The sequence below is a fragment of the Oncorhynchus keta genome, chromosome 21 (genome assembly GCF_023373465.1).
Source record: "Oncorhynchus keta strain PuntledgeMale-10-30-2019 chromosome 21, Oket_V2, whole genome shotgun sequence".
NCBI classification, from domain to species: Eukaryota; Metazoa; Chordata; class Actinopteri; order Salmoniformes; family Salmonidae; genus Oncorhynchus; species Oncorhynchus keta.
The window spans coordinates 52,326,547-52,470,725 of record NC_068441.1 but is presented as its reverse complement, the minus strand read 5'-3'; the positions used below and the strand labels follow the sequence as shown (position 1 = coordinate 52,470,725).

The window sequence follows — 144,179 nt, the reverse complement described above, 5'->3', positions numbered from 1 at the left end:
CAAAAGCTTTGGCCAAGTCATTAAAAATAGCAGCACAGAATCTTAGAATCAAGGACAATGGTTACATCTTTTAGGACCTTTAAGGTTGCAGTGACACAACCTTAACCTGAGCGGAAACCAGGTTGCATATCATGGAGAATACTATAGACATCAAGAAAGCAAGTCAGTTTGTCCAACACTTTTGATAAACAGGGCAAAATAGAAATAGGCCTATAAACAGTTAGGATCAGCTTGATCTCCTCCTTTAAATAAAGGACAAACCGTGGCTGCCTTCCATGAAATAGGAACCTCCCCAGAGAGGAGAGACAGGTTAAAAAGGTCAGAGATAGGCTGATGATGATAGGGGCAGCAACCTTAAAGAAGAAAGGGTCTAAACCATCTGACACAGATGTTTTTTGGGGGTCAAGTTTAAGCCTCAGGGTCAACTGGGGCGAGAGGATCTCTCTCTCTCTCTCTCTCTCTCTCTCTCTCTCTCTCTCTCTCTCTCTCTCTCTCTATTCAAATTTCAATTCAATCCAAGGGCTTTATTGGCATGGGAAAGATATGTTAATAAACAAAAGTGAAATAAACAATAAAAATGAACAGTAAACTTTACACTCACAGTTAATTGGGTTTGTTTTCAAATTCTTGTTGTATATCTCCTTCTCCCCCGCTGTCTCTCTCTTCCTCTCTGTCTCTCTCTTCCTCTCTGTCTCTCTCTCTTCCCCTGTCTCTCAGTCTCTCTCTCTCTCTCTGTCTCTCTCTCTCTTCCCTTGTCTCTCTCTCTTCCTCTCTCTCTCTCTTCCTCTCTGTCTCTCTCTTCCCCTCTCTCTCTCTCTTCCTCTCTGTCTCTCTCTCTTCTCTCTCTCTCTTCCTATCTGTCTCTCTCTTCTCTCTCTCTCTCTCTCTCTCTCTCTCTCTCTCTCTCTCTGTCTATCTCTCTTCTCTCTCTCTCTTTTCCTCTCTGTCTCTCTCTTCCCCTGTCTCTCTCTCTCTTCCTCTCTGTCTCTCTCTTCCCCTGTCTCTCTCTCTCTTCCTCTCTCTCTCTTACCCCTCTCTTCTCTCTCTCTTCCTCTCTGTCTCTCTCTTCCTCTCTGTCTCTCTTTCCTCTCTCTCTCTCTTCCTCTCTGTCTCTCTGTCTCTCTTTCCTCTCTCTCTCTTGCTCTCTGTTTCTCTCTTCCCCTCTCTCTCTCTCTTCCTCTCTGTCTCTCTCTCTTCCTCTCTGTCTCGCTCTTCTTTCTCTCTCCCCCTCTGTCTCTCTCTCTTCCCCTCTGTCTCTGTCTCTCTCTCTTCCCCTCTCTCTCTCTCTTCCACTCTGTTTCTCTCTTCCTCTCTCGCTCTCTCTCTTCCCCTCTGTCTCTCTCTCTCTTCCCCTCTCTCTCTCTCTCTCTCTCTCTTCCTCTCTGTCTCTCTCTCCCCCTCTTTCTCTCTCTCTCCCTCTCTTTCTCTCTCCCTCTGTCTCATTCTCTCCCCCTCTTTTTCTCTCTCTCGCCCTCTCTTTCTCTCTCTCTCCCTCTGTCTCATTCTCTCCCCGTCTTTATCTCTCTCTCCCTCTGTCTCATTCTCTCCCCCTCTTTCTCTCTCTCTCCCTTTTCCTTTCCCCTCCTTCCTCCTCCACTCACAGCTGGGTTACTGGGGCTGTTACTCCTCTAAGCCTTGCCCCCTCTTCTTTCATCTCATCTTTCCCTTCCCCCTGCTCTACTCTCTTTTTCACTTTCCCTCCCATGTGGCTGTGATGTCCTCTGCCCTTTGCTCCTCTCTCCAAACATAGCCTCTTCCTCCTCCTCTTCCTCCTGTCCACTGCTGTGAACTGTGGCTGTGATGTCCCCATAACCATTTCTATTTTAATCATTTAGAAGCACCTCTTATCCACAGCGACTTACAGTGGGTGGTACATGTTTCCTAAAAAAAAAGCAGCTATCAGCAAAGTCAGATTTAGTAAGGGGAAAGTGTAAATGGGGGTGGGAGGAATATTTAAGTTACTCTTGGAAGAGGTTTCAGATGTTTTCAGAAGGAGACTCTTCTGTCTTAGCTTCAGGGGGAGGCTGGTGCCATTCGGGGTGCCAGGACAGAGCAGAGACTGGGCTGAGTGGGAGCTGCTCTCCCGTAGAGGTAGGATGGCCAAGAGTAGCAGGATGGAGTGCTCCGGATGGGGTATGGTTGTGAGCATTGCCTGATGGTTGGGAGGGGCAGTGCCTCTTGTAGCTCCATAGGGAAGCACCATAGTCTTGTAGTGGATGCAAGCTTCGGTTGGAAGCCAGTGGAGTGTGAGGAAGAGCAGGGTGGGAGAATTTGGGAAGCCAGGAGTGTGAGGAGGACCGGGGTAGGAGAGCTTGGAAGCCAGGAGTGTGAGAAAGAGCAGGGAGGGAGAGCTTGGGAAGCCAGGAGTGTGAGAAAGAGCAGGGTGGGAGAGCTTGGGAAGCCAGGAGTGTGAGAAAGAGCAGGGTGGGAGAGCTTGGGAAGCCAGGAGTGTGAGAAAGAGCAGGGAGGGAGAGCTTGGGAAGCCAGGAGTGTGAGAAAGAGCAGGGTGGGAGAGCTTGGGAAGCCAGTGGAGTGTGAGGAAGAGCGGGGTGGGAGAACTTGGGAAGCCAGTGGAGTGTGAGAGAGAAGGGTGGGAGAACTTGGTTCTTTGCACTTGGTTCTTCGCCAAGGTTCTTTGCACTCTGTGAGGGGGTGGGGTGGGGTGGGGGGGGGGGGGCACGGTGGAGTTGTCAACCGTGAATAGCGAGATCTTGGAGCGGGCAGGCCTTTCCCCGGGAGGAAGAGCAGCTCTGTCTTGTTGAGGTTGAGCTTGAGGTGGTGAACCGACATCCAAGCTAAGATATCTGCCAGGCACGCAGAGAGGCTTGTCGCCACCTGAGTGTTAGAAAGGGCGGGAAGGAGAAAAGTAAGTGAGTGTCATCCACATAGCAACAATAGGAGAGACTATGTCAGGATAGGACGGATCCCAGTGACCGGCAGTGCAGAGAGCCTCTGTGACACAGAGAAGAGCAATCACGGTTGAGTGACCCATCTTGGTGAAAGAAGATTGTCCTGAGAGAGATAGTAAGAGAGTTGGTCAGAGACGCTTAAGTGTTTTAGAAAGATGATAAAGAAGGGATACCAATCTGTCGTTTTTAACGTCAGATGAGTCGAGTGTTGGTTTCTTGAAGAGGGGAGCAACTCGGGCCGTTTTGAAGTCAGAGGGGACGCAGCCAGTGGTCAGGGATGAGTTGATGAGGAATGGGAGAAGGTCTCCAGAGATTGTTTGTCCTTCCTCCTTGTCCTTCCTGTTTGGCCCTGTCCGGGGTGTCCTCGGATGGGGCCACAGTGTCTCCTGACCCCTCCTGTCTCAGCCTCCAGTATTTATGCTGCAGTAGTTTATGTGTCGGGGGCTAGGGTCAGTTTGTTATATCTGGAGTACTTCTCCTGTCCTATTCGGTGTCCTGTGTGAATCTAAGTGTGCGTTCTCTAATTCTCTCCTCTCTTTCTTTCTCTCTCTCGGAGGACCTGAGCCCTAGGACCATGCCCCAGGACTACCTGACATGATGACTCCTTGCTGTCCCCAGTCCACCTGGCCATGCTGCTGCTCCAGTTTCAACTGGCCTGGGCCCTAGGACCATGTCCCAGGACTACCTGACATGATGACTCCTTGCTGTCCCCAGTCCACCTGGCCATGCTGCTGCTCCAGTTTCAACTGTTCTGCCTTACTATTATTCAACCATGCTGGTCATTTATGAACATTTGAACATCTTGGCCACGTTCTGTTATAATCTCTACCCGGCACAGCCAGAAGAGGACTGGCCACCCCACATATGCTCTCTCTAATTCTCTCTTTCTTTCTCTCTCTCGGAGGACCTGAGCCCTAGGACCGTGCCCCAGGACTACCTGACATGATGGCTCCTTGCTGTCCCCAGTCCACCTGACTGTGCTGCTGCTCCAGTTTAAACTGTTCTGCCTTATTATTATTCGACCATGCTGGTCATTTATGAACATTTGAACATCTTGGTCATGTTCTGTTATAATCTCTACCCGGCACAGCCAGAAGAGGACTGGCCACCCCACATAGCCCGGTTCCTCTCTAGGTTTCTTCCTAGGTTTTGGCCTTTCTAGGGAGTTTTTCCTAGCCACCGTGCTTTTACACCTGCATTGTTTGCTGTTTGGGGTTTTAGGCTGGGTTTCTGTACAGCACTTTGAGATATCAGCTGATGTACGAAGGGCTATATAAATACATTTGATTTGATTTTGATTTGATTGTCTGGAGAAGGGAGGAGGGGATGAGTTGATGAGGGACGTGAGGAATGGGAGAAGGTCTCCAGAGATTGTCTGGAGAAGGGAGGAGGGGATGGGGTTGAGCAGACAGGTTGTCGGTGGTCAGACCTCACTAGTAGCATCAATTTGAGGTCAAGGCGTAGGGTTGTTCCGTGTGAGTGGGACCAGTGGACTCAATAGGCTGAATGAATGAGGAGAGGACGTTGTCAACCTTCTTTTCAAAGTGGTTGACAAAGTGGTCCGCAGAGAAGGGAGTATGGAGAGGGGTGGAGGATTACGGCGGGAGGAGAATTTTCCTGGGGTTAGAGGCAGAAGCTTAACATTTAGAGTGGCTTTAGCAGCAGATACAGAGGAGGAGAATGTAGAGAGGAGGGAGTGAAAGGATGATAGGTCCTCCAGAAGTTTAGTTTTCCTCCATTTTTGCTCAGCTGGCCGCAGCCCTGTCATGTAGGATCGCAGTGAGTCACTCAGTCATGGTGCAGGAGTGGAGGGCCGAGCCGGCCGGGAGGAAAAGGGACAGTGTGAGTCATAGGGTGCGGAAAGGGACGAGAGTAGGATTGAAGGGGGAAGAATGGGGGAGACAGGAGGGAGAAGGGTTGAGTGGCTAGGGTTGGAGGAAAGGGAGACAGACAAGGAAACAAAGTGGAGAACAGAGACCTGGAGGGGGTTACAGTGAGATTAGTAGGAGAACAGAGACCTGGAGGGGGTTACAGTGAGATTAGTAGGAGAACAGAGACCTGGAGGGGGTTACAGTGAGATTAGTAGGAGAACAGAGACCTGGAGGGGGTTACAGTGAGATTAGTAGGAGAACAGAGACCTGGAGGGGGTTACAGTGAGATTAGTAGGAGAACAGAGACCTGGAGGGGGTTACAGTGAGATTAGTAGGAGAACAGAGACCTAGAGGGGGTTACAGTGAGATTAGTAGGAGAACAGAGACCTGGAGGGGGGTTACAGTGAGATTAGTAGGAGAACAGAGACCTAGAGGGGGTTACAGTGAGATTAGTAGGAGAACAGAGACCTGGAGGGGGTTACAGTGAGATTAGTAGGAGAACAGAGACCTGGAGGGGGTTACAGTGAGATTAGTAGGAGAACAGAGACCTGGAGAGGGGTTACAGTGAGATTAGTAGGAGAACAGAGACCTGGAGGGGTTACAGTGAGATTAGTAGGAGAACAGAGACCTGGAGGGGGTTACAGTGAGATTAGTAGGAGAACAGAGACCTGGAGGGGGTTACAGTGAGATTAGTAGGAGAACAGAGACCTGGAGGGGGTTACAGTGAGATTAGTAGGAGAACAGAGACCTGGAGAGGGTTACAGGGAGATTAGTAGGAGAACAGAGACCTGGAGGGGGTTACAGTGAGATTAGTAGGAGAACAGAGACCTGGAGGGGTTACAGTGAGATTAGTAGGAGAACAGAGACCTGGCGGGGGTTACAGTGAGATTAGTAGGAGAACAGAGACCTGGAGGGGTTACAGGGAGATTAGTAGGAGAACAGAGACCTGGAGGGGTTACAGGGAGATTAGTAGGAGAACAGAGACCTGGAGGGGTTACAGGGAGATTAGTAGGAGAACAGAGACCTAGAGGGGTTACAGTGAGATTAGTAGGAGAACAGAGACCTGGAGGGGGTTACAGTGAGATTAGTAGGAGAACAGAGACCTGGAGGGGTTACAGTGAGATTAGTAGGAGAACAGAGACCTGGAGGGGTTACAGTGAGATTAGTAGGAGAACAGAGACCTGGAGGGGTTACAGGGAGATTAGTAGGAGAACAGGGACCTGGAGGGGGTGTAGTGAGATTAGTAGGAGAACAGAGACCTGGAGAGGGTTACAGGGAGATTAGTAGGAGAACAGAGACCTGGAGGGGTTACAGTGAGATTAGTAGGAGAACAGAGACCTGGAGAGGGGTTACAGTGAGATTAGTAGGAGAACAGAGACCTGGAGAGGGGTTACAGGGAGATTAGTAGGAGAACAGAGACCTGGAGAGGGGTTACAGGGAGATTAGTAGGAGAACAGAGACCTGGAGGGGGTTACAGTGAGATTAGTAGGAGAACAGAGACCTGGAGGAGGTTACAGTGAGATTAGTAGGAGAACAGAGACCTGGAGGGGGGTGTAGTGAGATTAGTAGGAGAACAGAGACCTGGAGGGGGTTACAGTGAGATTAGTAGGAGAACAGAGACCTGGAGGAGGTTACAGTGAGATTAGTAGGAGAACAGAGACCTGGAGGGGGTTACAGTGAGATTAGTAGGAGAACAGAGACCTGGAGGAGGTTACAGTGAGATTAGTAGGAGAACAGAGACCTGGAGGGGGGTTACAGTGAGATTAGTAGGAGAACAGAGACCTGGAGGAGGTTACAGTGAGATTAGTAGGAGAACAGAGACCTGGAGAGGGGTTACAGGGAGATTAGTAATAGAACAGAGACCTGGAGGGGGTTACAGGGAGATTAGTAGGAGAACAGAGACCTGGAGGGGGTTACAGGGAGATTAGTAGGAGAACAGAGACAGAGCCCCGGTGATGTACTGGGACGTACTTGTCACCCTCTGTAGCGCCTTGCAGTCTGTCTGGCCACTTAGATTGATTACAGCCGGAGAATAGAGCAGAACTTCGATGCCGACAATTAAAAGTACTGAGGAAAAAGTAATTGCAAATGTGAAGAACCGATCGAGTGCGTTTACTTCAAATAGTGGATAAAGTGGCTTTCTGGATTTGGTCTTCTGAGAGTGGAGTTTGTGTCATAGATCTTTATCTGGTCATTAGGGTGCTGTCTGTGGTCAGATGAAGCCCTAAATGACACCCTATTCCCTATGTAGTGCACTACTTTTAGACCAGAGTTGGGCCCTAGACAAAAGTAGTGCACTACATAGGGAATAGGGTGCCATTTGGGATGCAGAAGAAGTGTCAGTGGAGGACATTTTTAGTTTAAATACAAAGTGATTATCGACGGTCTGGTCTGGATAGATCTGTCACTTAATAAAGCTCAATCATGGAAGGACAATCAGGAGGAGAAGATCAAAATGACAAATTACATTCTATTCCCTCTCAGATGCATTCTATTCCCTCTCAGACACACATTCTATTCCCTCTCAGAGACACATTCTATTCCCTCTCAGACACACATTCTATTCCCTCTCAGACACATTCTATTCCCTCTCAGAGACACATTCTATTCCCTCTCAAAGACACATTCTATTCCCTCTCAGACACATTCTATTCCTTCTCAGAGACACATTCTATTCTCTCTCAGAGACACATTCTATTCCCTCTCAGAGACACATTCTTTTCCCTCTCACAAGACACACTATACCTTATGAAGTGTGCAATACATTTGACCAAAGCCGATGTGACATCTGAAATGACCTGTTAGCGTCTCTGACGATTCCCTATGAAATGACCTGTTAGCGTCTCTGACGATTCCCTATGAAATGACCTGTTAGCGTCTCTGACGATTCCCTATGAAATGACCTGTTAGCGTCTCTGACGATTCCCTATGAAATGACCTGTTAGCGTCTCTGACGATTCCCTATGAAATGACCTGTTAGCGTCTCTGACGATTCCCTATGAAATGACCTGTTAGCGTCTCCGACGATTCCCTATGAAATGACCTGTTAGCGTCTCTGACGATTCCCTATGAAATTACCTGTTAGCGTCTCCGACGATTCCCTATGAAAACAGAGCAGTGATTTATTGATTAGCATTCCGGATAATCTGCATCCACATTAGTACTGTGTTGTGGTGTCAACTAATTAAATATCCTCTTTTACTGGACATCAGAAATGAACAGCACAACGTGGAAGCGTCTATTATCACTTAACAACAGTTATGGAGGAGAAAGTGGGGCTCCTGAAACGCTCAGACAGAAACCGCAGTGGACCAACTCTCTATGTGTGTGACTCTGGCTACAGCAATTATGATCAGAATGCAAATTTATCCAAATGAGTAATCGAAATCGAAGTATGAGAAAGTGTACTTGTCTTCCATCCCTGTGTCCATCCATCCTACATCCATCCATCTATCCTCCATCCATTCTGTATCTTGCATCCATCCATCATCCATCCTGCAACCATCATCTATCATCCATCCATCATCATCCATCTATCCTCCAGCCATCCATTCTGCATCTTGCATCCATCCATATTCCATCCATCCATTCATCCATCCATCCATCCATCCATCCATTCATCCATCCATCCATCAATCCATTCCATCCATCCATCCATCCATCCATCCATCCATCCATCCATCCATCCATATTCCATCCATCCATCCATCCATCCATCCATCCATCCATCCATTCTGCATCTTGCATCCATCCATCCATCCATCCATCCATCCATCCATCCTCCATCCATCCATCCATCCATCCATCCATCCATCCATCCATCCATCCTCCATCCATCGTCTGTCCATCCTCCATCCATCCATAGTCCATCATCCATCCATCATCTTGCATTCATCCATCATCCATCCATCCATCCATCCATCCATCCATCCATCCATCCATCCACAGACAGTAAGTGACTCCATCAGCACACCAGAATGGATTGTTAATTATGTCAGGGGAGCTGTTGTGTAGACGACGAGGTATTAGGGTGTAATAGACACTAACAACACTGAGAACACTTCATCAGACGCCACTCTACTCTGAGCCGCAGGACAGCAAGTCTGCGTCCCAAATGGCACCCTATTCCCTACATAGTGCACTACTTTAGACCAGAGTCCTCCCTATGAGCCCTGGTCAAAAGTAGTGCACTAAATAGGGAATAGGGTGCCATTTGGGAAGACGTTGAGTGTTGATCAACTAATGTACTTTCCTCTCCACTCTCTCTCTCTCAACCAGCTGACTTAATGCTCGGTGGGAAAGACAAGCACTCCACATTACCTCTAATACAGGCTGTTAGCAATAATGACTTCCTCCACCATTTAGATCCCCTGATGATAAACACGCTGGCGAGTGACTACCATTCAATATCAATACCACCAACATCTGTGACGTACAATGGTTGAGAGAGAGAATGCTATGGCCAGCTCATTTAGGGGTAATAGAGTGTTAAATGCTCGGTGTATGGAACGGCTATGAAGGTAATTGTATTTGAAATCAATAAGAATTATAAAAGCTCTTACCTTGAATGGGAGTGTTAGGCGCCTCTCGGGACTTACCCTTTCTAATTTAGGACACGCCTTTTAACTGAGCCCCTCCCACCAAACTCAGGGCTGTTGCTGGATTCAAAGACCGTACTTCATATGGTCCTATTGAAACACAGGGATGTCAATGTGGTTATTGAGGCTCGCCCATTTAGGCTACTCTAATGTAGGGCACTTCCATTTCAGGACACTCTCATGCAGCGTGCCTCTTGGAACTCTCCCTCTCCCACCAAGTCAAGGGCCTTTCAATTATTTTTATTTAAATTATGTAAACGTCCTCTTTTATATGGTCCCCCCCCCCCCAAAAAAAACAGAGCTGTCAATTTGGTTATTGAGGTAACTCTCATGAAGGGAGCGTCTTGAGACCCTCTTAGCTTTGAACTGAGCTCCTTTTCATCCAAGGTCAGAACCCTTAGAGAGATACTGGATTTAAACACCATATTTGATACAAATACTATACTATACTGTCAACATGTGGCCCAGCGTTCTATCTGGTAGCGAATAGATTTAGTGCATTTGGAAAGTATTCAGACCCCTTTACTTTTTTTCCCCACATTTTGTTGCGTTACAGCCTTATTCTAAAAGGGATTAAAAACAAAAAAATACTCATCAATCTACACATAATACCCCATAATGACAAAGTGAAAACTGAAATAACTAATTTACATAAGTATTCAGACCCTCTCCGATGAGACTCAAAATTGGGCTCAGGTGCAAGTCAGCATTTCACTGTGAGGTCTACACCTGGGAAGGGACTCTGCTGTATGAGGACCTGGGATCTGGGAGGAGGAGGGGGGAGTTGGGATGGGAAGGGACTCTGCTGTATAAGGACCTGGGATCTGGGAGGAGGAGGGGGGTTGGGATGGGAGGGGACTCTGCTGTATGAGGATCTGGGAGGAGGAGGGGGGAGTTGGGATGGGAAGGGACTCTGCTGTATGAGGACCTGGGATCTGGGAGGAGGAGGGGGGTTGGGATGGGAGGGGACTCTGCTGTATGAGGATCTGGGAGGAGGAGGGGGGAGTTGGGATGGGAAGGGACTCTGCTGTATGAGGACCTGGGATCTGGGAGGAGGGGGGTTGGGATGGGAAGGGACTCTGCTGTATGAGGACCTGGGATCTGGGAGGAGGAGGGGGGTTGGGATGAGAAGGGACTCTGCCGTATGAGGACCTGGGATCTGGGAGGAGGGAGGGGGGTTGGGATGGGATGAGAGGGTCAGCTGTATGATCTACATAAATACAAGTCTACAGAAGCACTGAGTCCCAGTGCAGAACGGTTGTCTGTGTTCAGCACTTTATTATGGAACTAGATGTAAATAAATACAAGAGTCCCAGTGCAGTTCTGTTCTCTGTGTTCAAAAGCTAGCCCTTTATGTCTAGGATACGACTAGCTAGCCCTTTATGTCTAGGATACGGCTAGCTAGCCCTTTATGTCTAGGATACGGCTAGCTAGCCCTTTATGTCTAGGATACGGCTAGCTAGCCCTTTATGTCTAGGATACGGCTAGCTAGCCCTTTATGTCTAGGATACGGCTAGCTAGCCCTTTATGTCTAGGATATGGCTAGCTAGCCCTTTATGTCTAGGATATGGCTAGCTAGCCCTTTATGTCTAGGATGTGGCTAGCTAGCCCTTTATGTCTAGGATGTGGCTAGCTAGCCCTTTATGTCTAGGATATGGCTAGCTAGCCCTTTATGTCTAGGATATGGCTAGCTAGCCCTTTATGTCTAGGATATGGCTAGCTAGCCCTTTATGTCTAGGATACGACTAGCTAGCCCTTTATGTCTAGGATATGGCTAGCTAGCCCTTTATGTCTAGGATACGACTAGCTAGCCCTTTATGTCTAGGATACGACTAGCTAGCCCTTTATGTCTAGGATACGGCTAGCTAGCCCTTTATGTCTAGGATACGGCTAGCTAGCCCTTTATGTCTAGGATGTGGCTAGCTAGCCCTTTATGTCTAGAATGTGGCTAGCTATCCCTTTATGTCTAGAATGTGGCTAGCTAGCCCTTTATGTCTAGGATGTGGCTAGCTAGCCCTTTATGTCTAGGATATGGCTAGCTAGCCCTTTATGTCTAGGATATGGCTAGCTAGCCCTTTATGTCTAGGATATGGCAGTCGTAAAGAATTGTTGAGAGAAACATAACAAATCATGTATTACTAACACTATTTAATGTCCCTGCAGGTGTTTTTCAGCTGTATTCTTCAAAAACAGAGATTAGACCATTTTTAATCCCCCCCCAAATTGACTCAAATAATTGTAAAAAAAACAACAACAAGACATGTCAGTAAACAGAGGTAGGCTACATCACACATTCTCTCTCTATTGGTCTCTGTACTACTGAAGCAAGAGGCCACACCCCTCAGGCTCAGGAAGAACTCATTATTTAACCTAGGACAAAGCAGAGAAGGACCAGACAAAGTTAATGACTATACATTATCATCATGACATTTCTGTTAGGGTAAATATGAATAGAGCATAACATCTGGTATCTTAGATCTTCTGCAACTGTTTCTCACTGGTGATGAAGTCACTCATGAGGTTGTCACGGAGCTGAGGGAGGGGGAGGGGTTGCGCTGCAGGCTGGTGTGGGTGTAATTTACTAGAAGAGCTTGTTGTGTAACTCCGCCTGCCATCCATGCTAACCATATCCTGGACATAAAGGGCTTGCTAGCTATATCCTAGACATAAAGGGCTAGCTAGCGCTAGTGCGCTTTGTAATCTGTGACTATCACGGATTACAAAGCGCACTAGCTGTTCTGAACGACTGTGTGATCACGCTCTCCATAGCTGAGCAAGACCAAACGGATTACCAGGACTCGTTCTCAGAGCACGAGCTGACCATCTGGAAGTGTCTTCACTAACATGTTCAACCTCTCCCTGACCCAGTCTGTAATACCTTCATGTTTCGAGCAGGCCACCACAGTCCCTGTGCCCAAGAAGGCCAAGGTAACATGTCTAAATGTCTATCGGCCCGTAAAACTCACGTGTGTAGCCATGAAAATCTTTGAAAGGCTCACATCAACACTATCATCCCAGACACCCACTCCAATTCACACTGCCCTCTCTCTCACTTGGACAAGAGTAAAACCTACGTGAGAATGCTGTTCATTGACTATAGCTCAGCGTTCAACACCATAGTGCCGTCCAAGCTCATCACTAAGCAACCGTATCCTGGACTTCCGGACAGGCCACACCCAAGTGGTGAGGGTAGGCAACAACACATCTGCCACGCTGAACCTCAACACGGGGATCCCTCAGGGGTGCGTGCTCAGTACAATTCTGTACTCCCTGTTCATCCCTGACATTGTGGCTGCGCACGACTCTAACACCATCATTAAGTTTCCAGACGACACGACGGTGGTAGGCCTGATCGCCGACAAGGATGAGACCTGGCAGTGTGGTGCCAAGACAACAACCTCTCCTTCAGTGTCAGCAAGACAAACGAGCTGATCGTGGATTACAGGAAACGTTGGTCATTGGGGTAGATGTGGCATGGCATTAAGGTCTGAGTTCTATTCTTGGCCGGGATCTTGTTCTCCGCGAAGGAGCGGATCTCTTTGTAGTCGTAGGTCCCTGTGGACATGGTTAGGAATGGGCAGAGTAAGGTTTATCAGACCAGTAAGGAAAACAGAGACTCTTCCCCATATGACTGTTGTAAAGGGTGACATTCTGGTAGTCATGATAAGAACGTGAGTTCTTAAGTGAAATTAATTTAATTTAAAAACACTAATTTGAAATCTCTAATGTGTATTGCATGTCATAGGATGAACATCTCATGTGGGTGGTGCTATGTAGAACCTAAAATGGTTCCTTGGCTGTCCCCATAGGATAACCCTTTGGAGTTCCATGTAGAACCATTTCCAAAGAGGGTTCTACATGGAACCCAAAAGAGTTCTACATGGAACCCAAAAGAGTTCTACATGGAACCCAAAAGAGTTCTACATGGAACCCAAAATAGTTATACCTGGAGTTCTACCTCCTAAGGGAAGAACCTTTTTGGAATTCTTTTTTCTAAGTTTAGGGCTGGGGATCATACCAACGCTGTCCTTCTTCTTGGTGTAAGGCTGGCAGTACATTACCAGGTCAGACATCTCCATGGGGATCTTCTCCACCTATTCCTGCTGCTTGATCTGGAGGACAGAAAACACAGCAGCTTCCTTCAAATCTATTACGGCAAGTCGTCCAGGTCCCAAACCATCACACTACCACCACCACGCTTGACCGTTGGTATAAGGTTCTTAGTGTGAAATGCAGCGTTTGGTTTAATGACACATGTCGTCCAAAAACGCATACTTTAGACTCATCTGTCCGTAGAACATTATTCCAAGATTCTTGATGATCATCCAGGAGCTTCTAGGTGCTTTTTCAAACTTGAGTCAACGTTTCTGATGAGATGAGAACCAGAAGGAACCGTTGGAAATCATGAAGACCTGCAGAGGCATCAGGCTCATCTGTACAGTAGGGAAGAACCACAACACACCAACATACCATCAACAAGACTCACACTTACCGATATTATTAAGCTGAGAAACTTTATGAATTGTGATTGTACAACTACATCTTTCAATGAAAGAGAAAAACCCACCCAGTGAAGCACAAGACTCCCTTTTTAACCTCCTGGAGCATCTGATGAAACATGTCACAAGTCAATACACAGTTTGTCATCATATTGTAATTCGACCGGTCCTGACAACCATCTTTATGCACAACCTGAGTCTCATCATCATCAGTCACACCTGGTCTTCATTACTGCCTGATTACTTACTTTTTATAGAGCACTCTTGTTTTTAGTTATTAGGAAGTATTGGTTATGCTTCCTTGTCAGACGTTTCTCTTGTTTTGTATCGGTTTATATTTGTTCATATTAAACCCAGTAACTGCACCTTCTTCCTGACTCCCCGTGTCGATGTTATATAAGTGGTATAATATCAAAACTCTTAGTACAAAAGTTTAAAAAACTGATAACGCTTGAATTCAGTGTCTCATATTCAGAACTTTTGAGTAGTTGAACATCTTTCACCAGTCATTTATGCAAAATCAATGTTTTTCTTGAAATACCATGACAACATTTTATTATTTATTCGTTTAGTCCCTTTAACTAACATTTAATCGAATTTATCCAACACATACAGTGCCTTCGGAAAGTATTCAGACCCCTTGGCCTTTTCCACATTTTGTTACATTACAGCCTTATTCTAAAATTGATTTTTCTTTCAAACAACCTTTACATAAGTATTCAGACCCTTTGCTGTGAGACTCGAAATGGAGCTCAGGTGCATCCTGTTTACATTGATCACCCTTGAGATGTTTCTTCAACTTGATCGGAGTCCACCTGTGGTAAATTCAATTGATTTAACATGATTTGGAAAGGCACACACCTGTCTATATAAAGGTCCCACAGTTGACAGTGCATGTCAGAGCAAAAACCAAGCCATGAGGTCGAAGGAATTTGCCATAGAGCTCAGAGACAGGATTGTGTTGAGGCACAGATCTGGGGAAGGGTACCAAAACATTTCTGCAGCATTGAAGGTCCCCAAGAACACAGTGGCCTCCATCATTCTTAAATTAAACAAGTTTTGAACCACTCTTCCTAGAGCTGGCTGCCCGGCCAAATTGAGCAATCGGGGGAGACGGGTCTTGGTCAGAGAGATGACCAAGAATCCGATGGTCACTCTGACAGAGCTCTAGAGCTCCTCTGTGGAGATGGGCAAACCTTCCAGAAGGACAACCATCTCTGCAGCACCCCACCAATCAGGCCTTTATGGTAGAGTGGCCAAATGGAAGCCACTCCTCAGTAAAAGGCACATGGCAGCCAACTTGGAGTTTATCAAAAGGCACCATAAAGACTCTAAGATCATGAGATTATCTCTGGTCTGATGATACCACGATTTAACTCTTTGGCCTGAATGCCAAGCGTCACGTCTGGATGAAACCTGGCACCATCCCTACAGTGAAGCATGGTGGTGGCAGCATCATCATGATGTGGGGATGTTATTTAGCAGCAGGGATAGGAGACTAGTCAGGAATGTTGAGCATAACAAAGTACATAGATCCTTGATGAAAACCTGCTTCAGAGCGTTTAGGACCTCAGATTGAGGCGAAGGTTCACCTTCCAACAGGACAATAATCCTAAACTCATAGCAGGAGGAGTGGCTTTGGGAACACGTTTCTGAATGTCCTTTCTCCGCTGGAGAATCTTAGTAGTGTTCAACTACAACTGACCACATAAATCAACACAGTATAAACCACTCTAAAACAAATTAAACATTGTTTGCATAAAGTTGTAGTCAGACAATCCAATCCACCAACAGATCTCCAGAGGAGAAAGGCCATGAAGAATCAACGTATCAGCGTAGACCAACTGAGATGTGTAGTCCCAACAGATCCCCAGAAGGAGAAAGGCCATGAAGAATCAACGTAGACCAACTGAGATGTGTAGTCCCAACAGATCCCCAGAAGGAGAAAGGCCATGAAGAATCAACGTAGACCAACTGAGATGTGTAGTCCCAACAGATCCCCAGAAGGAGAAAGGCCATGAAGAATCAACGTAGACCAACTGAGATGTGTAGTCCCAACAGATCCCCAGAAGGAGAAAGGCCATGAAGAATCAACGTAGACCAACTGAGATGTGTAGTCCCAACAGATCCCCAGAAGGAGAAAGGCCATGAAGAATCAACGTAGACCAACTGAGATGTGTAGTCCCAACAGATCCCCAGAAGGAGAAAGGCCATGAAGAATCAACGTAGACCAACTGAGATGTGTAGTCCCAACAGATCCCCAGAAGGAGAAAGGCCATGAAGAATCAACGTAGACCAACTGAGATGTGTAGTCCCAACAGATCCCCAGAGGAGAAAGGCCATGAAGAATCAACGTATCAGCGTAGACCAACTGAGATATGTAGTCCCAACAGATCCCCAGAGGAGAAAGGCCATGAAGAATCAACGTAGACCAACTGAGATGTGTAGTCCCAACAGATCCCCAGAAGGAGAAAGGCCATGAAGAATCAGCATAGACCAACTGAGATGTGTAGTCCCAACAGATCCCCAGAGGAGAAAGGCCATGAAGAATCAACGTAGACCAACTGAGATGTGTAGTCCCAACAGATCCCCAGAAGGAGAAAGGCCATGAAGAATCAACGTAGACCAACTGAGATGTGTAGTCCCAACAGATCCCCAGAAGGAGAAAGGCCATGAAGAATCAACGTAGACCAACTGAGATGTGTAGTCCCAACAGATCCCCAGAGGAGAAAGGCCATGAAGAATCAACGTATCAGCGTAGACCAACTGAGATGTGTAGTCCCAACAGATCCCCAGAGGAGAAAAGCCATGAAGAATCAACGTAGACCAACTGAGATGTGTAGTTCCAACAGATCCCCAGAGGAGAAAGGCCATGAAGAAACAGCAGAGATTATTTGAGATGTGTAGTCCTAAGGAGGATATGCGTGGATCCTGGTGAAACTTGAGACAAGGCTACAAAGCACACTTTTAAATACAACAAAACAAACGTAAAGAAGCTTCGGAACTGAGGGTTAAAACGTCCTCATTCTCACCACCATCACAACCCACTTTGGCTTCTTCTTATTCGGTGGGGTTTATCGGCGGTTGGCATCCAACGTTATGGTGCATTACCGCCACCTACTGTACTGGAGTGTGGGCCAGAGACAGGGAGGAACTAAATCCTACCTGCCAGCCCCGTTGCTCTCGAAAAATATAAGATATGTCAGACTATATCTAATGACGTTCTACTCAATATACTCTTTAATCTAATTTCCTGTATGCCCTTCTCCCTCATACTAGATGTCAGCCTCTCTCTTTCCCTCCCCTACCTGCTCCACGGTGTCTGTTTCCTGGCAATAATCACACTTTCCTGTTGGAGATGCTTTCCCATCACATTTAAGGTCTTATTCAACCGTCTCTGTCCCTCCCTTAATCTACTGGCTGTGTCCCACCCTTAATCTACTGGCTGTGTCCCACCCTTAATCTACTGGCTGTGTCCCACCCTTAATCTACTGGCTGTGTCCCACCCTTAATCTACTGGCTGTGTCCCTCCCATCCTTAATCTACTGGCTGTGTCCCACCCTTAATCTACTGGCTGTGCCCCACCCTTAATCTACTGTCTGTGCCCCACCCTTAATCTACTGTCTGTGCCCCACCCTTAATCTACTGGCTGTGCCCCACCCTTAATCTACTGTCTGTGCCCCACCCTTAATCTACTGTCTGTGCCCCACCCTTAATCTACTGGCTGTGCCCCACCCTTAATCTACTGTCTGTGCCCCACCCTTAATTTGTAAGTCGCTCTGGATAAGAGCGTCTGCTAAATGACTTAAATGTAAATGTAATCTACTGGCTCTGTCCCACCCTTAATCTACTGGCTGTGTCCCTCCCACCCTTAATCTACTGGCTGTGTCCCACCCTTAATCTACTGGCTGTGTCCCACCCTTAATCTACTGGCTGTGTCCCACCCTTAATCTACTGGCTGTGTCCCACCCTTAATCTACTGTCTGTGTCCCTCCCTTAATCTACTGTCTGTGTCCCTCCCTTAATCTACTGGCTGTGTCCCACCCTTAATCTACTGGCTGTGTCCCACCCTTAATCTACTGGCTGTGTCCCACCCTTAATCTACTGGCTGTGTCCCACCCTTAATCTACTGGCTGTGTCCCACCCTTAATCTACTTGGCTGTGTCCCTCCCACCCTTAATCTACTGGCTGTGTCCCTCCCATCCTTAATCTACTGTCTGTGCCCCACCCTTAATCTACTGGCTGTGTCCCACCCTTAATCTACTGGCTGTGTCCCACCCTTAATCTACTGGCTGTGTCCCTCCCTTAATCTACTGTCTGTGTCCCTCCCTTAATCTACTGTCTGTGTCCCTCCCTTAATCTACTGTCTGTGTCCCACCCTTAATCTACTGGCTGTGTCCCACCCTTAATCTACTGGCTGTGTCCCACCCTTAATCTACTGGCTGTGCCCCACCCTCAATCTACTGGCTGTGTCCCACCCTTAATCTACTGGCTGTGTACCTCCCAACCTTAATCTACTGGCTGTGTCCCTCCCTTAATCTACTGTCTGTGCCCCACCCTTAATCTACTGGCTGTGCCCCACCCTTAATCTACTGTCTGTGCCCCACCCTTAATTTGTAAGTCGCTCTGGATAAGAGCGTCTGCTAAATGACTTAAATGTAAATGTAATCTACTGGCTCTGTCCCACCCTTAATCTACTGGCTGTGTCCCTCCCACCCTTAATCTACTGGCTGTGTCCCACCCTTAATCTACTGGCTGTGTCCCACCCTTAATCTACTGGCTGTGTCCCACCCTTAATCTACTGGCTGTGTCCCACCCTTAATCTACTGTCTGTGTCCCTCCCTTAATCTACTGTCTGTGTCCCTCCCTTAATCTACTGGCTGTGTCCCACCCTTAATCTACTGGCTGTGTCCCACCCTTAATCTACTGGCTGTGTCCCACCCTTAATCTACTGGCTGTGTCCCACCCTTAATCTACTGGCTGTGTCCCACCCTTAATCTACTTGGCTGTGTCCCTCCCACCCTTAATCTACTGGCTGTGTCCTCCCATCCTTAATCTACTGTCTGTGCCCCACCCTTAATCTACTGGCTGTGTCCCACCCTTAATCTACTGGCTGTGTCCCACCCTTAATCTACTGGCTGTGTCCCTCCCTTAATCTACTGTCTGTGTCCCTCCCTTAATCTACTGTCTGTGTCCCTCCCTTAATCTACTGTCTGTGTCCCACCCTTAATCTACTGGCTGTGTCCCACCCTTAATCTACTGGCTGTGTCCCACCCTTAATCTACTGGCTGTGCCCCACCCTCAATCTACTGGCTGTGTCCCACCCTTAATCTACTGGCTGTGTACCTCCCAACCTTAATCTACTGGCTGTGTCCCTCCCTTAATCTACTGTCTGTGTCCCTCCCTTAATCTACTGTCTGTGTCCCTCCCTTAATCTACTGTCTGTGTCCCACCCTTAATCTACTGGCTGTGTCCCACCCTTAATCTACTGGCTGTGTCCCACCCTTAATCTACTGGCTGTGCCCCACCCTCAATCTACTGGCTGTGTCCCACCCTTAATCTACTGGCTGTGCCCCACCCTCTACTGTCTGTGCCCCACCCTTAATCTACTGGCTGTGTCCCTCCCAACCTTAATCTACTGGCTGTGTCCCACCCTTAATCTACTGGCTGTGTCCCACCCTTACTCTTGTAAAAATTGCCTCCTCTCTCCTGTCCCTTCCTGCCGTCCTCCCTTTCCAGACTTTCCTCTGTACTTGAAATAAATGCTTGCCCTTAGTATCTCTATTCCACTGCTCCTGTCATCTCTGCACCATCACTGTCCATATCAGGCTTTTTGCCTCTGCTCATTGAAACTATAACATCACTGTTGGAGGAGGGGATGCAACACCCCTCACCCCACTAGATCTCAACTCCCCATGGAGGGAAAAAAGTATGTGATCGTAGGTGCGGGGAAGGACGACAGAGGCAGAGAAACATACCATTTACAGGGACTGTATTATTCCTAAACATGGTAATGTGTGGAAGAGGGGCTGGACGGAACCAAAGCAAGTTAAGGAATCCCCTCTCCTACCTTACCTGCTTTCCCACTACTTACCTAACCTTTAGCACCACCTGGCGTGCTAACCAAAATACAGTGGTCCGCCCAGGTCTTACCTAGTGTGCATAGACAGATTAAAAATAATGTATGCCCACAGGCCTCTTGCCTAAACACTCCCAAGGTGCGTTCCCCTTCCCCCCTGGGAACAATTGAAACACAGAATAATTTACCAATACTCTCAGTGTGAAATTTCAATAACCACAAACACTAAGTCCTATTGTCATACACAACCTCCGAAGGAGCGATGACAGAATAATATCAAAACAACTTTCACCGACCGCCACAACAATACTAGATCTCAGCCTCTCTCTTCCCCTCGGATACTGCTCACACTGTAGCAATACTTCTCACGTAGATTTTAGAGTGTCAAGCCTGTTGTCCGGACCTCCTGGCAGTCTCTATGGGGGTACCACAGGGTTCAATTCTCGGGCCGACTCTTGTCTCTGTATATATCAATGATGTCGCTCGTGCTGCGGGTGATTCTTTGATCCAGCTCTACGCAGACGACACCATTCGGTATATACATCTGGCCCTTCTTTGGACACTGTGTTAACAAACCTCCAAACGAGCTTCAATAGCATACAACACTCCTTCCGTGACTGCCCTTAAATGCTAGTAAAACAAAATGCATGCTCTTCAACTGATCGCTGCCCACACCCGCCCGCCCGATTAGCATCACTACTCTGGACGGTTCTGTCTTAGAATATGTGGACAACTATAAATACCTAGGTGTCTGGCTAGACTGTAAACTCTCCTTCCAGACTCATTTTAAGCATCTCCAATCCAAAATTAAATATAGAATCGGCTTCCACTCATGCTGCCAAACATACCCTTGTAAAACTGACTATCCTACCAATCCTTGACTTCGGCGATGTCATTTACAAAATAGCCTCTGACACTCTACTCAGCAAATTGGATGCAGTCTATCACAGTGTCATCCGATTTGTCACCAAAGCCCCATATACCACCCACCACTGTGACATGTATGCTCTCGTCGGTTGGTCCTCGCTACATATTCGTCACCACTGGCTCTAGATCATCTATAAGTCTTTGGTAGGTAAAGCTTCCCCTTATTTCAGCTCACTGGTCACCATAGCAACACCCATCCGTAGCACTCGCTCCAGCAGGTATATTTCACTGGTCACCATAGCAACACCCATCCGTAGCACTCGCTCCAGCAGGTATATTTCACTGGTCACCATAGCAACACCCATCCGTAGCACGCGCTCCAGCAGGTATATTTCACTGGTCACCATAGCAACACCCATCCGTAGCATGCGCTCCAGCAGGTATATTTCACTGGTCATCCCCAATGCCAACACCTCCTTTGGCCGTCTTTCCTTCCAGTTCTCTGCTGCCAATGATTGGAATGAATTTCAAAAATCACTGAAGTTGGAGACTTATATCCCCCTCACTAACTTTAAGCATCAGCTATCTGAGCAGCTTACCGATCACCGCAGCTGTACACAGCCCATCTGCAAATAGCCCATCCAACCAACTACCTACCTCATCCCAATATTTACGAAATTGGGGAGAAAAAGGGGTAAAAGTAACAGAAAAATATATAAAAAATTCAGGGCCGTCACAATGTGCATGTGTGTCTCAGTAACTCTAGGCATGTCAGACATTTCTCTGTCAATCGATCACACACTACGTTACAGGCTTGATTATCCAACATAGCCTACGGAAAACCATCCATATACTGTACAATCAATAGGCTATCATCAATAAGACGCTGTTGTGTGTGGCATCAAATAAAAAACAGAGAAACTCTGACATGCTCGGCCCCCCTCACACACTTACCACCAAGGCTTAGGGTGTTAAGCACAAATTGGAACCCATAGAAGACGGTGAAGCAGGTGTTTTCATTGTGTTTGTCCTTGACATCTCTGAACCTATCAAACTTTTTTGGAGTTCCTCCCATGGGTGAATCTCTGATATATCTCAAACAGGAAACACTTCAAACAGTGCTCATCATTCTTACTCGCTCACGTTCAAGTTTCACGTTGTATTAGTCATATGTGGCGGCAGCGTAGCCTAGTGGTTAGAGTGTTGGACTTATAACCGGAAGGTTGCGAGTTCAAACCCCCGGGTTAACTGCTGAACAGGCAGTTAACCCACTGTTCCCAGGCCGTCATTGAAAATAAGAATGTGTTCTTTAACTGACTTGCCTAGTTAAATAAAGGTTAAAAAAAAAAAAATGTACAGGATACACGTGGAATAAACTGTCCAATCAAATGCTTACATACAGGTTCCTTCTGGACGATGCAATGACATTATACAACATAAATGTCTCAGTGGAATAGAATAAACATTTGAGCGTCAGTATAATACAGGAAGGCACAATTAATAGTCCAGTATTTACACATGTATTTGGGAAGAGGAGATAATTAGCCAGCTAAATTACTACAGCCAATGTAGCCAAAAACTACAAGCTTTAATCTTAGACGCAAACTGGTATTGGACTGAAAGGGAGAAGCATTGATCGTCTGACAGGTTCGTTTTTAAAAATGTGAACCAATCTATAGGTTTTAAAGGCATAGTTCACCCCAATTACAAAAATGACACACCGGTTTCCTTGAATGGGATCTGTTCCACAAATGCTAGAGCATGTGGAAACAGTACCAGGGAAACTAAACCAAAGCATGGATCGTTGTCGTACCTGAATGCTTACAGGTTTTTAGAAACCATTGTGTCATTTTGTCATTTGGCTGAACTTTCCCTTTAAATGCAGTACTGAGTTTTGAGCAGATGAGAATAGTTGCACACACACTATAATGAGCGTGTGGTTTAAGTGCTTTAAGACCTTTTGTTTATTGGGATAAGTTATTGTCTATTGTCTATGTGGCTATTACCACATACTGTTGTGTCACTAGCCTGAATTAAACATTCAATTGAGATTATTTTGTCTCTGGCCTCTATCCCTTTGATTATGGTGAAGTAAAAAAATGAATTGATTAATTACACTTTGGATGGTTTTGCAATACAGCCAGTCACAACAAAGACACGGTGTCACGTTCTGACCATCGTTCCTATGTGTTTTCCTTGTTTTAGTGTTGGTCAGGACGTGAGCTGGGTGGGCATTCTATGTTGTGTGTCTGGTTTGTCTATTTCTATGTTTGGCCTGATATGGTTCTCAATCAGAGGAAGGTGTTAGTCATTGTCTCTGATTGGGAACCATATTTAGGTAGCCTGTTTGGTGTTGGGTTTTGTGGGTGATTGTTCCTGTCTCTGTGTTTGCACCAGATAGGACTGTTTAGGTTTTCACTTTTCTTGTTTTGTTTAGTCTGTTCATGTATAGTCGTCTTCATTAAAAACATGAATAACCACCACGCTGCATTCTGGTCCGGCTCTCATTCACCAGACATAGAAATAGACAAACAAGACATCCAACATAGAATGCCCACTCAGATCACACCCTGACCAACCAAAACATACAAAGCAAACTATGGTCAGGGTGTGACACTAACCTAATTAATCGTTAAAAGAAGGAAGCCTGTACATAGTAAAACTATTTCAAAACATTCATCCTGTTTGTATCAAGGCGCTAAAGTAATACTGCAAAAAATCTGGCAAAGCAATTTACTTTTTTGTCTTGAATACAAACATAGCACATTACTGAGTACCACTCTCCATATTTTCCCAATATGACCCAATAAAAGGAGAAGGGGGAAGGGTCTGTAACAACGATGAGGTGTGAGTGGGGGGTTGTAACAACGGTGAGGTTTGGGGGTGTGGGTGGTGTGTGTGGTGGTGGGGGGTCTCAGACAGAACACAGGAGTCAGGTTCTCTAGTGCCCATTGAGTGGTTTTCACACCCATTCTGGCAGATTCACGACAGAACACCTGCATTTTGAGTGAGCTCAGATACCAGTCTTTAGGATCCCAGAGTGGTCAGGAAGTGACCGATCTCTTCAGATAAGTACAAATGAGTACCAGTGAAAATGTATTTATTTGGTAAATGTAGTGATGTGCAGCGGTAGTTGTCAAATTTTGCAGAGTCATCACTTGCTATTGAATATAATACAATATGAACGTATGACTGAAGCATATTAGAGACACTCTAAAACACTGTCTCAAATCACATCAGAATACACAACATTTTAGCCTATAATACAATGTGCAAATAGGACGAAAGCATGTTTGAGAACACTCTAAAATCAACTCCTGCTCCCTAGTATATAACCCCATAGACTCCTAACCTAGTGTGTAACACTATAGACTGCTACCCTAGTATATAACCCCATAGACTCCTAACCTAGTGTGTAACACTATAGACTGCTCCCTAGTATGTAACACTATAGACTGCTCCCTAGTATGTAACCCTATAGACTGCTCCCTAGTATGTAACCCTATAGACTGCTCCCTAGTATATATACCTATAGACTGCTCCCCTAGTATGTAACCCTATAGACTGCTAACCTAGTGTGTAACCCTATAGACTGCTCCCTAGTATATAACCCTATAGACTGCTCCCCTAGTATGTAACCCTATAGACTGCTCCCCTAGTATGTAACCATATAGACTGCTCCCTAGTATATAACCCTATAGACTGCTCCCCTAGTATGTAACCCTATAGACTGCTACCCTAGTATATAACCCTATAGACTGCTCCCCTAGTATACAACCCTATAGACTGCTACACTAGTATACAACCCTATAGACTGCTACCTAGTATATAACCCTATAGACTGCTCCCCTAGTATATAACCCTATAGACTGCAACCCTAGTATATAACCCTATAGACTGCTACCCTAGTATGTAACCCTATAGACTGCTCCCCTAGTATATAACCCTATAGACTGCTCCCTAGTATATAACCCTATAGACTGCTCCCTAGTGTGTAACCATATAGACTGCTCCCTAGTATATAACCCTATAGACTGCTCCCCTAGTATGTAACCCTATAGACTGCTACCCTAGTATATAACCCTATAGACTGCTACCCTAGTATGTAACCCTATAGACTGCTCCCTAGTATACAACCCTATAGACTGCTCCCTAGTGTGTAACCATATAGACTGCTCCCTAGTATATAACCCTATAGACTGCTACCCTAGTATATAACCCTATAGACTGCTCCCCTAGTATACAACCCTATAGACTGCTACACTAGTATACAACCCTATAGACTGCTACCCTAGTATATAACCCTATAGACTGCTCCCCTAGTATATAACCCTATAGACTGCAACCCTAGTATATAACCCTATAGACTGCTACCCTAGTATGTAACCCTATAGACTGCTCCCCTAGTATATAACCCTATAGACTGCTCCCTAGTATATAACCCTATAGACTGCTCCCTAGTGTGTAACCATATAGACTGCTCCCTTTTATATAACCCTATAGACTGCTCCCCTAGTATGTAACCCTATAGACTGCTACCCTAGTATATAACCCTATAGACTGCTACCCTAGTATGTAACCCTATAGACTGCTCCCCTAGTATACAACCCTATAGACTGCTCCCTAGTGTGTAACCATATAGACTGCTCCCTAGTATATAACCCTATAGACTGCTCCCTAGTATATAACCCTATAGACTGCTCCCTAGTGTGTAACCATATAGACTGCTCCCTAGTATATAACCCTATAGACTGCGCCCCTAGTATGTAACCCTATAGACTGCTACCCTAGTATATAACCCTATAGACTGCTACCCTAGTATGTAACCCTATAGACTGCTCCCTAGTATACAACCCTATAGACTGCTACACTAGTATACAACCCTATAGACTGCTACCCTAGTATATAACCCTATAGACTGCTCCCTAGTATATAACCCTATAGACTGCAACCCTAGTATATAACCCTATAGACTGCTCCCCTATTATATAACCCTATAGACTGCTCCCTAGTATATAACCCTATAGACTGCTCCCTAGTGTATAACCATATAGACTGCTCCCTAGTATATAACCCTATAGACTGCTCCCTAGTATATAACCCTATAGACTGCTCCCTAGTAAATAACCCTATAGACTGCTCCCTAGTATATAACCCTATAGACTGCTCCCTAGTGTATAACCATATAGACTGCTCCCTAGTATATAACCCTATAGACTGCTCCCTAGTATATAACCCTATAGACTGCTCCCTAGTATATATACCTATAGACTGCTCCCTAGTATATAACCCTATAGACTGCTCCCTAGTATATATACCTATAGACTGCTCCCTAGTATATAACCCTATAGACTGCTCCCCTAGTATATAACCCTATAGATGGCTCCCTAGTATATAACCATATAGACTGCTCCCTAGTATATATACCTATGCACTGCTCCCTAATATATAACCCTATAGACTGCTCCATAGTATATATACCTATAGACTGCTCCCTAGTATATAACCCTATAGACTGCTCCCTAATATATAACCCTATAGACTGCTCCCCTAGTATATAACCCTATAGACTGCTCCCTAGTATATAACCCTATAGACTGCTCCCTAGTATATAAGCCTATAGACTGCTCCCTAGTATATAAGCCTATAGACTGCTACCCTAGTATATAACCCTATAGACTGCTACCCTAGTATATAACCCTATAGACTGCTCCCTAGTATATAACCCTATAGACTGCTACCCTAGTATATAACCCTATAGACTGCTCCCTAGTATATAACCCTATAGACTGCTCCCTAGTATATATACCTATAGACTGCTACCCTAGTATATAACTCTATAGACTGCTCCCTAGTGTATAACCATATAGACTGCTCCCTAGTATATAACCCTATAGACTGCTCCCTAGTATATAACCCTATAGACTGCTCCCTAGTATATAACCCTATAGACTGCTCCCTAGTGTATAACCATATAGACTGCTCCCTAATATATAACCCTATAGACTGCTCCCTAGTATATAACCCTATAGACTGCTCCCTAGTACATATACCTATAGACTGCTACCCTAGTATATAACCCTATAGACTGCTCCCTAGTGTATAACCATATAGACTGCTCCCTAGTATATAACCCTATAGACTGCTCCCTAGTATATAACCCTATAGACTGCTACCCTAGTATATAACCCTATAGACTGCTCCCTAGTATATAACCCTATAGACTGCTCCCTAGTATATATACCTATAGACTGCTACCCTAGTATATAACCCTATAGACTGCTCCCTAGTGTATAACCATATAGACTGCTCCCTAGTATATAACCCTATAGACTGATCCCTAGTGTATAACCCTATAGACTGCTCCCTAGTGTATAACCCTATAGACTGCTCCCTAGTATATATACCTATAGACTGCTCCCTAGTATATAACCCTATAGACTGCTCCCTAGTATATAACCCTATAGACTGCTCCCTAGTATATATACCTATAGACTGCTCCCTAGTATATAACCCTATAGACTGCTCCCTAGTATATAACCCTATAGACTGCTCCCTAGTATATAACCCTATAGACTGCTCCCTAGTATATAACCCTATAGACTGCTCCCTAGTATATAACCATATAGACTGCTCCCTAGTATATATACCTATGGACTGCTCCCTAGTATATAACCCTATAGACTGCTCCCTAGTATATATACCTATAGACTGCTCTCTAGTATATAACCCTATAGACTGTTCCCTAATATATAACCCTATAGACTGCTCCCCTAGTATATAACCCTATAGACTGCTCCCCTAGTATATAACCCTATAGACTGCTCCCTTATATATAACCCTATAGACCGCTCCCTAGTATATAACCATATAGACTGCTTCCTAGTATATATACCTATAGACTGCTCCCTAGTATATAACCCTATAGACTGCTCCCTAATATATAACCCTATAGACTGCTCCCCTAGTATATAACCCTATAGACTGCTCCCTAGTATATATACCTATAGACCTCTCTAGTGTATAACCCTATAGACTGCTCCCTAGTATATAACCCAATAGACTGCTCCCTAGTATATAACCCTATAGACTGCTCCCTAATATATAACCCTATAGACTGCTCCCTAGTGTATAACCATATAGACTGCTCCCTAGTATATAACCCTATAGACTGCTCCTAGTATATATACCTATAGACTGCTCCCTAGTATATAACCCTATAGACTGCTCCCTAGTATATATACCTATAGACTGCTCCCTAGTATATAACCCTATAGACTGCTCCCTAGTATATAACCCTATAGACGGCTCCCTAGTATATAACCATATAGACTGCTCCCTAGTATATATACCTATGCACTGCTCCCTAATATATAACCCTATAGACTGCTCCCTAGTATATATACCTATAGACTGCTCCCTAGTATATAACCCTATAGACTGCTCCCTAATATATAACCCTATAGACTGCTCCCTAGTATATAACCCTATAGACTGCTCCCTAGTATATAACCCTATAGACTGCTCCCTAGTATATAAGCCTATAGACTGCTCCCTAGTATATAAGCCTATAGACTGCTACCCTAGTATATAACCCTATAGACTGCTACCCTAGTATATAACCCTATAGACTGCTACCTATAGACTGCTCCCCTAGTATACAACCCTATAGACTGCTACCCTAGTATATAACCCTATAGACTGCTACCCTAGTATATAACCCTATAGACTTCTCCCTAGTATATAACCCTATAGTCTGCTACCCTAGTATATAACACTATAGACTGCTCACTAGTATATATACCTATAGACTGCTCCCTAGTATATAACCCTATAGACTGCTCTCTAGTATATAACCCTATAGACTGCTCCCTAGTGTATAACCATATAGACTGCTCCCTAGTATATAACCCTATAGACTGCTCCCCTAGTATATAAGCCTATAGACTGCTCCCTAGTATATAACCATATGGACTGCTCCCTAGTATATATACCTATGGACTGCTCCCAAGTATATAACCCTATAGACTGCTCCCTAGTATATATACCTATAGACTGCTCCCTAGTATATAACCCTATAGACTGCTCCCTAATATATAACCCTATAGACTGCTCCCTAGTATATAACCCTATAGACTGCTCCCCTAGTATATAACCCTATAGACTGCTCCCTAGTATATAACCCTATAGACTGCTCCCTCGTATATAAGCCTATAGACTGCTACCCTAGTATATAACCCTATAGACTGCTACCCTAGTATATAACCCTATAGACTGCTACCCTAGTATATAACCCTATAGACTGCTACCTATAGACTGCTCCCCTAGTATACAACCCTATAGACTGCTATCCTAGTATATAACCCTACAGACTGCTCCCCTAGTATATAACCCTATAGACTGCTCCCTAGTATATAACCCTATAGACTGCTACCCTAGTATATAACACTATAGACTGCTCCCTAGTATATAACCCTATAGACTGCTCCCTAGTATATAACCCTATAGACTGCTACCCTAGTATATAACCCTATAGACTGCTACCCTAGTATATAACCCTATAGACTGCTCCCTAGTATATAACCCTATAGACTGCTCCCTAGTTTATAACCCTATAGACTGCTACCCTAGTATATAACACTATAGACTGCTCCCTAGTATATATACCTATAGACTGCTCCCTAGTATATAACCCTATAGACTGCTCCCTAGTATATAACCCTATAGACTGCTCCCTAGTGTATAACCATATAGACTGCTCCCTAGTATATATACCTATGGACTGCTCCCTAGTATATAACCCTATAGACTGCTCCCTAGTATATATACCTATAGACTGCTCCCTAGTATATAACCCTATAGACTGCTCCCTAATATATAACCCTATAGACTGCTCCCCTAGTATATAACCCTATAGACTGCTCCCCTAGTATATATACCTATAGACCTCTCTCTAGTGTATAACCCTATAGACTGCTCCCTAGTATATAACCCAATAGACTGCTCCCTAGTATATAACCCTATAGACTGCTCCCTAATATATAACCCTATAGACTGCTCCCTAGTGTATAACCATATAGACTGCTCCCTAGTATATAACCCTATAGACTGCTCCCTAGTATATATACCTATAGACTGCTCCCTAGTATATAACCCTATAGACTGCTCCCTAGTATATATACCTATAGACTGCTCCCTAGTATATAACCCTATAGTCTGCTACCCTAGTATATAACACTATAGACTGCTCACTAGTATATATACCTATAGACTGCTCCCTAGTATATAACCCTATAGACTGCTCTCTAGTATATAACCCTATAGACTGCTCCCTAGTGTATAACCATATAGACTGCTCCCTAGTATATAACCCTATAGACTGCTCCCCTAGTATATAAGCCTATAGACTGCTCCCTAGTATATAACCATATGGACTGCTCCCTAGTATATATACCTATGGACTGCTCCCAAGTATATAACCCTATAGACTGCTCCCTAGTATATATACCTATAGACTGCTCCCTAGTATATAACCCTATAGACTGCTCCCTAATATATAACCCTATAGACTGCTCCCCTAGTATATAACCCTATAGACTGCTCCCCTAGTATATAACCCTATAGACTGCTCCCTAGTATATAACCCTATAGACTGCTCCCTCGTATATAAGCCTATAGACTGCTACCCTAGTATATAACCCTATAGACTGCTACCCTAGTATATAACCCTATAGACTGCTACCCTAGTATATAACCCTATAGACTGCTACCTATAGACTGCTCCCCTAGTATACAACCCTATAGACTGCTATCCTAGTATATAACCCTACAGACTGCTCCCCTAGTATATAACCCTATAGACTGCTCCCTAGTATATAACCCTATAGACTGCTACCCTAGTATATAACACTATAGACTGCTCCCTAGTATATAACCCTATAGACTGCTCCCTAGTATATAACCCTATAGACTGCTACCCTAGTATATAACCCTATAGACTGCTACCCTAGTATATAACCCTATAGACTGCTCCCTAGTATATAACCCTATAGACTGCTCCCTAGTTTATAACCCTATAGACTGCTACCCTAGTATATAACACTATAGACTGCTCCCTAGTATATATACCTATAGACTGCTCCCTAGTATATAACCCTATAGACTGCTCCCTAGTATATAACCCTATAGACTGCTCCCTAGTGTATAACCATATAGACTGCTCCCTAGTATATATACCTATGGACTGCTCCCTAGTATATAACCCTATAGACTGCTCCCTAGTATATATACCTATAGACTGCTCCCTAGTATATAACCCTATAGACTGCTCCCTAATATATAACCCTATAGACTGCTCCCCTAGTATATAACCCTATAGACTGCTCCCCTAGTATATAACCCTATAGACTGCTCCCTAGTATATAACCCTATAGACTGCTCCCTCGTATATAAGCCTATAGACTGCTACCCTAGTATATAACCCTATAGACTGCTACCCTAGTATATAACCCTATAGACTGCTCCCCTAGTATATAAGTCTATAGACTGCTCCCTAGTATATAACCCTATAGACTGCTCCCTAGTATATAAGCCTATAGACTGCTACCTATAGACTGCTCCCTAGTATACAACCCTATAGACTGCTACCCTAGTATATAATCCTATAGACTGCTACCCTAGTATATAACCCTATAGACTGCTCCCTAGTATATAACCCTATAGACTGCTACCCTAGTATATAACCCTATAGACTGCTACCCTAGTATATAACCCTATAGACTGCTCCCTAGTGTATAACCATATAGACTGCTCCCTAGTATATAGCCCTATCGACTGCTCCCCTAGTATATAACCCTATAGACTGCTCCCTGGTATATAACCATATGGACTGCTCCCTAGTATATATACCTATAGACTGCTCCCTAGTATATAACCCTATAGACTGCTCCCCTAGTATATAACCCTATAGACGGCTCCCTAGTATATAACCACATAGACTGCTCCCTAGTATATATACCTATGCACTGCTCCCTAATATATAACCCTATAGACTGCTCCCTAGTATATATACCTATAGACTGCTCCCTAGTATATAACCCTATAGACTGCTCCCTAATATATAACCCTATAGACTGCTCCCCTAGTATATAACCCTATAGACTGCTCCCCTAGTATATAACCCTATAGACTGCTCCCTAGTATATAAGCCTATAGACTGCTCCCTAGTATATAAGCCTATAGACTGCTACCCTAGTATATAACCCTATAGACTGCTACCCTAGTATATAACCCTATAGACTGCTACCTATAGACTGCTCCCCTAGTATACAACCCTATAGACTGCTACCCTAGTATATAACCCTATAGACTGCTACCCTAGTATATAACCCTATAGACTTCTCCCTAGTATATAACCCTATAGTCTGCTACCCTAGTATATAACACTATAGACTGCTCACTAGTATATATACCTATAGACTGCTCCCTAGTATATAACCCTATAGACTGCTCTCTAGTATATAACCCTATAGACTGCTCCCTAGTGTATAACCATATAGACTGCTCCCTAGTATATAACCCTATAGACTGCTCCCCTAGTATATAAGCCTATAGACTGCTCCCTAGTATATAACCATATGGACTGCTCCCTAGTATATATACCTATGGACTGCTCCCAAGTATATAACACTATAGACTGCTCCCTAGTATATAACCCTATAGACTGCTCCCTAGTATATAACCCTATAGACTGCTACCCTAGTATATAACCCTATAGACTGCTACCCTAGTATATAACCCTATAGACTGCTCCCTAGTATATAACCCTATAGACTGCTCCCTAGTTTATAACCCTATAGACTGCTACCCTAGTATATAACACTATAGACTGCTCCCTAGTATATATACCTATAGACTGCTCCCTAGTATATAACCCTATAGACTGCTCCCTAGTATATAACCCTATAGACTGCTCCCTAGTGTATAACCATATAGACTGCTCCCTAGTATATATACCTATGGACTGCTCCCTAGTATATAACCCTATAGACTGCTCCCTAGTATATATACCTATAGACTGCTCCCTAGTATATAACCCTATAGACTGCTCCCTAATATATAACCCTATAGACTGCTCCCCTAGTATATAACCCTATAGACTGCTCCCCTAGTATATAACCCTATAGACTGCTCCCTAGTATATAACCCTATAGACTGCTCCCTCGTATATAAGCCTATAGACTGCTACCCTAGTATATAACCCTATAGACTGCTACCCTAGTATATAACCCTATAGACTGATCCCCTAGTATATAAGTCTATAGACTGCTCCCTAGTATATAACCCTATAGACTGCTCCCTAGTATATAAGCCTATAGACTGCTCCCTAGTATATAAGCCTATAGACTGCTACCTATAGACTGCTCCCCTAGTATACAACCCTATAGACTGCTACCCTAGTATATAATCCTATAGACTGCTACCCTAGTATATAACCCTATAGACTGCTCCCTAGTATATAACCCTATAGACTGCTACCCTAGTATATAACCCTATAGACTGCTACCCTAGTATATAACCCTATAGACTGCTCCCTAGTGTATAACCATATAGACTGCTCCCTAGTATATAGCCCTATCGACTGCTCCCCTAGTATATAACCCTATAGACTGCTCCCTGGTATATAACCATATGGACTGCTCCCTAGTATATATACCTATAGACTGCTCCCTAGTATATAACCCTATAGACCGCTCCCTAATATATAACCCTATAGACTGCTCCCCTAGTATATAACCCTATAGACTACTCCCCTAGTATATAACCCTATAGACTGCTCCCTAGTATATAACCCTATAGACTGCTCCCTCGTATATAACCCTATAGACTGCTCCCTAGTATATAAGCCTATAGACTGCTACCCTAGTATATAACCCTATAGACTGCTCCCTAGTATATAACCCTATAGACTGCTACCCTAGTATATAACCCTATAGACTGCTCCCTAGTGTGTAACCATATAGACTGCTACCCTAGTATATAACCCTATAGACTGCTCCCTAGTATATAACCCTATAGACTGCTCCCTAGTGTGTAACCATATAGACTGCTACCCTAGTATATAACCCTATAGACTGCTCCCTAGTATATAACCCTATAGACTGCTACCCTAGTATATAACCCTATAGACTGCTCCCTAGTATATAACCCTATAGACTGCTACCCTAGTATATAACCCTATAGACTGCTCCCTAGTATATAACCCTATAGACTGCTCCCTAGTGTGTAACCATATAGACTGCTACCCTAGTATATAACCCTATAGACTGCTCCCTAGTATATAACCCTATAGACTGCTACCCTAGTATATAACCCTATAGACTGCTCCCTAGTATATAACCCTATAGACTGCTACCCTAGTATATAACCCTATAGACTGCTCCCTAGTATATAACCCTATAGACTGCTCCCTAGTATATAACCCTATAGACTGCTACCCTAGTATATAACCCTATAGACTGCTCCCTAGTATATAACCCTATAGACTGCTCCCTAGTATATAACCCTATAGACTGCTACCCTAGTATATAACCCTATAGACTGCTCCCTAGTATATAACCATATAGACTTATACACTTCTTCCTAGTATAAAAGGAGAATCCAATAAAAGGAGAAGGGGGGTGTAAAATCGGTGAGGTTTGGGGGTGTGTGTGTGGTGGGGGTGTCTCAGACAGGACACAGGAGTCAGGTTCTCTAGTGCCCATTGAGTGGTTTTCACACCCATTCTGGCAGATTCACGACAGAACACCTGCATTTTGAGTGAGCTCAGATACCAGTCTTTAGGTTCCCAGAGTGGTCAGGAAGTGACCGATCTCTTTAGATAAGTACTGATGAGGTCTTTCAAAAATGTATGTACTTGGATATACAGCATTTCAGCCTATAATACAATATGCAAATAGGACGAAACCATATTTGAAAACACTCTAAAATCATCTCCTACTGCATGAAAATCCCATTCTGAATGATGTCTCTGGATAAAATGTTCTCTGTAATTAAAAAAATGAATAATAATTACTATCACATAAAAAATGTGAACTTCCTTTGTAACCCTATAGACTCCTCTGTACACACTGCCCTCTAGTATATAACCCCATACACTGCCCTCTAGTATATAACCCCATACACTGCCCTCTAGTATATAACCCCATACACTGCCCTCTAGTATATAACCCCATACACTGCCCTCTAGTATATAACCCCATACACTGCCCTCTAGTATGTAACCCCATACACTGCCCTCTAGTATGTACCCCCATACACTGCCCTCTAGTATGTAACCCTATACACTGCCCTCTAGTATGTACCCCCATACACTGCCCTCTAGTATGTACCCCCATACACTGCCCTCTAGTATGTAACCCTATACACTGCCCTCTAGTATGTACCCCCATACACTGCTCTCTAGTATGTACCCCCATACACTGCTCTCTAGTATATAACCCCATACACTGCCCTCTAGTATATAACCCCATACACTGCCCTCTAGTATATAACCCCATACACTGCCCTCTAGTATATAACCCCATACACTGCCCTCTAGTATGTAACCCCATACACTGCTCTCTAGTATATAACCCCATACACTGCCCTCTAGTATATAACCCCATACACTGCCCTCTAGTATATAACCCCATACACTGCCCTCTAGTATGTAACCCCATACACTGCTCTCTAGTATATAACCCCATACACTGCCCTCTAGTATGTAACCCCATACACTGCCCTCTAGTATATAACCCCATACACTGCCCTCTAGTATGTAACCCCATACACTGCCCTCTAGTATGTAACCCCATACACTGCCCTCTAGTATGTAACCCCATACACTGCTCTCTAGTATGTACCCCCATACACTGCCCTCTAGTATGTAACCCCATACACTGCCCTCTAGTATATAACCCCATACACTGCCCTCTAGTATATAACCCCATACACTGCCCTCTAGTATGTAACCCCATACACTGCCCTCTAGTATATAACCCCATACACTGCCCTCTAGTATGTACCCCCATACACTGCCCTCTAGTATGTAACCCCATACACTGCCCTCTAGTATATAACCCCATACACTGCCCTCTAGTATATAACCCCATACACTGCCCTCTAGTATATAACCCCATACACTGCCCTCTAGTATGTAACCCCATACACTGCCCTCTAGTATATAACCCCATACACTGCCCTCTAGTATATAACCCCATACACTGCCCTCTAGTATGTACCCCCATACACTGCCCTCTAGTATATAACCCCATACACTGCCCTCTAGTATGTAACCCCATACACTGCCCTCTAGTATATAACCCCATACACTGCTCTCTAGTATATAACCCCATACACTGCCCTCTAGTATATAACCCCATACACTGCCCTCTAGTATGTAACCCCATACACTGCCCTCTAGTATATAACCCCATACACTGCCCTCTAGTATATAACCCCATACACTGCCCTCTAGTATATAACCCCATACACTGCCCTCTAGTATATAACCCCATACACTGCCCTCTAGTATGTAACCCCATACACTGCTCTCTAGTATATAACCCCATACACTGCCCTCTAGTATATAACCCCATACACTGCCCTCTAGTATGTAACCCCATACACTGCTCTCTAGTATATAACCCCATACACTGCCCTCTAGTATGTAACCCCATACACTGCCCTCTAGTATATAACCCCATACACTGCCCTCTAGTATGTAACCCCATACACTGCCCTCTAGTATATAACCCCATACACTGCCCTCTAGTATGTAACCCCATACACTGCCCTCTAGTATATAACCCCATACACTGCCCTCTAGTATGTACCCCATACACTGCCCTCTAGTATGTAACCCCATACACCGCCCTCTAGTATATAACCCCATACACTGCCCTCTAGTATATAACCCCATACACTGCCCTCTAGTATGTAACCCCATACACTGCCCTCTAGTATATAACCCGATACACTGCCCTCTAGTATATAACCCCATCCACTGCCCTCTAGTATGTACCCCCATACACTGCCCTCTAGTATGTACCCCCATACACTGCCCTCTAGTATGTAACCCCATACACTGCCCTCTAGTATATAACCCCATACACTGCCCTCTAGTATATAACCCCATACACTGCCCTCTAGTATGTAACCCCATACACTGCCCTCTAGTATATAACCCCATACACTGCCCTCTAGTATGTACCCCCATACACTGCCCTCTAGTATGTAACCCCATACACTGCCCTCTAGTATATAACCCCATACACTGCCCTCTAGTATATAACCCCATACACTGCCCTCTAGTATATAACCCCATACACTGCCCTCTAGTATGTAACCCCATACACTGCCCTCTAGTATATAACCCCATACACTGCCCTCTAGTATATAACCCCATACACTGCCCTCTAGTATGTACCCCCATACACTGCCCTCTAGTATGTACCCCCATACACTGCCCTCTAGTATATAACCCCATACACTGCCCTCTAGTATATAACCCCATACACTGCCCTCTAGTATATAACCCCATACACTGCCCTCTAGTATATAACCCCATACACTGCCCTCTAGTATGTAACCCCATACACTGCCCTCTAGTATATAACCCCATACACTGCCCTCTAGTATATAACCCCATACACTGCCCTCTAGTATATAACCCCATACACTGCCCTCTAGTATATAACCCCATACACTGCCCTCTAGTATGTAACCCCATACACTGCTCTCTAGTATATAACCCCATACACTGCCCTCTAGTATATAACCCCATACACTGCCCTCTAGTATGTAACCCCATACACTGCCCTCTAGTATATAACCCCATACACTGCCCTCTAGTATATAACCCCATACACTGCCCTCTAGTATATAACCCCATACACTGCCCTCTAGTATGTAACCCCATACACTGCCCTCTAGTATATAACCCCATACACTGCCCTCTAGTATGTAACCCCATACACTGCCCTCTAGTATGTAACCCCATACACTGCCCTCTAGTATGTAACCCCATACACTGCCCTCTAGTATGTAACCCCATACACTGCCCTCTAGTATGTAACCCCATACACTGCCCTCTAGTATATAACCCCATACACTGCCCTCTAGTATATAACCCCATACACTGCCCTCTAGTATGTAACCCCATACACTGCCCTCTAGTATATAACCCCATACACTGCCCTCTAGTATATAACCCCATACACTGCCCTCTAGTATGTACCCCCATACACTGCCCTCTAGTATGTACCCCCATACACTGCCCTCTAGTATGTAACCCCATACACTGCCCTCTAGTATATAACCCCATACACTGCCCTCTAGTATATAACCCCATACACTGCCCTCTAGTATATAACCCCATACACTGCCCTCTAGTATGTAACCCCATACACTGCCCTCTAGTATATAACCCCATACACTGCCCTCTAGTATATAACCCCATACACTGCCCTCTAGTATGTACCCCCATACACTGCCCTCTAGTATGTACCCCCATACACTGCCCTCTAGTATGTACCCCCATACACTGCCCTCTAGTATGTACCCCCATACACTGCCCTCTAGTATGTACCCCCATACACTGCCCTCTAGTATATAACCCCATACACTGCCCTCTAGTATATAACCCCATACACTGCCCTCTAGTATGTACCCCCATACACTGCCCTCTAGTATGTACCCCCATACACTGCCCTCTAGTATGTAACCCTATACACTGCCCTCTAGTATGTACCCCCATACACTGCCCTCTAGTATGTACCCCCATACACTGCCCTCTAGTATATAACCCCATACACTGCCCTCTAGTATATAACCCCATACACTGCCCTCTAGTATATAACCCCATACACTGCCCTCTAGTATATAACCCCATACACTGCCCTCTAGTATGTAACCCCATACACTGCTCTCTAGTATATAACCCCATACACTGCCCTCTAGTATATAACCCCATACACTGCCCTCTAGTATATAACCCCATACACTGCCCTCTAGTATGTAACCCCATACACTGCTCTCTAGTATATAACCCCATACACTGCCCTCTAGTATGTAACCCCATACACTGCCCTCTAGTATATAACCCCATACACTGCCCTCTAGTATGTAACCCCATACACTGCCCTCTAGTATGTAACCCCATACACTGCCCTCTAGTATGTAACCCCATACACTGCCCTCTAGTATGTACCCCCATACACTGCCCTCTAGTATGTAACCCCATACACTGCCCTCTAGTATATAACCCCATACACTGCCCTCTAGTATATAACCCCATACACTGCCCTCTAGTATGTAACCCCATACACTGCCCTCTAGTATATAACCCCATACACTGCCCTCTAGTATATAACCCCATACACTGCCCTCTAGTATGTACCCCCATACACTGCCCTCTAGTATGTAACCCCATACACTGCCCTCTAGTATGTAACCCCATACACTGCCCTCTAGTATATAACCCCATACACTGCCCTCTAGTATATAACCCCATACACTGCCCTCTAGTATATAACCCCATACACTGCCCTCTAGTATGTAACCCCATACACTGCCCTCTAGTATATAACCCCATACACTGCCCTCTAGTATATAACCCCATACACTGCCCTCTAGTATGTAACCCCATACACTGCCCTCTAGTATGTAACCCCATACACTGCCCTCTAGTATGTAACCCCATACACTGCCCTCTAGTATATAACCCCATACACTGCTCTCTAGTATATAACCCCATACACTGCCCTCTAGTATATAACCCCATACACTGCCCTCTAGTATGTAACCCCATACACTGCCCTCTAGTATATAACCCCATACACTGCCCTCTAGTATATAACCCCATACACTGCCCTCTAGTATATAACCCCATACACTGCCCTCTAGTATATAACCCCATACACTGCCCTCTAGTATGTAACCCCATACACTGCTCTCTAGTATATAACCCCATACACTGCCCTCTAGTATATAACCCCATACACTGCCCTCTAGTATGTAACCCCATACACTGCTCTCTAGTATATAACCCCATACACTGCCCTCTAGTATATAACCCCATACACTGCCCTCTAGTATATAACCCCATACACTGCCCTCTAGTATGTAACCCCATACACTGCCCTCTAGTATATAACCCCATACACTGCCCTCTAGTATGTAACCCCATACACTGCCCTCTAGTATGTAACCCCATACACTGCCCTCTAGTATGTAACCCCATACACTGCCCTCTAGTATGTACCCCCATACACTGCCCTCTAGTATGTAACCCCATACACTGCCCTCTAGTATATAACCCCATACACTGCCCTCTAGTATATAACCCCATACACTGCCCTCTAGTATGTAACCCCATACACTGCCCTCTAGTATATAACCCCATACACTGCCCTCTAGTATATAACCCCATACACTGCCCTCTAGTATGTACCCCCATACACTGCCCTCTAGTATGTACCCCCATACACTGCCCTCTAGTATGTAACCCCATACACTGCCCTCTAGTATATAACCCCATACACTGCCCTCTAGTATATAACCCCATACACTGCCCTCTAGTATATAACCCCATACACTGCCCTCTAGTATGTAACCCCATACACTGCCCTCTAGTATATAACCCCATACACTGCCCTCTAGTATATAACCCCATACACTGCCCTCTAGTATGTACCCCCATACACTGCCCTCTAGTATGTACCCCATACACTGCCCTCTAGTATGTAACCCCATACACTGCCCTCTAGTATATAACCCCATACACTGCTCTCTAGTATATAACCCCATACACTGCCCTCTAGTATATAACCCCATACACTGCCCTCTAGTATGTAACCCCATACACTGCCCTCTAGTATGTAACCCCATACACTGCCCTCTAGTATATAACCCCATACACTGCCCTCTAGTATATAACCCCATACACTGCCCTCTAGTATGTAACCCCATACACTGCCCTCTAGTATATAACCCCATACACTGCCCTCTAGTATGTACCCCCATACACTGCCCTCTAGTATGTACCCCCATACACTGCCCTCTAGTATGTACCCCCATACACTGCCCTCTAGTATATAACCCCATCCACTGCCCTCTAGTATGTACCCCCATACACTGCCCTCTAGTATGTACCCCATACACTGCCCTCTAGTATGTACCCCATACACTGCCCTCTAGTATGTACCCCCATACACTGCCCTCTAGTATGTAACCCCATACACTGCCCTCTAGTATGTAACCCCATACACTGCCCTCTAGTATGTAACCCCATACACTGCCCTCTAGTATGTAACCCCATACACTGCCCTCTAGTATGTAACCCCATACACTGCCCTCTAGTATGTAACCCCATACACTGCCCTCTAGTATGTAACCCCATACACTGCCCTCTAGTATATAACCCCATACACTGCCCTCTAGTATGTAACCCCATACACTGCCCTCTAGTATGTAACCCCATACACTGCCCTCTAGTATGTAACCCCATACACTGCCCTCTAGTATGTAACCCCATACACTGCCCTCTAGTATATAACCCCATACACTGCTCTCTAGTATGTAACCCCATACACTGCCCTCTAGTATATAACCCCATACACTGCTCTCTAGTATATAACCCCATACACTGCCCTCTAGTATATAACCCCATACACTGCCCTCTAGTATGTAACCCCATACACTGCCCTCTAGTATATAACCCCATACACTGCCCTCTAGTATATAACCCCATACACTGCCCTCTAGTATATAACCCCATACACTGCTCTCTAGTATGTAACCCCATACACTGCCCTCTAGTATATAACCCCATACACTGCTCTCTAGTATGTAACCCCATACACTGCCCTCTAGTATATAACCCCATACACTGCTCTCTAGTATATAACCCCATACACTGCCCTCTAGTATATAACCCCATACACTGCCCTCTAGTATGTAACCCCATACACTGCCCTCTAGTATATAACCCCATACACTGCCCTCTAGTATATAACCCCATACACTGCCCTCTAGTATATAACCCCATACACTGCTCTCTAGTATATAACCCCATACACTGCCCTCTAGTATGTAACCCCATACACTGCCCTCTAGTATGTAACCCCATACACTGCCCTCTAGTATATAACCCCATACACTGCCCTCTAGTATATAACCCCATACACTGCTACCTAGTATATAACCCCATACACTGCCCTCTAGTATATAACCCCATACACTGCCCTCTAGTATATAACCCCATACACTGCTACCTAGTATGTAACCCCATACACTGCCCTCTAGTATATAACCCCATACACTGCCCTCTAGTATATAACCCCATACACTGCCCTCTAGTATATAACCCCATACACTGCCCTCTAGTATATAACCCCATACACTGCCCTCTAGTATGTAACCCCATACACTGCCCTCTAGTATATAACCCCATACACTGCCCTCTAGTATGTAACCCCATACACTGCCCTCTAGTATGTAACCCCATCCACTGCCCTCTAGTATGTAACCCCATACACTGCCCTCTAGTATATAACCCCATACACTGCCCTCTAGTATATAACCCCATACACTGCCCTCTAGTATGTAACCCCATACACTGCCCTCTAGTATGTAACCCCATACACTGCCCTCTAGTATGTAACCCCATACACTGCCCTCTAGTATGTAACCCCATACACTGCTACCTAGTATATAACCCCATACACTGCCCTCTAGTATATAACCCCATACACTGCCCTCTAGTATATAACCCCATACACTGCTACCTAGTATATAACCCCATACACTGCCCTCTAGTATATAACCCTATAGACTGCTACCTAGTATATAACCCCATACACTGCTCTCTAGTATATAACCCCATACACTGCCCTCTAGTATGTACCCCCATACACTGCCCTCTAGTATGTAACCCCATACACTGCCCTCTAGTATGTAACCCCATACACTGCTACCTAGTATATAACCCCATACACTGCCCTCTAGTATATAACCCCATACACTGCCCTCTAGTATGTAACCCCATACACTGCTACCTAGTATATAACCCCATACACTGCCCTCTAGTATATAACCCCATACACTGCCCTCTAGTATATAACCCCATACACTGCCCTCTAGTATGTAACCCCATACACTGCTACCTAGTATATAACCCCATACACTGCCCTCTAGTATGTAACCCCATACACTGCCCTCTAGTATATAACCCCATACACTGCCCTCTAGTATATAACCCCATACACTGCTCTCTAGTATATAACCCCATACACTGCCCTCTAGTATGTAACCCCATACACTGCCCTCTAGTATATAACCCCATACACTGCCCTCTAGTATGTAACCCCATACACTGCCCTCTAGTATGTAACCCCATACACTGCCCTCTAGTATATAACCCCATACACTGCCCTCTAGTATGTAACCCCATACACTGCCCTCTAGTATGTAACCCCATACACTGCCCTCTAGTATATAACCCCATACACTGCCCTCTAGTATGTAACCCCATACACTGCTCTCTAGTATATAACCCCATACACTGCCCTCTAGTATATAACCCCATACACTGCCCTCTAGTATGTAACCCCATACACTGCCCTCTAGTATGTAACCCCATACACTGCTCTCTAGTGTATAACCCCATACACTGCTCTCTAGTATATAACCCCATACACTGCTCTCTAGTATGTAACCCCATACACTGCTCTCTAGTATGTAACCCCATACACTGCTCTCTAGTATATAACCCCATACACTGCTCTCTAGTATATAACCCCATACACTGCCCTCTAGTATATAACCCCATACACTGCTCTCTAGTATATAACCCCATACACTGCTCTCTAGTATATAACCCCATACACTGCTCTCTAGTATATAACCCCATACACTGCCCTCTAGTATGTAACCCCATACACTGCTCTCTAGTATATAACCCCATACACTGCTCTCTAGTATATAACCCCATACACTGCTCTCTAGTATATAACCCCATACACTGCCCTCTAGTATATAACCCCATACACTGCCCTCTAGTATGTAACCCCATACACTGCCCTCTAGTATGTAACCCCATACACTGCTCTCTAGTATATAACCCCATACACTGCCCTCTAGTATGTAACCCCATACACTGCCCTCTAGTATGTAACCCCATACACTGCTCTCTAGTATATAACCCCATACACTGCCCTCTAGTATATAACCCCATACACTGCCCTCTAGTATATAACCCCATACACTGCCCTCTAGTATGTAACCCCATACACTGCTACCTAGTATATAACCCCATACACTGCTCTCTAGTATATAACCCCATACACTGCTCTCTAGTATATAACCCCATACACTGCTCTCTAGTATATAACCCCATCCACTGCTCTCTAGTATATAACCCCATACACTGCTCTCTAGTATATAACCCCATACACTGCTCTCTAGTATATAACCCCATACACTGCTCTCTAGTATATAACCCCATACACTGCTCTCTAGTATATAACCCCATACACTGCTACCTAGTATATAACCCCATACACTGCTCTCTAGTATATAACCCCATACACTGCTACCTAGTATATAACCCCATACACTGCTCTCTAGTATATAACCCCATACATGCCCTCTAGTATGTAACCCCATACACTGCTACCTAGTATATAACCCCATACACTGCTCTCTAGTATATAACCCCATACACTGCTCTCTAGTATATAACACCATACACTGCTCTCTAGTATATAACCCCATACACTGCCCTCTAGTATATAACCCCATACACTGCTACCTAGTATATAACCCCATACACTGCTCTCTAGTATATAACCCCATACACTGCTACCTAGTATATAACCCCATACACTGCTCTCTAGTATATAACCCCATACACTGCTACCTAGTATATAACCCCATACACTGCTCTCTAGTATATAACCCCATACATGCCCTCTAGTATGTAACCCCATACACTGCTACCTAGTATATAACCCCATACACTGCTCTCTAGTATATAACCCCATACACTGCTACCTAGTATATAACCCCATACACGGCTCTCTAGTATATAACCCCATACACTGCTACCTAGTATATAACCCCATACACGGCTCTCTAGTATATAACCCCATACACTACTACCTAGTATATAACCCCATACACTGCCCTAAAGTATATATTACCCCATACACTGCTACCTAGTATGTAACCCCATACACTGCTACCTAGTATATAACCCCATACACTGCTCTCTAGTATATAACCCCATACACTGCTACCTAGTATATAACCCCATACACTGCTCTCTAGTATATAACCCCATACACTGCCCTCTAGTATGTAACCCCATACACTGCTACCTAGTATATAACCCCATACACTGCTCTCTAGTATATAACCCCATACACTGCCCTCTAGTATGTAACCCCATACACTGCTCTCTAGTATATAACCCCATACACTGCCCTCTAGTATGTAACCCCATACACTGCCCTCTAGTATATAACCCCATACACTGCCCTCTAGTATATAACCCCATACACTGCCCTCTAGTATGTAACCCCATACACTGCCCTCTAGTATATAACCCCATACACTGCCCTCTAGTATATAACCCCATACACTGCCCTCTAGTATGTAACCCCATACACTGCCCTCTAGTATATAACCCCATACACTGCCCTCTAGTATATAACCCCATACATGTCCTCTAGTATGTAACCCCATACACTGCTACCTAGTATATAACCCCATACACTGCTCTCTAGTATATAACCCCATACACTGCCCTCTAGTATATAACTCCACACACTGCTCTCTAGTATATAACCCCATACACTGCTACCTCTAGTATGTAACCCCATACACTGCTACCTAGTATATAACCCCATACACTGCTCTCTAGTATATAACCCCATACACTGCTCTCTAGTATATAACCCCATACACTGCTCTCTAGTATATAACCCCATCCACTGCTCTCTAGTATATAACCCCATACACTGCTCTCTAGTATATAACCCCATACACTGCTCTCTAGTATATAACCCCATACACTGCTCTCTAGTATATAACCCCATCCACTGCTCTCTAGTATATAACCCCATACACTGCTCTCTAGTATATAACCCCATACACTGCTCTCTAGTATATAACCCCATACACTGCCCTCTAGTATGTAACCCCATACACTGCCCTCTAGTATATAACCCCATACACTGCCCTCTAGTATATAACCCCATACACTGCCCTCGAGTATATAACCCCATACACTGCCCTCGAGTATATAACCCCATACACTGCTCTCTAGTATGTAACCCCATACACTGCTACCTAGTATATAACCCCATACACTGCCCTCTAGTATGTAACCCTATACACTGCCCTCTAGTATATAACCCCATACACTGCCCTCTAGTATGTAACCCCATACACTGCCCTCTAGTATATAACCCCATACACTGCCCTCTAGTATATAACCCCATACACTGCCCTCTAGTATATAACCCCATACACTGCCCTCTAGTATGTAACCCCATACACTGCCTTTTTAGTATATAACCCCATACACTGCCCTCTAGTATATAACCCCATACACTGCCCTCTAGTATATAACCCCATACACTGCTACCTAGTATGAAACCCCATACACTGCCCTCTAGTATATAACCCCATACACTGCCCTCTAGTATATAACCCCATACACTGCCCTCTAGTATATAACCCCACACACTACTACCTAGTATATAACCCTATAGACTGCTCCCTAATATATAACCCTATAGACTGCTCCCTAGTATATAACCCTATAGACTGCTCCCTAGTGTATAACCATATAGACTGCTCCCTAGTATATATACCTATAGACTGCTCCCTAGTATATAACCCTATAGACTGCTCCCTAGTATATAACCCTATAGACTGCTCCCTAGTATATATACCTATAGACTGCTACCCTAGTATATAACCCTATAGACTGCTCCCCTAGTATATAACCATATAGACTGCTCCCTAGTATATATACCTATGGACTGCTCCCTAGTATAGAACCCTATAGACTGCTCCCTAATATATAACCCTATAGACTGCTCCCTAGTATATAACCCCATACACTGCTACCTAGTATATAACCCCATACACTGCCCTCTAGTATATAACCCCATACACTGCCCTCTAGTATATAACCCCATACACTGCTACCTAGTATGTAACCCCATACACTGCCCTCTAGTATATAACCCTATAGACTGCTACCTAGTATATAACCCTATAGACTGCTACCCTAGTATGTAACCCTATAGACTGCTACCCTAGTATATAACCCCATACACTGCTACCTAGTATATAACCCCATACACGGCTCTCTAGTATATAACCCCATACACTACTACGGGGTGCATTGGTGAGGATAGGCACCCTGCTTAAGTCAATTTGGTGAGGATAGGCACCCTGCTTAAATCAAATTGGTGAGGATAGGCACCCTGCTTAAAGTCAAATTGGTGAGGATAGGCACCCTGCTTAAAGTCAAATTGGTGAGGATAGGCACCCTGCTTAAATCAAATTGGTGAGGATAGGCACCCTGCTTAAGTCAAATTGGTGAGGATAGGCACCCTGCTTAAGTCAAATTGGTGAGGATAGGCACCCTGCTTAAATCAAATTGGTGAGGATAGGCACCCTGCTTAAGTCAAATTGGTGAGGATAGGCACCCTGCTTAAGTCAAATTGGTGAGGATAGGCACCCTGCTTAAAGTCAAATTGGTGAGGATAGGCACCCTGCTTAAATCAAATTGGTGAGGATAGGCACCCTGCTTAAGTCAAATTGGTGAGGATAGGCACCCTGCTTAAGTCAAATTGGTGAGGATAGGCACCCTGCTTAAATCAAATTGGTGAGGATAGGCACCCTGCTTAAATCAAATTGGTGAGGATAGGCACCCTGCTTAAATCAAATTGGTGAGGATAGGCACCCTGCTTAAATCAAATTGGTGAGGATAGGCACCCTGCTTAAATCAATTTGGTGAGGATAGGCACCCTGCTTAAATCAAATTGGTGAGGATAGGCACCCTGCTTAAATCAAATTGGTGAGGATAGGCACCCTGCTTAAATCAAATTGGTGAGGATAGGCACCCTGCTTAAATCAATTTGGTGAGGATAGGCACCCTGCTTAAATCAAATTGGTGAGGATAGGCACCCTGCTTAAGTCAAATTGGTGAGGATAGTTACCCTGCTTAAATCAAATTGGTGAGGATAGGCACCCTGCTTAAGTCAAATTGGTGAGGATAGGCACCCTGCTTAAAGTCAAATTGGTGAGGATAGGCACCCTGCTTAAATCAATTTGGTGAGGATAGGCACCCTGCTTAAATCAATTTGGTGAGGATAGGCACCCTGCTTAAATCAATTTTGTGAGGATAGGTACCCTGCTTAAAGTCAAATTGGTGAGGATAGGCACCCTCCTTAAGTCAAATTGGTGAGGATAGTTACCCTGCTTAAATCAAATTGGTGAGGATAGGCACCCTGCTTAAGTCAAATTGGTGAGGATAGGCACCCTGCTTAAAGTCAAATTGGTGAGGATAGGCACCCTGCTTAAATCAAATTGGTGAGGATAGGCACCCTGCTTAAATCAAATTGGTGAGGATAGGCACCCTGCTTAAATCAAATTGGTGAGGATAGGCACCCTGCTTAAATCAATTTTGTGAGGATAGGCACCCTGCTTAAATCAAATTGGTGAGGATAGGCACCCTGCTTAAATCAAATTGGTGAGGATAGGCACCCTGCTTAAATCAATTTTGTGAGGATAGGCACCCTGCTTAAAGTCAAATTGGTGAGGATAGGCACCCTGCTTAAATCAATTTGGTGAGGATAGGCACCCTGCTTAAATCAATTTGGTGAGGATAGGCACCCTGCTTAAATCAAATTGGTGAGGATAGGCACCCTGCTTAAATCAAATTGGTGAGGATAGGCACCCTGCTTAAATCAAATTGGTGAGGATAGGCACCCTGCTTAAGTCAAATTGGTGAGGATAGGCACCCTGCTTAAATCAAATTGGTGAGGATAGGCACCCTGCTTAAATCAATTTGGTGAGGATAGGCACCCTGCTTAAATCAATTTGGTGAGGATAGGCACCCTGCTTAAATCAAATTGGTGAGGATAGGCACCCTGCTTAAGTCAAATTGGTGAGGATAGGCACCCTGCTTAAAGTCAAATTGGTGAGGATAGGCACCCTGCTTAAAGTCAAATTGGTGAGGATAGGCACCCTGCTTAAATCAAATTGGTGAGGATAGGCACCCTGCTTAAATCAAATTGGTGAGGATAGGCACCCTGCTTAAAGTCAAATTGGTGAGGATAGGCACCCTGCTTAAATCAATTTGGTGAGGATAGGCACCCTGCTTAAATCAATTTGGTGAGGATAGGCACCCTGCTTAAATCAATTTGGTGAGGATAGGCACCCTGCTTAAATCAATTTTGTGAGGATAGGCACCCTGCTTAAAGTCAAATTGGTGAGGATAGGCACCCTCCTTAAGTCAAATTGGTGAGGATAGTTACCCTGCTTAAATCAAATTGGTGAGGATAGGCACCCTGCTTAAGTCAAATTGGTGAGGATAGGCACCCTGCTTAAAGTCAAATTGGTGAGGATAGGCACCCTGCTTAAATCAATTTGGTGAGGATAGGCACCCTGCTTAAAGTCAAATTGGTGAGGATAGGCACCCTGCTTAAATCAATTTGGTGAGGATAGGCACCCTGCTTAAATCAATTTGGTGAGGATAGGCACCCTGCTTAAATCAATTTGGTGAGGATAGGCACCCTGCTTAAATCAAATTGGTGAGGATAGGCACCCTGCTTAAATCAAATTGGTGAGGATAGGCACCCTGCTTAAATCAATTTGGTGAGGATAGGCACCCTGCTTAAATCAATTTGGTGAGGATAGGCACCCTGCTTAAATCAAATTGGTGAGGATAGGCACCCTGTAGGCACCCTGCTTAAATCAAATTTGGTGAGGATAGGCACCCTGCTTAAATCAAATTGGTGAGGATAGGCACCCTGCTTAAATCAAATTGGTGAGGATAGGCACCCTGCTTAAATCAAATTGGTGAGGATAGGCACCCTGCTTAAATCAAATTGGTGAGGATAGGCACCCTGCTTAAATCAAATTAGTGAGGATAGGCACCCTGCTTAAATCAATTTGTGAGGATAGGCACCCTGCTTAAATCAAATTGGTGAGGATAGGCACCCTGCTTAAATCAAATTGGTGAGGATAGGCACCCTAAATCAATTTGGTGAGGATAGGCACCCTGCTTAAATCAAATTGGTGAGGATAGGCACCCTGCTTAAATCAAATTGGTGTGGGTAGGCACCCTGCTTAAATCAAATTGGTGAGGATAGGCACCCTGCTTAAATCAATTTGGTGAGGATAGGCACCCTGCTTAAATCAAATTGGTGAGGATAGGCACCCTGCTTAAATCAAATTGGTGAGGATAGGCACCCTGCTTAAATCAAATTGGTGAGGATAGGCACCCTGCTTAAAGTCAAATTGGTGAGGATAGGCACCCTGCTAAAATCAAATTGGTGAGGATAGGCACCCTGCTTAAATCAATTTGGTGAGGATAGGCACCCTGCTTAAAGTCAAATTGGTGAGGATAGGCACCCTGCTTAAAGTCAAATTGGTGAGGATAGGCACCCTGCTTAAATCAAATTGGTGAGGATAGGCACCCTGCTTAAATCAAATTGGTGAGGATAGGCACCCTGAAATCAATTTGGTGAGGATAGGCACCCTGCTTAAATCAAATTGGTGAGGATAGGCACCCTGCTTAAATCAATTTGGTGAGGATAGGCACCCTGCTTAAGTCAAATTGGTGAGGATAGGCACCCTGCTTAAATCAAATTGGTGAGGATAGGCACCCTGCTTAAATCAAATTGGTGAGGATAGGCACCCTGCTTAAATCAAATTGGTGAGGATAGGCACCCTGCTTAAAAATCAAATTGGTGATAGGCACCCTGCTTAAATCAAATTGGTGAGGATAGGCACCCTGCTTAAATCAAATTGGTGAGGATAGGCACCAATTTGGTGAGGATAGGCACCCTGCTTTGGTGAAATCAAATTTGGTGAGGATAGGCACCCTGCTTAAATCAATTTGGTGAGGATAGGCACCCTGGATAGGCACCCTGCTTAAATCAAATTGGTGAGGATAGGCACCCTGCTTAAATCAATTTGGTGAGGATAGGCACCCCTAGCTGAAGGATAGGCACCTGCTTAAATCAAATTGGTGAGGATAGGCACCCTGCTTAAATCAAATTGGTGAGGATCAAAATTGGTGAGGATAGGCACCCTGCTTAAAGTCAAATTGGTGAGGATAGGCACGCTGCTTAAATCAAATTGGTGAGGATAGGCACCCTGCTTAAATCAATTTGGTGAGGATAGGCACCCTGCTTAAGTCAAATTGGTGAGGATAGGCACCCTGCTTAAGTCAAATTGGTGAGGATAGGCACCCTGCTTAAATCAAATTGGTGAGGATAGGCACCCTGCTTAAATCAAATTGGTGAGGATAGGCACCCTGCTTAAATCAATTTGGTGAGGATAGGCACCCTGCTTAAATCAAATTGGTGAGGATAGGCACCCTGCTTAAATCAAATTGGTGAGGATAGGCACCCTGCTTAAATCAAATTGGTGAGGATAGGCACCCTGCTTAAAGGCACCCTGCTTAAATCAATTTGGTGAGGATAGGCACCCTGCTTAAATCAAATTTGTGAGGATAGGCACCCTGCTTAAATCAAATTGGTGAGGATAGGCACCCTGCTTAAAGTCAAATTGGTGAGGATAGGCACCCTGCTTAAAGTCAAATTGGTGAGGATAGGCACCCTGCTTAAGTCAAATTGGTGTGGGTAGGCACCCTGCTTAAATCAAATTGGTGTGGGTAGGCACCCTGCTTAAATCAATTTGGTGAGGATAGGCACCCTGCTTAAATTGAACTATAGCCTAATCTACGTCAGAGGGTTACATTATCAGAATATTAGATTGTTCAGTAACATACAATTTGTCCTGTGATGGATATTTTCATAACACTTGTTTTCTTGTCAGGTATTGCAAATGAGCCTAGGAGATTTCAAAAGCAACACTTTTGTACATATGCTAATAATTGTATATACAGTATCAGTTAAAAGTTTGGACACTCCTACTCATTCCAGGGTTTTGTTTACTTAAAGCTGTCATCAAGGGAAATGGTGGCTGCTTTAAAGAATCTAAATGTAACTCTTTTTTTTGGTTACTACATGATTCCATATGTGTTGTTTCATAGTTTTGGTGTCTTAACTATTATTCTACAATGTAGAAAATAGTTTTTTTTTTAAACCTTGAATGAGTAGATGTGTCCAAACGTTTGACTGGTACTGTACATGTGTGGATCTGGAGACAACAGACCCAAAGACAGACCCAGAGATACAGTCCCAGTTCATACAGACCCAGAGACACAGACCCGTTTGACTGGTACTGTATATACTGAACAAAAATATAGAACGCAACAGTATAATGAAATCAGTAAATTGAAATAAGTGCATTAGGCCCTAATCTATGGATTTCACCTGACTGGCAATACAGATATGCATCTGTTGGTCACAGATACCTAAAAAAAAAAAGTAGGGCGAGAATCAGATAACCAGTCCGTATCTGGTATGATTCTCATGCAGAGCGATGTCTCTTTCGCATAGAGTTGATCAGGCTGTTGATTGTGGGCTGTGGAATGTTGTCCCACCTCCTCTTCAGTGGCTGTGCAAAGTTGCTGGATATTGGCAGGAACTGGAACACTCTGTCGTGCAAGTTTATCCAGAGCATCCCAAACATGCTCAATGGGTGACATGTTTGAGTATGCAAGTCATGAAAGGCCTGGGACATTTTCAGCATCCAGAAATTGTGTACAGATCCTTGCGACATGGCAGTGCATTATCATGCTGAAATATGAGGTGATGGAGGCAGATAAATGGCACGACAATGGGCCCCAGGATCGTGTCACGGTATCTCTGTGCATTCAAATTGCCATTGATGAAATGCAATTGTGTTAAATGTCCCGTAGTTTATGTCTGCCCATAACGAAGGTGAGCATTTGCCCACTGAAGTCTGTTACGATGCCGAACTGCAGTCAGGTCAAGACCCTGGTGAGGATGACGAGCATGCAGATGAGCATCCCTTAGACAGTTTCTGACAGTTTGTGCAGAAATTAATTGGTTGTGCAGTCCCACAGTTTTATCAGCTGTCTGGGTGGCTGGTCTCATACGATCCTGTAGGTGAGGAAGCCAGTTGTGGAGGCCCTGGTCTGGCGTGGTTACACGTGGTCTGTGGTTGTGGGACAGGTTGGACTTGCTGCCACATTTACTAAAATGACATCAGAGACGGCTTATGGTAGTGAAATTAACATTAGATTCTCTGTCAACAGCTCTGGTGGACATTCCTGCAGTTAGCATGCCAATTGCCTGTTCCCTCAAAACTTGAGACATCTGTTGCATTGTGTTGTGACAAAACTGCACATTTTAGAGTGGTCTTTTATTGCCCCCCCAGCACAAGGTGCACCTGTGTAATGATCATGCTGTTTAATCAGCTTCTTGATATGCCACACCTGTCAGGTGGATGGATTACATTGGCAAAGAGGAAAATATCACTAACAGGGATGTAAACAAATTTGTAAACAAACATTAGAGAGAAATAAGCTTTATGTGCGTGTGAAACATTTCTGGGATCTTATTATTTCAGCTCATGTAACAATACTTTACATGCTGTATAATTAGAGTAGAGTAGTGTTTTATTTTGTATATAATTCCCTTAATCCTTTTTGGAAAAGTAACGGCTGCCTTGGCACCGCTAATGGCGAATAATAATAATAATAATAATATAATAATAAAATACAAAATCCTAAATGTGGTGGATGTACTCAAAACGAACGCTATTTATAACGTGTGTGTGTGTGTGTGTGTGTGTGTGTGTGTGTGTGTGTGTTTGTGTGTGTCTTGACAAACGAGCAGTTTCAACACATGCTCTGTGCTAAAATAACATCAAAATACAACACAAATGTATGTTAACTTTTTTTGTCACATTTAATATATTGCTGAATGCTGAGATTAAAACACGTGACAACAACAACTTTTTGCATATATATAGAGATGATAACCTTCTAGAATCACAAAATTAATCAATGCAAACATTTTCTGTGGAAAAATCCAACATACTTTACTAAATTGGGTTAAATAAATGTCAGTAGTCCTGCCCCAGCGGGTTATTTTAAACATGTGTGTGTGTGTGTGTGTGTGTGTGTGTGTGTGTGTGTGTGTGTGTGTGTGTGTGTGTGTGTGTGTGTGTGAGAGAGATGAGTGGTCCCGGTGTCTGTCTGAGTGTGTCAAAATCAAATCAAATTGTATTTGTCACAGACACATGGTTAGCAGATGTTAATGCGAGTGTAGCGAAATGCTTGTGCTTCTAGTTCCGACAATGCAGTGATAACCAACGAGTAATCTAACCTAACAATTTCACAACAACTACCTTATACACACAAGTGTAAAGGGATGAAGAATATGTACATAAAGATATATGAATGAGTGATGGTACAGAACGGCATAGGCAAGATGCAGTAGATGGTATAGAGTACAGTATATACATATGAGATGAGTAATGTAGGGTATGTAAACATTATGTTAAGTGGCATTGTTTAAAGTGGCTAGTGATACATGTATTACATAAAGATGGCAAGATGCAGTAGATGATATAGAGTACAGTATATACATATGAGATGAGTAATGTAGGATATGTAAACATATAAATCTGAGACAAGACTAGGACATCTCTGTTATCCTAAACTTGATACTTTTCCCAATCCAAACACCTATCTCAGTGGCAGAACCAACAGAACCAACAGAACCACCTTCTGTTTCCCTTCCCAGCTACCCCGTTGGATCCAGGAGAGGAAACACTCTCATTTGTCACTAGGGCTCCAACAAGTCTGGCGCTGCATCCCAAACGGCAGCCTATTCCCTGTTTAGTGTACTACTTTTGCCCATAGGGTATCCCTTAAGGTTCTGGTCAAAAGTAGTGCATTATTTAGGGTGCCATTTGGGATTGATCCCAGGAATCTGGAACCGACCGTACGGCCGTGACTTGACTAATCTGTCCTGTCAGACAGGACCAATCTTCATAGAAAATCAGACTGTCAACTGTTGTACAAAAAAAAAAAGGGGGCACGTTTGGAAAAATGTAATAGCTCCATTTAAAGATTCTAGAATGCGGTTGGTTTATTTATAGCCGGTTAGTTGTCGTGTGTGTGTGTGTGTGTGTGTGTGTGTGTGTGTGTGTGTGTGTGTGTGTGTGTGTGTGTGTCTTTGTTTTCCTCTTCCTTGACATCAATATTGTTTCTCTGTAGCTCCAGACAACTAATGGCCTGTCCTTGTGGATCAATGGCCTAGACACACGCTGAATTCCAAATGGCACCCCCCCTATTCCCTATAGGGCCCATAGGGCTCTGGTCAACAGTAGGGCACTAGATAGGGAATAAGGGTGTCATTGGAGATATATTGCCAGAAACACAAGAAAGAAAATACTTTTTTCAGGCCTGGAGAAGGACAGCGGTACGCATTTGTTTACTTTAAGGGCAGTTTGTCAGTCTGCAGGACTAAAAGGTCGTCAGTCTGCAGGACTAAAAGGTTTGGTGGAGGAAGGGTTGGGGGGGGGTTGGGCAGGAGGGGGAGGTAGAGAGGGCTGGGGGAGGGAGGGAGGATGGAGAGGTAGAAAGGGCAGGGGAGGGGAGGGAGTGATAGAGAGGGCGGGGGAGGGAGGGAGGGAGAGGTAGAGGGTGGGGGGAGGGAGGGAGAGGTAGAGAGGGTGGGGGGAGGTAGAGGGGGCGGGGGGGAGGGAGGGAGAGGTTGGGGGGAGGGAGGGAGAGGTAGAGAGGGTGGGGGGGGGTAGAGGGGCGGGGGGAGGGAGGGAGGAGGGAGTAGGATTGTAATGCTATAATATGGTCATTTGGCATCCAAAGCTAATTGAAATGGCAATTGATCTGGCCAGTTGCACGCTCTAACCTACTGGACCATTGGAACTATAATTTACTTACATATAAACAGGCAAAGGGAATCCCTATATATTATCTCCACATGCATGGTTGTGTACCATGTCGACTATCTGTGTAATTGTGTGTGTCTGTGTCTCTACGTCTGTCTGTGTAGTGTGTGTCTGTGTCTGTATTGTGTCTGTGTGTATTGAGTGTCTCTGTGTGTCTCTGTGTGTAGTGTGTGTCTGTGTGTGTAGTGTGTGTCTGTGTGTGTCTGTGTTTCTATTGAGTGTCTGTGTTCATGCAACCTTATCAAATCTCATCAGATTGAATTCTCTCGCCTTTTCTGTTGAAATCACTTTATTGTTACAAATAGATGCCAGATCGAGTCTCTCTCTCTCTCTCTGTGTGTGTTTGTACTCTTCCCTTGTATTAAGGAGCAAAGGGGGGGCTGCAGGCGAGCCATCAGGAAAGAGGACCACCGATGGATTGTTGGGTTCTCCTGCATCGATTTACCGTACCTGGCTATTTACGATGTGAAAATAAATACTATTAAATTTATACTTTTATTGTCTTCAGGCTAAAAGCAGGGGGTGAAAGGGAGTTATAATTTCTTGCGGAAGTGTGCGAGCGCATTTCTTTGAAGACTACAAAAATGACAGGCCTACTCTGCTGACACTGATTAGCAGATCAATAAAAAAACGATGTTGACTGATTCATATATGACGACAAAGTGGAGACACAAATACAATATGACATCCATCTAGCCTGGAGGAGGAAATTGCAAACAAAAGTGTCACTGACCCAATGATAAAGACAGAGATTTAGCACACTCACTGGGGAATATGGTCGACGTTCTCCTCTGGTACTAATAAGATAGGCTGCTGTTCATAAGTTAAGAATTTCGATAACTTAAAAGACAGATTTGAATCTTTTCATTGTCTTCTCTTTTACAGCCAATAGCCATATTCTCTTTAAACAGTTCTGCGTGTGTGTCTGTGTTTTGTATTTTACATTTTTAATTGTTGCAATACGCCTGGCTGGGTTGCTTTTGCTTTTCACTGAAAGCCCCAACTCAACAATCATCTATTTATAATTGGAAGCGGCCGTTGCCCAAATTGCGGGCTTAGGATCCATCCTGGCCAAATCATGCTTTCTGGTATAGTAGCCTACTTTGAATGATTTTATTTATTTCTGTATAAACAGGAGTAAGCTAATTAGGCTATATACATTACATGGCATAAAGTATGTGGACACCTGCTTGTCGAACATCTCATTCCAAAATCATGGGCATTAACATTCAGTTGGTCCACTGTTTTCTGCTATAACAGCCTCCACTCTTCTAGGAAGGCTTTCCACTAAATGTTTGAACATTGCTGTGGGGACTTGCTTATACATTGATCTTGACAAACCATTTCTGTATAGATCTTGTTTGTGCATGGGGGTATTGTCATGCTGAAACAGGAAAGGGTCTTCCCCAGACATTTGCCACAAAGTTGGAAGCACAGACTCGTCTAGAATGTAATTGTATGCTGTAGAGTTAAGATTTCTCTTCACTGGAACTAAGGGTCTAGCATGAACCATGAAAAAACAGCCCCCAACCATTATTCCTCCTCCACCAAACTTTACAGTTGGCACTATGCATTCGGGTAGGTAGTGTTCTCCTGGCTTCCTCCAAACCCCAGATTTGTCCGTCGGTAATTCATCGATCTAGAGAACACGTTTCCACTGCTCCAGAGTCCAACGGCGGCAAGCTTTACACTAGCCAGCGCTTTGGTGAAAGGGAAAGGAGAAACAGTTGTCCAACTGAATGTATTCAACTTAAATGTGTCTTCTGCATTTAACCCAACCCCTCTGAATTAGAGAGGTACGGGGTGTGGGGGGGCTGCTTTTATCGACTTCCACGTCTTTGGTGCTCGGGGAACAGTGGGTTAACTGCCTTGCTCAGGGGCAGAATGATAGATTTTTACCTTGTCAGCTCGGGATTTGATCCAGCAACCTTTCGGTTACTGGCCCAACGCTCTAACGACTAAGCTACCTACCGCCCCCATGGTGATCTTAGGCTTGTATGCAGTTGTTCATAAAGCTCCCGGGGGAACAGTTCTTGCGCTGAAGTTGCTTCCTGAGGCAGTTACAAACAAGGACAGACAATCTTTACAGGCTACGCTCCTCAGCACTCGGCAGTCATGTTTTCTGAGCTGGTGTGGTCTACCACTTCATGGCTGAGCCATTGTTGTTTCTGGACGTTTCCACTTCACAATAACAGCACTTACAGTTGACCGGTGCAGCTCTAAGCAGGGCAGAAATTATACGAACTGACTTGTTGGAAAGCTGGCGTTTCTTATGACGGTGAAAGTCACTGAGCTCGTCATTCTACTGCCAATGGTTGTTTATGGAGATTCCATGGCTGTGTGCTCGATTTTATACACCTGTCAGCAACGAGTGTGGCTGAAATACACAAATCCACTCATTTGAAGGAATGTCCACATACTTTTGGTCATGTAGTGTAATTTTGGCAATTTAATTCAATTTTCTATAGGGAAAGAGTAGCTTCCCCTAATCTTAGGCAACTCCAGTCACACTTTTTCTCCATCTCTAGCAAACACAGCTGATTAATCAAATTGCATTCTAAGCTGAAGATCATGGTTAGGTGAGTATTGGAGTCTGGTGTGTTAGCTGGGGCTGAGGCAAAACCAGTTGTATTAATTGTGTTAGGCTCACGTTTTACCAGTACGTCTACCCCCACTATTTATTTTGCCAGGATGCTGTACTGGACCATTCCCCCTTACCATGGGTAAAAGGTGTATTTCTCCTTTAAATTAGCCTCTTCTTAAAACTTTAACCGTCTCTGTAGGTTAGGTCTTAAATGCACCCTATCCCCTATTTAGTGCACTACTTTAGACCAGGGTCAATACGGCTCTGTTCAAATGTAATGCACTATATAGGGCATAGGGTGTCATTTGGGATGGAAACATGTTATTCTGTGTGTAGGGTCTGCAGTGTTGCCAACTTAGCGACTTTGTCGCTATATTTAGCGAGTATTCATACCCCTCTAGCGACACATTTCCAAAAAAGTCGACTAGCGAAAAAATCAAACGACTTTTTCTGGTGTTATTGGAGACTTTGACGTGATAGCACGTATCGTTCTAACTCTTCATTGGTGCTCCCATCCCAAAGCACTCACAGGTGGCCCAGTCCTCACGCAGCAGTCCCTCCCAGCTGCAGTCAGAGCAGGAGATGTTCACCCCTCCAGACTGGGCCACCAATGACTGCAAATGAATCGTGCATGCGGGAAGCCGCCGCTGGCTGATCCCGCCCTTGCTTACATTCAGGGCGGGATGTAAATGTAAAATGTTTTTTTTTTGTCTAAAATAAATCACTGTATTTGACTCACACAGCTTCAGTCACTTCCTCACCTTGTCCACTGTGTCTATGCCTCTCTGTGACATAAGCTAAACATCTAGCTGGCTAGTTCATCATGTCTCAGTCTAAACTGTACACTCAAAAGTACAGAAAGGAGTGGGGATCAAACCCTGAATTCAAAGATAATACACGAGCATATTGCCTGTATTGTAAGGCTGATTTCTATGCCAAACTTAGTGATGTAAAAAAACATGACAACTCAAAAACAAACTCAAAATGCAAAATGCCTTATAACTGTACCACAAGCTGCCATTTATGGTTAAAAAAAAAGTACTCTGCAAAACAGGCTGAGGGCACCATGGCATTAGCTATCACTGAACACTGTGTTCCATGCTGCCATGTGATCACATTGGAGAAGCATGTAGAGCTGCTTTCTCAGACTCCACTGCAGCTACCCACTTCAAAATGCACAGAAATTATTAATGGTGTTCTAGCACCATACTTTCTGAAAAAGTTGGTCGCAGATGTGGGTGACCAGCGTTTCAGCCTCCTCCTCGATGAGTCCACGGATGTGGGTGACCAACGTTTCAGCCTCCTCCTCGATGAGTCCACTGATGTGGGTGACCGGCGTTTCAGCCTCCTCCTCGATGAGTCCACGGATGTGGGTGACCAGTGTTTCAGCCTCCTCCTCGATGAGTCCACAGATGTGGGTGACCAGCGTTTCAGCCTCCTCCTCGATGAGTCCACGGATGTGGGTGACCAGCGTTTCAGCCTCCTCCTCGATGAGTCCACAGATGTGGGTGACCAGCATTTCAGCCTCCTCCTCGATGAGTCCACGGATGTGGGTGACCAACGTTTCAGCCTCCTCCTCGATGAGTCCACGGATGTGGGTGACCGGCGTTTCAGCCTCCTCCTCGATGAGTCCACAGATGTAAGTGTTTCTAAGTACCTGGGGGTTGTGATAAGGTACTTCAGTGACACCAAGCAGACAATTGTATCAACTGTTCTGGGGCTTGTTGATTTGGAGGGAGGAGATGTCAAATCTATATCCGTGCTGTTGTGGCTTTCCTCTGGAAGTGTTGTCTTAAAAAAGAGAAACTCCTGGGGATAGGGACTGACAATGCCTCTTATGACGGGGATTAACAATGGGGTCCATAAAATGCTGAAGGAGGAGTATGGCCTCAAATATCTGATTCTTATTCGCTGTGTGTGCCACTCTCTGCAGCTTGCTGTAAGTCATGCTTCCAATGACACCATCCCCTGTAGTGTGGAGTACTTGGTATGAGAGACTTATAACTGGTTTTCAGCATCTCCAAAGTGCAGGGAGGCCTACAAGGCCATATATGAGACCATCAACTGTGGGGAGAAACCTTTACAGATAACCAAGGTGTGTGCCACACGTTGGCTCTCCATTGAACCTGCGGTTTCACACATTTTGGACCAGTGGGAGGAGCTTAGGCTGCATTTCGCAGTCACCAAGTCCAGTGAACACTGCTACATGGCTGAGGTTTTATACTCCATGTACAGTGATCCTCAAAACATATTGTATCTGACTCTTTTGAAGTCAGTGCTGGGTGAGGTATAGTTGGCCATCAAGGCCTTTGAGGGAGAGCAAGTAGATCATCTTAAGCTACTTGACAGCTTGGTTAGCCTGATCAAGTCTGTGAGCAGCAGGGTGCTGAATCCACTGGAAAATGTTGATGTACTCAAAGGGCCAATCGATGGATACATCAGTCCCAAACCGTACCTTGGTTACCTTTTTAAGTCAAAGGCAGCTGAGCTCCACCTTGCGCCTGAGGATGAAACAATGTCCGAAAACGGTGTGTAGCCTTCACTAATGAGTTGAGGGTGAGACTGCCGGACAACATCGAAGCATTGCAGTACGTCAGTTTTCAATGTGAAGGAAACTATAAAGCATAATAAGAGCCCTGGAGAAATATAAAAAAATAGCCAAGCTCCTTGGCTACTCCCCTACAGAGATAGACAAGATGGTCCAGCAATGGCGTGCCATCCATGTTTGAGATTTGGAAGTTCAGGGATGCAGCTGATATCAACCCGTTTCAAGAACTTGCCATGACTGCTGTGTCTATGTTGTCCTTGCAACACTCGAATGCTGAAGTCGAGAGAGTATTCAGCCAGATGAGTGTGGTAAAAAGCAAACTTAAAAATCGGATGTCCTCGCAGACCCTTAACTCCATCCTGTACATTCGATGTGGACTGAAGCTGTCTGGTGAGGCATGCTATGAGCACCAGCTGCCTGATATCGTTTTTCAGCTTTTTGGCACATCAGCTGCTTACTCATTTAAGTCAGCTCCCTCAGTTGCTCAGTCTTACGTGGACCATAAGGTTAAAAACCAAACCAAATTAAGAAAACTAAACATTTTTTTTATTTTTTATTAAATCAAATAAAAAAATCAAATAAAAAACCAAGTAACTCCGCCAGAGTGTCTCTTTTGGGTCACTTTTAGGGGGCAGCATTTTCACATTTGGATGAAAAGTGTGCCCAGAGTAAACTGTCTGATATTCAGTCCCAGTTGCTAATATATGCATATTATTAGTAGATTTGGAAGCAAATCACTCTGAAGTTTCTAAAACTGTTTGAATGATGTCTGTGAGTATAACAGAACTCATATGGAAGGTGGAAACCTGAGAAAAATCCAACCAGGAAGTGGGAAATCTGAGGTTTGTAGTTTTTCAACTCTTTGCCTGTCGAATATACAGTGTCTATGGGGTCATGTTGCACTTCCTAAGGCTTCAACTAGATGTCAACAGTCTTCAGAACTTTGTTTGATGCTTCTACTGTAAAGGAGGGGGGAATGAGAGGGGAATGAGTCAGTGGTCTGGCAGAGCGGCATGAGCTGACCACGCGCAGTCACGTGAGAGTTAACTTGAGTTCCATTGCATTTCTGAAGATAAAGGAATTCTCCAGTTGGAACATTATTGAAGATTCAAGATAAAAACGTCCTAAAGATTGATTCTATACTTCATTTGACATGTTTTCATGAACTGTAATATGACTATTTTGACTTTGTCTGAACTAGGCGATTGCACATTGAGCATTTGGATTACTGGGCTAAACACTCAATCAAAAAGGAGGTATTTGGACAGACATTATGGACGTTATCGAACAAATCAAACATTCATTGTGGATTCCTGGGAGTGCATTCTGATGAAGATCAAAGGTAAGGGAACATTTCTAATTTATTTCTGACTTCTGTTGACTCCAACATGGCGGATATCTGTATGGCCTGATTTGTTGTCTGAGCGCCTTACTCAGATTATTGCATGGTTTGCTTTTTCAGTAATTAAAAAAAAAGGTCCCCTTTATTGTGGATTTATTAGGTTTGGTTAAAGAACTGTAGTGTCATATCTACAGCTAGCCAACGGTAGTGTCATATCTACAGCTAGCCAACGGTAGTGTCATATCTACAGCTAGCCAACGGTAGTGTCATATCTACAGCTAGCCAACGGTAGTGTTATACAGCTAGCCAACGGTAGTGTCATATCTACAGCTAGCCAACGGTAGTGTCATATCTACAGCTAGCCAACGGTAGTGCCATATCTACAGCTAGCCAACGGTAGTGTTATATCTACAGCTAGCCAACGGTAGTGTCATATCTACAGCTAGCCAACGGTAGTGTTATATCTATAGCTAGCCAACGGTAGTGTCATATCTACAGCTAGCCAACGGTAGTGTCATATCTACAGCTAGCCAACGGTAGTGTCATATCTACAGCTAGCCAACGGTAGTGTTATACAGCTAGCCAACGGTAGTGTCATATCTACAGCTAGCCGACGGTAGTGTCATATCTACAGCTAGCCAACGGTAGTGCCATATCTACAGCTAGCCAACGGTAGTGTTATATCTACAGCTAGCCAACAGTAGTGTCATATCTACAGCTAGCCAACGGTAGTGTTATATCTATAGCTAGCCAACGGTAGTGTCATATCTACAGCTAGCCAACGGTAGTGTCATATCTATAGCTAGCCAACGGTAGTGTCATATCTACAGCTAGCCAACGGTAGTGTTATACAGCTAGCCAACGGTAGTGTTATACAGCTAGCCAACGGTAGTGTCATATCTACAGCTAGCCAACGGTAGTGTTATACAGCTAGCCAACGGTAGTGTTATATCTATAGCTAGCCAACGGTAGTGTCATATCTACAGCTAGCCAACGGTAGTGTCATATCTATAGCTAGCCAACGGTAGTGTTATATCTACAGCTAGCCAACGGTAGTGTCATATCTATAGCTAGCCAACGGTAGTGTTATACAGCTAGCCAACGGTAGTGTTATACAGCTAGCCAACGGTAGTGTCATATCTACAGCTAGCCAACGGTAGTGTCATATCTACAGCTAGCCAACGGTAGTGTTATACAGCTAGCCAACGGTAGTGTCATATCTACAGCTAGCGAACGGTAGTGTCATATCTACAGCTAGCCAACGGTAGTGTCATATCTATAGCTAGCCAACGGTAGTGTCATATCTACAGCTAGCCAACGGTAGTGTTATACAGCTAGCCAACGGTAGTGTCATATCTACAGCTAGCCAACGGTAGTGTCATATCTACAGCTAGCCAACGGTAGTGTTATACAGCTAGCCAACGGTAGTGTCATATCTACAGCTAGCCAACGGTAGTGTTATACAGCTAGCCAACGGTAGTGTCATATCTACAGCTAGCCAACGGTAGTGTTATACAGCTAGCCAACGGTAGTGTCATATCTACAGCTAGCCAACGGTAGTGTCATATCTACAGCTAGCCAACGGTAGTGTTAGGGTTAATTCTAATTTGGTATCAGGATAAATATGACATTGAGTCACCGATTGTATACTATGTATTTTTTATTAGCTAACTGGTCTAGGAACAGTGGTTTAACTGGTCTAGGAACAGTGGGTTAACTGGTCTAGGAACAGTGGGTTAACTGGTCTAGGAACAGTGGGTTAACTGGTCTAGGAACAGTGGTTTAACTGGTCTAGGAACAGTGGGTTAACTGGTCCAGGAACAGTGGGTTAACTGGTCTAGGAACAGTGGGTTAACTGGTCTAGGAACAGTGGGTTAACTGGTCTAGGAACAGTGGGTTAACTGGTCTAGGAACAGTGGGGTTAACTGGTCTAGGAACAGTGGGGTTAACTGGTCTAGGAACAGTGGGTTAACTGGTCTAGGAACAATGGGTTAACTGCTTTCGATTTAACAACCTCTCGTTTACTGGCCCAACGCTCTAACCACTAGGCTACCTGCCGCCCTGGCATTAACACGTCACTATATAGGCCTGTGTGTTGAGCTATGTACAGAATAGGGTTACATTTGGGACAAAGCTTGAGACTCTGGAAAATGAGTTTTTATCTGCCCAGACCTTCCTCTCCTCCTCTGACTCAGTCCTCTTCTTCTCTCTCCCTCCTGTCCTCCATCTCCATCTCCCTCTCCAGATGACTAGACCTGATTAGGCCAATCAGACCTTCCTCTCCTCCTCTGACTCAGTCCTCTTCTTCTCTCTCCCTCCTGTCCTCCATCTCCATCTCCCTCTCCAGATGACTAGACCCGATTAGGCCAATCAGACCTGGATTTCATCCTCCCATCTTTCTGTTCCTCTCTTTTTCAACCTCTCTTATTTGCTGCGTTGGCAATCAATGCCGCCTGACTCTGGGAGAGTTAATCTAGGCTGAACAACAACAGTGTGATGGTATCTCACTGACTGCTGCTGGAGCTCCTCTGATCGTGTGTGTGTGTGTGTGTGTGTGTGTGTGTGTGTGTGTGTGTGTGTGTGTGTGTGTGTGTGTGTGTGTGTGTGTGTGTGTGTGTGTGGCTGTCTTTCTGCAGCATCTGTACAGGCTTTATAAAGGGGTTATAAAGGTATTAAAGTGTATTATTTTGTTTGTTTAAAGTGTGCTTGTATGTTAATCAAGCCACCAGTCAGCCAGTCTGCCTGCCAGTAAGCCAGCCAGCCAGTCAGTCAGTCAGTCAGCTAGTAAGCCAAGTTAGCCAGTCAGCCAGTCTGCCTGCCAGTAAGCCAGCCAGTCAGTCAGTCAGTCAGTCAGTCAGCTAGTAAGCCAGCCAGCCAGTAAGCCAGCCAGTCAGTCAGTCAGTCAGCTAGTAAGCCAGCCAGCCAGTAAGCCAGCCAGCCAGTAAGCAAGCCAGCCAGTCAGCCAGCCAGTAAGCCAGCCAGTAAGCAAGCCAGCCAGTAAGCCAGCCAGCCAGCCAGTAAGCAAGCCAGTCAGTCAGCCAGCCAGCCAGTAAGCCAGCCAGCCAGCCAGCCAGTAAGCAAGCCAGTCAGCCATCCATACAGCCAGTCAGCCAGCCCCTTCAGCATCACCAGCAGCAACAGTGATTGAGTATTCACAAACTGACCAATCAATCTTCCAATCACACGAGTTCAGATGCAACAGCTCTGTAACAAAAATCCACCTTCCATATTGAATGAGGTTGTTAGCATTGGATTGATTCCATTATTAAAGAACATGGGTATGATTATGCATGGCTTTTAATACGGAGGGTTATGTATTTTATTTTTACTGCTCTGCATCAGGAAGTTGGTGTGTATGCATTAACGAGTGACCTATCGGCCTGTGTGATGACCTGTAGACGACCCCAGTGTGCAGTGTGTCTCATCACTCCGGGACAATCTACAGTATAACGTCTTCGTCCCAATGGCACCCTATTCCCTATATAGTAGACTATTTTTGATTAGAGCCTAAAGGGAATAAGGTGCCATTTGGCAAGCAGCTTTTAATGTCTCTAATGTTATCCTGTAGGTGTCCAGTTCCCTCCATCACACATATCTAACAGTTTACATAGCATGGACCTTACAGACCTCACACACTATTGTAACCTTGTCAGGAGCAGCTTTAAGATGGTCGATGGTACACAGTAGATTGTGGTTGGTAAATGGTAGACGGTACATGGTGGATGGCGGATGCGTCGTCCTAGATGCTACAGATGCTGTATCTTAATTCGGTCATCCTGTTGTTTGCAGGAACTTGTGCACAGCAGGAAATGCAAACTTGTAGTGGTATTTAAGGTTTAAAGTATTCACTTTAAAATGTCATACTTTTATCTTGCTGCGAGAAACTAATAAAAATGTTTTATTGGCATCTGTAGTTGTAAAATATCTGTGGGTGTAATCAGTTTGAAGATGACAGTAACAGTAAAAAAAAAAAATTCTAACCTTTTTTTAACTAGGCAAGAACAAATCCTTATTTACAATGACGGCCTACCGGGGAATAGTGGATTTAACTGCCTTGTTCAGGGGCAGAACGACAGATTTTTACCTTGTCAGCTACGGGCATTTGATCCAGCAACCTTTCAGATAACTGACCCAACACTCTAACCACTAGGCTACCTGCCACCTCTACACTCTAACCACTAGGCTACCTGCCACCTCTACACTCTAACCACTAGGCTACCTGCCACCTCTACACTCTAACCACTAGGCTACCTGCCACCTCTACACTCTAACCACTAGGCTACCTGCCACCTCTACACTCTAACCACTAGGCTACCTGCCACCTCTGCACTCTAACCACTAGGCTACCTGCCACCTCTACACTCTAACCACTAGGCTACCTGCCACCTCTACACTCTAACCACTAGGCTACCTGCCACCTCTACACTCTAACCACTAGGCTACCTGCCACCTCTACACTCTAACCACTAGGCTACCTGCCACCTCTACACTCTAACCACTAGGCTACCTGCCACCTCTACACTCTAACCACTAGGCTACCTGCCACCTCTACACTCTAACCACTAGGCTACCTGCCACCTCTACACTCTAACCACGAGGCTACCTGCCACCTCTACACTCTAACCACGAGGCTACCCTGCCACCTCTACACTCTAACCACTAGGCTACCTGCCACCTCTACACTCTAACCACTAGGCTACCAGCCACCTCTACACTCTAACCACTAGGCTACCAGCCACCTCTACACTCTAACCACTAGGCTACCAGCCACCACTACACTCTAACCACTAGGCTACCAGCCACCACTACACTCTAACCACTAGGCTACCAGCCACCTCTACACTCTAACCACTAGGCTACCAGCCACCTCTACACTCTAACCACTAGGCTACCAGCCGCCCCATACAGTTGGATGGATCATGTAAAGGCTTCGACACATCTACAAGTGCTGCGGTTGTTTGAAAGATGGAAGGAATCGGTTATGAGGACGACAGTTCCAATAGCAGATGAACTGGGTCATATTGAGTGTTGTGATGGACAGTGACGTATACCTCTCACACCAAAACTCTCCTCCTCATCTATGGAATTTGGAATTCACCTGCTTAAAAAGGGCTGAGGATTTGTTATTTTACCTTAATTTAACCAGGTGGGCCAAGATAAAGCAAAGCTTTGCGATTAAAAAAAACAGAGTTGCACATGGGTTAAACAGGTACAGCTTCCGCTGTGTCATTGTAGAAAAGTAAAGACACATACCGTCAGGTTGTAATTAATTAGAGTAATAACTCGACCGACACTGAAAGCTTAAGCCACGTTTATTCTTCCCAAAGGATCGAACCGCTGAGTCGACCAAGACATATTCACACAAGCACTGATATTTAACCCTTTCATCTCCTGTGTCGAGTCTCCTCCTACACATCTGAACAAACTATTGTATCTTTTATTTTTTTGCTAGGCAGGAAACTAAGTGATACGGGGCCATAAACTTTTGTCTCCGTTATAACGTGACCTGGCCTGGCTTTGACTCCCTTCGTCACTAATCCATGGCTCTCTCCCCTTATCAATGCCTGCTACATGTGAAGGCTTTCCCTACACTTCCAAGCTTAATTGCACCCCTCATGTCTCTATTATAACTAATGATTAATAACAGTTAAAGCTCAGAAATCTAAACCCATCAATACTGTATATGCAAATAACTTCCCACGGAGCCTCCCGAGTGACGCAGCGCTCTAAGGCACTGCAGTGCTCACTGCATCACTACAGATCCTGGTTCGATCCCAGGCTGTGTCGGCAGCGAACGGGAGAACCATGGGGGCGGCGCACAATTGGGTCAGGGTCGTCCGGGTTAGGGGAAGGTTTGGCCTGGCCCGGGTTGTCCTTGTCCCAACGTCCTCTAGTGACAGACAAGGGAACAATAATAAACAGCACAGGCTGAGACAACACATACAGTAGGTACTCACACCACCAATAACACGCAGCACAGGCTGAGACAACACATACACTAGGTACTCACACCACCAATAACACGCAGCACAGGCTGAGACAATACATACACAGTAGGTACTCACACCACCAACAGACAAGGGAACAATAATAAACAGCACAGGCTGAGACAACACATACAGTAGGTACTCACACCACCAATAACACGCAGCACAGGCTGAGACAACACATACAGTAGGTACTCACACCACCAATAACACACAGCACAGGCTGAGACAACACATAAACAGTAGGTACTCACACCACCAATAACACGCAGCACAGGCTGAGACAACACATACAGTAGGTACTCACACCACCAATAACACACAGCACAGGCTGAGACAACACATACAGTAGGTACTCACACGACCAATAACACGCAGCACAGGCTGAGACAACACATACAGTATGTACTCACACCACCAATAACACGCAGCACAGGCTGAGACAACACATACAGTAGGTACTCACACCACCAATAACACGCAGCACAGGCTGAGACAACACATACAGTAGGTACTCACACCACCAATAACACACAGCACAGGCTGAGACAACACATACAGTAGGTACTCACACCACCAATAACACGCAGCACAGGCTGAGACAACACATACAGTAGGTACTCACACCACCAATAACACGCAGCACAGGCTGAGACAACACATACAGTAGGTACTCACACCACCAATAACACGCAGCACAGGCTGAGACAACACATACAGTAGGTACTCACACCACCAATAACACGCAGCACAGGCTGAGACAACACATACAGTAGGTACTCACACCACCAATAACACGCAGCACAGGCTGAGACAACACATACAGTAGGTACTCACACCACCAATAACACGCAGCACAGGCTGAGACAACACATACAGTAGGTACTCACACCACCAATAACACGCAGCACAGGCTGAGACAACACATACACAGTAGGTACTCACACCACCAATAACACGCAGCACAGGCTGAGACAACACATACACTAGGTACTCACACCACCAATAACACGCAGCACAGGCTGAGACAACACATACAGTAGGTACTCACACCACCAATAACACGCAGCACAGGCTGATACAACACATACACTAGGTACTCACACCACCAATAACACGCAGCACAGGCTGAGACAACACATACACTAGGTACTCACACCACCAATAACACGCAGCACAGGCTGAGACAACACATACACAGTAGGTACTCACACCACCAATAACACGCAGCACAGGCTGAGACAACACATACAGTAGGTACTCACACCACCAATAACACGCAGCACAGGCTGAGACAACACAGACACAGTAGGTACTCACACCACCAATAACACGCAGCACAGGCTGAGACAACACATACAGTAGGTACTCACACCACCAATAACACGCAGCACAGGCTGAGACAACACATACAGTAGGTACTCACACCACCAATAACACGCAGCACAGGCTGAGACAACACATACAGTAGGTACTCACACCACCAATAACACGCAGCACAGGCTGAGACAACACATACAGTAGGTACTCACACCACCAATAACACGCAGCACAGGCTGAGACAACACATACAGTAGGTACTCACACGACCAATAACACGCAGCACAGGCTGATACAACACATACACTAGGTACTCACACCACCAATAACACGCAGCACAGGCTGAGACAACACATAAACAGTAGGTACTCACACCACCAATAACACGCAGCACAGGCTGAGACAACACATACACAGTAGGTACTCACACCACCAATAACACGCAGCACAGGCTGAGACAACACATACAGTAGGTACTCACACGACCAATAACACGCAGCACAGGCTGATACAACACATACACTAGGTACTCACACCACCAACAGACATGGGAACAATAATAAACAGCACAGGCTGAGACAACACATACAGTAGGTACTCACACCACCAATAACACGCAGCACAGGCTGAGACAACACATAAACAGTAGGTACTCACACCACCAACAGACATGGGAACAATAATAAACAGCACAGGCTGATACAACACATACACTAGGTACTCACACCACCAACAGACATGGGAACAATAATAAACAGCCCAATGGGGAAACAAAGGGCACATTTATACAAACACAATCAGTGAGGAATTAGAACCAGGTGTGCGTAATGACACGGTAACTTTTAAGGACACAGCTACTTTGTGGGTAATAGCACTGTTTGCCTGAGTACATGTTGTGGTGACCCACAGTGCCAGAGATGACTGGTGCCTACCCATCAAAAGTGAAATATATTCTGGTCATGGTTAACCATATTTCTTTTTCAGTAAAATGTGTAAAAACCCTAAATGAAAACGTGTGTCCTTGTCCTCTTCGAGATGTGGCCAATTTAAACCGCCAGAATTTTGTACAAATGTGTTATTTTCTAAACGGCCGCTGGGTATTTTGATTATGAGTCAAAATCTGTGAAATTTGTAGGCATCAAATTTAATCCATGCTGTGCAGGTTCACTGAGTTGCTTTTAAGCCCCTCCCAGATCTTAACCCTTACATTAAACCTTTCTGAGTTAGTGCCTAAACTTCAGAATTTGGAGTTCATGCCTGAATTGAACTTTAAACACTTTGAAAATTTGGAACAGCTTCTAAATTTGACATTTGAGAAGCATGTATGAACGTCTACTTCTGATGGGAGACTGTGAGAGCTAGTTGACCTCCCAGAAAGCTGTGTGTGTGTGTGTGTGTGTGTGTGTGTGTGTGTGTGTGTGTGTGTGTGTGTGTGTGTGTGTGTGTGTGTGTGTGTGTGTGTGTGTGTGTGTGTGTGTGTGTGTGTTGGCAGTCCGTTTGAATGTTTAATCTTTAAATGGTGTATCTAGCGTATCAAAAACAGATTTAGTGTTGTTTCACTGTGCACATTAATGAGCTGGGTCAAATCATTCACAAACAACCGCATTCAAATGAACATGCTGAGAAACGTACACACACACGCACGCACGCGCACGCACGCACACGCACGCACGCATGCACGCACACACACACAGACACAGAGAGACAGAGACACACACAGACAGACACAGCCGCACACACGCGCGCACACATACACACACACACAATGGATTGTTAAATCCGAGTCAGGGCTCTATACTGAAAAGTTTTGAGCCTTTATAGATTGAGGAGTAAGATGATAGCATCTTTCAGAGAAAAGGACTGGTTCAATTGCCTATCACTCACAGGAGATTACTCTGGTTGTAATAATGGTAACTGTAACAAGACTTCAATGACATTCTGACCAAGCTAGCGAGTCCCAAATGGCATCCTACTCCCTATATAGTAACTACTTTGACCAGAACCCAATGGGTTTTCCCCTAGGGTGCCATTTGGGACCTAGACCATTGAAAGCTGGGAAAGGTTTTGTGTATAGAGGTGACAATGAATGATACAATTTGGTTTCAGTCAGAACAAATGTACTCTCGTAAAAAGGCTCATTCGCCGACTGGAAACCTTGTGGAAATAATTTGAGAAATGAAACAAAATATATTACTTACAGGAATGACAGTGTTTCTGACATACTGTTGATGTTCAGTCAAGTACATCCCATAGCTGAATGGTTCCTGAAACTAGTCTAGAACATCCCATAGCTGAATGGTTCCTGAAACTAGTCTAGAACATCCCATGACTGAATGGTTCCTGAAACTAGTCTAGAACATCCCATGACTGAATGGTTCCTGAAACTAGTCTAGAACATTCCATGGCTAAATGGTTCCTGAAACTAGTCTAGAACATCCCATAGCTGAATGGTTCCAGAAACTAGTCTAGAACATCCCATGGCTGAATGGTTCCTGAAACTAGTCTAGAACATCCCATAGCTGAATGGTTCCTGAAACTAGTCTAGAACATCCCATGGCTGAATGGTTCCTGAAACTAGTCTAGAACATCCCATGACTGAATGGTTCCTGAAACTAGTCTAGAACATCACATGGCTGAATGGTTCCTGAAACTAGTCTAGAACATCACATGACTGAATGGTTCCTGAAACGAGTCTTGAACATCCCATGACTGAATGGTTCCTGAAACTAGTCTAGAACATTCCATGACTGAATGGTTCCTGAAACGAGTGTATTTCTATATTTGTAGTATATTACTGTGTGTATGTCTGTTTGTGCTGTTTGCCATTTGTTTATTAATTTCTCTGTGTGTGTTAAGAATCCCTCAGGAACTGTCAATACGCCACACCTGTCCCTTATTCCCACTGATTAGTACTTGTCTATATGTGCCCTTTGGTTTCCATTGGGCTGTCCATTATTTTTGCAATGTCCATTGGTGAGTGTTAGTAATTGTGCTGTGTGTTTTAGCGCAGATGATTACGGGTCTCGTCCCGTGTGTTAATCATTGTGCTCGTGCGTGTTATTTATTTTGCGTGTGTAGGTACTCCTCACTCTTTTGTTTTGTGTTTCTACCCTGCGCTTTGTTACACGCTTGTTTGGTCTTCGTCCCTATACACGGCACGCCGTAATTTGGGCTCAACGTTTTTAGGATAGGGGGCATTATTCAGAAGTTTGGATGACTGAGGTGCCCAAAGTAAACTGCCTGTTACTCAGGCCTAGAAGGGATATGCATATATTTGGTAGATTTGGATAGAAAACACTCTGAAGTTTCCAAAACTGTTCAAATAATGTCTGTGAGTATAACATAACTGATTTCGCAGGCGAAAACCTGAGGAAAATCCATCCAGGAAGTGGGATATTTTATGTGTGTAGTTTTCAAATGAATGCCTATACAGTATCTGTTGGGTTAGGACCCAGATTGCAGTTCCTATGGCTTCCACTAGATGTCAACAGTCTTTAGACATTGTTTCAGGCTTGCATCCTGAAAAATGAGAATCTATAGATTATGTATTTTGTATGTTTCAGTTTATTTTGAACGCTTTCAGACAATGTGATTAATCACATTGACAAAGCAAAAAAACTGTTTTCATACAAATGTATACAAAATAAGAAACTGAAATATCTCATTTATATAAGTATTCAGGCCCTTTACTCAATACTTTGTTGATGTGGACTATGTGGACTGTAGAATGAACCAGAGCTGTTTTGCGCACTTGACCAATTGTGTGCCGTTCGTTGTTTTTCCTTTCTATTGAAGACACTATTGTCTGGTTGAAATATATTCCATTATTTAGACAATAGACAACCTGAGGATTAATTATAAACATCGTTTGACATGTTTCGACAAACTTTACCGGTACTATTAGGATGCATTCGTCTGCCTGTTGTGATCGCCATTGAGCCAGTGGATTCCTGAACAAAACTTGCCAACAAAACTGAATTTTTGGGGCATAAAGAGGAACTTTATCGAACAAAACGAAAATGTATTGTGTAACATGGACTCTTGTGAGTGCAACCAGATGAAGATCATCAAAGGTAGGTGATAAATTCTAGCGCTATTTCTGACTTTTGTGACTCCTCTAATTGGCTTGAAAATGTTTGTATGCTTTTGCAAGTGGGGCGCTGTCCTCAGATCATCACATGCTTTCACCGTAAAGCCTTTTGGAAATTTAACACAGCGGCTTAAATCGGCTGGATTAACAAAAAGTTACGTTTTATTTTGATGTATAACACTTGTATTTTCATGAATATTAAATATTTCAATTTCTGTCATTTGAATTTCACGCTCTGCAATTTCACCGGATGAGGTGTGGCGCTAGCGGGACGCCTATCCTAAAACCCCTATTACGCATTACAACCCCTGTCTCCCAATCTCTTCATACCAACGTGACAGAATAATGGACCATTTTAAGGGAGATCGCGGGAATGGCCGACGACGCTGCGACTGGTCTGTCCGATGTTGCCACAATGGGTCCGTCCAACGCCACTGTTACTGGTCCGTCCGCCGCCGATGCAACTTCGGCAGCGGCAACTGGCCCGTCTGACGACGACGCTACTTCAGCAGGAGGGGTACATGTCACGGATCCTTCCGGAATGTTCATTACGTCTCCCCTGTTCCCACTGATTAGTACTTGTATAAGTGTGCCCTTTGTAACAATAATGGACAGCGCAATGGAAACCAATGTCCATTGGTGACTGTTAGTAATTGTGCTGTGTGTTTTAGCTTTCGTGCCATTGTGGATCGCGCAGATGATTACGGGTCTCGTCCCGTGTGTTAATCATTGTGCGTGTGTGTTATTTATTCGAGGTACTCCTCTCTCTATTTTTTGGGTTCAGCCCAGTGTTTTTGTATACGCGTTTGTTTGGGGTGTATTAAAAACTCCTATCGTGTATTCCTGCGCCTGTCTCCAAAATCCTTTATACCAGCGTGTCAGTTTGTAGTCGCAGCGCATCATTTCTCTCTCTCTCTCTCTCTCTCTCTCTCTGTGTGTGTGTGTTTAAGAGAACAGTAGAAAACCGCCTGTAGCTGTCATGTTTCATATCAAAGGGAATTACTCACTACTCTCTAGGATGAAGGGAATAACAGAAAAACACGAAGATGAAGTCAAGTTGGCTGAAGCATACAGTACGCATGCACGCATGCACGCACGCACACCCAATCACACGTGTATGCATTCAGACACACACACACACACACACACACACACACACACACACACACACACACACACACACACACACACACACACACACACACACACACACACACACACACACACACACGCCAACAGCACTCCTCTCTAAAGCCAAGATGAATAGTAGCTAATACCTAGATGCTGATAGGAGAGGTATGGAGCCCTGCCTGAAGACATCCTATTCCCTATAATGGCCCACCTTTCCCCCTCTATATTCCCCGTTATTCACTCAGCTGTCCCCTGATGATTGGGATCAATAATCCTGAGTTTTACTTCGACAGACTGTCCCCTCAGGATCGGAACAATACTCTAGGGTTTTACTAATCCAGGGTTTTACTAATCCAGGTTTTTACTAATCCAGGTTTTTACTAATCCAGGCTTTTACTAATCCAGGTTTTTACTAATCCAGGCTTTTACTAACCCAGGGTTTTACTTCGACAGACACTCAGCTGTCCCCTTATGATTGGAACAATAACCCAGTCATCAATCAAACACATGTATTTATAAAGCCCTTTTTACATTGACAGATGTCACAAAGTGCTGTACAGAAACCCAGCCTAAAACCCCAGACAGCAAGCAATGTAGATGTAGATGCACAGTGGCTAGGAAAAGATCCCTAGAAAGGCAGGAACCTAGGAAGAGACCTAGAGAGGATCCAGGCTCTGAGGCGTGGACAGTCCTATTCTGGCTGTGCCGCGTAGAGAGGAACCAGGCTGTGAGGCGTGGACAGTCCTATTCTTGCTGTGCCGGGTAGAGAGGAACCAGGCTCTGAGGCGTGGACAGTCCTCTTCAGGCTGTGCCGGGTAGAGAGGAACCAGGCTCTGAGGCGTGGACAGTCCTATTCTGGCTGTGCCGGGTAGAGATTGTAAGAGTACATGGCCATAAAGCAAGATTGTTCATTAAGATGTTCAAACATTCATAGATGACCAGCAGGGTCAAATAATAATCACAGTGGTTGTAGAGAGTGCAACAGGTCAGCACCTCAGGAGTAAATGTCAGTTGGCTTTCAGTGGTCGAGACAGCAGGTGCAGTAGAGAGAGAAAAAAAAACAGCAGGGTTCCATAACCGCAGGCAGAACAGTTGAAACTGGAGCAGCAGCATGACCATGTGGACTGGGGACAGCCAGGAGTCATCAGACCAGGTAGTCCTGAGGCATGGTCCTAGGGCTCAGCTCCTCCGGAAAGTGAGGGAGATTAAAATTACATTCACACAGGATACCAGAGAATTACACCAGACATAATGTAACAGACTGACCCTAGCCCCCCGACATATAGAATATTGCAGAATAGACACTAGAGGATGAGAGGGAGCTCAAAACCGGACAGAAAAATTATGTAAATTACTCAACCGACTCACGTGAGGCACCCTTCCTAGGGACGGCATGGAAGAGCTCTAGTAAGCCTGTGACTCAGCCCCCGTAATAGGGTCATAGATAAAGAATCACAGAGGAGATAAGGGAGTCGGTCTCGCAGAGACAGCGAGGGTGGATCGTCATTCCAGTGCCTTGTCGTTCACCTTTGCACCCCTGGACAGGACCACACTCAATCATAGGACCTACTAAAGAGATGAGTCTTCAGTAAAGACTTAAAGGTTGAGACTGAGTCTTGCGTCTCTCACATGGGTAGGGAGAACATTCCATAAAAATGGAGCTCTATAGAAAGCCATGCCTCCATCTTGTTGATTAGAAACTCTAGGGACAATAAGGAGGCCTGCTTCTTGTGACCGTAGCGTATGTGTAGGTATGTACTGCAGAACCAAATCAGAGAGATAGGTTTGGAGCAAGTCCATGTAATGCTTTGTAGGTTAGCATTAAAACCTTGAAATAAGCTCCAGCCTTAACAGGAAGCCAGTGTAGAGAGGCTAGCACTGGAGTAATATGATCAAATGTTTTGGTTCTTGTCAAGATTCTAGCAGTAGTATTTAGCACTAACTGAAGTTTATTTAGTGCTTTATCCAGGTAGTCGGAAAGTAGAGCATTGCAGTAGTTTAATCTAGAAGTGACAAAAGCATGGATGAGCTTACCTGCATCCTTTTTGGAAAAAAAGGTACAGATTTGTGCAATGTTACAAAGATAGAAAACAGCTGCCCATGAAATATTCTTGATATGTTTGTCAAAAGAGAGATCAGGGTCCAAAGTAATGCCGAGGTCCTTCACAGTTTTATTTGAGAAGACTGTACAACCAAGATAAGTTGTCAGATCAAACGGGCAAATCTTTGTTTCTTGGGGACGTAGAACTAGCATCTCTGTTTTGTCTGAGTTTAAAAGTATAACATTTGCCACCATACACTTCCTTGTCTGAAACACAGGCTTCCAGGGTAGGCAATTTTGGGACTTTACCATGTTACATCGAAATGTACAGTTGTGTGTTGTCTGCATAGCAGTGAAAGTTGACATTGTGTTTCCGAATGACGTCACCAAGAGGTAGAATATATAGTGAAAACAATAGTGGTCCTAAAACGGAACCATGAGGAACACCAAAACTTACAATTGATTTGTCAGAGGTCAAACCATCCACAGAGACGAACTGATCTTTCCGACAGATAACATCTAAACCAGGCAAGAACTTGTCCGTAAATACCAATTAGCATTTCCAAACTGTCCCCAAAAATGTGCTGACTGATGGTGTCAAAAGCAGCACTAAGGTCTAGGAGCATTTATGTATTTATTTTATTTATTTCACCTTTATTTAACCAGGTAGGCAAGTTGAGAACAAGTTCTCATTTACAATTGCGACCTGGCCAAGATAAAGCAAAGCAGTTCGACAGATACAACGACACAGTTACACATGGAGTAAAAACAAACATACAGTCAATAATACAGTATGAACAAGTCTATATACAATGTGAGCAAATGAGGTGAGAAGGGAGGTAAAGGCAAAAAAGGCCATGGTGGCAAAGTAAATACAATATAGCAAGTAAAACACTGGAATGGTAGTTTTGCAATGGAAGAATGTGCAAAGTAGAAATAAAAATAATGGGGTGCAAAGGAGCAAAATAAATAAATAAATTAAATACAGTTGGGAAAGAGGTAGTTGTTTGGGCTAAATTATAGGTGGGCTATATACAGGTGCAGTAATCTGTAAGATGCTCTGACAGTTGGTGTTTAAAGCTAGTGAGGGAGATAAGTGTTTCCAGTTTCAGAGATTTTTGTAGCTCCTTCCAGTCATTGGCAGCAGAGAACTGGAAGGAGAGGCGGCCAAAGAAAGAATTGGTTTTGTGGGTGACTAGAGAGATATACCTGCTGGAGCGTGTGCTACAGTTGGGAGACGCTGTGGTGACCAGCGAGCTGAGATAAGGGGGGACTTTACCTAGCAGGGTCTTGTAGATGACATGGAGCCAGTGGGTTTGGCGACGAGTATGAAGCGAGGGCCAGCCAACGAGAGCGTACAGGTCGCAATGGTGGGTAGTATATGGGGCTTTGGTGACAAAACGGATTGCACTGTGATAGACTGCATCCAATTTGTTGAGTAGGGTATTGAAGGCTATTTTGTAAATGACATCGCCAAAGTCGAGGATTGGTAGGATGGTCAGTTTTACAAGGGTATGTTTGGCAGCATGAGTGAAGGATGCTTTGTTTCGAAATAGGAAGCTAATTCTAGATTTAACTTTGGATTGGAGATGTTTGATATGGGTCTGGAAGGAGAGTTTACAGTCTAACCAGACACCTAAGTATTTGTAGTTGTCCACGTATTCTAAGTCAGAGCCGTCCAGAGTAGTGATGTTGGACAGGTGCAGGTAGCGATCGGTTGAAGAGCATGCATTTAGTTTTACTTGTATTTAAGAGCAATTGGAGGCCACGGAAGGAGAGTTGTATGGCATTGAAGCTTGCCTGGAGGGTTGTTAACACAGTGTCCAAAGAAGGGCCAGAAGTATACAGAATGGTGTCGTCTGCGTAGAGGTGGATCAGAGACTCACCAGCAGCAAGAGCGACCTCATTGATGTATACAGAGAAGAGAGTCGGTCAAGAATTGAACCCTGTGGCACCCCCATAGAGACTGCCAGAGGTCCGGACAGCAGACCCTCCGATTTGACACACTGAACTCAGAGAAGTAGTTGGTGAATCAGGCGAGGCAATCATTTGAGAAACCAAGGCTGTCGAGTCTGCCGATGAGGATGTGGTGATTGACAGAGTCGAAAGCCTTGGCCAGATCAATGAATACAGCTGCACAGTAATGTTTCTTATCGATGGCGGTTAAGATATCGTTTAGGACCTTGAGCGTGGCTGAGGTGCACCCATGACCAGCTCTGAAACCAGATTGCATAGCAGAGAAGGTATGGTGAGATTCGAAATGGTCGGTAATCTGTTTGTTGACTTGGCTTTCGAAGACCTTAGAAAGGCATGGTAGGATAGATATAGGTCTGTAGCAGTTTGGGTCAAGAGTGTCCCCCCCTTTGAAGAGGGGGATGACCGCAGCTGCTTTCCAATCTTTGGAAATCTCAGACGACACGAAAGAGAGGTTGAACAGGCTAGTAATAGGGGCAGATAATTTCAGAGGCAGATAATTTCGGCAGATAATTTTAGAAAGAAAGGGTCCAGATTGTCTAGCCCGGCTGATTTGTAGGGGTCCAGATTTTTCAGCTCTTTCAGAACATCAGCTGAATGGATTTGGGAGAAGGAGAAATGGGGAAGGCTTGGGCGAGTTGCTGTTGGGAGTGCAGTGCTGTTGACCGGGGTAGGAGTAGCCAGGTGGAAAGCATGGCCAGCCGTAGAAAAATGCTTATTGAAATTCTCAATTATGGTGGATTTATCAGTGGTGACAGTGTTTCCGATCTTCAGTGCAGTGGGCAGCTGGGAGGAGGTGTTCTTATTCTCCATGGACTTTACAGTGTCCCAGAACTTTTTGAGTTGGTGTTGCAGGAAGCAAATTTCTGCTTGAAAAAGCTAGCCTTGGCTTTTCTAACTGCCTGTGTATAACGGTTTCTAGCTTCCCTGAACAGCTGCATATCACGGGGGCTGTTCGATGCTACTGCAGAACGCCATAGGATGTTTTTGTGTTGGTTAAGGGCAGTCAGGTCTGGGGAGAACCAAGGGCTATATCTGTTCCTGGTTCTAAATTTCTTGAATGGGGCATGTTTATTTAAGATGGTTAGGAAGGCATTTAAAAAAAATATCCAGGCATCCTCTACTGACGGGATGAGATCAATATCCTTCCAAGATACCCCGGCCAGGTCGATTAGAAAGGCCTGCTCGCTGAAGTATTTCAGGGAGCGTTTTACAGTGATGAGTGGAGGTCGTTTGACCGCTGACCCATTACGGATGCAGGCAATGAGGCAGTGATCGCTGAGATCTTGGTTGAAGACAGCAGAGGTGTATTTAGTAGGGGAAGTTGGTTAGGATGATATCTATGAGGGTGCCCGTGTTTAAGGCTTTGGGGGGGGTACCTGGTAGGTTCATCGATAATTTGTGTGAGATTGAGGGCATCAAGTTTAGATTGTAGGATGGCTGGGGTGTTAAGCATGTTCCAGTTTAGGTCGCCTAGCAGCACGAGCTCTGAAGATAGATGGGGGGCAATCAGTTCACATATGGTGTCCAGAGCACAGCTGGGGGCAGAGGGTGGTCTATAGCAGGCGGCAACGGTGAGAGACTTGTTTTTAGATAGGTGGATTTTTAAAAGTAGATGTTCAAATTGTTTGGGTACAGACCTGGATAGTAGGACAGAACTCTGCAGGCTATATTTGCAGTAGATTGCAACACCGCCCCCTTTGGCAGTTCTATCTTGTCTGAAAATGTTGTAGTTTGGAATTCAAATTTCTGAATTTTTGGTGGTCTTCCTAAGCCAGGATTCAGACACAGCTAGAACATCCGGGTTTGCTAAAGTGTGCTAAAGCAGTGAATAGAACAAACTTAGGGAGGAGGCTTCTAATGTTAACATGCATGAAACCAAGGCTATTACGGTTACAGAAGTCATCAAAAGAGAGCGCCTGGGGAATAGGAGTGGAGCTAGGCACTGCAGGGCCTGGATTCACCTCTACATCGCTAGAGGAACATAGGAGGAGAAGAATAAGGGTGCGGCTAAAAGCAATAAGAATTGGTCATCTAGAACGTCTGGAACAGAGAGTAAAAGGAGGTTTCTGGGGGCGATAAAATAGCATCAAGGTATAATGTACAGACAAAGGTATGGTAGGATGTGAATACAGTGGAGGTAAACCTAGGTATTGAGTGATGAAGAGAGAGATATTGTCTCTACAAACATCATTGAAACCAGGAGATGTCATTGCATGTGTGGGTGGTGGAACTAATAAGTTGGATAAGGTATAGTGAGCAGGACTAGAGGCTCTACAGTGAAATAAGCCAATAAACACTAACCAGAACAGCAATGGACAAGACATATTGACATTAAGGAGAGGCATCCTTAGTCGAGTGATCAAAAGGGTCCGGTGAGTGGAGAGGTTGGTTGGGGGTCACGGCGATTTAGACAGCTAGCCAGGACATCGGTAGCAAGCTAGCATAGGATGGAGTTCTGTTGTTATTCACCTCTTGCGTTCCGTCAGTAGATTAGTGGGGTTCCGTGTGGTAGAGGGGATTAATCCAAATCACACAACAAAATAAAAAATAAATAAAATAAAAATAAAAACAATAGATATAGTTATAGAGGCCCAAGAAGAAACATAATAATAATAAAAATAAATAAATTGTCCGATTGTCTATTCTGAGAGCAGCCGGTAAGACAGCTAACGGTTAGCAGGCCGCAGATGGGCGTTCAGGTAACGTCGCGACGGAGGAGCCAGCCGGATCTCCTTCGGGTAGATAACGTCGGCAGTCCAGTTGTGAAGGCCCGGTGGGGCTCCGCGTAGGCAGTAAAACGGGTCCGGATAGGTGACTGCAGCCCAGGAGTGATTGACGGAGCTCAGGAGTGATTGACGGAGCTGGCTAGCTCCAGAGTAATTGATGTTTGCTCCGGAATCGACGAAAGTAGATAGTCACACGGATAGCAGCTAGCTAGCTGTGAGATCCGGGTATGAATGTCCAGAGAGCAGTTGAAATCCAGGGACATGGAGAGAAAAAAGGTCCAGTATGTTCCGTTCCGAGCCGCGCTGCGCCGTACAAAACTGGCAATAGATTTTCGAGCTAAAGGATGGCTAATGACCACAAACCGTGGTTAGCTGAATACTAACAATTTGCCAGTAAAGACGCTAACTAGCTTCTGAACTAGCTTCTGATTAGCTACCGGATTAGCTTCTGGGCTAGCTTCTGGCTAGCTCCTGGCTAGCTTCTGGCTAGTTTCTGGCTAGCTTCTTAGAGTTTCTGGCTAGCTTCTGGCTAGCTTCTTGAAGGATTGCAGATTTGAGGTAAATAATACTCATTTATAAATATAAATTGGTGAGGCGGGTTGCAGGAGAGTGTTTTGAAGATGAGTTGATGGAAAATAAAAATAAAATGTATGTGAAAAAGTTATAAATATATATATACAGGACACGACAAGACTAGGACAAAAGACGTCTGAACTGCTATGCCATCTCGGAATATGATCATGAGCATGAGGAGGACAGATGCAGAGCCTTGGTCTGACGCCATTGAAAGATAATTTACAACCATCACAAGTGCAGTCTCAATATTATGATGTGGTTTAAAACCAGACTGAAGCATTTTGTATACATTATTTGTATTCAGGAAGGCAGTGAGTTTTTCATGTTAAGGTTTGGCTTTTTAATTCATTAATTACATTTTTATTTTCATTACTGCCACTTTGTGGGTTTGGTACACATCCGGAGGATGCCCTGTCTTGGCAGGTTTGTTGAAGTGGTCCTATGGACAGATCCTCCAATCTCCGCTGTGGAGCTTTGCAGCTCCTTTAGGGTTATCTTTGGTCACTTTGTTGCCTCTCTGATCAATGCCCTCCTTGCCTGATCCATGAGTTTTGGTCGGCGGCCCTGTCTTGGCAGGTTTATTGCGGTGCCATATTCTTTCCATTATTTTATAATGGATTTAATGGTGCTCCGTGGGATGTTCAAAGTTTCTGAAATTTTTTTATAAACCTGATCTGAATTTCTCCACAACTTTGTCCCTGAGCTGTTTGGAGAGCTCCTTGGTCTTCATGGTGCCGCTTGCTTGGAGGTGCCCTGTGCTTAGTGGTGTTGCAGACTCTGAGGCCTTTCAGAACAGGTGTGTGTATATATACTGAGATAATGTGACAGATCATGTGACACTTAGATTGCACACAGGTGGACTTTATTTAACTAATTATGAGACCTCTGAAGGTAATTGGTTGCACCAGATCTTATTTAGGGGCTTCGTAGCAAAGGGGGTGAATACATATGTACCACTTTTCAGTTTGTTTTACAGACCTATGTGGACTTCAGATTTTTTTCTATATGTTTAAAACACTGACATTTGTCCTACATCAGAAATGGGCAACTTTGTTGGGGGCCACAAAAAAAATCTGAACTCATCATGAGAGGCCGCAGTTGCTCGCAGAGTGACATTTTTAAGTTTCAGATTTAATTTAGTCCAGTTCTACACATTTTGCCATGGGGCGTAGAGAAAATGTTGTGGTTTTAAAGCAAGTTTTCTGCAATTCTACACATTTTGCCATGGGGCGTAGAGAAAATGTTGCAGTTTTAAAGCAAGTTTGCTGCAATTCTACACTTTTGCCATAGGGCGTAGAGAAAATATTGCAGTTTTAAAGCAAGTTTTCTGCAATTCTACACATTTTGCCATAGGGGTGTAGAGAAAATATTGCAGTTTTAAAGCAAGTTTTCTGCAATTCTACACATTTTGCCATAGGGGCGCAGAGAAAATATTAGCATTTTTTATATGATATCTAAGTGAGACTGACTAATAAAATCAACTATAAAAGCTAACTTATAACTTCTAAATAAAATAATGTTAGCTGACAAGGGCTAAATGAATGACTCATTGACTGACATAACAAGAGAAACAACATTTTGAAATTGCACCTTGTGTATATTCTACTATTCTAACAGTAAGTTGAGACCCCAACTGAGTTCCTAAAAACACTGGGGAAATTGATTTGAGGGCCTTCAAGGGCTGCCAGTTGCCCTTCCCTGGTCTATATGCCCTACAGTATTTTTTTCTCAGACCATTTTAAATGTATTTTTTAATTGAACCTTTATTTAACTTGGCAAGTCAGTTAAGAACAAATTCTTATTTACAATGACGGCCTACACCGGCCAAACCCGGACGACGCTGGGCCAATTGAGCGCCGCCCTATGGGACTGGACAGTTGATAGACTCTGGACAGTTGATTAACTCTGGACAGGTCATGGTTTAGCCTGAAAATGGTTACAGCAATATGATAATATAGGAACAGGGAAAACCTTGAACTACCACCTGTTATGCCGATACTAGATTCACAATACAACATTACAGGGATATTTAGGGATGAACTTGTGAATGACATTTTTATGTCTGTGTCCAGTATGAAGGAAGTTAGAGGTGGTCTCGTTAGAAAAATGCTATAGCTAAAGACAGGAAGTCTTCTGAATCAGATAGCATCCCTTTAATCACTTGAAAAATGCTATAGCTTAGCGCAAAGACAGGAAGTCTTCTGAATCAGATAGCATCCCTTTAATCACTTGAAAAATGCTATAGCTTAGCGCAAAGACAGGAAGTCTTCTGAATCAGATAGCATCCCTTTAATCACTTGAAAAATGCTATAGCTTAGCGCAAAGACAGGAAGTCTTCTGAATCAGATAGCATCCCTTTAATCACTTGAAAAATGCTATAGCTTAGCGCAAAGACAGGAAGTCTTCTGAATCAGATAGCATCCCTTTAATCACTTGAAAAATGCTATAGCTTAGCGCAAAGACAGGAAGTCTTCTGAATCAGATAGCATCCCTTTAATTACTTGAAAAATGCTATAGCTTAGCGCAAAGACAGGAAGTCTTCTGAATCAGATAGCATCCCTTTAATCACTTGAAAAATGCTATAGCTTAGCGCAAAGACAGGAAGTCTTCTGAATCAGATAGCATCCCTTTAATCACTTGAAAAATGCTATAGCTTAGCGCAAAGACAGGAAGTCTTCTGAATCAGATAGCATCCCTTTAATCACTTGAAAAATGCTATAGCTTAGCGCAAAGACAGGAAGTCTTCTGAATCAGATAGCATCCCTTTAATCACTTGAAAAATGCTATAGCTTAGCGCAAAGACAGGAAGTCTTCTGAATCAGATAGCATCCCTTTAATCACTTGAAAAATGCTATAGCTTAGCGCAAAGACAGGAAGTCTTCTGAATCAGATAGCATCCCTTTAATCACTTGAAAAATGCTATAGCTTAGCGCAAAGACAGGAAGTCTTCTGAATCAGATAGCATCCCTTTAATCACTTGAAAAATGCTATAGCTTAGCGCAAAGACAGGAAGTCTTCTGAATCAGATAGCATCCCTTTAATCACTTGAAAAATGCTATAGCTTAGCGCAAAGACAGGAAGTCTTCTGAATCAGATAGCATCCCTTTAATCACTTGAAAAATGCTATAGCTTAGCGCAAAGACAGGAAGTCTTCTGAATCAGATAGCATCCCTTTAATCACTTGAAAAATGCTATAGCTTAGCGCAAAGACAGGAAGTCTTCTGAATCAGATAGCATCCCTTTAATCACTTGAAAAATGCTATAGCTTAGCGCAAAGACAGGAAGTCTTCTGAATCAGATAGCATCCCTTTAATCACTTGAAAAATGCTATAGCTTAGCGCAAAGACAGGAAGTCTTCTGAATCAGATAGCATCCCTTTAATCACTTGAAAAATGCTATAGCTTAGCGCAAAGACAGGAAGTCTTCTGAATCAGATAGCATCCCTTTAATCACTTGAAAAATGCTATAGCTTAGCGCAAAGACAGGAAGTCTTCTGAATCAGATAGCATCCCTTTAATCACTTGAAAAATGCTATAGCTTAGCGCAAAGACAGGAAGTCTTCTGAATCAGATAGCATCCCTTTAATCACTTGAAAAATGCTATAGCTTAGCGCAAAGACAGGAAGTCTTCTGAATCAGATAGCATCCCTTCAATCACTTGAAACCATGAGATTGATTTTTTAGGCTGGACCATTAGCTGTGAAAGGCTACACATAATTTGGATTAGCACATTGAACGTTACTTTCCTCAGTGGGTCAGATCCCCTACAGAATACCATAGAAAGTTTTAGAACAAAAACAATTTATATCAGTGGGTGAATCATACATATATACTATATGTTTACTTAATAAATGGGATTTCTGCAATCTTCTTTTCCCTCCCCCAGTGAGAGCTAACTACTGCATGCTCCCGTTTAGTGCGCTCAGTCAATACAGTCCCAAGCGATTGCATTGTACCACAAATGGTCTGTTCTTTAAAAAACAGGAAGGAAAACTACTTCACTGTTTTACGGGTGCAGAGAACAGAGCGCGACTGAGGATAAAACAGCTTGTATACCCACACAGAGAACACGGATCCAGTGTGTTCCAACATGAACAGTGTTTGATTTCCAAACGACACCCTATTCCTTATGGGCCCCTGGTCAAAAGTAGTGCACTATATAGGGCATACTGTACAGGTTGGGACGCATACTCATAACAAAGCAGCAGCAGGACATAATTAGATCATCTGGGTATCTAAGCCCTGTGCAGATATACTGGGATAAAGAGTAGAGAAGGCTTTGTCTACCATGATGCTTTTCTCATCTACTGCTTGATATTCCCTGGCTAACATCTCCGATAGAATACCTTGCCTATTCTGCCTCTCTCTCTCTCTCTCTCTCTCTCTCTCTCTCTCTCTCTCTCTCTCTCTCTCTCTCTCTCTCTCTCTCTCTCTCTCTCTCTAATCTGCACAGGTACACCTCTCCATTGATTTATCTTCCCTCTATCCCACCTAGTTGTTGTCTGTTGGAGGAGGAGAGCTTTGATACTTTCTCACCCCAATCACCCTCCTCCTCTCTGCTTACACCGAGGGGAGTTACTCCTCGACAGCCTTCTCCACCTTCTCATCCTCAATCTCTGCCCCTCCTCCTGTCTGAGTTCTGTAACTCAGAGGTGAGGGACAATGGAGCGCCCCAAAGATCCACGATTCAATGCTCTCTCGTTCTCGTTCTCTTTCTCCCGTTCTCCCCGTGTTTCCCCTCATCTCATCTGAGGAAGGTACTGTAGCAGGCGACACCTGTTGGTGAGTACACTGCTGCCTTGGTTAGTGCTATCCGGGATCCTTGGGACATCCGTAGCCCTAGCCCTTAACCCCTACCCTAATCATAACCTTAACCATAAACTTGACCTAACCTTAAACATTGGGTAGGGATGTCCCATGGACCCTGGATACATGGACGCTGCTGCCTTGGGGAGAGTAGCCCGGTGATTGGTTAAGCCTGGTGGGAGTAGACCTGGTATTGGTTAAGCCTTGTAGGGAGTAGGCCTGTGATTGGTTAAGCCTGATGGATTCTAGTAGTGGTGGTTGATCTGTATCTTTCACTTTGAAGGCCTGGGGGTAACCCAGAATGCAACAGAAGCTCCCTCAGCCTGCTTCCACCTTCTCCAATGCGGTCCCGTTGATGTGGATAGGGGCGTGCTCCTTTTGCTGTTTCCTGAAATCCAGGATCAGCTCCTTTGTTTTGTTGACGTTGAGGGAGAGGTTATTTTCCTGGCACCACTCTGCCAGGGCCCTCACCTCTTCCCTGTAGGCTGCCTCATCGTTGTTGGTAATCAGGCCTACTACTGTTGTGTCGTCTGCAAACTTGATGATTGAGTTGGAGGCATGCATGTCCACATCGTCATGGGTGAACACGGAGTACAAGAGGGGGTTCTAGGGTGTCAGGTAAGGTAGAGGCGATGCTTAACTAGACTCTCAAAGCACTTCATAATGACAGAAGTGAGTGCTACGGGGCGATAGTCATTTAGTTCAGTTACCTTCACTTTCTTGGGTTCATGAACAATGGTGGACATCTTGAAACAAGCAGGGACAGCAGTCTAGGATAAGGAGAGATTGAATATGTCCGTAAACAGTCTAGCGAGCTTGTCTGCGCATGCTCTGTGGACGCGCCTAGGGATGTCTTCTGGGCCGGCAGCCTTGCCAGGGTTAACATGCTTAAATGTCTTACTCACGTCGGAGAACGAGAGCCCACAGTCTTTGGTAGCGGGTCGCGTCAGTGGCACCTTGTTATCCTCAAAGTGGGCGAAGAAGGTGTTTAGCTTGTTCGGGAGCAAGACGTCTGTGTCTGCGACATGCCTGGTTTTCCCTTTGTAATCCGTGATTGTCTGTAGACCCTGCCACATACGTCTTGTGTCTGAGCGACTCCACTTTGTCTCTATACTGACGTTTAGCCTGTTTGATTGCCTTGCGGAGGGAATAACTACACTGTTTGTATCTGACCATATACCCAGTCACCTTGGCATGGTAAAATGCAAGGGTTCGCGCCCTCAGATTTATGCGAATGCTGTGATCTATCCACAGTTTCTGGTTTGTGTAGGCTTTAATAGTCACCGTGGGTACAACATCCCCTACACACTTCCTGATGAATTCAGTCACGTGTCCGTGTATAAGTCAATGTTCTCAGAGGCTACCCGGAACATATCCCAGTCCACGTGATCAAAACAATCTTGCAGCGTGGATTCCGATTGGTCAGATCAGCGTTATATATGTCTTAGCAGTGCTACTTCCTGTTTGAGTTTCTGCCTATTGTAAGTGTAACGGATGTGAAACGGCTAGCTTAGTTAGCGGTGCGCACTAAATAGCGTTTCAATCGGTTACGTCACTTGCTCTGAGACCTTGAAGTAGTAGTTCCCCTTGCTCTGCAAGGGCCGCGGCTTTTGTGGAGCGATGGGTAACGATGCTTCGAGGGTGACTGTTGTTGATGTGTGCAGAAGGTCCCTGGTTCGCGCCCGGGTATGGGCGAGGGGACGGTTTAAAAGTATACTGTTACATAAGGGAGGAGCAAAAGGGAGTCATGATCTGATTGCTGAAAGGAGGGCGGGGGAGGGCCTTGTAGGCATCTCGCAAGGGTGAGTAGCAGTTGTCTAGTGTTTTTCTAGAGCTACTACTATAGTCAATGTGTTGATAGAACTTCTATAGTGTTTTATTCAAATTTGCTTGGTTAAAATCCCCAGCTACAATAAATGCTGCCTCCGGATGTGTGGTGTTCAGTTTGCATAAAGTCCAGTGTAGTTCCTTGAGGGCCGTCGTGGCTTGAGGGGGAAAATATACGGCTGTAACTATAACCGAAGAGAATTCTCTTGGGAGGTAATACGGTCGCATTTGATTGTGAGGTATTCTAGGTCAGGTGAACAAAAGAACACCATGAGTAGTGTGGTGGGAAAAATTACATTTAGACACACTATGGGGTTTTACTGAGATAATTATCCATTGTTATGTGTAAGTGTTTTCTTTGGTGATGCAGGCTTGTCTTGTGTGACTTTAGTCAATAAGTCTGTGAATACAGATAAGATCTGGGTGCTGCAGCAGTGTGCTACCAAGAGGTGCAGCGGTCTAAGCCAATGCATCACAGTGCAAGAGTTGTCACTACAGGCACCCTGGTTCGAATCCAGGCTGTATCACAACCGGCTGTGATTGGGAGTCCCATAGGGCGGTGCACAATTAGCCCAGCGTCGCCAGGGTTTGGCCCAATGTAGGGAGGCATTGTAAATAAGAATTTGTTCTTAACTGACTTGCCTAGTTAAAGGTAAAAAATGTAATAAAAAAACATAATGTTTGTACTATCTGCAGGAAGAAACAGACAAAGGTGGTAATGCCAGCTATCTCAATATGCACAGACAAGCTAAACACCTTCTATACACTGTTCCCCACCCCTGTTTTCACACATCTGATAACTTTCCTATGAAAGCTGAAAGCCAACTCTGTTTATTGGGCATTTAACTCTGCACTATTTGAGTGATTGTTGATCGCTCTGTTTTTGCAAATCTTACAATAAAGTTATAAAGTCTCTCTCCACCACAATAGTTAATAATAAAACTTACACCCCCGCCTTTCTTCTTCTTTATTCCTTTCTGAGCAATAAACTGAGAACCCAGCTGGCTGTATGGATGGGGACAGTATATCCTGAGAGACTCTGTCTCTCTGGAAGGAGATCCTCGCCCTGAACTTGTCTACTTTATTGTCCAGAAAATGAACATTAGTGAGTAATATATTCTGAAACTGTGGAGGTTGTGCCCGCCTCCTGAGTCGGACTAGAAGGTCGCTCTTCTCCTCCGGCAGCATCTTGGAGCAGCCTCTGGGATGAGTTAAATTGCCCTGGGGGGTACGAACAAAGGATACAAGTCGGGAAAGTCGTATTCAAAATATACAAAATACTGCAAAGTTGCCTTGGATTTTTTATATATATTTTTATTTAAGAGATGTTGCCTAATGCACTTATTTTTCAAAAGAAAGTCATGTTATATAAATGGTTACTGTTGATTGTTCGGGTGTGTTTCTGACATGAGATTTGTAGTGCTCCTTGGACCTCAAAGGATGGCCTTAGCCTACCGGTACAATATTGTTGGCCTACTTATGTCTTGCAACCGCACTATACTATTCAATTGATTCTGCTCCTTAAAAAACCTTAAGGATCTACCCCCTTTTTTCTCTCTCCAAGTCGGTTAAGAACCAATTCTAATTTACAATGACAGCCCACACTGGCCAAACCCGTAATTCATATTCCTGGTCGTACTTCCGCCGCTCTGATATCCCCCCCAAAAAGTCTGGCTGTATGTAATAACACAAAAAACAATCTGGGATAATAATGTAAGAAATAACACAAAAGAAAAGGCAATACTGAAAATTTGCTTAGAATCTAGTAGCAGAGCTGCCATGTCTGTCAGCGCCATCTGGTCACATACACGTCATTAGCAGATGATAATGCTTTTGGGTATTCTAGCCAAAATAAGTAACATGAACATAATAATTCTGCGGTAGCATCCACAAAGTCATGCAGAGCAAGTACTGCTTAGTTTTCCATGTACACTGAACAAAAAATATAAAACGCAAAGTGTTGATTCCATGTTTCATGAGCTGAAATAAAAGATCTCAGAAATGTTCCATATGCACAGAAAACAAATGACACTCAAATTTTGTGCACAAATATGTGTACATACATATTTACAAAAAAAAAAAAAAAAGACATCTCTTTTAGTGAACCTTTCTCCTTTTGCAAGATAATCAATCGACCTGACAGGTGTGGTATATCAAGAAGCTGATTAAACAGCAAGATCATTTGACAGGTGCACCTTGTGCTGGGGGACAATAAAATGCCACTCTTAAATATGCAGTTAAATATGCAGTTAAATATGCAATGCCACATATGTCTCAAGTTTTGAGGGAGCGTGCAATTGGCATGCTGACTGCAGGGAATGTCCACCAGAGCTGTTGCCAGAGAATTGAATGTTCATTTCACTATCATAAGCCGCCTCCAACGTTGTTTTCGAGAATTTTGCAGTATGCCACAAACTGTCTTTGGGAAGCTCATCTACGTGATCATCATTCTCACAGGGGTCTTGACCTGACAGCAGTTCGGTATCATAACCGACTGCAGAGGAGAAAATGCTCAACTTTCGATGGCCACACGCTGGAGAAGTGTTATCTTCACGGATGAATCCCGGTTTCAAATGTACAGGGCAGAGAGGAGACAGCGAGTATGGCATTGTGTGGGCGAGTGGTTTGCTGATATCAATGTTGTGAGCAGATTGCCCCATGGTGGTGGTGGGGTTATGTTATGGGCAGGCATAAGCTATGGACAATGAACACAATTGCATTTTATTGGTGGTATTTTCAATGCACAGAGATACCGTGAAGAGATCCTGAGGCCCACCGCTGTGCCGTTCATCTTCCACCATCACCTCATGTTTCAGCACGATAATGCCCCATGTCGCAAGGATCTGTACACAGTACCCTGGAAGCTGAAAATGTCCCAGTTCTTCCATGACCTGCATACTCACCAGACTTGTCACCCATTGAGCATGTTTGGGATGCTCTGGTGTATGTGTACGACTCCGCCCTCAACTTACTTACGTGTCTCTGTGCTGATGTGTTGTGTGTTGCTATCTGCTTTCATTTCTTAACTTTTAATACGTCTTAGTTTATTCCTCGCTCTACTTTTTTCATTCAACTTTTTCACCCTGGATGCTTTACCTGGACATGGTTCTACAGGACCTCTCGGAGTCAGAGGCCGAGCCTTCTCTGGTCTCTACTCCTCCCGTTACGGGGTCTGAGACGCCGAAGCCTCCCACCATTAGCTCTGACAAATTTACCAGGAGGCAGGGCTACCAACGTTAAGGCTATTCTGAAGATGGTGCTGGCTAAAGCTAAAACTGGTGAGTGCAGAGAGTTTAGAGATATTGTTATCCACATCGGCACCAACGATGTTAGGATGAAACAGTCAGAAGTCACCAAGTACAACATAGCTTCACCGTGTAAATCAACTAGAAAGATGTGTCGGCATCGAGTAATTGTCTCTGGCCCCCTCCCAGTTAGGGGGAGTGATGAGCTCTACAGCAGAGTCTCACAACTCAATCGCTGGTTGAAAACTGTTTTCTGCCCCTCCCAAAAGATAGAATTTGTAAGTAATTGACCCTCTTTCCGGGATTCACCCACAAACAAGACCAAGCCTGGCCTGCTGAGGAGTGACTGACTCCATCCTAGCTAGTGCTCTCATCTTATCTACCAACATAGACAGGGCTCTAACTCCTCTAGCTCCACAATTTGATAGGGTTTAGGCCAGGCAGCAGGGTGTTAGCCAGCCTGCCAGCTTAGTGGAGTCTGCCACTAGCATAGTCAGTGTAGTCAGCTCAGCTATCCCCATTGAGACCGTGTCTGTGCCTCGACCTGGGTTGGGCAAAACAAAACATGGCGGTGTTCGCCCTAGCAATCTCACTGGAATAAAGACCTCCATTCCTCATTATGATATCTCAGAATAGGGTTACTTAATGTTGGATCCCTCACTTCCAAGGCAGTCATAGTCAATGAACTAATCACTGATCATAAACTTGATGTGGTTGGCCTGACTGAAAATGGCTTAAGCCTGATGAATTTACTGTGTTAAAAGGAGGCCTCTCCTCCTGGTTATACTAGTGACCACATCCCCCATGGATCCCGCAAAGGCAGATTTGTTGCTAACATTTTTGACAGCAAATTTCAATTTACCCCCCCCCCCAAAAAAATGAATGTGTTTTTATCTTTTGAGGCTTCTAGTGATGAAATCTATGCACCTTACTCAATCACTTTTTATAGCTACTGTTTACACGCCTCATGGGCCGTATACAGTGTTCCTCACTGAGTCCCCGAAGACAAATAATGTATATATGCAATGCATCAGTCTGGTTTTAGACCTAATATATCACTGAGACTGCACTCTTGACGGTGGTAAAGTGCTATTATTTATCCCTTTTTCTTGGTATCCAGTTTATTAAAGTCTTGTCCCATCGCTGCAACTCCCATACGGACCCGGGAGAGGCAAAGATGGAGAGCCGTGTGTCCTCCGAAACACGACTCAGCCACGCCACGCTGCTTCTTGACACAATGCCCGCTTAACCCGGAAGCCAGCCGCACCAATGTGTCAGAGGAAACACCGTACACCTGGCAACCGTGTCAGCTTGCATACGCCCTGCCCCACTACAGGAGTCGCTAGGGCGCGATGGGACAAGGACATCCCGGCCAGCCAAGCTCGCCGCTAACCCGGATGACGCTGTGCTAATTGTGCGCCGCCCCATGGGTCACGGCTGGCTGCGACAGAACCTGGACTCGAACCAGGATCTCTATTGGCACAGCGATGCAGTGCCTTAAATCAAATCAAATCAAATTTATTTATATAGCCCTTCGTACATCAGCTGATATCTCAAAGTGCTGTATAGAAACCCAGCCTAAAACCCCAAACAGCAAACAATGCAGGTGTAAAAGCACGGTGGCTAGGAAAAACTCCCTAGAAAGGCCAAAACCTAGGAAGAAACCTAGAGAGGAACCGGGCTATGTGGGGTGGCCAGTCCTCTTCTGGCTGTGCCGGGTAGAGATTATAACAGAACATGACCAAGATGTTCAAATGTTCATAAATGACCAGCATGGTCGAATAATAATAAGGCAGAACAGTTGAAACTGGAGCAGCAGCACAGTCAGGTGGACTGGGGACAGCAAGGAGCCTTCATGTCAGGTAGTCCTGGGGCACGGTCCTAGGGCTCAGGTCAGTTGAAACTGGAGCAGGAGCATGGCCAGGTGGACTGGGGACAGCAAGGAGTCCTCATGTCAGGTAGTCCTGGGACATGGTCCTAGGGCTCAGGTCCTCCGAGAGAGAGAAAGAAAGAGAGAAGGAGAGAATTAGAGAACGCACACTTAGATTCACACAGGACACCGAATAGGACAGGAGAAGTACTCCAGATATAACAAACTGACCCTAGCCCCCGACACATAAACTACTGCAGCATAAATACTGGAGGCTGAGACAGGAGGCCTTAGACAACTGCGTCACTCGAGAGACCTGGTAAATTACTTTTTAATGGCATCAGACCAAGGCTCTGCATCTGTCCTCATCCTCCTAGAACTTAGTGCTGCTTTTGAAACAATCGATCACCACATTCTTTTGCAGAGATTAGAAACCCTAATTGGTCTAGACGGACAAGTTCTAGCCTGGTTTAGATCTCATCTGTAGGAAAGATATAAATTCTTCTCTGTGGGTGGTTTGTCTTCTGACAAGTCAATTGTAAGTTTCAGCATTCCTCAAGGTTCCATTTTTAGGGCCGCTATTGTTTTCACTATATATCCTAACTCTTGGTGATGTCATTCGAAAACACAATGTCAACTTTCACTGCTATGCGGACGATTCAGAGCTGTACATTTTGATGAAACATGGTGAAGTCCCAAAATTGCCCACCCTGGAAGCCTATGTTTAAGACATAAGGAAGTGGATGGCGTCAAATGTTTTGCTTTTAAACTCGGTCAAAACAGAGATGCTAGTTCTGAGTCCCAAGAAACAAAGAGATCTGCTGTTGGATCTGACAATTAATCTTGACGGTTGTACAGTCGTCTCAAATAAAACTGTGAAGGACCTTGGTGTTACTCTGGACCCTGATCTCTTTTCTTGGACGAACATATCAAGAATATTTCAAGGACAGCTTTTTTCCATCTCCGTAACATTGCAAAAATCAGAAGCTTTCAACTTTCAAAATCAAACTTTTTGTCCAAAAAGTATGCCGGAATGCTTATCCATGCCTTTGTCACATCACATCACACCCGGCTACCCGGATAAAGCACTAAATACACTTCAGTTAATGCTAAACAGGGCTGATACAATTTTGGGCATCTATAAAGGATTCTATCATATTACTCCAGTGCTAGCCTCTCTACACTGGCTTCCTTCCTGTTAAGGCTAGGGCTGATTTCAAGGATTTACTGCTAACCTGCAAAGAATTACATGGGCTTGCTCCTACCTATCTCTCTGATTTGGTCCTGCCGTACATACCTACACGTACTCTACGGTCCCAAGGTACAGGCCTCCTTATTGTCCCTAGAATTTCCAAGCAAACAGCTGGAGGCAGGGCTTTCTTCTATAGAGCTCCATCTTCATGGAATGGCTGCCTTCCCATGTGAGAGACGCAAACTCGGTCTCAACCTTTAAGTCTTTACTGAAGACTCATCTCTTCAGTACGTCCTATGAATGAGTGTAGTCTGGCCCAGGAGTGTGAATGTGAACGGCAAGGCTCTGGAGCAACGAACTGTCCTTGCTGTCTCTGCCTGGCCGATTCCCCTCTCTTCACTGGGATTTTCTGCCTCTAACCCTATTACAGGGGCCGAGTCACTGGCTTACTGGTGCTCTTCCATGCCGTCCCTAGGAGGGGTGCATCACTTGAGTGGGTTGAGTCACCGACGTGATCTTCCTTTCAGGTTTTGCGCCCCCTCGGGCTTGTACGGTGGAGGAGATCTTTGTGGGCTATACTCAGCCTTGTCTCAGGGTAGTACATCGGTGGTCTGTTGATATCCCTCTAGTTGTGTGGGGGCTGTGCTTTAGCAAAGTGGATGGAGTTATACTCTGCCTGGTTGGCCCTATATGGGGGTATCGTCGGACGGGGCCACAGTGTCCCCCAACCCAGCCCTGACTCAGTCTCCAGTATCTATGCAGCAATAGTCTAGGGCCAGTCTTTTATATCTTGTGTATTTCTCCTGTCTTATCCGGTGTCCTGTGTGAATTTAAGTATGCTCCCTCTAATTCTCTCTCTCTCCCTGTCTCCCGTCTTGAAGAATAATCTAGCCTTAAATGGCCATGTGCTCTTATAATCTCCACCCCCCAAAGCCCGATTCCTCTCCAGTTTTCTTCCTTGGTTCCTGCCTTTCTAGTTTTTCCTCGCCACCATGTTTCTACATCTGCATTGCTTGCTGTTTGGGGCTTTAGGCTGAGGTTTCTGTACAGCACTTTGTGACATCTGCTGATGTAAAAAGGGCTTTGTGAATATATTGGATTGATATATTGGATTGATATATTGGATTGATATATTGGATTGATATATTGGATTGATATATTGGATTGATATATTGGATTGATATATTGGATTGATATATTGGATTGATATATTGGATTGATATATTGGATTGATATATTGGATTGATATATTGGATTGATATATTGGATTGATATATTGGATTGATATATTGGATTGATCAGTGATGCTGCTTCTGGGGCCTGACATGTTGGTGGCTCCAAGTTCAAACTGGTCTTTTCAACTTCACTGAACTGAAGGTCATTAGAGGCATCAAGAATAGAGTGACACATTGTATTGTGTTTTAATCAAGCATGTTGTCCTCTTGTAGTTAAACACAATGTGACTGTTCTTGTAACATCCTGACTAACATGTCCACTGTTGTGCTCAGTGACATCCTTCAGTATCCACATCATCAATACTACAAGCATTTCCCTACACCCGCAATAACATCAGCTGAGTATGTGTATGTGACTAATAAAGACATTTGATTACATTATGCGCCGAATACAACAAGTGTAGACTTTACCATGAAATGTTTACTTTACAAGCCTTTAACCAACCAAGTTCAAGAAGAGTTAAGAAAATGATGACCAAATAAACAAAAATTTACAGGGGGTACCGGTACCGAGTAAGTGTGTGGGGTACAGGTTAATTGAAATAATTTGTATATGTAGGTAGGGGTGAAGTGACTATGGATATGAAGATAATATACAGCGAGTATCAGCAGTGTACAAAAAAAATGGAGGTGGGGGGTCAATGTAAATAGTCCGGTGGCCATTTGATTAATTGTTCAGCAGTCTTATGGCTTGGGGGTAGCAGCTGTTGAGGAGCCTTTTGGTCCTAGATTTGGCGCACCGGTACCGCTTGCCGTGCGGTAGCAGAGAAAACAGTCTATAACTCGGGTGGCAGGAGTCTCTGACAATTTGAATGGTTTTCCTCTGACACAGCCTTTTATATATATCCTGGATGGCAGGAAGCTTGGCCCCAGTGATGTACTGGGCCGTACCCACTACACTCTGTAGTGCCTTACGGTCAGATGCCGAGCAGTTGCCATACCAGGCGGTGATACAGCCAGTCAGGATGAACTCGATGGTGCAGCTGTAGAACTTTTTGAGGATCTGGGGACCCATGCCAAATCTTTTCAGTCTCATGAGGGGGAAAAGGTTTTGTTGTGCCCTCTTCAGGACTGTCTTGTTGTGTTTGGACCATGATAGATCGTTGGTGATGTGGACACGAAGGAACTTGAAACTCTCAACCTGCTCCACTACAGCCCCGTCGATGTTAATGGGGGCCTGTTCGGGCCGCCTTTTCATATAGTCCACGATCTACTCCTTTTGTCTTGCTCACATTGAGAGAGAGGTTGTTGTCCGGACACCACGCTGCCAGGTCTCTGACCTCCTCCCTATAAACTGTCTCATCGTTGTCAGTGATCAGGCCTCTGTTGTGTCGTCAACAAACTTAAATAAAAACATAAAAAATAAAAAAAAGTTAATAGTTTGTGTTGTAGATTAATTCCCTGTTTGGGGCAAGTATGGGTTGAATTGTCATTTGTGATTACCCTCTAAGTGTTAGACAAGATGTATGGCAGCACAATGTTTGAAGATGACATATTGCCTTTAAACAAGTGTTCTGACTTGGGTGCCCAGGTTTTTACCTCAATAGGATTCACAAGCACTTTACGTGATGTGTGGTTGAGTGAGAAATATTCCCAAAACAAAATGCCATCTTAATGTTCTTGAGGTTGGGGGCTCTATTATTCTGACTATCCCACATCGTCTCCTTCTCTTCCTGTTTCAAATGTCTCGATAAAGCATTTGAAAATAATGATGTAATTCCACTTCAATAACGTGGGCGTTCCTTCATCCCATTGGTTCTGATTACGATGAAAGAAGTAGCTAGTTATCTCTAGCGCAGTAGGTGACGGCATTCACCTTTAAACATTTGTTTGCAGACCACCATAATACCATAGAAGAAGAAGCAAATAGGTAGTTAGCTATGATGGTCCCTCCCGCCGAGTTATCAGAACTGCAAGAACATAGTGTTTGACAGGCGGGGGGGGGACTGTATACCCGTGTTCTAGCTAGCTACTTCTCTCATTTTAACGTTGTTATTAATACTGCAAAAGTGGTACGTGTTTTTTTCCATTATGAGCAGTACCGTTTTTTAAATCTTTATTTTACAAGGCAAGTCAGTTAAGAACAAATTCTTATTTTCAATAACGGCCTAGGAACAGTGGGTTAACTGCCTGTTTAGGGGCAGAACGACAGATTTGTACCTTGTCGGCTCAGGGGTTTGAACTTGCAACCTTCTGGTTACTAGTCTAGCGCTCTAACCACTAGGCTACCCTGCCGCCCCTCCACTCTAACCAATAGGCTACCCTGCCGCCTCTACACTCTAACCACTAGGCTACCCTGCCGCCTCTACACTCTAACCACTAGGCTACCCTGCCGCCCCTACACTCTAACCACTAGGCTACCCTGCCGCCCCTACACTCTAACCACTAGGCTACCCTGCCGCCCCTACACTCTAACCACTAGGCTACCCTGCCGTCCCTACAGTCTAACCACTAGGCTACCCTGCCGTCCCTACAGTCTAACCACTAGGCCACCCTGCCGCCCCAAGGCAATCACCATTTGAATGTAGTCAAATGTATTCATAATTTCTTGTTTGATAAAAGCATGCAGCGTATTTGGTTGGTTTAGCGTAATCTGCAGGGCTGGAGCCCTGAACCAATTCTTGTGTCATTAATTTATTGTGGCCACTAGATGGCAGTAATAGTAGCTTTAAACCATTTACCATCTAGGAAAACCAATATAAAGAAGAAAAGAATGCTCTGACCGTTGCCTGATGACCCAGATGGAATAATGAGATCCTTACTTAACCCATAGTAGAGAGGAAGAGGAAGGCCCAACTCTCAACCAGCACGTGACATATTTCTGTTGTTTCGCCCACCTAGCAAGGAGTTGAGAGAGTGTTGACTGTTTCGACAAAAACATGAATGGCTTATTTGCTATGTGAAGTTTGTTTAATCTAATAGAGTTTTTTGTAATGTTACTGATGTGACTAGGACATTTGACATCCCGGTAACTTTCATTAAAAAAAACACTTTATATCGGAGTTGTCTCGAGATGGATATGCATATTCATAACATGAGGCTAGTAACATAGCATCTCTCTCCATTGAATACAGGTGGTTGATGTCAACAACACTCATCGAATATTCAAAAAAATACTACAATAATGAGATGTATCCAGCTCGCCGTGCCACTTTGTGGACAACGACTGCCATTGTTAGGGACGGAGAGGCATGTATCTTGTCAGTAATATCTATCATTTTTGTCCATAGAAAGCCCCACCCAGTTGATTTACATTACAATGGTGGAAGCCCTCAGCGGCGTTGTCCATGCTAATATTGCCTTTTGGCCGCTAGAGGCTTCTATCCATCTCTCTGGTTTAGCTCAATGACTTCCATTGAATCAGAAATAAAATGAAGGAGTAGCTTGTCTCGGTCTCTATGTTAATGGAAAGAAAGAGGTTTGTGCAGATGTGCCCCGAATAGCACACTTTTCAGGTGGCAAATACATTTAAGTCATTTTGCTCAACGCTCTTATCTAGAACGACTTACAGTAGTGAGTGCATGCACTTTCATACTGGTCCCCTGTGGGAATCAAACCTACAACCCTGGCGTTGGAAGTGCCAACTGAGCCACACGGACTACAAATGGCCTTGGTAGAGAGTCGGTACAGCAACCGGAAGATGGCTAGTTTGAATCCTGGTGCCGACAGGTTTAAAAATGGTTGTGTCCTTGAGCAAGGCATTTAATCCCAAATTGCTCCAGAGAAGAGGTTAATGAAGTCTACCCATGGCTGTGACCCCACTCTATGTAGGAGTTGGGATATGCAAAAAAAACACATTTCCAAATGTACCCAGTACCTACCGTTTTGGGCATGGCTACTGTAGCCTATACAGTACATAGACTACCATATGACATTTATTTTGTACCCAGTGTTAAAAGTAAAGTATTTTACAACATATTGGAAAAATATAACACAAAACAATTTGTGTTAAAAAATCATTATCAGTGACAACCTGACCTGGCCTCTCTCTCTTGTTGGATAACATTCCTGGACTGTCACTTGTTGGTATAAATCAGAGGATTATATGGTTCCGGTTAGATTCGGTTGTAATGAGGGCGTGCATGAGTTTCTGAAGAAACCCTCTCTGTCTAGTTGTAAGAATGAGTTTCTGAAGAAACCCTCTCTGTCTAGTTGTAAGAATGAGTTTCTGAAGAAACCCTCTCTGTCTAGTTGGAAGAATGAGTTTCTGAAGAAACCCTCTCTGTCTAGTTGTAAGAATGAGTTTCTGAAGAAACCCTCTCTGTCTAGTTGTAAGAATGAGTTTCTGAAGAAACCCTCTCTGTCTAGTTGGAAGAATGAGTTTCTGAAGAAACCCTCTCTGTCTAGTTGGAAGAATGAGTTTCTGAAGAAACCCTCTCTGTCTAGTTGGAAGAATGAGTTTCTAGACCCTTCAGAGACACTCTGTCTAGTTGGAAGAATGAGTTTCTAGACCCTTCAGAGACACTCTGTCTAGTTGGAAGAATGAGTTTCTAGACCCTTCAGAGACACTCTGTCTAGTTGGAAGAATGAGTTTTTAGACCTTTCAGAGACACTCTGTCTAGTTGGAAGAATGAGTTTCTAGACCCTTCAGAGACACTCTGTCTAGTTGGAAGAATGAGTTTCTAGACCCTTCAGAGACACTCTCTGTCTAGTTGGAAGAATGAGTTTCTGGACCCTTCAGAGACACTCTGTCTAGTTGGAAGAATGAGTTTCTAGACCCTTCAGAGACACTCTCTGTCTAGTTGGAAGAATGAGTTTCTAGACCCTTCAGAGACACTCTGTTTAGTTGGAAGAATGAGTTTCTAGACCCTTCAGAGACACTCTGTCTAGTTGGAAGAATGAGTTTCTAGACCCTTCATAGACACTGTCTAGTTGGAAGAATGAGTTTCTAGACCCTTCAGAGACACTCTGTCTAGTTGGAAGAATGAGTTTCTAGACCCTTCATAGACACTCAGTCTAGTTGGAAGAATGAGTTTCTAGACCCTTCAGAGACACTCTGTCTAGTTGGAAGAATGAGTTTCTAGACCCTTCAGAGACAGTCTGTCTAGTTGGAAGAATGAGTTTCTAGACCCTTCAGAGACACTCTGTCTAGTTGGAAGAATGAGTTTCTAGACCCTTCATAGACACTGTGTAGTTGGAAGAATGAGTTTCTAGACCCTTCAGAGACAGTCTGTCTAGTTGGAAGAATGAGTTTCTAGACCCTTCAGAGACACTCTGTCTAGTTGGAAGAATGAGTTTCTAGACCCTTCATAGACACTGTGTAGTTGGAAGAATGAGTTTCTAGACCCTTCAGAGACAGTCTGTCTAGTTGGAAGAATGAGTTTCTGAACTATTCAGAGACAGTCTGTCTAGTTGGATGCAAATCATGAACTGCGTTACTGTATTGTATTCTGGGTTTCTCTCTCTCTCTCACTCAGTGAAACTGATTTGCTTAATTGGGTAATTTGCAGTGATTATGAAGGGAAATAAGGTCTGTAACCTCTGCATAGTGGAGGTTATTAGTTGACAGACAGTTTAGGACAGCTTGTCGCCCTGCCTTGGCTCCTCTGAAACCTCAATGCATTATTTAATTGTCACTAAAGCTGATATCTTCCCTCATTCCCTTATTACTTCCTAATTGTTCTGAGACCAGCGTGTGTCTGGATGAGTCCTAGAATGTAATTATGCGTGACCTTTCCCCAGAGCGGTTTAACCGTTTAAATTAGCATATTGTGTTCAAATGTAAATAGTCAGAAAGATAATGCAAGTTTAATTAAATGATGATCAACTGTTAATGAGAGACTGAGGCTTTATGTGTTTCATCCTGTATGTCTGGTTCAAACGACTGTGTAGGCCACGCAAACCGAAGGGAAAGTCCAAGCACTGTAACTACTTTGCTATTGTTTTAATTCCAAGTTTCACAATAGGAGTGCTGAATCTAAGATCAGGTCCTCCTTGTTCACGTAAACATATTCATTATGATATTAAAGTTAAACTGATCCTAGATCAGCACCCTTGCTCTAAACGTTATGATAAAAGGCCCTGAGGCAAGGCCAAGTAGATTGGAGTGTGGGAGTAGTACTTTAGCTAGGCTAGTGCCTGACTCATACTGCTGGCCAAATAGAGCCGAGCTGTACTGGGGTGTCCTGGTTAGAGCTAGATAGAGACAAGCCGAGCTGTACTGGGGTGTCCTGGTTAGAGCTAGATAGAGACAAGCCGAGCTGTCCTGGTTAGAGCTAGATAGAGACAAGCCGAGCTGTACTGGGCTGTCCTGGTTAGAGCTAGATAGAGACAAGCCGAGCTGTCCTGGTTAGAGCTAGATAGAGACAAGCCGAGCTGTCCTGGTTAGAGCTAGATAGAGACAAGCCGAGCTGTACTGGGGTGTCCTGGTTAGAGCTAGATAGAGACAAGCCGAGCTGTCCTGGTTAGAGCTAGATAGAGACAAGCCGAGCTGTCCTGGTTAGAGCTAGATAGAGACAAGCCGAGCTGTACTGGGCTGTCCTGGTTAGAGCTAGATAGAGACAAGCCCGAGCTGTACTGGGCTGTCCTGGTTAGAGCTAGATAGAGACAAGCCCGAGCTGTACTGGGCTGTCCTGGTTAGAGCTAGATAGAGACAAGCCCGAGCTGTACTGGGGTGTCCTGGTTAGAGCTAGATAGAGACAAGCCAAGCTGTACTGGGCTGTCCTGGTTCGAGCCAAGTCGAGCTGTCCTGGTTACACTAGCAACGCACGTGCCCGGCCACCGGAGGATCTGTCTTTTTCAACCTCTGTTTCCTGTGTTTGAGGGAAATCCACCTGTCACCTAAATATCACTGGATTGATTGCTTTCATTTCACTCCTGCAACTCTTTCATACTCTTGCTTGTGCCTGTCGCCTTTTTCCGTTAATGCTACGACTGCGGAAATATTTGTAATGACCTGTCAAACACGCCCCGGTAATGAGTGAAATGGGTTCAATGGGATACATTGTCTTTTCGTTGCGTCTACAAGAATGCTAAAGTTTCATCCGGGATTTAACACATCGTCCCGACACTTACATCAAATGAGAAACAAGATTCTCTGGTCTGCTGAAACCAAGATCATCTCTCTGGCCTGAATACCAAGCGTCACGTCTGAAGGAAACCTGGCACCATCCCTACGGTGAAGCATGGTGGTGGCAGCATCATGCCGTGGGAATTGTTTTCAGCGGCAAGGACTGGGAGACTAGTCAGGATTGAGGGCAAGATGAACGGAGCAAAGTACAGAGAGATGCTTGATGAAAACCTGCTCCAGAGTGCTCAGGACCTCTGACTGAGGCGAAGGTTCACCTTCCAACAGAACAACGACCCTAAGCACACAACCAAGACAATGCAAGAGTGGCCTCAGGACAAATCTCTGAATGTCGTTGAGTGGGCCAACCAGAACCCGGACTCGAACCCGATCTGACATCTCTGGAGACCCGAAAATAGCTGTGCAGCGACGCTCCCCATCCAAAATGACAGAGCTTGAGAGGATTTGCAGAGAAACATGTGACACACTCCCCAAATACAGATGTGCCAAGCTTGTAGCATCATACCCAAGAAGCCTCGAGGCTGTAATCGCTGCTAAAGGTGCTTCAACAAAGTACTGAGTAAAGGGTCTGAATACTTATGTAAATGTTATATTACCATATTCTTCTTCTTTTTTTATATTTTTGCTTCGTCGTTATGGGTTACTGTGTGTAGATTGAAAAAAGACATCCATTTAGTCCATTTTAGAATAAGGTCGTAATGTAATTTCTTCTTTAAAAGTCAAATGGTCTGAATACTTTCCCAATGCACTGTAGATCGGTGTAATCTAGAGACAAGCTTTTGCTTTTTAATACAAGTGTATCCTGCTATAGACAAACACTTGTTGGACTACATGACAACAACAGTTATTAACGAGGCAGTCTAGACACTGCAGGTAGGTCTACACAGAGCAAGTTGCAGCCCTGATACATCACCGGGCTGACAGGGTAGCCTAGTGGTTAGCGCATTGGATTTGTAACCAAAAGGTTTCAAAATCAAATCCCTGCCCTGACGAGGTTCAAATCTGTTGTTCTGCCCCTGAACAAACCAACTGTTCTTAGGCCGTCACTGTTCCTAGGCCGTCATTGAAAATAAGAATTTGTACTTAACTGACTTGCCTAGTTAAATAAAGGTCAAATTGGTTATGCATATATGCAAATACACCAAATATATATTTATAAAAATACCTGATACCATTAGAGATTTTTAAATTTTATTGAATTTTACAATACATTGAATACATGAATTCCCGCCAAAATCACTCATCTCCATTCATTACTTGTATCACAGTACAGTCCTAGTCGGCCCAGGTCGGCCCTATGGGACCCATCGCAGCGCGGTTCGTGTTGGTCCGGGTCGGCCCTATGGGAGTCATCACAGTACGGTCTGGGTCAGTCGTATCGGAGTCATTACAGTACAGTCTGGGTCAGTCGTATCAGAGTCATTACAGTCTGGGTCAGTCGTATCAGAGTCATTACAGTCTGGGTCAGTCGTATCAGAGTCATTACAGTCTGGGTCAGTCGTATCAGAGTCATTACAGTCTGGGTCAGTCGTATCAGAGTCATTACAGTACAGTCTGGGTCAGTCGTATCGGAGTCATTACAGTCTGGGTCAGTCGTATCGGAGTCATTACAGTACAGTCTGGGTCAGTCGTATCAGAGTCATTACAGTACAGTCTGGGTCAGTCGTATCAGAGTCATTACAGTACAGTCTGGGTCAGTCGTATCAGAGTCATTACAGTACAGTCTGGGTCAGTCGTATCAGAGTCATACAGTACAGTCTGGGTCAGTCGTATCAGAGTCATTACAGTACAGTCTGGGTCAGCCGTATCAGAGTCATACAGTCTGGGTCAGCCTTATCAGAGTCATTACAGTACAGACTGGGTCAGTCGTATCAGAGTCATACAGTCTGGGTCAGTTGTATCAGAGTCATTACAGTACAGTCTGGGTCAGTCGTATCAGAGTCATTACAGTACAGTCTGGGTCAGTCGTATCAGAGTCATTACAGTACAGTCTGGGTCAGTCGTATCAGAGTCATTACAGTACAGTCTGGGTCAGTCGTATCGGAGTCATACAGTACAGTCTGGGTCAGTCGTATCAGAGTCATTACAGTACAGTCTGGGTCAGTCGTATCAGAGTCATACAGTCTGGGTCAGCCGTATCAGAGTCATTACAGTACAGACTGGGTCAGTCGTATCAGAGTCATACAGTCTGGGTCAGTTGTATCAGAGTCATTACAGTCTGGGTCAGTCGTATCAGAGTCATTACAGTACAGTCTGGGTCAGCCGTATCGGAGCCATCAGAGTACAGTCTGGGTCAGTCGTATCGGAGTCATACAGTACAGTCTGGGTCAGTCGTATCGGAGTCATTACAGTACAGTCTGGGTCAGTCGTATCGGAGTCATACAGTACAGTCTTGGTCAGTCGTATCAGAGTCATTACAGTACAGTCTGGGTCAGCCGTATCGGAGCCATCAGAGTACAGGATGGGTCAGTTGTATCAGAGTCATTACAGTCTGGGTCAGTCGTATCAGAGTCATTACAGTACAGTCTGGGTCAGTCGTATCGGAGTCATTACAGTACAGTCTGGGTCAGCCGTATCGGAGTCATTACAGTACAGTCTGGGTCAGCCGTATCGGAGCCATCAGAGTACAGTACGGTCTAAATCAGCCCTAGAGTGAAAATCAGTTAAATTGTGTTTGAATTGCTGCCCTCAGAGGACTGGTGTTGGGCTTTTGGGGGTACAGGAGGACTGGAGTTGGGCTTGTCGTGGAAATTTCCTCTATTTACCTAATCATGGGAGCAAACCACACACACACACGTCAGAGTTAGTTATAAAAGTCCATCTTTAATTATATGAGCTCTTATCACAATTCTGTGACTCTCAGATGAATTCAGTGTCTCCCAGTGAATCCTCCGAGAGCCCCCTTACAATGCAACTGAGTTCCTTTAATAGCAAAGACACACATAGTCAGACAGCATAGACATAACTCATCGTTCAGCTTTGTCTCCTTTCCCAAAACCCCAGAACCATCAATCAAATCCTCCATATCAACAGGCATATATCAAATTGTCATTTATATACAACCCACTCTAAATACAAACTCCTGGACAAACTCACGGAGAGGAGAATGAGGCTATAGGTTAAGATAGAAACAACATTAGAGGGAGCATAGAATGATTCCAGACACTGCCACCCTCCTTTCCCCACTGGGAAAGGTAGGGAGTAAAAGATATGTTTACACATGATGACACTTTGACCTCTCCCCTCTCATGTGGCCCATGCAACTTAGTCCTGACATAGAACAGATAACTGCCAATGGCCACCACTATAGTACAACAAAAATACATTCTTATGAGAAGTAACTTACACACATTTGATAAATATTAAACATCTTACAAATGTTACCAACAAATTCTGATAATTCCACGACAGGCTGTAGGGGGTACAGGAGGACTGGAGTTCTTAGGGAAAGATAATAATACTGGAGCTGGTGTGGTAGCATTGGTTTTTCTCTGATTACATTTTTATTGAATCTTCACACATCACACAAAAACAACATCACCTGGAACCATGGTAACACAGGACAGGCACTTCCATTATTGCTTGACCCATTTGTTCCCACATTTGTTTCCAGAAATGCCACTATGCAAAATCGTATGCCATTAGTAACCCTAACATGTAATCCATATTTATTTTTTAAGTTAAATAAATATAGAAAAGTATGTAAAAAAAATCTCAGCCCCTATACCTTTATACCTCAGCCCAGTACCTCTATTTTTCACCCCCAATATCTACATTCCTCAGACCCAATATCTATATTCCTCAGCCCCAATATCTATATTCCTCAGCCCCAATATCTATATTCCTCAGCCCCAATATCTATATTCCTCAGCCCCAATATCTATATTCCTCAGCCCCAATATCTATATTCCCCAGCCCCAATATCTATATTCCTCAGCCCCAATATCTATATTCCTCAGACCCAATATCTATATTCCTCAGCCCCAATATCTATATTCCTCAGCCCCAATATCTATATTCCCCAGCCCCAATATCTATATTCCTCAGACCCAATATCTATATTCCTCAGCCCCAATATCTATATTCCTCAGCCCCAATATCTATATTCCTCAGCCCCAATATCTATATTCCCCAGCCCCAATATCTATATACCTCAGCCCCAATATCTATATTCCTCAGCCCCAATATCTATATTCCTCAGACCCAATATCTATATACCTCAGCCCAGTACCTCTATTTCTCAGCCCCGATATCTATATTCCTCAGCCCCAATATCTATATTCCTCAGCCCCAATATCTATATTCCTCAGCCCCAATATCTATATACCTCAGCCCAGTACCTCTATTTCTCAGCCCCGATATCTATATTCCTCAGCCCCAATATCTATATTCCTCAGCCCCAATATCTATATTCCTCAGACCCAATATCTACAGTGGGGAGAACAAGTATTTGATACACTGCCGATTTTGCAGGTTTTCCCACTTACAAAGCATGTAGAGGTTTGTATGTTTTATCATAGGTACACTTCAACTGTGAGACGGAATCTAAAACAAAAATCCAGAAAATCACATTGTATGATTTTTAAGTAATTCATTTGCATTTTATTTACATAAGTATTTGATACATCAGAAAAGCATAACTTAATATTTGGTACAGAAACCTTTGTTTGCAATTACAGAGATCATACATTTCCTGTAGTTCTTGACCAGGGTTGCACACACTGCAGCAGGGATTTTGGCCCACTCCTCCAAACAGACCTTCTCCAGATCCTTCAGGTTTTGGGGCTGTCACTGGGTAATATGAACTTTCAGCTCCCTCCAAAGATTTTCTATTGGGTTCAGGTCTGGAGATTGGCTAGGCCACTCCAGGACCTTGAGATACTTCTTATGGAGCCACTCCTTAGTCGTCCTGTCCCCTTTGCAGAAAAGCATCCCCAAAGAATGATGTTTCCACCTCCATGCTTCACCGTTGGGATGGTGTTCTTGGGGTTGTACTCATCCTTCTTCATCCTCCAAACACGGCGAGTGGAGTTTAGACCAAAAGGCTCTATTTTTGTCTCACCAGACCACACGACCTTCTCCCATTCCTCCTCTGGATCATCCAGATTGTCATTGGCAAACTTCAGACAGGCCTGGAGCAGGGGGACCTTGCGTGCGCTGCAGGATTTTAATCCATAACGGCGTAGTGTGTTACTAATGGTTTTCTTTGAGACTGTGGTCCCAGCTCTCTTCAGGTCATTGGCCAGGTCTCACCCCTGTTATTCGCCTACCTCAACACCTGTTACTTGCCTATCTCACCCCTGTTACTTGCCTATCTCACCCCTGTTACTTGCCTATCTCACCCCTGTTATTTGCCTATCTCACCCCTGTTACTTCCCTCTCACCCCTGTTACTTGTCTATCTCACCCCTGTTACTTGTCTATCTCACCCCTGTTACTTGCCTATCTCACCCCTGTTACTTGCCTATCTCACCCCTGTTACTTGTCTATCTCACCCCTGTTACTTGCCTCTCTCACCCCTGTTACTTGCCTATCTCACCCCTGTTACTTGTCTATCTCACCCCTGTTACTTGTCTATCTCACCCCTGTTACTTGTCTATCTCACCCCTGTTACTTGTCTATCTCACCCCTGTTACTTGCCTCTCTCACCCCTGTTACTTGTCTATCTCACCCCTGTTACTTGCCTATCTCACCCCTGTTACTTGCCTCTCTCACACCTGTTACTTGCCTCTCTCACCCCTGTTACTTGTCTATCTCACCCCTGTTACTTGTCTATCTCACCCCTGTTACTTGTCTATCTCACCCCTGTTACTTGTCTATCTCACCCCTGTTACTTGCCTCTCTCACCCCTGTTACTTGTCTATCTCACCCCTGTTACTTGCCTATCTCACCCCTGTTACTTGCCTCTCTCACACCTGTTACTTGCCTCTCTCACCCCTGTTACTTGCCTCTCTCACCCCTGTTACTTGCCTCTCTCACCCCTGTTACTTGCCTCTCTCACCCCTGTTACTTGCCTCTCTCACCCCTGTTACTTGCCTATCTCACCCTGTTACGGACACTTGTGTATCTGTCTGCCAACCCTGTTACGGACACTTGTGTATCTGTCTGCCAACCCTGTTACGGACACTTGTGTACCTGTCTGCCAATTATCTAGCAGTTCCAGCTGTCAGAAGGGAGAGTAGGCTATTCTGGATAGGGCAGGTACCTTTGTTGGAGGACATTATGAAGCTATTCTCTAGTTCCAGTCGCTAGTGAGAAGAACTGAGGACAGAGAAATATAGCAACATAATATTCAGAGAGGTCGCATGAAAACAAAATGAATGCAGCCTGTTTCTTTGTGATGTTTTCTGTCCTCAGATACAGAGATCCGTGAAAACCCGTCTGTAGATGAAGAGGTCCCAGAGAATAAGGGTACATCCTTGTACACCTTGGATTACACGTTGGCACCGATTCTGAACAAAAACACAGTTTAAAAGTCGCAGAGATAGCCTGCAAAGTAATGTCATACTTTCCAGGTCCATACCCAAACAGTTCAAACTACTAATCTTGAAAATTACTCTCTCCAGAAATAAGTCTCTCACTGTTGCCGCCTGCTACCGACCCCCCTCAGCACCCAGCTGTGCCCTGGACACCATTTGTGAATTGATTGCCCCCCATCTAGCTTCAGAGTTTGTTCTGTTAGGTGACCTAAACTGGGATATGCTTAACACCCCGGCAGTCCTACAATCTAAGCTTGATGCCCTCAATCTCACACAAATCATCAAGGAACCCACCAGGTACAACCCTAAATCTGTAAACAAGGGCACCCTCATAGACGTAATTCTGACCATCCGGCCCTCCAAATACGCCTCCGCTGTCTTCAACCAGGATCTCAGCGATCACTGCCTCATTGCCTGTATCCGCTCCGGAGCCGCAGTCAAACAACCACCCCTCATCACTGTCAAACGCTCCCTAAAACACTTCTGTGAGCAGGCCTTTCTAATCGACCTGGCCCGGGTATCCTGGATGGACATTGACCTCATCCCGTCAGTTGAGGATGCCTGGTCATTCTTTAAAAGTAACTTCCTCACCATTTTAGATAAGCATGCTCCGTTCAAAAAATGCAGAACTAAGAACAGATATAGCCCTTGGTTCACTCCAGACCTGACCGCCCTCGACCAGCACAAAAACATCCTGTGGCGGACTGCAATAGCATCGAACAGTCCCCGCAATATGCAACTGTTCAGGGAAGTCAGGAACCAATACACGCAGTCAGTCAGGAAAGCTAAGGCCAGCTTCTTCAGGCAGAAGTTTGCATCCTGTAGCTCCAACTCCAAAAAGTTCTGGGACATTGTGAAGTCCATGGAGAACAAGAGCACCTCCTCCCAGCTGCCCACTGCACTGAGGCTAGGTAACACGGTCACCACCGATAAATCCATGATTATCGAAAACTTCAACAAGCATTTCTCAACGGCTGGCCATGCCTTCCGCCTGGCTACTCCAACCTCGGCCAACAGCTCCACCCCCCGCAGCTACTTGCCCAAGCCTCTCCAGGTTCTCCTTTACCCAAATCCAGATAGCAGATGTTCTGAAAGAGCTGCAAAACCTGGACCCGTACAAATCAGCTGGGCTTGACAATCTGGACCCTCTATTTCTTAAACTATCCGCCGCCATTGTTGCAACCCCTATTACCAGCCTGTTCAACCTCTCTTTCATATCGTCTGAGATCCCCAAGGACTGGAAAACTGCCGCAGTCATCACCCTCTTCAAAGGGGGAGACACCCTGGACCCAAACTGTTACAGACCTATATCCATCCTGCCCTGCCTATCTAAGGTCTTCGAAAGCCAAGTCAACAAACAGGTCACTGATCATCTCGAATCCCACCGTACCTTCTCCGCTGTGCAATCTGGTTTCCGAGCCGGTCACGGGTGCACCTCAGCCACGCTCAAGGTACTAAATGATATCATAACCGCCATCGATAAAAGACAGTACTGTGCAGCCGTCTTCATCGACCTTGCCAAGGCTTTCGACTCGGTCAATCACCATATTCTTATCGGCAGGTGAGTAGGTCTAGGCTATCATCCTATTAAAAGACAAGGTTGTTATTGTTGATCTGTTGTCAGTGTCAGGTGAGTAGGTCTAGGCTGTCATCCTATTAAAAGACAAGGTTGTTATTGTTGATCTGTTGTCAGGTGAGTAGGTCTAGGCTGTCATCCTATTAAAAGACAAGGTTGTTATTGTTGATCTGTTGTCAGGTGAGTAGGTCTAGGCTGTCATCCTATTAAAAGACAAGGTTGTTATTGTTGATCTGTTGTCAGGTGAGTAGGTCTAGGCTATCATCCTATTAAAAGACAAGGTTGTTATTGTTGATCTGTTGTCAGTGTCAGGTGAGTAGGTCTAGGCTGTCATCCTATTAAAAGACAAGGTTGTTATTGTTGATCTGTTGTCAGTGTCAGGTGAGTAGGTCTAGGCTGTCATCCTATTAAAAGACAAGGTTGTTATTGTTGATCTGTTGTCAGGTGAGTAGGTCTAGGCTGTCATCCTATTAAAAGACAAGGTTGTTATTGTTGATCTGTTGTCAGTGTCAGGTGAGTAGGTCTAGGCTGTCATCCTATTAAAAGACAAGGTTGTTATTGTTGATCTGTTGTCAGGTGAGTAGGTCTAGGCTATCATCCTATTAAAAGACAAGGTTGTTATTGTCGATCTGTTGTCAGTGTCAGGTGAGTAGGTCTAGGCTATCATCCTATTTAAAGAGATCATGTCTCTAGTCGTATAAAGTCTAGTAGAATTGAATGAAAGGTTTATCAAAGGCCACATTTTTCACGTGCAAAGGAAAGAAATTACTTAGCCTATAAACCTCGGCAACTACGCACTTATTAACAGCCTAAATGGTCACAATCCAATCTACTCATCTCACTAGGAATCGTAGGCTTACATTAGTCTACACATGCAAGAGGCAATCCATTGTTATAAAGGTGCCTTTTTTATGGTTTAGGTCTTGACAGGCAAAAAGGTTTCTTCGCTTTGCTGACACTTCTCTCATTGGTGTCTCCAATGTTGTTACATGACTGCGGGGAATCTTAAAAAAAAAAAAACATTTCCTATAGTCTTTCTTGCTTTGTTAGAACAGCCAAATACTCCACAGAAAATGAACGTGGTGATGAATCCACTAGTTTCAGGCAGTGTTAACATACAGTTTTGGGTTATGCCACTCGGCTGTTGTTGTCAGGAAGAATTAATGCGGGGGTCTTCCAACATGGCCGCCGGGAGGCTTCGTACCTCAACCGCAAGCAGCTCTTTTCACAATATAACCTTGACCCAGAATGTGGAAGAAAGGTGCAGTGCAGTATTATGAATGTGGCATTTAAGATTTTATATTTCTCTGTCTGTGAATGTGTGATTGTGAACAATAATTGATATGTGTGTGTGTGTGAGGCTCACAGTGAGTATTCAGTTTTTTTTTTTTTAGAGGGGGCAGGTATAGCAGCTGGTCTGAAGAGTAGTGCTTTTTGTTCCAAGTCCCTTCTGACTGAATGTGGAGGAAGAACATACTGGTGTGGTCTCTCTTTATCTCCCTCTTTATCTCCCCCTCTCTCTCTCTCTGTCATGATCCTTTATAGGGGTTGTCCTTGGGCTCTCTGTAGTCGCTGTCCTCCATTATCTCCTTCATTCTGTCGATAAGGAAGGGTTTCGCATCACTTCTTCCCATGTCCAGAAGTCCTTCACCTGGTGAACACGCTGCTTGGTCCTGGTTCGATGGGATATTCTGTCAAGATCGTTTGTAGAAACGGACCAAGGCGCAGCGAATGTTGAGTTCCACATCATTTATTAATAGCATAAACAATAAACTAACAACGAACCGTGACGACAGAGGTGCAACGTGCACTAACTCAAAACAAGATCCCACAAAACACAGGTGGAAAAAGGCTACCTAAATATGATCCCCAATTAGAGACAAGGATTACCAGCTGCCTCTAATTGGGAACCATACCAATCATCAACATAGAAAACAAAACTAGAACCTCCACATAGAAAATATAAACTAGGCTAACCCCCCAGTCACGCCCTGACCTACTCCACCATAGAAAATAAAGGTGGTCAGGACGTGACACTCTCTCTGCTCTCTTTCCCTCAGGGCCGTCTATCTCTCTTTCTCTCTTTCTCTCTTTCTTTCTTTCTTTCTCTCTCTTTCTTTCTCTCAATGCTCTCTCTCTCTTTCTCTCCCACTCTCTCTTTCTCTGGCTCTCTCTTTCTTTCGCTCTCTCTCTCTCCACTCTCTCATGGGGAATATTGTGGTGTTTTAAACATCTCTCTTCCCCTCTCTCTCTCACCTCTCTTCCCCAGCCCGCCTACTGCACGAGCCAACCGACAGGAGGACAGCTTCACTTACTTCATAAGTGGGCTGAGTCCTGGAGGGGAAGAGAAGGGGGAGGGGAGAGGAGGGGTGGAGGTAGATGGGAGGGGAGTGGAGAGGAATGGAGGGGAGAGGAGAGGAATGGAGGGGAGAGGAGAGGAATGGAGGGGAGAGGAGAGGAATGGAGGGGAGAGGAGAGGAATGGAGGGGAGAGGAGAGGAATGGAGAGGAGGGGAATGGAGGCGAGAGGAGAGGAATGGAGGGGAGAGGAGAGGAATGGAGAGGAGAGGAGATAAGACAAGGGGACTACTTAAGGGGTGGTAGCTTATGTTGCGTCACTCTGGATTTGAGAGAGAGCCCCAGAATAGGAGACGACAGTCGCTGAAAAGAGAAAGGGATGAGAGAGAGAGAGAGAGAGAGAGACAGAGAGAGAGAGAGAGAGAGAGAGAGAGAGAGAGAGAGAGAGAGAGAGAGAGAGAGAGGACTGATAGGAGAGAGAGATGGGGTACTGATAGAGAGAGAGAGACAGAGAGACAGAGAGAGACAGAGAGAGACAGGGAGAGACAGGGAGAGAGAGAGAGAGAGAGAGAGAGAGAGAGAGAGACCGAGATGGCTTTGATATAGCCAACCAACTCTGAAACAGCTAGCCAGCTTTGCAACAGTCAAGCAGTCTTTGAAATAGCCAACCAGCTTTGAAACAGACAAGCAGTCTTTGAAACAGCCTGGCTGTCTTTAAAAAAATGTACTGGCTGCTGAATTATGTACTGGCTGTTCATTTGAGATCCACTATATTTTTACATATCAAAGATGAGTTATTGGGTCACATGAACATCAAATGGAGCATCTACTAAAGAGAGAGAGATTGAGGAGGGTGGAGAGGGAGAGAAAGAGAGGGGAGGAGAGAGATGGGGAGGAAGGAGGGAAAAGAGAGGAGAGAGAGAGAGAGAGAGAGAGAGAGAGAGAGAGAGAGAGAGAGAGAGAGAGAGAGAGAGAGAGAGAGAGAGAGAGGAGAGAGAGAGAGAGAGAGAGAGAGAGAGAGAGGAGAGAGAGAGAGAGAGAAAGAGAGGGGAGAAGAGAGATGGGGATGAGGAAGGAGGGGGAGAGAGAGGAGTGAGTGAGTGAGGGAGAAAGAGAGGAGAGAGAGAGAGAGAGGTGAGTGAGAAAGAGAGGGGGAGAGAGAGGAGTGAGTGAGTGAGAGAGAGAGGGAGAGGGGAAGGGAGAGCTAGAGAAAGCGGATAAGCTTTCTGAAATACGTTTGTGAATAGTAGTCCATTATTGCAGGAATAGATTTGACGGGTTCTTTAGCTCCTTAGCCACAGAGTTACAGTGGATTGGGAAAGTATTCAGACCCCTTGACATGTTGTTACATTATAGCCTTATTCTAAAATTGATGAAATTAAAATAAATATTTTAAAAATGAATTAAAAATAAATCCTCAGCAATCTACACACAATACCCCATAATGACAAATTGTATATTTATGTTTTAAACAGAAATACTTTATTTACACAAGTAGTCAGACTCTCTGCTATGAGACTCGAAACTGAGCTCAGGTGATTCCTGATTCCATTGATCATCCTTGAGATGTTTCTACAACTTGATTGCAGTCCACCTGTGGTAAATTCAATTGATTGGACATGATTTCAAAAGACACACACCTGTCTATATAAGGTTCCACATTTGACAGTGCATGTCAGAGCAAAAACCAAGACATGAGGTCGAATGAATTTTCCGTAGAGCTATGAGACAGGATTGTGTCGAGGCACAGATCTGGGGAAGGGTACCCAACCATCTTTGCAGAATTACACCAAACAGGCCTTTATGGTAGACTGGCCAGACGGAAGCCACTCCTCAGTAAAAGGCACATGACACATGACAGCCCGCTTGAAGTCTGCCAAAAGGCACCTGAATACTCTCAGACCAGGAGAAACAAGATTCTCTGGTCAGATGAAACCAAAATTTAACTCTTTAGCCTGAATCCCAAACATCACATCTGGAGGAAACCTGGCACCATCCCTACAGTGAAGCATAGTGGTGGCAGAAACATGCTGTGGGGATGTTATCTTCACCGGCAGTGACTGGGAGACGAGTCAGGATCGAGGCAAAATGTACGGAGCAAAGTACAGAGAGATCCTTGATGAAAACCTGCTCCAGAGCACTTCAGGACCTCAGACTGGGGTGAAGGTTCACCGTCCAACAGAACAACGACCCTAAACACACAGAAAAGACAACGCAGGAGTAGCTTCGGGACAAGTCCCTGAGTGGCCCAGCCAGAGCCCGGACTTAAACGGGATCAAACATTTCTGGAGAGACCTGAAAATAGCTGTGCAGGAACACTCCCCATCCAACTGGCCAGAGCTTAAGAGAATCTTCAGAGAAGAATGGGAGAAACTCCCCAAATTCAAATCAAATGAAATCAAATGATATTTGTCACATGCGCCAAATACAACAAGTGTAGACTTTACAGTGAAATGTTTACTTACAGGTTCTAACCAACAGTTCAGTTTTAAAAAAGAAAAAAATATTAAATAAAAATCTGAATAACAAATAAAAGTAACACACATGAAGGGCAGCATTAAAATAACAATAGGTGTGCCATGCTTGTAGAGTCATACCCAGGAAGAATCGAGGCTCTAATCACCGCCAAAGGTGCTTAAAAAAGGCCCTGAATAAAGGGCCTGAGTACTTATGTAAATGTCTATTTTCAGTTTCAAAAATATATAAATTAGCAAAAAAATCTAAAAACACGTTTTTGCTTTGTCAGTGTGGTGTAACGTGTGTAGATTGATGTGAAGAGAAAAAAACATGTTTTATCAATATTCGAATATAATGAAACATTTATTTAATACATTTAAGAATAAGGCTGTAACCTAACAACATTTTGAAAAGGTCAAGGGGTCTGAAGACTTTTCGAAGGCACTGTATCTACATTGAACAACAAATATAAACGCAGCATGTAAAGTGTTGGTCCCATGTTTCATGAGCTGAAAAAAAAAAAAGATCCCAGAAATGTTCCATACGCACAATAGGCTTATTTCTCTCAAATCTTGTGCACACATTTGTTTACATCCATGTCAGTGAGTATTTATCCTTTTCCAAGATAATCCATCCGCCTGATAGTTGTGGCATATCAAGAAGCTGACTGAACAGCATGATCATTACCCATGGTGCACCTTGTTCTGGGGACAATAAAAGGTCACTCTAAAATGTGCAGTTTTTTTCTCACAACACGATGCCACAGATGTCTCAAGTTTTGGGAGAGCGTGTCATTGGCATGCTGACTGCAGGAATGTCCACCAGAGCCTTTGTCAGATAATGTAATGTTAATTTCTCTACCATAAGCCGCCTCCAATGTCATTTTAGAGAATTTGGCAGTACGTCTAACTGGCCTCACAACTGTAGACCACGTGTATGGCGTTGTATGGGCTAGGGGTTTGTTGATGTCAACATTGTGAACTGAGTGACCCATGGTGGGGTTATGGCATGGGTAGGCATAAGCTACGGACAACGAACACAATTGCATTTTATAGATGGCAATTTCAATGCACAGAGATACCATGACGCAATGCTGTGGCCCATGGTCGTTCCATTCATCCGCCGCCATGTCACAAGGATTTGTACACAATTTCCTGGAAGCGGAAAATGTCCCAGTTCTTCCATGGCCTGCATACTCACTAGACATGTCACCCATTGAGCATGTTTGGGATGCTCTGTTCCAATTCCCCCAAATATCGAGGAACTTCTCACAGCCATTGAAGAGGAGTGGGAGGGCATTCATCAGGCCACAATCAACAGCCCAATGAACTCTATTTGAAGGAGATGCATGAGGCAAATATATATATATATATATAATATATATTTGTTTAGACACTGCTGTCATACAGAACAAGAACGAATGAACTCATCATGTTTGAATTTCATATATATATATTTTGAAATAGTTAATTTACATTTTCTGGTTTATACGTGGGATCCCACTGAGATTTAAATTCCCTTCTCATAAATCTGTTTTTACATTCAAGATGCATAAAGCCTCTCGCAAAACAGGTTGTTGTTGTTGGTTTCCAGAAACAGAGGGCAGTTTGGTCCATCTTTAAATCAACTTTATTTATAGAGCTCATTTCTTACAGAAATTGCTTTTAGGGCAGCAGCCTCTAAGGTGCAGAGTTGAGTTACTTGGAGGTAGCCGGCTAGTGATGACTATTTAACAGTCTGATGGCCTTGAGATAGATTCTGTATTTCAGTCTCTCGGTCCAAGTTTTGATGCACCTGTACTGACCTCGCCTTCTGGATGATAACGGGGTGAACAGGCCGTGGCTCGGGAGGTTGATGTCCTTGATGATCTTTTTGACCTTCCTGTGACATCGGATGCTGTAAGTGTCCTGGAGGGCAGGCAGTGTTCCCCCGGTGATGTGCTGGGCTGACCGTACCACCCTCTGAGAGCCCTTTGGTTGCAGGCGGTGCAGTTACCATACCAGGCAGTGATACATTCCGAAAGGAGGCTCTCAATTGTGCATCTGTAGAAGTATGTGAGGGTCTTAGGGGCCAAGTCAATTTTCTTCAGCCTCTCGATGTTAAAGATGCGTTCTAGCGCCTTCTTCACCACACTGTCTGTGTGGATGGACCATTTCAGATCGTCAGTGATGTGTGCGCTGAGGCACTTTCCACGTTCTCCACTGCGGTCCCGTCAATGTGGATAGAGCTGTGCTCCCTCTGCTGTCTCCTTCATTTTGTTGACGTGGAGGTAGAGGTTACTTTCCTGCCAGGGCCCTCACCTCCTCCCTGTAGGCTGTCTCGTCGTTGTTGGTAATCAGGCATACTATAGCTGTGTCGTTTGCAAACTTGATGATTGAGTTGGGGACGTGTGTGGCCACACAGTCATGGGTGAACAGAGAGTACAGTAAAGGGCTGAGAACGCACCCTTGTGTGGCCCCTGTGTTGAGGATCAGTGAAGTGGAGGTGTTGTTTACTACCTCCTCCACCTGGGGGCAGCCTGTCAGGAAGTCCAGAAGCCAGTTGCACACGCAGGGTTCAGACCCAGGGCCCCGAGCTTAATGATGGGTTCGGAGGGTACTATGTTGTTGAATGCTGAGCTATAGTCAATTATCAGCATTCTTACATAGGTATTCCTCTTGTCCAGATGGGACAGGGCAGTGTACAGTGTGATGGCGATTGCATCATCTGTGGATCTATTGGGGCGGTAAGTAAATTGAAGTGGGTCTAGGGTGTCCGGTAAGGTAGAGGTGATACGATGCTTAACTCGCCTCTCAAAGAACGTCATGATGACTTGAAACAAGTTGAAACAAGGACAGGAGACTGGGATAGGGAGAGGTTGAATATGTTCCAGGATGTGGCTAGGGATGCCGTCTGGGCCGGCAGTCTTGCGAGGGTCAACACGCTTAAATGTCTTACTCACGTCAGCCACGGAGAACGAGAGCCTTGGGAGCATGCTGTGTTGATGACACTGTGTTATCCTCAATGCGTGCAAAAAAGGTGTTTAGCAAGACGTCGGTGTCCGCGACGTGGCAGGTTTTACCTTTGTAATCAGTGATTGTCTGCAGACCCTGTCACATACGTCTCGTGTCTGAGCCGTTGAATTGTGACTCTTGATTGCCTTACGGAGGGAATAACTACACTGTTTGTAATCAACCATATTCCTAGTGATTAAATGCTGTGGTTCGCATTTTCTATTTATCAATCCACAGTTTCTGGTTGTAATAGTCACAGTGGGAACAACATCCCCTATACACTTTCTGATGAACTCACTGAGTTCACTGTGTCCTTGTATACATCCATGTTATTCTCCGATGCTAACCGGCAAATATTCCAGTCCGCATGATTCGTGGCCCGCCCCCATCCTCCTCCTCCCTTCCCCATGGGCTAGGTCAGTCTTCTGTGCGCGGCTCTGCGGCCCATCCCGTGCCCCCTGCCCTCGGGCCTTGAACCTTACTGCGCTTTCAGTGGATACAGCTGGAGAACTGCAAGGAAATCCCATTGTGCGCCACTCGGGAGCCATGACCAATATGACCAATATACAGTGCCTTGCGAAAGTATTCGGCCCCCTTGAACTTTGCGACCTTTTGCCACATTTCAGGCTTCAAACATAAAGATATAAAACTGTGTTTTTTTGTGAAGAATCAACAACAAGTGGGACACAATCATGAAGTGGAACGACATTTATTGGATATTTCAAACTTTTTTAACAATCAAAAACTGAAAAATTGGGCGTGCAAAATTATTCAGCCCCCTTAAGTTAATACTTTGTAGCACCACCTTTTGCTGCGATTACAGCTGTAAGTCGCTTGGGGTATGTCTCTATCAGTTTTGCACATCGAGAGACTGACATTTTTTCCCATTCCTCCTTGCAAAACACTGTATATTGTCCTGCTAATAACAGGGGTAATAATATATCTGTGAGAATATCCAAGGGGCTTTTATATAATTATAAATTAATAATAGAAATTTGTTTGTTTAAAAAACAACAATATTTTGGAGATGATTTAGTATACAAATAACGTAAAATGAGCAAGAAAATTGGTCATTCTTGAACATGGGGTGAGACATTGTTACTAATTTGTAAATAAAGGCAGTTTGTTGTTTAGAATTATTCATGTTTTTAGAGGGAGAGAAAACAAAAACCTATCGTCATCTCATGGGTCTCCCAGTTGTGGGCGGCACAGTTATTGAACCAGAATCTGTAGCAACACAGCTTGCACTGCTATCCAGTGTCTTAGTGTCACTGTCACACCCTGACCTTGGAGGTCCTTATTTATTCTCTATGTTTGGTTAGGTCAGGGTGTGACTCGGGTGGGAAAATCTATGCTTTCTATTTCTTTGTTGTTTTGCCAAGTGTGGTTCCCAATCAGAGGCAGCTGTCTTTCGTTGTCTCTGATTGGTTATCAGATAAGTTGTGATTTTCCGTTTGGATTTTGTGTTATTTTCTGTTTAGTGTCGGAACTGTTGGATTTAGATTTTTGGATTTGTTATTTTTGTTCGAGTGTTTCTTGTAAATAAAAAAATCATGAACCCTTTCCTCGCTGCGCTTTGGTCCACTCTTCCTTCCACCAACGACGAGCGTCACACTTAGACCGTTGCACCACTAAGGCGCTGTACAACATGACCGGTCGGGAGTGGGCTACAGTACTACAGTAAGAGCAAAATAATCCTAACAAAATAATAAAAATAAAAAAAACCTTGGTGTAACAACAGTTTTAGTAAGTAATTGTCACGGTCGTCCTCCTCTTCGTCTGAAGAGGAGAGGCGAGAAGGATCGGAGGACCAAAATGCGGTGTGGTATGTGCTCATCATGAATTTTAATAAAGAAAACACTGAACACTGAAACACTATACAAAAACAGTAAACAAAATAACAACCGTGAAGCTAATGCGAGCTGCACTGAAACAAGCCATCAACATAGACAATCACCCACAAACAAACAGTGCAACCCAGGCTACCTAAGTATGATTCTCAATCAGAGACAACTAATGACACCTGCCTCTGATTGAGAACCATACTAGGCCGAAATATAGAAATACCCAAATCATAGAAAAACAAACATAGACTGCCCACCCCAACTCACGCCCTGACCATACTAAATAATGACAAAACAAAGGAAATAAAGGTCAGAACGTGACAGTAATACTGAAGTCGTGCACAGTTCCTATTTAGGTTTATGTCGCCCATTCATTGTCAGTTAGAGACACAGTTGGACCCAAAACCATAATCTGTGCTCTAACTCGCCCCTTGCGCTGGTCTGGACCAATGAAGTGGTGACTCAGGGTACCGTACTAAACCACAAATTACCTCTAATTCCCGCAGCATAATCACAAAAATTTTAGTGGAGCAATCACTGTACACGGCTGTAACCGAAGATAATTCTCTTGGGAGGTAATACGGTCGGCTTTTGATTGTGAGGTATTCTAAGTCGGGTGAACAAAAGGACTTGAGTTTCTGTGGCGGGCGATATGGACATAATACTCACAGGGTTTCTCCATGCTTCGTCGAGACCGGAAAAGTGGACTTGTGCAAAACCAAAAGGGGATTGTAGTGGCTTCCTTTCGTCTTTACCATAGCCACTGCCCAAGCCTGAAGCGGGTTGTTTGGTACGCATACAGTCCACACTCAAGGTTTCCAAACGGCCAAACATTCCATGACATCCAGGGATATGGTGCAACAAAAATGTTTATTCTTCTTATATCTAACAAATAAATGATTCTCCAATCAACTTAAAGCATAGGTTACTTTATATGGAAAATACATATTATGACATGTCTGTATGTCTGTATGGTCAAAAAACTATACCGCTCCCGCATCTAGCAAGGACTCCCTCTCCCGAAGGCCCAACTTCCTGCCTTTATCCTAACACACTTACCACAATACAATGAATAGGCAAGAGGGGGGGCCAAAAACTAAGTTACACTAACAACAAATTAATATATCTCAATCGGGTAAATATAAATCATAAAGGTACGTACCTAATATTTAATCATTTACATTAATATTTAATATATTTACACAAATATACATGGAGCTCCATATGTTCGGTCTTTTATACAAATATGTCCAAATCGGCTCTAACAGGGATGGATGTGCCTCTTTTGTAAACAACAACTGATGCACTGCTTCAAGTGTGAAGGAAGTCTCTAGCTTTTGCTCACCCGAACTAGAATACTTCATGTTCAATTGTAGACCATTTTATCTACCATTAGAATCACATGAAGCAGGAACTCGACAAACTGTACAGGGCCATAAACAAACAAGAAAACGCTCACCCAGTTTCTAGAGGTCGGAGCCTCAGGCATGAAAGCCCCTGCTGTCCCGGACGACTGTGTAATCTCTCCATGGATGAAGTGAGTTAGACTTTTATCCCTGCTGGATGAAGACTTTTAAAAAGGTAAACATTCGCAAGGCCGCTGGACCAGACAGAATACCAGGGGGTGTTCTCAGAGCATGCGCAGACCAGATGGCAAGTGTCTTCACGCACATTTTCAATATCTCCTTGTCCCAGATTGTAATCCTAACATGTTTCAAGCAGACCACCATTGTCCCTGTTCCTAAGAACTCAAAGGTAACCAGATAACACAATCTCTATTGCACTCCACACTGCTATCTCCCATCTGGACAAGAGGGAAAACTATGTGAGAATGCTGTTTATTTGCTCTAGCTCTGTGTTCAATACCATTGTGCCCTCCAAGCTCATCACCAAGCTCAGGTCCCTAGGACTGAACACATCCCTCTGCACCTGGATCCTGGACTTTCTGACAGGACGCCACCAGGTGGTGAGGGCAGCTAACCACACATCTGCCATGCTGTCCCTCAACACAGGGGTCCCTCAGGGTTGTGTGCTTAGTCCCCTCCTGTACTCCCTGTTCAACCACGACTATGTGACCATGCACGACCCCAACTGTGGTAGGTCAAATTCACAGACGACAATAAAGCAGCCAACAGGGAGGAGGTCAGTGTGGTGCCAGGACATCAACCTCTCCCTCAACATCAGCAAGACAAAGGAGCTGATTGTGAACTACAGGAAACGGAAGGGCGAGCATGCCCCAATCCTAGAGCTTCAAGTTTCTCTGTGTCCAAATCAACATGGTCCTCTCACACCAGCACAATCGAGAAGAAGGTGTGACAGCGTCTCTCAGTAGGTAAAACATATTTGACATGTCCCCTACGATCCACAAAAAACTCTACAACTGCACCATTGAGAGCATCTTGACTGGTTGCGTTACTGCTTGGTATGGCAACTACACTGCCCTAAATTGCAAGGTACTACAGAGGGTGGTGAGGATGGCCCAGTGTATCCCTTGAGCCGAGCTCCCTTCAATCCAGGACCTCTATGCCAGGCGGTGTGCGAGGAAGGCCATGGGAAATTTGTCAAAGGCCCCAGCCACCCTAGTCATAGACTGTTCTCTCTGCTCCCGCACGGCAAGCTTTACTAGAGCGCCAAGTCTAGGACCAAAAGGCCCCTCAACAGCTTCTACCCCCCAAGCCATAAGACTGCTGAACAATTAATCAAATGGCGACACACACACACACACACACACACACACACACACACACACACACACACACACACACACACACACACACACACACACACACACACACACACACACACACACACACACAATGCTGGTATCCTGATTTCCTAGTCACCTTTGACCTTACCCGCATCTACCTCAACCACCTCATACTCATTGACTGGGTACCGGTCAGTGGTGTAAATAAAGTACTTTAGTAAAATAAAATAAAAATAAAGTACTACTAAGTCTTTTTTTGGGGTATCTGTACTTTATTTTTGACTACTTTTACTTCACTACATTCCTAAAGAAGATGATGTACTTTTTACTTCATACATTTTCCATAACAACCAAAAGTGCTCATTACATTTTGAATGCTTAGCAGGACAGGAAAATTGTCAAATTCACACACTTATCAACAGACCACCTGGTCTTCCCTACTGCCTCTAATCTGACGGACTCAATAAAGACAAATTGTAAATAATGTCTGAGCGTCGGAGCGTCGGAGCGTCTGAGCGTCTGAGCGTCAGAGCGTCTGAGCGTCGGAGCGTCGGAGCGTCTGAGCGTCGGAGCGTCTGAGCGTCGGAGCGTCGGAGCGTCGGAGCGTCGGAGCGTCGGAGCGTCTGAGCGTCTGAGCGTCGGAGCGTCGGAGCGTCGGAGCGTCTGAGCGTCGGAGCGTCTGAGCGTCGGAGCGTCGGAGCGTCGGAGCGTCTGAGCGTCGGAGCGTCGGAGCGTCGGAGCGTCGGAGCGTCTGAGCGTCGGAGCGTCGGAGCGTCTGAGCGTCGGAGCGTCGGAGCGTCTGAGCGTCTGAGCGTCGGAGCGTCTGAGCGTCTGAGCGTCGGAGCGTCGGAGCGTCTGAGAGTCGGAGCGTCTGAGAGCGTCTGAGCGTCTGGCGTCGGAGCGTCTGAGCGTCGGAGCGTCGGAGCGTCTGAGCGTCTGAGCGTCTGGCGTCTGAGCGTCGGAGCGTCTGAGCGTCGGAGCGTCTGAACGTCGGAGCGTCTGAGCGTCTGAGCGTCGGAGCGTCTGAGAGTCGGAGCGTCGGAGCGTCTGAGCGTCGGAGCGTCTGAGCGTCGGAGCGTCGGAGCGTCTGGAGCGTCTGAGCGTCTGAGCGTCTGAGCGTCTGAGCGTCGGAGCGTCTGAGCGTCTGAGCGTCGGAGCGTCGGAGCGTCTGAGCGTCTGAGCGTCTGAGCGTCGGAGCGTCTGAGCGTCTGAGCGTCGGAGCGTCGGAGCGTCTGAGCGTCGGAGCGTCTGAGCGTCGGAGCGTCGGAGCGTCGGAGCGTCTGAGCGTCGGAGCGTCGGAGCGTCTGGAGCGTCGGAGCGTCGGAGCGTCTGAGCGTCGGAGCGTCGGAGCGTCTGAGCGTCGGAGCGTCTGAGCGTCGGAGCGTCGGAGCGTCTGAGAGTCGGAGCGTCTGAGAGTCTGAGCGTCTGAGCGTCGGAGCGTCGGAGCGTCGGAGCGTCTGGAGCGTCGGAGCGTCGGAGCGTCGGAGCGTCTGAGCGTCGGAGCGTCTGAGCGTCGGAGCGTCTGAGCGTCGGAGCGTCGGAGCGTCTGAGCGTCGGAGCGTCGGAGCGTCGGAGCGTCTGAGAGTCGGAGCGTCGGAGCGTCGGAGCGTCGGAGCGTCTGAGCGTCGGAGCGTCTGAGCGTCTGAGCGTCTGAGCGTCTGGAGCGTCTGAGCGTCGGAGCGTCGGAGCGTCTGAGCGTCGGAGCGTCGGAGCGTCGGAGCGTCTGAGCGTCTGTTGCCTACTGCTGACTGCTGAATGTTGCCTACTGCTGACTGCTGAATGTTGCCTACTGCTGACTGCTGAATGTTGCCTACTGCTGACTGCTGAATGTTGCCTACTGCTGACTGCTGAATGTTGCCTACTGCTGACTGCTGAATGTTGCCTACTGCTGACTGCTGAATGTTGCCTACTGCTGACTGCTGAATGTTGCCTACTGCTGACTGCTGAATGTTGCCTACTGCTGACTGCCGTCTGTTGCCTACTGCTGACTGCTGAATGTTGCCTACTGCTGACTGCCGAATGTTGGATTTACTACAACACACTAAGATGGATTTACTACAACACACTAAGATGGATTTACTACAACACACTAAGATGGATTTACTACAACACGCAAAGATGGATTTACTACAACACGCTAAAATGGATTTACTACAACACACTAAGATGGATTTACTACAACACACTCACATACCACATGAGGACTGTTAATGCCAGCCACAGATTAACCTCTTATCTTCTTCTCCAATACACAACAGAAATGCATGTTAGATTTATGCTCAATCTCTAATCGGTTCACTGATAAACTGCACTCAGGTTCTATAGTAAATTAGACATTAATCTCTGGGGGCGGGGGGGGGGGGCAGACTACGTAAACATAAATGGTAGTGTAGATCTGTCATGATAGAATGGGATACGTGTAGCGAGTAACGTTACCACCGGTGCTTTGGACAAATCGCAATTTCAATGGGGTTGGCATTTTTTTACAATGTCGGGGGAAGGGGAAAGGGGACATTTGGCACCATAAACATGCCTGTAACTTTCAAAGAGACAAGGTGGAGCTCTGTGCTCCGGTTTCCGATTGTAGTTCAATATCTTCTGTGAACACGTATGGACCCCAGAACTTCATCGAGCATCTGACCAATAATGCCAGACTTTAGTTCAGGGTAAACCAAGATAGCTTATACCTTGGCATCTCTCAGGAATGTGACACTCACATGATAGCACAAAGAGGACTAGGGACAGCGGCCACAGATGAACTTTTATTTCTGCTGATTCTTCCCCAGACGTACAGTTGTTTAGCATAGAGGCTCCACCTATAGGCCCTTCTCTGATTTAAAGAGAAAATCAAGACATAGACATATGGGTCCAGTAACAGGCTAAGCTACACTCAAGTCCCGTCCTATAATAAGCTACACCTTCACATCTCATTGTGAACGTGTTTTGTGGAGCTCAAATGCACCGTCACCCAGTGTTTCCCAACACTGAGTTAGAGTCAGGGTTAACACTAACCCTTGTGTCCCCAGGTCCAGGTATGGGATACAATGCTTTAACCCACAGCTTCCAGTTGAAGCTCGCATCTGCTACAAGACCATGGTGCTTGCCTACGGAGCTGTGAGGGGAACGGCACCTCAGTACCTCCAGGCTCTGATCAGGCCCTACACCCAAACAAGGGCACTGCGTTCATCCACCTCTGGCCTGCTCTACCACTGAGGAAGTACGTTCCCGCTCAGCCCAGTCTAAACTGTTCTGCTGCTCTGGCGCCAATGGTGGAACAAACTCCCTCACGCGCCAGGACAGCGGAGTCAATCACCACCTTCCGGAGACACCTGAAACCCCACCTCTTTAAGGAATACCTAGGATAGGATAAGTAATCCTTCTCACCCCCCTTTAAGATTTAGATGCACTATTGTAAAGTGACTATTCTACTGGATGTCATAAGGTGAATGCACCAATTTGTAAGTCGCTCTGGATAAGAGCGTCTGCTAAATGACTTAAATGTAATGTAAATGTTCCTTGATATGTATATTGGCTGTGAGCTTCGCTCCGGTCACTCCCTAGTTTCCTGGTTAGACTGAAACAGGAAGTGGTTGTGTGAGGAATGGGAAAGCCATCTTGACTGCCTGCACAACATCAGAGATACCGGATATAATGATGAGATGCTTATGTCTTCGCCTTAACAATGGGATTCGTTGGCCGCAGAGTGAAAGGGTGGGCTGTCAAGCTCCCGCCTATTCCACTCTTCGGATTGGTGGATACTTGACGTTATTCAAATACTTTTTTGAATATTTGATGAGGCGTGTTAACGTCAACAGTCTGTATTCAATGGAGAGTGAGATACTATTATTATATTATTATATTATTATTATTATTATTATATTATGCTTTGCCTCATGGAAATGCATAGATCATCTCGAATTTCAACAGGGACAACTCCGATAGAAAGTGTTTTTTTTCTTAAAGTTGCCGGGATGTCACGTGAATCCCAGTCATGGCGGTACACCGGTAACAAACTAAGCATTACGGACCTTCTTCTAGATCAAATAAGCCTCACACATCAAAATAGCAATTCTTGTTTATCTTGACTAAATTCAACACTCTCTCATTGTCCCCACACAAAAACTCCTCACTTGCTTAATAATTAATTATCTGCTTAAAATCCTCTCCGCCTGCCTCTTTGTCTCTGACAACATCCCGAAATGTTTGTAACTCTGAAACTGATTCCAGTTTAATAGCCTAGTTTCTTACTCCGTACATAGTTATAACTTTTTCTAAGATTAATCAGGGATTTTTGTAATGATCATCAAGACACGTTTCCTTTGCGTAGACTACAGACTTCTAGGAGCCACAGTGTGGAAGATTGAAATGCACTGTTCGACTGAAGGATCTTACAGATGTATGTGTCTGGGTGGTGGGTGGTGGGTGGTGGGTGGTGGGGGTCTGGGTGGGGTGGGGTGGGGGTGGGGTGGGGTGGGCGTGATGAAGTAGTCAATTAAAAATCATGTTAAACATTATTATTGCACACAGAGTGAATCTATGATTTATTATGTGACATTTCCTGAACTTATTTATTCTTGCCACAACAAATGAATCCTTATTGACTCTAAACAGCTTTTTAATGTTTAATAACTTAGTAAAAATGTCTTAAGACATAATTCCACTTTGACATTATGGGGTATAGTGTCAGTGGCACAATAAATTGTGTAAAAAGTTAATGGGTGTGAATACTTTGTGAAGGCCCTTATATATTAATATATATTTCAGCTTTTTCCTCTGTGGACTATTTTTCCTTTTGATTATACAGACGAACAACTGAGCTAAGTCAAATCAATCCTTTCCTTTCTTGCGGTTGTATTTATTTGTATTTCGTGTTGTAGTTTGGGACTGAACCGAACTGAGAAGAAAATAAAATAAATGATTTATTTGGAGGTCCAAGACATGGTTGTTCAACAACAACAAAAACACTTGAATTTTAATTTGAATTGGATTCAGAGATTGAGCTTTTAGTTTGATTGTGTCTGCTGTCTGATTGTGTCTGCTGTCTGGTTGTGTCTGCTGTCTGGTTGTGTCTGCTGTCTGATTGTGTCTGCTGTCTGATTGTGTCTGCTGTCTGATTGTGTCTGCTGTCTGATTGTGTCTGCTGTCTGATTGTGTCTGCTGTCTGATTGTGTCTGCTGTCTGATTGTGTCTGCTGTCTGATTGTGTCTGCTGTCTGGTTGTGTCTGCTGTCTGGTTGTGTCTGCTGTCTGATTGTGTCTGCTGTCTGATTGTGTCTGCTATCTGATTGTGTCTGCTATCTGATTGTGTCTGCTGTCTGATTGTGTCTGCCGTCTGATTGTGTCTGCCGTCTGATTGTGTCTGCTGTCTGATTGTGTCTGCTGACTGATTGTGTCTGCTGTCTGATTGTGTCTGCTGTCTGATTGTGTCTGCTGTCTGATTGTGTCTGCTGTCTGATTGTGTCTGCTGTCTGATTGTGTCTGCTGTCTGATTGTGTCTGCTGTCTGGTTGTGTCTGCTGTCTGGTTGTGTCTGCTGTCTGATTGTGTCTGCTGTCTGATTGTGTCTGCCGTCTGATTGTGCTGTCTGATTGTGCTGTCTGATTGTGCTGTCTGATTGTGTCTGCTGTCTGATTGTGTCTGCTGTCTGGTTGTGTCTGCTGTCTGGTTGTGTCTGCTGTCTGATTGTGTCTGCTGTCTGATTGTGTCTACCGTCTGATTGTGCTGTCTGATTGTGCTGTCTGATTGTGCTGTCTGATTGTGTCTGCTGTCTGATTGTGCTGTCTGATTGTGCTGTCTGATTGTGTCTACCGTCTGATTGTGCTGTCTGATTGTGCTGTCTGATTGTGCTGTCTGATTGTGCTGTCTGATTCCTGCGCAGCATCCAGGACATGGTAACCTTCCCTTGTTGTTCTGTAAGCAGCGTTAGTCACTGCTTACTGACAGTCAGTGGGATTAAGCTGTATCCATTCCTACCAACAGAGGGATGTGTGTGTCTGTGAGGAGTGTGCATACTGTGTGTGTGCGTGTCTATGTGGAGTGTGCATGTGTGTGCGTACTGTGTGTGTGTGTGTGTGTGTGTGTGTGTGTGTGTGTGTGTGTGTGTGTGTGTGTGTGTGTGTGTGTGTGTGTGTGTGTGTGTGTGTGTGTGTGTGTGTGTGTGTGTGTGTGTGTGTGTGTGTGTGTGTGTGTGTGTGTGTGTAATGTGTGTGTGTGTGTGTGTGTATGTGTGTGTGTGTGTGTGTATGTGGTGTGTGCGTACTGTGTGTGTGTCTGTGAATAGTGTTTATGTGAGTACTGTGTGTGTGTGTGTCTATGTGTGTGTGTGTCTGTGTATGTGTGTGTGTGTGTCTGTGAAGAGTGTGCAGTAATACTGATGCAGTAATTAAGGGAAAGCCTGCATGTGACCCTGGAGATCAGGAGGGCTTCTAGTCTCCACGAGAGTGTACACTAACAGCAGTGAAACACACACACACACACACACACACACACACACACACACACACACACACACACACACACACACACACACACACACACACACACACACACACACACACACACACACACACACACACACACACACACACACATCACAGCAGAACTGCCAGCAAGCAGCCAGGTCGCTTGGTTCTCAGAGTGGGATCCCGTATGGCACCCTATTCCCTAATCAGTGCACTACATTTGACCAGGACTCAGGTCAAATGTAGTGTGCACTATATGGAATAGGATGCTATCTGGGACACACTCAGCTGCCATGTTCAAGTATGCAAAAAAGTCACAATCTGTACCTGAAACTAAACAGCCTGTTTGATTACACACAGCATTTTATTTTATTTTTATTTTACCTTTATTTAACTAGGCAAGTCAGTTAAGAGTCAAGTCAGTTAACTAGGCAAGTCAGTTCACTGCTGTTAGAACAAATTCTTATTTTCAATGACAGCCTAGGAACAGTGGGTTAACTGCCTGTTCAGTGGCAGAACGACAGATTTGTACCTTGTCAGCTCGGGGATTTGTACTTGCAACCATTTCGGGTTAGTAGTCCAACGCTCTAACCACTAGGCTACCCTGCCGCCCCAATGTGCCTAATGTTCCTAGTGTCTTTACATGGCAACCTATATGCACGAGACCTAATGTATTGACAGTGCTACAGTGATACCAGGATCGTGTCCAGAATTGGTTCCCATTCCCTATATACTGAACTCATAGTGCTTTGGTCCTAAGTAGTTTACTACATAGGGAATAGGGTCCCATTACCGACATACAACTCATGAATAGAACATGTGCTTGGTGTAGAGCCTTAGATGGGATGGGAGGGGATATGAATTCAGAAATTCGGTATTCCTTTTTTTTGCTGGTCATGTCCTGTAAAAGATCTCCAAAATGATAATTCTGTCATGTTGTGGGGCTGCAGAACAGTAGCAAAGATGAGGCTGATAAATTTTGATAATAATCAACAATCCAAGATGTCGTTATGATGGCCAAGACATTGTTATCATGTCCAAGATGTCGTTATGATGGCCAAGATGTTGTTATGATGGTCAAGGTATGGTTATGATGGCCAAGGAGTTGCTCTGATGGCCAAGACGTTGCTATGATGTTGTTATGACAATCTTTCATTCTGTCGTTTATGTATCTATCCTCTTACTGTAGTGATTCAGCACATGGTTTCATCTCTTGGTCTGCCTCTGTATAACTGACATCCTAGAATAACACAGAGCCAAGATGACAGGTGAGATACGGATCTTACGGTTGTCTGTCAAAAAACTCCTCTAATATTTCTAATATTGACTCTGAGATATTTGGGAATGTTGCGTAGACCACTAGAACCAAGTTGGATAATGTGAATTTCCAATCTCCCATCCTTCCTCGAAGTAGTTACTGTAAGATATATCAATGGCTCAAGATAAATTGGATGGTCAAGTTAATTCCACCATCTTGTTTTCCAAACATGCTTTATTCCTTTCATCTTGCGGTCAAATTAACCCTCAGGTTTAAACCCATATGATAAACCCTGGAGGATTATTTAGTTTTCTCTTCCTTGTTGTTTTTGTTGTTGTTTACCCTCTTGGCAATATCCTCTCTGCTCTCTAACAGATAATACCTGCCCAAATCTAATTGAGTTTATTCTTCAATGTCAAACCTTGTAGGCAGATCCTTTTGGTCTGGAGATAATAAATATCAGATCTCTCCAGCTAGCAGACTAGATGGATTACAGAGGAGAGGAGGAAGAGGAGACAGAGGAGGAGGAGGAGAGTCAAAGAAAGTTGTAGGAAAAGAAAATATGGTAAAAACAGATGCATGATAAACAAGAAGAGATTCCTACATATCTCTGGAGGAAGAGGAGACTCCTATATATCTCTGGAGGAAGAGGAGACTCCTATATATCTCTGGAGGAAGAGGAGACTCCTATATATCTCTGGAGGAAGAGGAGATTCCTATATATCTCTGGAGGAAGAGGAGACTCCTATATATCTCTGGAGGAAGAGGAGACTCCTATATATCTCTGGAGGAAGAGGAGACTCCTATATATCTCTGGAGGAAGAGGAGACTCCTATATATCTCTGGAGGAAGAGGAGACTCCTATATATCTCTGGAGGAAGAGGATATTCCTATATATCTCTGGAGGAAGAGGAGATTCCTATATATCTCTGGAGGAAGAGGAGACTCCTATATATCTCTGGAGGAAGAGGAGACTCCTATATATCTCTGGAGGAAGAGGAGATTCCTATATATCTCTGGAGGAAGAGGAGATTCCTATATATCTCTGGAGGAAGAGGAGACTCCTATGTATCTCTATGTTATGTTTGGAGGTAAAGGGGGAGGCTTGAAGCCGAAGAACACCATCCCAACCGTGAAGCACGGGGTGGCAGCATCATGTTGAGGGGCTGCTTTGCTGCAGGGGGACTGGTGCACTTAAAAAAATAGATGGCATCATGATGATGGAGAATTCGGTTGATATATTGAAGCAACATCTCAAGACATCAGTCAGGAAGTTAAAGCTCGGTTGCAAATGGGTCTTCCAAATGGACAATGACCCCAAGTATACTTACAAAGTTGTGGCAAAATGGCTTAAGGACAACAAAGTCAAGGTATTGGAATGGCAATCAAAAAGCAATAACCTCAATCCCATAGAAAATTAGTGGAGCGAACTGAAAAAGCATGTGTGAGCAAGGAGGCCTACAAACCTCACTCAGTTACACCAGCTCTGTTAGGAGGAATGGGCCAACATTCACCCAACTTATTGTGGGAAGCTTGTGCAAGGCTACCAGAAAAGTTTGACACAAGTTAAAACAATTTAAAGGCAATGCTACCAAATACTAATTGAGTGTATGTAATCTTCTGACCCACTGGAAATGTGATGAAAGAAATCAAATCTGAAATAAATAATTCTCTCTACTATTATTCTGACATTTCACATTCTTAAAATAAAGTGATGATCCTAACTGACTTAAGACAAGGGATTTTTATTCTGATTAAATGTCAGGAAATGTGATAAACAGGGTTTAAAATATTTGGCTAAGGTGAATGTTAACTTCCAAATTCAACAGTATATGGAATCATGTAGTAAAAAAAAAGTGTTAAGAAAATCTAAATATATTTTATATTTGAGATTCTTCAAAGTTGCCACCCTTTGCTTTGATGACAGTTTTGCACGATCTTGGCATTCTCTCAACCAGCTTCATGAGGTACTTACCCGGAATACATTTCAATTAACAGGTGTGCCTTGTTTAAAGTTAATTTGTGGATTTCTCTTGTTTTGTTTGAGTCAATCAGTTGTGTTGTGACAAGTTATGGGTGGTAATACAGAAGATAGCTATGTTTGGTAAAAGACCAAGTCCATATTATGGCAAGAACAGCTCAAGTAAGCAAAAAGAAACAACAGTACTTTAATACACATGATGGTCAGTCAATTCGGAACATTTCAAGAACTTTGAAAGTTTCTTCAAGTCTAGTCGCAAATATCATCAAGCGCTATGATGAAACTGGCTCCCATGAGGACCGGCACAGGAAGACCCAGACCTCTGCTACAGAGGATACGTTCATTAGAGTTAACAGCCTCAGAAATTGCAGTGCAAATAAATGCTTCACAGAGTACAAATAACAGACACATCTCAACATGAAATGTTCAGAGGAGACTGCGTGAATCAGGCTTTCATGTTCGAATTTCTGAAACGAAACCACTACTAAAGGACACCATTCAGAAGAAGAGATTTACTTTGGCCAAGACACACGAGCAATGGACATTAGACCGGAGGAAATCTATCCTTTGTTCTGATGATCCCAAATGTAATATTTTTGGTTCCAACCGCCGTGTCTTTGTGAGATGCAGAACAGGTGATCTGATGATCTCCGCATGTGTGGTTCCCACCGTGAAGCATGGAGGAGGATGTGTGATGGTGTGAGGGTGCTTTGCTGGTGACAATGTCTGTGATTTAAAGTAAATAAGAAATCTTCTGTTTGTAATTGCAAAGGCATCTCCTCCTCTCCTCTCCTCTCCTCTCCTCTCCTCTCTTCTCTTCTCTTCTCTTCTCTTCTCTTCTCTTCTCTTCTCTTCTCTTCTCTTCTCTTCTCTTCTCTTCTCCTCTCCTCTCCTCTCCTCTCCTCTCCGCCCCTTCTCTCATTTCCTCTCCGCCCCTTCTCTCATTTCCTCTCCTGTTTGCTGATTCGGTGTGCGAGTTCATTAGAACGTGCGTCGAAGATGTCGTTCCCATAGCAACGATAAAAACATTCCCTAACCAGAAACCGTGGATTGATGGCAGCATCCGCGTGAAACTGAAAGCGCGAACCACTGCTTTTAATCAGGGCAAGGTGTCTGGCAACATGACCGAATACAAACAGTGCAGCTATTCCCTCCGCAAGGCTATTAAACAAGCTAAGCGTCAGTACAGAGACAAAGTAGAATCTCAATTCAACGGCTCAGACACAAGAGGCATGTGGCAGGGTCTACAGTCAATCACGGACTACAAGAAGAAACCCAGCCCAGTCACGGACCAGGATGTCTTGCTCCCAGGCAGACTCAATAACTTTTTTGCCCGCTTTGAGGACAATACAGTGCCACTGACACGGCCTGCAACGAAAACATGCAGTGCAACATTCACTGCAGCCGAGGTGAGTAAGACATTTAAACGTGTTAACCCTCGCAAGGCTGCAGGCCCAGACGGCATCCCCAGCCGCGCCCTCAGAGCATGCGCAGACCAGCTGGCCGGTGTGTTTACGGACATATTCAATCAATCCCTATACCAGTCTGCTGTTCCCACATGCTTCAAGAGGGCCACAATTGTTCCTGTTCCCAAGAAAGCTAAGGAAACTGAGCTAAACGACTACCGCCCCGTAGCACTCACTTCCGTCATCATGAAGTGCTTTGAGAGACTAGTCAAGGACCATATCACCTCCACCCTACCTGACACCCTCGACCCACTCCAATTTGCTTACCGCCCAAATAGGTCCACAGACGATGCAACCAAGCTCGTCATCAAGCTCGAGACCCTGGGTCTCGACCCCGCCCTGTGCAACTGGGTACTGGACTTCCTGATGGGCCGCCCCCAGGTGGTGAGGGTAGGCAACAACATCTCCTCCCCGCTGATCCTCAACACGGAGGCCCCACAAGGGTGCGTTCTGAGCCCTCTCCTGTACTCCCTGTTCACCCACGACTGCGTGGCCACGCACGCCTCCAACTCAATCATCAAGTTTGCGGACGACACAACAGTGGTAGGCTTGATTACCAACAACGACGAGACGGCCTACAGGGAGGAGGTGAGGGCCCTCGGAGTGTGGTGTCAGGAAAATAACCTCACACTCAACGTCAACAAAACTAAGGAGATGATTGTGGACTTCAGGAAACAGCAGAGGGAACACCCCCTATCCACATCGATGGAACAGTAGTGGAGAGGGTAGCAAGTTTTAAGTTCCTCGGCATACACATCACAGACAAACTGAATTGGTCCACTCACACTGACAGCGTCGTGAAGAAGGCGCAGCAGCGCCTCTTCAACCTCAGGAGGCTGAAGAAATTCGGCTTGTCACCAAAAGCACTCACAAACTTCTACAGATGCACAATCGAGAGCATCCTGGCGGGCTGTATCACCGCCTGGTACGGCAACTGCTCCGCCCTCAACCGTAAGGCTCTCCAGAGGGTAGTGAGGTCTGCACAACGCATCACCGGGGGCAAACTACCTGCCCTCCAGGACACCTTCACCACCCGATGTTACAGGAAGGCCATAAAGATCATCAAGGACATCAACCACCCGAACCACTGCCTGTTCACCCCGCTATCATCCAGAAGGCGAGGTCAGTACAGGTGCATCAAAGCTGGGACCGAGAGACTGAAAAACAGCTTCTATCTCAAGGCCATCAGACTTTTAAACAGCCACCACTAACATTGAGTGGCTGCTGCCAACACACTGTCATTGACACTGACCCAACTCCAGCCACTTTAATAATGGGAATTGATGGGAAATGATGTAAATATATCACTAGCCACTTTAAACAATGCTACCTTATATAATGTTACTTACCCTACATTATTCATCTCATATGCATACGTATATACTGTACTCTACATCATCGACTGCATCCTTATGTAATACATGTATCACTAGCCACTTTCACTATGCCACTTTGTTTACTTTGTCTACATACTCATCTCATATGTATATACTGTACTCGATACCATCTACTGTATGCTGCTCTGTACCATCACTCATTCATATATCCTTATGTACATATTCTTTATCCCCTTCCCCTATTTATAAGACAGTAGTTTTGGAATTGTTAGTTAGATTACTTGTTGGTTATCACTGCATTGTCGGAACTAGAAGCACAAGCATTTCGCTACACTCGCATTAACATCTGCTAACCATGTGTATGTGACAAATAAAATTTGATTTGATTTGATTTTTGAGGCCTTAGGCTGTGTGTAATATATGCCATTTGTGTGTGTGTGCCTCATGTCAACAGCAGCACCAAACACCAGTCATGATCCATTATGTTGGTTCTGTCATGATCCAATATGTTGGTTCTGTCATGATCCAATATGTTGGTTCTGTCATGATCCAATATGTTGGTTCTGTCATGATCCAATATGTTGGTTCTGTCATGATCCAATATGTTGGTTCTGTCATGATCCAATATGTTGGTTCTGTCATGATCCAATATGTTGGTTCTGTCATGATCCAATATGTTGGTTCTGTCAGGGTAGAAAAATACATGGTGAAATAGTCACTGTTCACAATCAGCAGTGGATATTTTATTTTAATTTGTTACCTTTATTTAACCTTTATTTAACCAGGAAAGTCAGTTAAGAACAAATTCTTATTTTCAATGACGGCCTAGGAACAGTGGGTTAACTGCCTGTTCAGGGGCAGAACGACAGATTTGTACCTTGTCAGCTCAGGGATATGAACTAAGCTTTCGGTTACTAGTCCAACGCTCTAACCACTAGGCTACCCTGCCGCCCCATATCATTATTCAGCTAACTGTGGCCAATGTTATTTCTCCAAACAGAATTTTGAATAATTTAGTGACCATTCTAGTAGAAGCGACTGTTTCTTCCTCTACAGTAATGTCGTATTGTACCCAGCATGCTGTTCTTCCCATGCTGGTGCACTGAATGTGCTGCTCCGCATCATAATCATTTTATCTGAACAGGGACAATGTACAACAGATCCTGAATACTCAGTACACTTGAGAAAATATGCTAATTTCCGTCTGCAGTCGCCGGGCAGCAGTCGCCGGGCAGCAGTCGACGGGCAGCAGTCGCCGGGCAGCAGTCGCCGGGCAGCAGTCGACGGGCAGCAGTCGCCGGGCAGCAGTCGCCGGGCAGCAGTCGCCGGGCAGCAGTCGCCGGGCAGCAGTCGCCGGGCAGCAGTCGCCGGGCAGCAGTCGCCGGGCAGCAGTCGAAGGGCAGCAGTCGCCGGGCAGCAGTCGCCGGGCAGCAGTCGAAGGGCAGCAGTCGCCGGGCAGCAGTCGCAGCAGGGGGCAGCAGTCGAAGGGCAGCAGTCGCCGGGCAGCAGTCGCCGGGCAGCAGTCGCCGGGCAGCAGTCGCCGGGCAGCAGTCGCCGGGCAGCAGTCGGGCAGCAGGGCAGCAGTCGCCGGGCAGCAGTCGCCGGGCAGCAGTCGCCGGGCAGCAGGGCAGCAGTCGCCGGGCAGCAGTCGCCGGGCAGCAGTCGAAGGGCAGCAGTCGCCGGGCAGCAGTCGTCGGGCAGCAGTCGCCGGGCAGCAGTCGCCGGGCAGCAGTCGTCGGGCAGCAGTCGCCGGGCAGCAGTCGCCGGGCAGCAGTCGAAGGGCAGCAGTCGCCGGGCAGCAGTCGCCGGGCAGCAGTCGAAGGGCAGCAGTCGCCGGGCAGCAGTCGCCGGGCAGCAGTCGAAGGGCAGCAGTCGCCGGGCAGCAGTCGTCGGGCAGCAGTCGCCGGGCAGCAGTCGCCGGGCAGCAGTCGAAGGGCAGCAGTCGACGGGCAGCAGTCGTCGGGCAGCAGTCGCCGGGCAGCAGTCGCCGGGCAGCAGTCGAAGGGCAGCAGTCGCCGGGCAGCAGTCGCCGGGCAGCAGTCGCCGGGCAGCAGTCGTCGGGCAGCAGTCGCCGGGCAGCAGTCGCCGGGCAGCAGTCGCCGGGCAGCAGTCGCCGGGCAGCAGGTTAATACATAAACAAGAAAAACATGACATATCTTGACATCTTTTAATATTTTTACACCTCTTCTACTTGCGTGTGAACAGACGTTCTCCTTGTGGCAAAGGCACTTCAACAAAACTCATTTAGAAGATGTTGACATTGTCAGGATTCTGTAATTCCGTTTGGTTACCGGCTCTGTTGTCTTATCCTTCCACCAGAATAAATAAGCCCTTATTTCACTCTCAGTCTCCCCGCTCATCCCTGTTTTGACTTCTGTCTTGAATTCTTAGATATTTATTTTTTTTGCACCATTCTTCAACATGCCTGAGAACAGACATCATTTTTACGGGTGGCAACAACATTGTTTAAAATTCAACATTCCTAAAAATACATTTTCCTAAAAAAAAAAGTATTATCATTGGCATCAAATTCTGTAATTCTGTTTTGAATAACGGTATAAATTACACATCATGCAGATTCTCCCATTACCACACCCTTTGTGTTATTGAAGTAATGTTCTCGCTCCACTGATAACAGATACTAAAACTATGACTCATGTGTACAGTATACTAGATATCAAGTTCTACACTACGGAAGGTCATTGAGCAACACACATCCACAGGAGGGATGTTACAGACCTCCGCTGCCTCCCCCCAAAATATCCTCTAACCTCTCTTACCATCTGTTGGTGTCCTCCACTCCTCTCTGACACTCACCAGTTGCATCCCAGACGGCACCCTATCCCCTATGTAGTGCACTACTTTTAACCAGAGCCCTATGGAACCCCATTCCCTATATAGTGCACTACTTTTAACCAGAGCCCTATGGAACCCCATTCCCTATACAGTGCACTACTTTTAACCAGAGCCCTATGGAACCCTATTCCCTATATATAGTGCACTACTTTTAACCAGAGCCCTATGGAACCCTATTCCCTATATATAGTGCACTACTTTTAACCAGAGCCCTATGGAACCCTATTCCCTATATATAGTGCACTACTTTTAACCAGAGCCCTATGGAACCCTATTCCCTATATAGTGCACAACTTTTAACCAGAGCCCTATGGAACCCTATTCCCTATATAGTGCACAACTTTTAACCAGAGCCCTATGGAACCCTATTCCCTATATATAGTGCACTACTTTTAACCAGAGCCCTATGGAACCCTATTCCCTATATAGTGCACAACTTTTAACCAGAGCCCTATGGAACCCTATTCCCTATATATAGTGCACTACTTTTAACCAGAGCCCTATGGAACCCTATTCCCTATATATAGTGCATTACTTTTAACCAGAGCCCTATGGAACCCTATTCCCTATATAGTGCACAACTTTTAACCAGAGCCCTATGGAACCCTATTCCCTATATAGTGCACAACTTTTAACCAGAGCCCTATGGAACCCTATTCCCTATATAGTGCACAACTTTTAACCAGAGGCCTATGGAACCCTATTCCCTATATATAGTGCACTACTTTTAACCAGAGCCCTATGGAACCCTATTCCCTATATATAGTGCACTACTTTTAACCAGAGCCCTATGGAACCCTATTCCCTATATATAGTGCACTACTTTTAACCAGAGCCCTATGGAACCCTATTCCCTATATATAGTGCACAACTTTTAACCAGAGCCCTATGGAACCCTATTCCCTATATAGTGCACAACTTTTAACCAGAGGCCTATGGAACCCTATTCCCTATATAGTGCACAACTTTTAACCAGAGGCCTATGGAACCCTATTCCCTATATAGTGCACAACTTTTAACCAGAGCCCTATGGAACCCTATTCCCTATATAGTGCACAACTTTTAACCAGAGGCCTATGGAACCCTATTCCCTATATAGTGCACAACTTTTAACCAGAGCCCTATGGAACCCTATTCCCTATATAGTGCACAACTTTTAACCAGAGGCCTATGGGCCCTATGGGGAATGGGGTTCTATTTGGAACTCTGGCTCAGTGTAATTACAGCGGCTAGGTGATTTATCAGAATACCCAGCTGGGTAAATACAGACACATTAATGTCATATTTCTCAATGACAGACGTCGTTCTTTTTTTTTTAGGTGGATGGTACTGTATTTCAAAGCAGGTGATGGTAAAATATAACATTTTAAGTTATATATTATTATTATATATATATTATTATATATTATTAAATTAACAATAAGGGTACATAACATACCAGAGTTTCACCCCAAAGCCTGTTATCATACACAGCAGTATCAATATAGACACATTAATAATGGACTCATTTTCAATGACAGACATCCTTGGTTTTGATGATAACATTTTTGACTATTAGCTGTTTAGTTGACCAGGTACATTAAATGTAGCAGTTTCACTGCTGAGACTGTCATCGTTATTCATAGCTATATCACATAGTACAGGATCTACTAAATGTGACTGATGTCACTATATCAATTTCCCCTGGACTATGGGATTAACCTCCACACTAGAGCTGAGGACTGAACTATGGGATTAACCTCCACACTGGAGCTGAGGACTGAACTATGGGATTAACCTCCACACTGGGGTTGAGGCCTGGACTATGGGATTAACCACCACGCTGGGGTTGAGGCCTGGACTATGGGATTAACCACCACGCTGGGCCTGAGGCCTGGACTATGGGATTAACCTCCACACTGGAGCTGAGGACTGAACTATGGGATTAACCTCCACACTGGGGTTGAGGACTGGACTATGGGATTAACCTCCACACTGGGGCTGAGGACTGAACTATGGGATTAACCTCCACACTGGGGTTGAGGCCTGGACTATGGGATTAACCACCACGCTGGGCCTGAGGCCTGGACTATGGGATTAAACAGCACGCTGGGGCTGAGGACTGGACTATGGGATTAACCACCACGGGGCTGAGGACTGGGCTATGGGATTAACCTCCACACTGGGGTTGAGGACTGAACTATGGGATTAACCTCCACACTGGAGCTGAGGACTGAACTATGGGATTAACCTCCACACTAGGGTTGAGGACTCGACTATAGGATTAACCTCCACACTGGGGCTGAGGCCTGGACTATGAGATTAACCACCACACTGGGGCTGAGGACTGAACTATGGGATTAACCACCACACTAGGGTTGAGGACTGGACTATGGGATTAACCTCCACACTAGGGTTGAGGACTCGACTATAGGATTAACCTCCACACTGGGGCTGAGGCCTGGACTATGAGATTAACCACCACACCGGTGGCTGAGGACTGAACTATGGGATTAACCTCCACACTGGGGCTGAGGCCTGGACTATGAGATTAACCACCACACTGGGGCTGAGGACTGAACTATGAGATTAACCACCACACTGGGTCTGAGGCCTGGACTATGAGATTAACCACCACACTAGGGTTGAGGACTCGACTATAGGATTAACCTCCACACTGGGGCTGAGGCCTGGACTATGAGATTAACCACCACACTGGGGCTGAGGACTGGACTATGAGATTAACCACCACACTAGGGTTGAGGACTCGACTATAGGATTAACCTCCACACTGGGGCTGAGGCCTGGACTATGAGATTAACCACCATCGATCTTTTCCAACGATCAAGTCAGCTGATTTAAATAGCAAGGAACAAAGAACAAAACAAAAATAGAAACCCTTTATGACATTTTCAGATCGCCTGAAATGGCTGCATTGATGTGTTGGTGCAAAGACTTCATAATGAAGGGGCCGTCAGACTTCAAGGCGACGCCGAATCCGTACGCTAGATGGATATCCCTGTTTCAATTTGAACTAATCCTGTTTTATTGTTTTGTATAGTACCGCCCCCAGCCTTTTCCAGGTTAAGCTTGCACACAGTAGTTAGATAGCTAGCACACACAATAGTTAGCTAGCTAGCACATACAATAGTTAGATAGCTAGCACACACAGTAGTTAGATAGCTAGCACACACAATAGTTAGCTAGCTAGCACATACAATAGTTAGCTAGCTAGCACACCCAGTAGTTAGATAGCTAGCACACACAGTAGTTAGATAGCTAGCACACACAATAGTTAGCTAGCTAGCACATACAATAGTTAGCTAGCTAGCACACACAATAGTTAGATAGCTAGCACACACAGTAGTTAGATAGCTAGCACACACAATAGTTAGCTAGCTAGCACATACAATAGTTAGCTAGCTAGCACACACAATATTTAAATAGCTAGCGCACACAATAGTTAGCTAGCTAGCACATACAATAGTTAGCTAGCTAGCACATACAATAGTTAGCTAGCTAGCACATACAATAGTTAGCTAGCTAGCACACACAATAGTTAGATAGCTAGCACACACAATAGTTAGCTAGCTAGCACATGCAATAGTTAGCTAGCTAGCACACACATTAGTTAGATAGCTAGCACATACAATAGTTAGCTAGCTACCACATACAATAGTTAGCTAGCTAGCACACACAATAGTTAGCTAGCTAGCACACACAATAGTTAGCTAGCTAGCACACACAGTAGTTAGATAGCTAGCACACACAATAGTTAGCTAGCTAGCACACACAATAGTTAGCTAGCTAGCACACACAATAGTTAGCTAGCTAGCACACACAGTAGTTAGATAGCTAGCACACACAATAGTTAGCTAGCTAGCACACACAATAGTTAGCTAGCTAGCACAAACCTTTGGAGTTTGGACATTGTTTGCCACGTTGTTTGTAACATCATGAATAGGGCGCATAAATCATCACACACATTTTTTTTCAAAATGTGATAACGATCGACAGTTGCTAACAGGATTAGATACCTCTGGAGACTCCTTTGGTGTCTAGGGGAGCTAGGTATATCAGCCGTTGGTTTCCTTGTGACTTTAAAATGGGAGGAATTGGTGCCTCTAGGGCATTTCAGACGGGTGTTTAGGGGACCATTTTTTTTTACAAAAGAATGCAGCAGTTTTTTGGGGGGCTCTTCCTGTGTTGTGTATAATTATGTGTATTTTAATGTGTATATTATATTTTTGATGTGTATTGTGGTGCTTTTCATGGCTCATCTTGAAAAGAGACTTTGGTCTGAGCATTGACATGTTTGAGTTATAAATTAACTTGTTAGCTGATTATAGGCTGAAAATGTCCACTGAACTTATTCATGTTCCTTCTTGGATGTCCTCTGTTTAACATAGTAGGACAATGATTAGCCAGCAGATCCAACCCGCTTGCTTACAGCTACACTTGGGTCCGACAGGCTTCCTGTGTAAACCAAGCCACTACAGAGCCGGAGCAAAATATGGCTCTGAAAACCTATCTCAATCCAGAGATGAGAAACTCATTGCACTCTGAATTGTCACATGATCCCAACTGTTACACCGGGAAGATGGAACGACTGCTCGTGTTTAAGTAAACTGACATTTCCGTCCTCATGCTAGTGTCATGACGTTGGCTTGTTGGGGGAGGTTTATGACCCCCATAAATACCTTTCCCCTTTTTCCTCTCTCCACTCTACCGGTGTGACTATTGAAAATCCCTTTGGGAAACGGAACCTTATTTCGGTAATCCAACCAGTTGAAAATATGCGTTGGTACTTAATGAATATGATGTCAGATCAGTTGGCGTCTGAGACATTACTACTAATGACAGGATGACATAAACTGCATCTTGGAAAGTCGACACATTGTAGTTATCAGATTCACATGGAATTGTGAATCTGTGACTGACTTGATCGTTGGAAAAGATTGATGGAGGTTAATCCTATGGTTCAGGCCTCAGCCCCAGTGTGG

At 44.7% G+C, this 144,179-nt stretch overlaps 1 protein-coding gene across 1 annotated transcript; it reads right to left on the bottom strand.

Moving 5' to 3' along the window:
* Positions 1-59,040: 59,040 nt before the first annotated feature.
* On the bottom strand, positions 59,041-129,728 carry LOC127910534 (serine-rich adhesin for platelets-like). The gene is made up of 4 exons (XM_052474578.1): positions 129,224-129,728; positions 124,297-125,531; positions 60,075-60,206; positions 59,041-59,163 (listed from the first exon to the last, which is right to left on the bottom strand). Exons 1-4 carry the CDS (start codon positions 129,726-129,728, stop codon positions 59,041-59,043), a joined length of 1,995 nt encoding a protein of 664 aa, XP_052330538.1.
* Positions 129,729-144,179: the final 14,451 nt, after the last annotated feature.

Coding starts and splice junctions, on each gene's coding strand:
- LOC127910534 (XM_052474578.1), bottom strand. CDS start 129,728: ATGTCCTGGATGCTGCGCAGGAATCAGACAGCACAATCAGACAGCACA. Junction 125,532..129,223: donor TCAGACAGCAGACACAATCA/GTCAGCAGACAC, acceptor TCCGACGCTCAG/ACGCTCCGACGCTCCGACGC. Junction 60,207..124,296: donor AATTTGTCTTTATTGAGTCC/GTCAGATTAGAG, acceptor CACAACCCCCAG/GTACTTAGAAACACTTACAT.